This window comes from Rana temporaria, chromosome 8 (genome assembly GCF_905171775.1).
Source record: "Rana temporaria chromosome 8, aRanTem1.1, whole genome shotgun sequence".
Taxonomy (NCBI): domain Eukaryota; kingdom Metazoa; phylum Chordata; class Amphibia; order Anura; family Ranidae; genus Rana; species Rana temporaria.
The window spans coordinates 171,768,467-171,876,532 of record NC_053496.1 but is presented as its reverse complement, the minus strand read 5'-3'; the positions used below and the strand labels follow the sequence as shown (position 1 = coordinate 171,876,532).

Here is a 108,066-nt window from a genome sequence, read left to right as displayed (position 1 = left end):
CCGAAACTGAGGTACACATTTCTCAGATTTGCGTAAACCCAAGACCACAAGAAAACAGATGTGGAATAAGGACTGTATTTTTAAGCAAACTCAAAAGGGGTGGAACCTCTCTCGATATTTTGAACTTGCTCTTCTTTAATCAAGAACCAGTTAGAACTTACTGTCTGATTTTCGAGCTACAAGACCCTTTACTTCTTCTTCGAGAGAGAGACAGTCTTAGTGCTTCATTTTGTCATTATACCCTGATTTTTCAGTTCAGACACAAAAACTAGAATCATGTGTACAGAAGTTAGTAAAGACTATGGCCCGGATTCACAAAGCACTCACGCCGACGTATCTCGAGATACGCCGTCGTAAGTACAAATGTGCGCCGTCGTATCTATGCGCCGAACCAGAAACCAAGATACGCCTGAAAATAGGCTGCATCCGACCGACGTAACTTTCCTACGCCGGCGTATCGTGGGCGCATATTTACGCTGGCGCTCCCATTGATTTTCGATTCAAATTTGCAAATGAGTGAAATACGGCGATTCACGAACATAGTTGCGCCCGGCGCATAATATACGCGGTTTGTGCAAGACTCACGTCCGGCGTAAAGTTATTCCCCATATAGGAGGCGCAACTCATGCAAAGGTATGGACCAGGGAACACAGCCGTCGTATTTTACGTTGTTTACGTAGTTAGTGAATATGGCTAGGCGTAGGTTAGGTTCACGTCGTAGGCAGTGATTCGACGTATCTTAGGCAGTTGTTTCGACGTGATTCTGAGCATGCGCACTGGGATGCGTCCACGGGACGGCGCATGCGCCGTACGTTATTCGTATCTTTATGACGCTCAATCCATCATTTACATGGGGTCACGCCTCATTTGCATGGCTCACGCCCACTTCCACTTACGACGAGTTATGACTAAGAAACCCAGCATAGATTTGGAGGCAAGTGCTTTGTGAGTCCAGTGCTTGCCTCTGTGCGCTGCGTCGGCGTATCGTATATTAGATACGCTACGCCCGCATAAATATGCGCCAATGTATGTGAATCCGGTCCTATGTAATGTAAGCCTCGAGTTTACCCTCCTTTATCCTCCAAAATTTGTTGGTGTTGTGTACCACCATTGGGACAACACTTTTAGGAAAATGTACACGCTGTGCGGACTCACAATCTACAGAAATTGCATTATGAAAATTCCAATACTGAGGTATACATTACGCCGATTCACATCCACCCAATTCCACAAAAAAAACATTTGAATACTGCTAGCCATAGATATCCATCGGGAAGTCGAAAATGGACTATAAATGTCGGCAAAGTCAAAGAGGGGTTCCATCCCTCAAACTCAGTGGGGTGGAACCTCTCTCGATATTTTGAACTTGCTCTTCTCCATCCAAGAAACACTTGGAACCTTTACTATCCAATTTTTAAGCTACAAGACAATTTTTACTTCTTCGAGAGAGAGTCTTAGTGCTTAATTTTGTCTTCATACCCTGATTTTTCAGTTCAGACACAATAACTAGAATCAAGTGTACGGAAGTTAGTAAAGACTATGTCATGTAAGCCTTAAGTGTATCCTAAAAATTTGTTGGTGTTGGGTACTGCTGTTGGGTCAACTTTTTTAAGAAAACTTATGACTCAGTCTACAGAAGCTACATAATGGAGTTTCCAAAACGGAGGTATACATTCCTCCAATTCACGTCCACCTAATTCCACAATCTATGAATACTGCTATCCATGGATATCCACCAGGAAGTCGAAAATGGAATGTAAATCTCAGAAAACTTAAAGGTCTGGAACCCTTCCTTGTACATTTAAACTTGCTCCCCTCGTACCAGGCATCACCTAGAACTTATACTGTCAAAGTTTTGAGATGAAAAGACCAAGGAACTTTACTTTGTTGAGAAATAGTCCACAGCTAAATTGCTTTACCGTATCTTTAAAAGCAGCTTTTTAATTTAGACACAAAATAACCCCCCCTGACTATAACCTAGTTTAATGAAGTTAGAAAAGGTTCTCCTTCATTTAGGACTCAAGTGTGTCCTACTTTAGTCTTTAGAAATTGCTGTTGGTGGGCAGTACCTGGGACAGGGTATAGGACCCAAAATTGACCCCCCCTCCCTCACTGTTAGTAAATGCCGTAGAATGGGCCCACACTGCGTCTATTGTTTGCCCCCTTGCTTGTCTGTGCCCTGGGCAGCTTCACCTCTTGCCCACCCCTTGTCCCGGCCCTGGTGGTGAGTACCAATTGGGTCTTGTGTTTCAAGGGCTTAAAGGAATTGTACACAGTGGCTGAACTCTGTGCTCTTCAGGGAACAGGGGAGCAACTCCCTGTCGAAGATACTTAAGCCTTCTCCAAATTGACCTTTGGTGCCATTAACATCATGTTTGCTGTTTTCGGAGGCTACATGTCTGTTTGAAACTTTTGTCACAAACTTTGTTGCTATGCAAGCACCTCCATGTCATTTTTCCAGATGCTTTCGTACTTTTGCTTTAGTTTATGGTTATTGCTTAGCTAAAGGGACTAATGTCTGTGTCCAGCCAAAAGGTTTTGTTTCGTTTTGCAAAAGAAGGGAAAAAGTCAGAACTCCTGTTGGATTTCTACTGCTATGTGGGGCTCCATTCAAGATGATTTCCTCACTTGCGGTGATCATAAAGGCCTATAGCACCATTCCAAGCTGAAGGCTACGGGATCTCCCCACCAGTACTCAGAACATGGGAGCAGGCAAGTGCACCAATCCAGAAGTTTAAGTATTCCAAAGAAGACACACCACTCAAACCGACCCAATGTAGTCACGGTGTATAGCCTTAGCTAGCACTACTTCACCCACGCCCTCTGACACGTTTTGCCCCGCCCACCGGGGCTTGCTCACAGAGGACTTCTGTGAGCAAGCCCTGGTGGGTGGGGCAAAATACTTCAGAGAGCATGGCTGGAGCAGTGTATACACCGTGACTACATTGGGTCGGTTTGAGTGGCGTCTTCTTTGGTTTCCTCACTTGCTGGTCTTACTAGGCTGGAAGGGAAGAGGAAAATCTGTAACAGAGACCAAACACCAGTAATAAGTTGACAGAGATTGTAGCTTTTTCTAAACTTTTGTCTGGACATATACTTTAAAACTCAATCAATATGGGGTGGTTGGTGTGGATGTGGTAAGGGGTGATACATTTGGATCCCTCACACCTTCTGTATTTTTTTTTTTAATACAACTACTACTAATGCTTAGGGGTGTAGTTCTGGGATAGTGGGCTGTATGTGTTTTCCAGGATGCATGATTATCTCTAACCACTTCAGGACCCTTTATGGCAGGTGTCGGCAACCCACGGCCAACGGGCCGCACCCGGCCGCCGCCACTAAATCTCCAGCCCGTCAGTGTTCGTGATTTTTTTCACAGGCACCCGCGGATAAGTGATTGGATGTTTAATACTGTTATCTGCAAAAGTGTATGTTAGATGATAAAACTGCAACTATGTACCTCATTAAGAGCGCCACTCAGATTACTTGCCGCCTCCCTTCTCCCCCCTCCTCCCCTCTTAATTGATGTCATTCTCATGTTGAATTGTCGGACGAGGAGAAGGGAGCGAGTAATCTGAGCTATATATGAGGTATATAGCTGCAGTTTTATCAACAGTGAATAATAGGAATATTCAGGGCCATCTTTAATATTGTCTGGACCCAGTCCACAGCCACCACTGTACCCACCAGTCCACAGCCACCACTATACCCCCCCTGTCCACAGCTACCTCTGTACCCCCCAGTCCACGGCCACCACTGTAGCCCCCCTGTCCACAGCCACCTCTGTACCACCCCCCAGTCCACAGCCACCTCTGTACCACCCCCAGTCCACAGCCACCTCTGTACCACCCCCCAGTCCAAAGCCACCTCTGTACCACCCCCCAGTCCAAAGCCACCTCTGTACCACCCCCCAGTCCACAGCCACCTCTGTATCACCCCCCAGTCCACAACAACCTCTGTTCCACCTCCCAGTCCACAGCTACCACTGTATCCCCCTGTCCACAGCTACCACTGTATCCCCCCCTGTCCACAGCTACCACTGTATCCTCCCCTGTCCACAGCTACCACTGTATCCCCCCCTGTCCACAGCTACCACGGTATCCCCCCCTGTCCACAGCTACCACTGTATCCCTGCCTGTCCACAGCTACCACTGTACCCCCCCCCCCTGTCCACAGCTACCACTGTATCCCCCCTGTCCACAGCTACCACTGTATCCCCCCCTGTCCACAGCTACCACTGTATCCCCCCCTGTCCACAGCTACCACTGTACCCCCCTGTCCACAGCTAACTCTGTACCAGCCCCTAGTCCACAGCCACCTCTGTACTCCCCTGTCCACAGCTACCTCTGTATTCCCCACTCTCCACAGCCACCACTGTACCCCCCCCCTGTCCACGGCTACCTCTGTACCCCCCTGTCTCCAGTCACCTCTGTATCCCCCCCTGTCCGCAGCTACCTCTGTATCCACCCCTGTCCACAGCCACCTTTGTACCCCCTATCCACAGCCACCTTTGTACCTCCCCCATCCACAGCCACCTCTGTATCCCCCCCCCTGTACCCCCAACTTCATTTATTAGCAGGTGAATGCAGCCCTCCATGCATTTGCATACATTGAATCCGGCCCTTAAGTGGGAAAAAAGGTTGCTGACCCCTGCTTTATGTATTCAGATAAGTGACAGGCATGCTGATTTACCAATAACTTTGTTGATGCTGGTGTTACCAAAGGCATGTGTATATTGTTTTGGGGGGGCTAAATCTGGCTCTTTTAGTGGTGGTCCCACCCCCCCCAATAATTAATCTTCTCTATGCAGTTTAAAGGAGATAACTAAAGAAATTTGATAAAAGATCCACCGTTTTTTTCAATTTTTGCCTAGATTTGGCATTAAAACATGCTTTTTAAGCAAAACAAGTCTTACGGATTTTATTTTGCAACTTGTTTTGTTGATTATGGTGCTAAAATCATGTAAGGGTGCAAAGTATAAAGCTACTTACTGTATGTTTGTAAAGCCCATCTCCAGCCGAATATTAAACCTTCTCTCCATATCACACCCCTCTAACGGTTCTGTATGTTATTTTTTAATTGTACACACAGGACACAGGATGGTATTCAGAGATGAAGGGTTAGTTTGTCACCTTCAGGAAAGTTGGACACTGGCAACCAAAGCTCTAAGACAGCCAACTCCCAACACCCTCAGTTTTTCTTGAGTGTCCTTAGGAGATAAACATCTTCTGTCTGTTCTAAGAGAAGCAAACAATTTTTAAGATCCATTTTCTATTTGCAAAATGTCTTCAGTTTCTCCAGAGACTTTAGGGCCCATTCTGAAGCTTTCCAGATAAGACTTTCCTTGGCATAGCAATAAAGTACCTGGACCCTGCTGTGAAGGAGAAGAAGCCTTTGTGCACTAGACACTGGTGTCTACACTCTGTACCTTAGAGGCAATGGGTGTTTAGGGCTGTGGCTTAGACGTTGGTGGAACCTTGTCCCTGAAGACTCCTGAGAGTTTGCTTGGCTGAAGGGCAAGATGGTGGGAAGGGTTTTAAAGAGAAAAGTTAACTCTAACGTGGGACATAGTACTCCTCAAGGACCTCCTCAAACTTCTGGCAGACTATCCGTTGGCCCTCCCAGATCATCCAGATCCTCTGTCCCAAGAGCCAGTTTACCACCTGCTTCATGGTTGCTGGATTAAATAGACCCGCCATTGAAGCCCGGGTCCAAGTGTAGGGACCTATGCTCATATGTTATTTCTAAAATGTTATAGGCTAGGAAGTAGACTGCTTGCAAGGTTTACCATTTCCTTTGATGCGAAGCAAGAGGTTTCTATCCCAAGAAGAATTTCTGGCTTTTTTCCCAATCGGGTCTGGGTCGACATTTGGCCTTTGAAGTCCAAGTTCTTAATTATAGTGGTCTATGCACATTAGTTATTTCCAAACTGTTGAAGGCTAGATAGTAGACCGCTTGCAAGGTCTATCATCACACTTGGAATGCATATTTCTTGTAATGCGAAGGAAAGGTTACCATCCAAGCAAGAATTCCTAGCTTTTCTCCAATCAGGGCTGGGTCGACATTCGGCCTTTGAAGTATAGGGACCTATGCACATCAGTTATTTCTTAACTGTTGAAGGCTAGGAAGTGGACCACTTGCAAGGTCTACCATCAGACCTGGAAGGCTAATATCTTGTGATGCGAAACAAGACGTTTCAATCCCAGGAAGTATTCCTGTCTTTTCTCCAATCTGGTCTGGGTCAACGTTTGGCCTTGAGTATCATTAAGGTCAAATGTCTGTCCTGGAGATTCTCTTTCAGAGACCACATGCTTTTTGCTCCTTGTCTTTGTACAGCTCGTTGCTCACATTGCTCCCGTGACCCCGTAGGAGCACTGCAACATGGCGGTGTGAAATGGCCTGGTAGAAGATTACCAGCTTAGGTATTCTATCCAGTAATAAAAGGTCTTGAGGCTTCAGTGAAATTCCTTAATTGGAAAAACATATGCCTGGTCAAATATCTCATCTCTAAGGGCTCTTTCACATGGGTGAGAGTGCTTACTGCTTCCACAGTTGGTGGATCACTTTTCAGAGGGTGGTATAACAGTGGTTGCCGAGTAGCGAAAATAAGTAATCTCAAACGCTGCACACCATGAGAGCCCAATAGTCATTGTAAAGAAAGCAGTCTCAGCCTGGCTCTGCCCAGTTTTGTACCACCAAAAGGGCTTAGTCATGTAGGTTGGGGAAGGACGAAACGCATTGAGGTGTGACCTGGATGGAACCGGGCTGAGGCTGCTTTCATTAGAGTGACTGTCAGGCTTTGATGTTGTACCACATTTGAGGTTACTTCCTTTCTCTATACTGTATACAATGAGCCAGGATGGGCTCTTCCTGAGCATGCACCTCCAGCGTGAGTCACTGGTCTTGGGATATACTGGAATCTGGAGTTTCACCCCTAACATTCTGAGAGTGTATGTCAGGTGTCCAGAAGGCAATCTTGCAGCCCCCCTTGATGTGTGTGTTTTTTTTTTATTTTTTTAATCCCAAGTGGATCTTGTATTGCAACAGTCAACCGTTTGGCTCATAGTTGCAGCACAGTCCCGTTGACTTTAAAATGCCGCAACTACAGCATGTGTACAGCCCTGTCTGGCTGTAATGGTAGAAATTAGATGGACAGTAAAAGCGCATCCTGGTCGCCTGTGTGAAAAAGCCCATGAAAGTTTGTGAGATCTGTCTGTATTGGATCAAAATATATTTTTTTATAGCTGAAATGATTGCCCCACCCACCCCACACACGGGCCCACTGTTTGTTTTATTGAATGAATGAATGAACTTATATAGCGCAACACATGCAAACTTAATCGCCTCTGGGCGCTTGTTGTTCCTGTCTCCTTTGGTATCAAAAGAGATGAGTCTTGATCTTTCTCCTGAACGCCAAGTGGTTCTCCTCCAACCGAATGCTGGTTGGTAAAGCGTTCCATAGTCTAGGCCCTTGGACCGCGAATCTCCTTTCTCCTTTGGACTTGTAGTTGGCTTTCGGGGAGAGGAATAATCTGTAATACTCCCTGGGTAGCTTTCTTCTATCTGACGCTCCAGATTATGTACAATGGAGGACTTATTGGTCTTAGATCAGGGGTAGGCAACCTCGGCACTCCAACTGTGGTGAAACGACAAATCTCATCATGCCTCTGCCTCTAGGAATCATGCCTATAATTGTCAGGGTCTTGCAATGTCTCATGGGTCTTGTAGTTTCACCACAGCTGGAGGGCCGAGGTTGCCTACCCTTGTCTTACATAATATATGATGAAGTCAGACGGTGACCACCGGTTGGAGCTCAGAAGAGAAGAGACATCGGGGGAATGATCGCACAGCATGGTGGAAGCCTGTTAGATTGAGGAATTAGGAAAGATTTGGAAGACACAGGGAGGTGTTAGCATTTCGCTTGGGTTTTCTTCTTTTTTTTTTGGGACTCCAATTGGGACACTTGTTCTTAGTGACACCCACACAGATGTGCCACCAAGACAGCAATACAAATATTATCAGAATTTCTAACCCTTCCACACACCAATAACAATGTGTCTCCGTTCAAAGATGTAGGGGAAATCTCCCCAATAGGGACAGATGACGCAACAAAGTCCCTCCAGAACAAATACATTTCATTTGGAGATGGGCTTTCAAGCCATACCCCAGGCAGCTATGAAGGATCGCCATATAACCAAATCATGTATCCATGTAAATGATATTAAAAAACATAAAATGTATGTTAAATACAGTACCTGAATCTGTCGCTATATTCGTTAGCTGTAGCCATTTTTTAACACTAGATGTAAGCCGCATAGATTTCATTTGTAGTCTTGTTACGTATAAGGTTGACTTGCATATTGTGATTACATAAAATGAGTCGTAAACACTTCCATTGGTGTCCTGTGTCTTTTGTTGAAATTCTTGTTCCTTTGTTGAAGAGCCACCTTTTGGCATTGGGTCTCCTGAAATGAACCAATTTAATTATCACTGTCCCAGCCTAGGCGGGTTCATCTAAGAAGCCGAGTCTCCTCTCTGTATTATAATGAAAGGTGTGGGGGTATAGGGTTGAAATGTATGCAGTCAAAGGAAGGAAGCACACCAGCAAGACCCAAATGTCATATAAATGAAAGCAACTTCAGCCCAACGTCCAGGCCACGATTCCGACTCGTTTCGTCCCGCCACGGGAGCTTTTTCCACAAGGTGTACAGGAGATGCATCATTTAAAAAATTGATCTCCATTCCTCATTCCAACATAATATTCCTTGTAAATGAGATGCAGGTAGGTCCATCTCCATTACTCACCATAACAATGTCCATAAAGGAGAAGTACAGCTAAGGCTTGTTTGGTTGTACTTCTCCTGTGGATCACAGGAGTGCAGTTTGTTCTGCAATCCTGTGACCCAATTTCAGCAGACAGCGGGCTCAAGTCACGCGGGCTCAAGTCACAGCGGCTCATGAACCACTCGGAATGCTTTCATAAGAAAAAACGTTGCCGGGTTATGGGTGCTATCTTCAGCCATAATCCCGGTAAACCACTTGCAAAACCGCAACCTATATATACGTGTTGTGGTCAGCAAGTGGTTAAAGTGGTTGTAAACCTCAGAGTGAGTGTGAGCGAGATGTTCTTGTCATTGTGGTTCAATTTTTGTAGGAATTCTTCTGATGATTCCTTACTGCCATTCCAGACGATGAGTATGTCATCTATATACCTTTTATAAAGTGTAAGTTCCATCTCACTCACATGGAATATCAGCAATCAATGTGTCGATTCCCTAGATTTAGATATCTCGATAATGGATAACAAATTGATAACCAGAACACATTTTAAGAACATGGGCCCATATTCTCTCTAAAAATCCACGGGCTGCGCTTAAGGCACTTACACTCCGCTGTCCCAACTTACAGGAGCAAGTGTTGTATTCCCCAAACACTTGCTCCGTAAGTTGGGACGGCGGAGTGTAAATGCCCCGGCGTAGCCTGGCGGATCTCCAAGGGGGCGGCTTGTATTCAAATTAAGCGTGCCCCCAATTCTAATGAACTGCGCATGCGCCGGGCTTCAAAAAGCCCAGTGCGCATGCTCCAGTTCTCGGCGGAAAACGTCAATGACGCTGACGTGTGCGTCATTGATGTAAAGTCGTATTCAAGAACGACTTGCGTAAACGACGTACCCGACGAAAAAACACGACGCGGACCCGACGCCATCCGTAACATGGCCTACGTGGGACTTGCGGAAACTTACCCCTCATATAGCAGGGGTAAGTTTCCGCTTACGCAAACGACGTTAGCGACGGTTACGCGACGCAAACTCGTTCGGGAATCGGCGTAGAAGGCTCATTTGCATAAGCAAATGAGTCCTTCACGTAAATGCCATCTAGCGGCGGCCGGCGTCATTACATTTAAGATCCGCCAGTGTAAGTGACTTACAGATGGCGGATCTTAAGTGTATCTATGCGAAAATGATTCTAAGAATCAGTCGCATAGATACACTGGCCAAAAAAGGGAGTTACGATGGAGTATCCTGAGATACTCCATCGTAACTTCACTGAGAATATGGGCCATAGATGCCAACAGTTACTTATCCATGAGAAGTTGTCACCACAAATCATGGCTTTTTAATATTCCAAAGGGACAACTTACAAGAGTCAAGAGGAATTGCACACATGAAGAAGATTTTAAACTGCAAGCCACTTATCGGGAATAGATTTAAAGATAAGGGTTACACAAATGATTTTATTCAGAAACCGATAGGAGAAGTATCAAAATTGGATAGGAAAATTATGTCACAAGGATCGAAGATTAACCAACGCAATATGGAGGCACCAATGCTCATTCTAGACTATAATATACAACATCGGGAGGTTGAAAAATTTATAAAAAAACACTGGCATATACTAAAAAGTGACAGGCACCTAAAAAGCATTTTGCCAGACAAGTCCAACATAGTCTATAAAAGATCTCAGACACTGAGAGATATAGTGGTAAAAAATGTGGTGGAACCACCACCCAAAAGTGGATATCATTTTTTTTACAAATAAAGGATTTGTCCCGTGTAAATACTGTTATGCATGCAGGCATTCAAAAAGACCCCAAAATAAAAGGCTTGAATTCACCTCTACTAAAACAGGACATATACCATCAAGGATTTCATCAGTTGCCACACAGAAGGGGTGGTATATGTATTACAATGTACATGTAACTTACAATACATAGGCAGAACAAAAAGACCACTTATGGTCAGAATTAGGGAACATATCCAAAATATAAGAAAAGGTTTCCCTAAACATAATGAGCTAGATTCAGGTAGATTGGCGCATCTTTGTTCTGGCGTAGCGCATCTTATATGCGCTACTCCGACGTAACTCTGAGAGGCAAGAGCAGTATTCACAAAGCACTCGCCCCGTACGTTGTGCCGGCGTAGCTTAATTTGGTTGGACGTAAGCCCGCCTAATTCAAAGTAGGCAGGTAGTGGGAGTGCTACATTTAAATTAACCGTGACCCCATTTAAATGAAGGGCCGATCGAACGGCGCATTCTCAGAATCACGTCGCATATACTCCCTAAGATACAACGGCTCAATGCGAACGACGTGAACGTAACCTACGCCCAGCCCCATTCACGTACGACTTACTTAAACGACGTAAAATCCGACGGCTGTTCCGACGTCCATACCCTAACATGACTTACCCCTGCTTCATGAGGGATAACTGTACGCCGGACGTACGACTTATGTAAATGGCATAGCTTACTGCGACGGGCGCAAGTACGTTCGTGAATCGGCGTATGTAGCTCATTTACATATTCGACGCGTAAATCTATGGAAGCGCCCCTAGCGGCCAGCGTAAATATGCGCCCAAGATCCGACGGCGTCGAAGACTTACGTTGGTCGGATGAGGCCAGAATTCAGGCATATCTAGTCTTGAGAATAAGGCGCATAGATACGACGGCGCATCTGTTCACTTACGCTGCGCATCTGTAGATACGCCAGCGTAAGTGTTTTCTAAATCTGGCTCAATGTTAGCAAACACTTTGCCCAATGTCACAATAAAGACCCTTCACAAATGTCCTTTTGGGCAATAGAAAAATATAAGAAGCCATGGAGAGGGGCACATTTGGTCAGATCCATCAGCCAAAAAGAATCACAATGGATATATATAGCCAGATTCAGAAAGACTTACGCCGGCGTATCTACAGATACGCTGCGTAAGTGTAAATATGCGCCGGCGTATCTATGCGCCGTACCCACAGAACTAGATACGCCTGAAAATAGGCTTCTTCCGGCCAACGTAACTTTTCTACGTTGGCGTGTCGTGGGCGCATATTTACGCTGGACGCATCTGGCGCTCCCATTGATTTCCTATTCAAATATGCAAATGAGGGAGACACGGCGATTCACGCATGTACGTGCGCCCGACGCAGGCTACGCGCGGTGCGCGTAAGTCGTACGTCCGGCCTAAAGTTACCCTTCATAAAGCAGGAGTAACTCTGCACCAGACGTGCACAGGTCAGGTGGAGAGCAGCTACAGCAGCACCGTTACGGACGAGCTGAGCAACCTCACTTGCAGGACAACACATCTGTCTGCCAACATGCCAGGGGCAGCCGTGGTCCTAGCACTACTAATGGGTCCACCGGCACGTAGGAGGGCACGGGAGAAGGCACGGGAGAGGATATACCACACACGCGCATGAACGTCTTTGGCATGGGTGATTCAGAGGTGTATAGCATCTTCAGATTCAGCCCTGCTGCCATCCTGGGATTAGCCACAACCTTCATTTTAGTATGTTTTTTTTTTTTTTAAATATCTGTTTTATAAATAACTGCACACCACCATTTTATTCCCCAAAGTCTTTGCTTTCAGAAAATATATACAGTAATTTCTAGCAAAAAAAAGTTGATTTTAATGTGTGCAAAAAAAAGAAAAATTGCTCCGGTAGGCCAGCGGTTAACGTGTAATAATGTATGGAAGAATGTGCCACAACTCAGCGGTTCATGTTGGAAAACAACTGTGGCTGTGGGTTTTATATTCTCTGCAATGTGGTGGTGTTATATTGAGTGGAACGCACAGACAGGAAGTGATATCCCAGACAGACAGGAAGTGATGTCGTATACAGAAAGGAAGTGATGTAACACACAGACAGGAAGTTTCGGGTCAGAGGTGAGTTGGGAGGAAGTAGAGGGAAGACATTTCTGGAACTGGAAGCAGAGACGGTAATAAAAATATTTTGAGTTTACACCCAGCAGCCCTCTTTGGTGTTTATAACCCACATACAGACTAAATGTAGAACCATTTATACAACTGCTGGCTTGATCTGGGTTCACATCTGTGTTTGTCAGTAATGAACGCAAAATCGCATGCTTTCCCGACACGCACATAAATGTGCTTCCCTTTAAAAGATGCACGGGGGTGCCATTAATTGTTAGTGACACCCCCATGGATCTCCTAATGTGCGCATTTTTGAAAAAGTGTGAGGGACGTCTCTTCCACCTTTCTTCTGTGTAGGGAAACCCATTGAAATGAATGGGATAGACCAGATACATCCTAAATATAGAGCCATTTATCCAACTGTCCATCCAGAGCCTCTGGTTTATAGACCAGATACATCCTAAATAAAGAGCCATATATCCAACTGTCCTTCCAGAGCCTCTGGTTTATAGACCAGATACATCCTAAATATTCTGGGAGGGTCACAGGTAGGGTTGCCACCTCATCCCTTTAAAACAGAACACATATTAATTACACAGGTTCTGTGGCTGATTAAGGTGGTAATTAAACTCACTTGGTGCCTTATCTGCATTAAATTAGCCTCAAAACCTGTGTAATTAATATGTGTTCTGTTTTAAAGGGTTGAGGTGGCAACCCTAGTCACAGGACTCCACGGTTACCACTATAATATAAACGCAGACCTAACGATAGGTGGGGATCATGAGAGGTCAGAAGTGACAGTTGTTCCTTTCTGTGTTTTCTAAAGCAGTAAAGAAAAGATCTGGTGAGCCGTAACACCCAGCAACTGTCTTCACAGGACATCCCCCATTACAGCGCCTCCACCTCGCTGCCCGACAACAGAGGTAACCAGTGCCAAGAAGATTCTAGAAGTCACCAAGAAGATCATTGATCTGCTGACAGGAGAGGTGAGTGGTGCCGGGAATTCTGGGACATTATCCAGTAACAGACAAGGGATGTGTCTGGATGGTGACTGTATCATTGTGTGTGTCAGGTTCCTATAAGGTGTCAGGATGTCACTGTCTATTTCTCCATGGAGGAGTGGGAGTATTTAGAAGGACACAAGGATCTCTACAAGGACGTCATGATGGAGAATCAGCCACCTCTCACATCACCGGGTAAGAGAAGACTTTATTGTAAAGGAGAGAGCAGTACGGAGGGTCCACCTAGATCCCCCATCATCTGACTCAATGATCTGACCCCCCTTACACGTTACGTCCATTCAAGAATTTATTGTCCCTTGTTTTTTAAGAGGTCTATAAGGAGTGCTTTGTTTGTGTGTTTCCTACAGATGGTTCCAGTAATGGGAACCCACCAGAGAGATGTCCCCGTTCTCTGTATTCCCCACAGGAAGATCAGGAGATCCCTCACCATCATCAGGTAGACAGGAATGAGCAACTAGAACACTAAAGCATTTGTAAGCTATGAGAAAACATCTTTCTCTATAACTTCTTGTTCCCTTTTACATATGTATTCTTTCGTCGCTGGAATTTAGGATGAAGAAATAAAAGGCATCAAAGCTGAGATTAAAGAGGAAGACGAAGAGACATTGCATAGTGGAGCTTGGCAGTCTATGGAGGAGAGGGAAAGGATTATGAAAAGTAAACAGGAGGAATCTTCTCTACATATGGACACAAGTAAGTAAAAAACACTAAATGCAGAAACAGCTCATCTGTATAGGTTGATGATTGAGGATATGTAGGCCTTCACATCATCAAATAAGATAATCTCTACAAGGACGTCATGATGGAGAATCAGCTGCCTCTGTATTGTATTTGTACGTCTACCTTCAAGTTGTAAAGCGCCGCGTAAACTGTTGGCGCTATATAAATCCTGAATAATAATAATGATGGAGAATCAGCCGCCCCTCACATCACCGGGTAAGAGGAGACTTTATTGTAAAGGAGAGAGCAGTACGGAGGCTCCACCTAGATCCCCCATCATCTGATAAACACATAGAAACAATGTATTCAGTCAGTGTGTGTGTTTCCTACAGATGGACCCAGTAATGGGAACCCACCAGAGAGATGTCCCCGTCCTCTGTATTCCCGGGATTCCACACAGGAAGGTCACACCATCCCTCACCATCATCAGGTAGATGGCACTGAACACGTAGACTTAAAAATATATTCAAAGCTATTAAAAAGGAAATTTTTCTATGTAATCCCTTTTCCATTTAAAAAAAATTTATTCTATCATCTCTGGAGTTTAGGACGAAGAAATTAAAGACATCAAAGCTGAGATTAAGGAGGAAGAAGAAGAGACGCTTGTGAGTGGGGCTCAGCAGTCTATAGAGGAGGAGATGATTATAAAAAGTAAAAAGGAGGAATCTGCTCATTATATCAACACAAGTAAGTAATAAACTTTAAATGCAGCAACAATTCACGTTTTTATTTTACTTCTAAAGCTCAATGTAATGCCAAGTTCCCAACAAATGAGGAGGAGATACTGTACAGCATATGAAAGGCCCATCTCCATTCCTCAATATAATGTCATGTTCCCAACCAATGAGGAGGAAATACTGAGATTGCAGGATTGGCTGGCCTAAATCAGGTTTGGTCTCCACCCAGAGACTGGCCACATTAATCACCTTGCAGGTGGACAGACAGACATGGAAAAGGCCATATGAAATGTCAATCTTCATTCTCAATACAACGTCCTGTTTCCAACAAATGAGGAGGAGATACTGTACACCATATGAAAGGTCCATCTCCATTCCTCAATATAATGTCATGTTCCCAACAAATGAGGAGGAGATACTGTACACCATATATAAGGTCCATCTCCGTTCTTCAATATAACGTCATGTTCCCAACAAATGAGGAGATACTGAGATTTCAGGCTTGGCTGGCTTAAATCAGGTTTGGTCTCCACCCAGAGACTGGCCACATTAATCACCTTGCAGGTGGACAGACAAACATGGAGAAGGCCATATGAAAGGTCCATCTCCATTCCTCAATATAACGTCATGTTCCCAACAAATGAGGAGGAAATACTGAGATTGCAGGATTGGCTGGCCTAAATCAAGTTTGGTCTCCACCCAGAGACTGGCCACATTAATCACCTTGCAGGTGGACAGACAGACATGGAAAAGGCCATATGAAACGTCCATCTTCATTCTCAATATAATGTCATGTTCCCAACAAATGAGGAGGAGATACTGTACAACATAGGAAAGGTCCATCACCATTCCTCAATATAACGATGTCATCAGTACACAATTGTTACTTCATGAAGTATAGTTTGTTTGAATGTTTTGTATATTTCATCTGAATTATTGATATGGTGATTGTAAAATGTGAAAATCCATTTCTTAAAATATTCCTTTCTTATAGATGATCTCCAAGTATCTCCAGATTGTGATGAAAAAAAATATTTTCCAGAAGTAAATCCCATCCCTCAAAATATTCACCACAGACCGGATCATATGGAGACAGCGAGGGATCTGTCTCATCCTGAGGAACCTCCTGGCCAATCACATTCCTGTTCTGAGTGTGGAAAGTGTTTTACTCACAAAAGAAGCCTCTTAAACCACCAGAGAACACACACAGGGAAGCGTTCTTATTCATGCTCAGAGTGTGGGAAGTGTTTTACTCTTAAAGGAAATTTTCAAAATCACCAGAGGAGTCACACTGGGGAGGGTTCTTTTTCATGTTCAGAGTGCGGGAAATGTTTTACTCTCAAGGGAAACCTTCTAAAACACCAAAGAATTCACACAAGGCAGCGTTCTTATTCATGTTCAGAGTGCGGGAAATACTTTACCCACAAAGGAAACTTTCTATATCACCAGAGAATTCACACAGGTGAGCGCCCTTATTCGTGTTCAGAGTGCGGGAAAAGTTTTACTCGCAACACAATCCTTCAAAAGCACCAGAGAAGTCACACAGGTGAGCGTCCTTATTCATGTTCGGAGTGTGGGAAAGGTTTTACTATTAAAGATAAACTACTTGCACACCAGAGAAGTCACACGAGCAAGCATACTGTCTCCTGTGCAGGGTGTGGGAAATGTTTCACTAGAAACGAAGACCTCATTAGACACCAGAAAATTCACACGGGTCAGCGTCCTTATTCATGTCCAGAGTGTGAAAAATGTTTCCGTTGGAAAATACAGCTTCTAAGACACAAGATCACTCACACTGGTGACTATCCTTATTCATGTTCAGAGTGCGGGAAACGTTTCGCTGCGAAAGGAGAACTTCTTACACACCAGAGAATTCACACGGGCGAGCGCCCTTATTCATGTTCAGAGTGTGGGAAATGTTTTATTGCGAAACGAAACCTCCTTGCACACCAGAGAATTCACACGGGTGTGCGTCCTTATTTATGCTCAGAGTGCGGGAAATGTTTCACCGAAAAGGGAAAACTTTGTATACACCAGAGAAGTCACACAGGTGAACGCCCTTATTCATGTTCAGAGTGCGGGAAATGTTTCACCGTGAAAGGAAGCCTTCTTAGACACCAGAGAAGTCATACGGGTGAGCGGCCTTATTCGTGTTCAGAGTGCGGGAAATGTTTTACTGCGAAAGAAAACTTTCTCAAACACCAGAGAAGTCACACAGGAGAGTGTCCTTATCCGTGCTCAGAGTGCGGGAAATGTTTTAGGTGTAAAAGTCATTTAACTAGACATCAAAGAACACATACCCGCTGATGTTGGATTGACGTAAAAGCTTGACGGCCGCACGTTATAACCTCTTTTTACAACATTGACATTCAGAGACATGCCTAGGCATGATGGGAATTGTAGTTCCTGAACAACTTTCCCCTACATTTAGAATTCACTGAGGGAACACATTTAACCCCTTCCCTGCCAGTGACATTTACACAGGAAACAGTGGCTATTTTTTAGCTCTGATCACTGTATAAATGTCAATGTCCCAAAGAAGTGTCAAAAGTGTCCAATCTGTCCACCGCAATGTCACAGTCCCGATAAAAATCGCAGATCGCCGCCATTACTAGTAAAAAAAATAATAATAAAAATGCCATAAATCTATCCCCTATTTTGTAGACGGTATTGCCCATATCCACAAAGAACTTACGCCGGTGTATCTATTGATGCGCCGCGTAAGTTCTAAGATGCCCCGTCGTATCTTTGTTTTGTATCCACAAAACAAGATATGCCTGAATGGGGGCTCGATCCGACTGACGTACGTCTTAGTACGCCGTCGGATCTTAGGTGCATATTTTCGCTGGCCGCTAGGTTGCGATTCCGTTGATTTCGGAGTAGAGTATGCAAATTAGCTAGATACGCCGATCCACAAACGTACGTCCGCCCGGCGCATTTTTTTACGTTGTTTCCGTAAGGCTTTTTTCGGCGTAACGTTACCCCTGGATCTATGAGGCGTATGCAATGTTAAGTATGGACGTCGAGACAGCGTCGAATTTTCCGTCTTTGCGTAAAAGGTTCGCGAATAGGGCTTTGCGTAAATTACGTTCACGTCGAAAGCATTGACTATTTGCGACGTGATTTCGAACATGCGCACTGGGATACCCCCACGGACGGCGCATGCGCCGTTAAAAAAAAACGTTATTTACGTGGGGTCAAGATGAATTACCATAAAACACGCCCAGATCTTATCTATTTGAATTGCGCCGACACAGTTACACTACGCCGCCGTAACTTACTGCGCAAATTCTTTCAGAATACGGAAACTACGCTCTAAGTTACGGCGGCGTAGTGTATCTTAGAAACGCTACGCCTGCCTAAAGATAGGCAGATCTTTGTGGATCTGGCCCTATAACTTTTGCACAAGCCAATCAATATACGCTTATTGCGATTTTTTCCCCAAAAATATGTAGAAGAATACGGATCGGCCTAAACTGAGGAAGAAATTATAATTATTTGTTTTAATTTGGGGTCTTTTCATGCATAGAATGCATTAAGGTGAAAAAACGTTTACCTTCACAACCCCTTTAAGTGTCTGTTTACTCACCACAACCCGATCTTTTATATTTTACCCAAAAATAATATTGTGTTTGTTTGCCTGTTCATTTTAGTGTGTTTTTTTTATTTCTGAAAATATCTGTTTGATAAATAACTGTGCAAATATCGTGCTGCATAAAAAATTGTAACTACCACCATTTATTCCACAAAGTCTCTGCTTTCAGAAACAATATAGGGGCAGATCCACATACATCTGCGCCGGGCGCAGCGTATCTAAGATACGCTACGCCGCTGTAACTTACTTTTGTTTGGTTTGAATCCTCAACGAATCCGCGCCGTAAGATACGGCGACGTAGTGTATCTGTTGCGGCGTAAGGGCGCGGAATTCAAATGGAAGTGATGGGGGCGTGTTTTATGTTAATACGTCGTGACCCGACGTAAACAACGTTTTTTTTTTTTAACTGTGCATGCGCCATCCCTGGGGGTATCCCAGTGAGCATGCTCGAAATTAAACCGGAACCAGCCAATGCTTACGACGGTGACGTCATTCTACGCAAATTCCTATTCGCGAACGACTTACGCAAACAATGCGAAAAAAATCAAAATTGTACGCGGGAAGGACGGCCATACTTAACATTGAGTACGCCTCAGAACAGCAGCTTTAACTATACGCCGGAAAAAGCCGAACGCAAACGACGGAAAAAAATGCGCCGGGCCGACGTACGTTTGTGGATCGCCGTAAATAGCTAATTTGCATACTCGACGCGGATTTCGACGGAAACGCCACCTAGCGGCTGCCGAAAGATTGCATCTAAGATCCGAAGGCGTACGAAGACGTACGCCTGTCGGATCAAGCCGAGATGCCGTCGTATCTTGTTTTGAGGATTCAAAACAAAGATACGACGCAGGAATTTTGAAATTACGCCGGCGTATCAATAGATACGCCGGCCTAATTTCTTTGTGGATCTGCCCCATTCTTTTTTTGGGGGTGTTTACAGTCATTTCTAGCAAAAATTATGATTTTAATGTGTGCAGAAAAAATAAATTGCCCCGGTAGACCATCGGTTAATGTGTAATAATGTATGGAAGAATGTGCCATGTCTGAAAACGGCTCCGGCTGTAGGTTCTTTATTCTCTGCAATGTTGAGGTGTTATATTGAGTGGAACGCACAGACAGGAAATGACATACAGGACAGACAGGAAGTGATATCCAAGAAAGGCAGGAAGTGATGTCGGATACAGAAAGGAAGTGATGTAACATACAGACAGGAAGTTCCGGGTCAGAGGTGAGTTGGGAGGACGTAGAGAGGAGACATTTCTGGAACTCGAAGCAGAGACGGTAAGAAGATATTTTGAGTTTACACCCAGCTGCCCTCTTTGGTGTTTAGAACCCGCATACAGACTAAATATAAAACCATTTATACAAATAGTGGCTTGATCTGAGTTCACATCTGTGTTTGTCAGAAATGAACACAAAATCGCATGCTTTCCCAAAAAGCACATAAAGGTGCTTCCCTTTAACCACGGACCATATTGCTGGTCAAAGACCAGAGCACTTTTTGCGATTCGGCACTGCGTCGCTTTAACTGACAATTGCGCGGTCCTGCGACGTGGCTCCCAAACAAAATTGGCGTACTTTTTTTCCCACAAATAGAGCTTTCTTTCGGTGGTATTTGATCACCTCTGCGGTTTTTAGTTTTTGCGCTATGAACAAAAATAGAGCGACAATTTTGAAAAAAAAAATGAATATTTTTTACTTTTTACCATAATAAATATCCTCCAAAAATATATAAAAAAACTAGTTTAGGCCGATACGTATTCTTCTACATATTTTTCGTAAAAAAAAATCGCAATAAGCGTTTATTGATTAGTTTGCGCAAAAGTTATAGCGTTTACAAAATAGGGGGTAGTTTTATGGCATTTTTATTAATATTATTTTTTTACTAATAACAGCGATTTTTTTTTTTTCGGTACTGCGACATTATGGCGGACGCTTTTGACACATTTTTGGAACCATTGGCATTTTTATAGCGATCAGTGCTATAAAAATGCATTGGATTACTATAAAAATGCCACTGGCAGTGAAGGGGTTAACACTAGGGGGCGGGGAAGGGGTTAAGTATGTTCTCTGGGTGTGTTCTAACTGTAGGGGGTGGCCTCACTAGGGGAAATGACTGATCGCTGTTCAGACATTGTATGAACAGACGGTCAGGCATTTATCTCCCCGACAGGACCGGGAGCTGTGTGTTTACACACACAGCTCCTGGTCCCCGCTCTGTAACGAGCAATCGCGGGTGCCCGGCGGTGATCGCACCCGCCGGGCACGTGCGTCGGGATCAGGGACGAGCGGGCTGTGCGCACGCCCCTAGTGGCTGCTTCGCGAGGTGACGTAGAGCTACGTGCTCTCGCGCAGGGGAGCCGACCTGCGGCGGCTAGTCGGCAAGTAGTTAAGGTGCTTCCCTTTAACAGATGCACGGGGGCTGCCATTAATTGTTAGTGACACCCCCATGGATCTCCTAATGTGCGCATTTTTGAAAAAGTGTGAGGGACGTCTCTTCCACATTTCTCCTGTGTAGGGAAACCCATTGAAATGAATGGGATAGACACGACACGGGGAGATGTGTGCGCACTTGCATGGTATGAATGGAGCCTAATACATACTCCTGAGATGTCCCAGATCCCATCAGACTGTCCTGGTGAACAGAACCCCATAGTCCTGAGAGTCCAGGATATGTCCCTTCACAGAATTAAATGGACATCCACCTGGCCAAGCTGTCCAGCTGCACTTTTCCTCCTCCTGACCCCCCAGGCAAGGGCATATTTTGTCCAGTTGACGCCATGGCATTCTTTTTTCTGCACTGTTGTCTGGAACGTCCTTGGGTTTTCCTCCAACCAACAACAAGCATTTTTTTTACATGTACATGTAAGGTACACCAGTAATGCATCTGGACCTTAACCACTTGCCGATCCCCGCACACACATATACGTCAACACAATAGCACGGGCAGGCAAATGAGCGTACTTATACATCCCTTTAAAGTGGGGGTTCACCCTTAGAGGGCACTTTTCCCCCTTAGATTCCTGCTCGTTTTTACTAGGGGAATCGGCTATTTATTTTAAAATATGTGCAGTACTTACCCGTTTACGAGACGCATCCTCTCCGTCGCTTCCGGGTATGGGCTTCGGGAATGGGCGTTCCTTCTTGATTGACAGGCTTCCGAGAGGCTTCCGACGGTCGCATCCATCGCGTCACGATTTTCCGAAAGAAGCCGAACGTCGGTGCGCAGGCGCAGTATAGAGCCGCACCGACGTTCGGCTTCTTTCGGCTACGAGTGACGCGATGGATGCGACCGTCGGAAGCCTCTCGGAAGAATGTCAATCAAGAAGGAACGCCCGCTCCCGAAGACCCATACCCGGAAGCGACGGAAGAAGATGCAGCTCGAAAACGGGTAAGTACTGCTCATATTTTAATATAAATAGCCGATTCCCCTAGACCGAACGAGCAGGAAGCTAAGGGGAGATTTTTTTTTTTTTTTTAAATGGGTGAACTCCCGCTTTAAATTTGCCGCCCAGCGTGCCTCGTGAGTGCGCTTGCAGGTCCCGGGAACATCGATGTTCCCGGGCGGCCCACGATTGCAGTCACTAAAGGCAGAACACAGTCAGGGATGCCTTTGTAAAAAAGGCTTTCCCCTGTTCTGCCTAGTGACATGTCACTGATTTACTGTCCCCCGTGATCGGGAACCGTGATCAGTGACGTGTCACTGGTAGCTCTTCCCCCTAACAGTTAGAATCACTCCCTAGGGCACACTTAACCCCTTCAGTGCCACCTAATGGTTAACCCCTTCACTGACAGTGTCATTTTCTAGTACAGGTCGCTGTAAAAATTACAATGGTCCCAAAAATGTGTCCGATGTGTCTGCCATAGTCGCAGTCATGATAAAAATCGCTGATCGCCTAATTAGTAAATATAGTCCACCTGTGTGTAATTTAGTCTTAGTCTCAGTATAAATACAGCTGTTCTGTGAAGCTCTCAGAGGTTTGTTAGAGAACCTTAGTGAACAAACAGCATCATGAAGGCCAAGGAACACACCAGACAGGTCAGGGATAAAGTTGTGGAGAAGTTTAAAGCAGGGTTAGGTTATAAAATAAATATCCCAAGCTTTGAACATCTCATGGAGCTCTGTTCAATCCATCATCCAAAAATGAAAAAAAGAGTATGGCACAACTGCAAACCTAGCAAGACATGGCCGTCCACCTAAACTGATCGGGCCGGGCAAGGAGAGCATTCATCAGAGGAGCAGCCAAGAGGTCCATGGTGACTCTGGAGGAGCTGCAGAGATCCACAGCTCAGGTGGGAGAATCTGTCCACAGGACAACTATTAGTTGTGCACGGCAAAAATCTGCCCTTTTTATGGAAGAGTGGCAAGAAGAAAGTCATTGGTGGAAGAAAGCCATAAGAAGTCCCTTTTGCAGTTTGCGAGAAGCCATGTGGGGGACACAGCAAACATGTGGAAGAAGGTGCTCTGGTCAGATGAGACCAAAAATAAACCTTTTTGGCCTAAAAGCAAAAGTGTGGCGGAAAACGTACACTGCACATCACCCTGAACACACCATTCTCACTGTGAAACATGGTGGTGGCAGCATCATGTTGTGGGGATGCTTTTCTTCAGCAGGGACAGGGAAGCTGGTCAGAGTTGATGGGAAGATGGATGGAGCCAAATACAGGGCAATCTTAAAAGAAAACCTGTTATGCCCTGTACACACGATCGGACATTTGTCCGACCAAATTCACATCGGAATTCGAATGGAATTCCATCGGAGGAAAAGAGAACATGTTCTCTATGTAAACTCAGATGGAATTCATCGGAATTTCTAAAGGAATTACTCCGATGGGGCATACACGCGGTCGGAATTCTGATCATGTGTACGCTCCATTAGAGTCGGCAAAAGACTTGAGACTGGGGCGGAGGTTCACCTTCCAGCAGGACAACGACCCTAAACATACAGCCAGAGCTACAATGGAATGGTTTAGATCAAAGCATATTCATGTGTTAGAATGGTCCAGTCAAAGTTCAGACCTAAATCCCATTGAGAATCTGTGGCAAGACTTGAAAATTGCTGTTCACAGACGATCTCCATCTAATCCGACAGAGCTTGAGATGTTTTACAAAGAAGAATGGGCAGAAATGTCCCTCTCTAGATGTGCAAAGTTGGTAGAGACATCCCCAAAAAGACTTGCAGCTGTAATTGCAGTGAAAGGGGGTTCTACAAACTTTTCACATATTTATCTGTAAAAAAAGTTTGAAAACCATTTATCATTTTCCTTCCACTTTTATGTGTTGGTCTATCACATAAAATCCCAATAAAATACATTTACATTTTTGGTTGTAACATGACACAATGTGGAAAATTTCAAGGGGTGTGAATACTTTTTCAAGGCAATGTACATCCTAAACATTTTGGGAGGATCTTAGGACTTTACTGTTACCACTATAATATAAAAGCAGACCTAACGATAGGTGGGGATCATGAGAGGTCAGAAGTGACAGTTGTTACTTTCTGTGTTTACACAGACTTCTAAAGCAGTAAAGAAAAGATCTGGTGAGCCGTAACACCCAGCCACTGTCTTCACAGGACATCACCCATCACAGTGCCTCCACCTCACTGCCTGACAACAGAGGTAACCAGTGCCAAGAAGATTCTAGAATTCACCCAGAAGATCACTGAGCTGCTGACAGGAGAGGTGAACGGTGCCGGGAATTCTGGGACATTATCTAGTAACAGACAAGGGATGTGTCTGGATGGTGACTGTATCATTGTGTGTGTCAGGTTCCTATAAGGAGTCTATTTCTCCATGGAGGAGTGTGAAGAAGGACACAAGGATCTCTACAAGGACGTCATGATGGAGAATCAGCCGCCCCTCACATCACCGGGTAAGAGGAGATTTTATTGTAAAGGAGAGAGCAGTATGGAAGGTCCACCTAGATCCCCCATCATCTGACTCAATGATCTGACCGCCCTTACGCGTTACGTCCAATCAAGCATTTATTGTCCTTTGTTTATTAAGAGGTCTAGTGTTTCCTACAGATGGATCCAGTAATGGGAACCCACCAGAGAGATGTCCTCCTCCTCTGTATTCCACACAAGAAGATCACACCATCTCTCACCATCATCAGGTAGATGGGGCTGAGCAACTAGAACACAAATTTATTTCTAAGATACGAAAAAACATTGTTCTATGTTACTTCTTGTTCCTTTTTACACATGTATTCTATCATCTCCGGAGTTTAGGATGAAGACATAAAAGACGTCAAAGCTGAGATTAAAGAGGAAGAAGTAGGGAGGTTGGTGAGCGGAGATCATCAGTCTATGGAGGAGGGGGAGAAGATGATGGAAGTTAAACAGGAGGAATCTTCTCTATATATGGACACAAGTAAGAAACACTTAAGGCAAAAATAGATCAAGTGTATAGATTGGGTATTGAGGATATGTAGACCTTCACATCATCAGGTAAGATAATATCTACAAGGATGTAATGATAAAGAATCAGCTGCCCCTCACATCACTGGGTAAGAGGAGACTTTATTGTAAAGGAGAGAGCAGTACGGAGGGTCCACCTAGATCCCCCATCATCTGACTCAATGATCTGACCGCCCTTACGCGTTACGTCCAATCAAGCATTTATTGTCCCTTGTTTATTAAGAGGTCTATAAGGAGTGCTTTGTATTCAGTCAGTGTGTGTTTCCTACAGATGGATCCAGTAATGGGAACCCACCAGAGAGATGTCCCCGTCCTCTGTATTCCCGGGATTCCACACAAGAAGATCACACCATCCCTCACCTTAATCAGGTAGATGGAGCTGAGCAACTAGAACACAAATTTATTTCTAAGATACGAAAAAACATTGTTCTATGTTACTTCTTGTTCCTTTTTACACATGTATTCTATCATCTCCGGAGTTTAGGATGAAGACATAAAAGATGTCAAAGCTGAGATTAAAGAAGAAGAAGTAGGGAGGTTGGTGAGTGGAGATCAACAGTCTATGGAGGAGGAGAAGATGATGGAAATTAAACAGGAGGAATCTTCTCTACATATGGACACAAGTAAGTAAGAAACACTAAATGCAAAAATAGATCAAGTGTATAGATTAAGGATATGTAGACCTTCACATCATCAGGTAAGATAATCTCTACAAGGATATAAGGCTGTCCCTCACATCACCGGGTAAGAGGAGACTTTATTGTAAAGGAGAGAGCAGTACGGAGGATCCACCTAGATCCCCCATCATCTGATAAACACATAGAAACAATGTATTCAGTCAGTGTGTGTGTTTCCTACAGATGGATCCAGTAATGGGAACCCACCAGAGAGATGTCCTCGGGATTCTACACAGGAAGGTCACACCATCCCTCACCATCATCAGGTAGATGGGACTGAACATGTAGACTTAAAAATAAATTCTTAACTATAACAAGGACATTCTTCAATGTAATCTCTTGTTCCATTTTTACAAAATGTATTCTATCTTCTCCGGAGTTTAGGATAAAGAACTAAAAGGCATCAAGGCTGAGATTAAAGAGGAAGAAGAAGAGACGCTTGTGAGTGGGGCTCAGCAGTCTATGGAGGAGGAGATGATTATAAAAAGTAAAAAGGAGGAATCTGCTCATTATGCCAACGCAAGTAAGTAATAAAAATTAAATACAGCAACAATTTTCATTTTACTTCTAAGGCTAAAAAGTAGGTTCCAAACGAATAAGGATGAGATCCTGTACAACATATGAAAGGTCCATCTCCATTCCTCAATATAATGTCATGTTCCCAACAAATGAGGAGGAGATACTATACACCATATGAAAGGTCCATCTCCATTCTTCAATATAACGTCATGTTCCCAACAAATGAGGGGGAGATACTGTACACCATATGAAAGGTCCATCTCCATTCCTCAATAGAACGTCATGTTCCCAACAAATGAGGAGGAGATACTGTACACCATATGAAAGGTCCATCTCCATTCCTCAATAGAACGTCATGTTCCCAACAAATGAGGAGATACTGTACACCATATGAAAGGTCCATCTCCATTCCTCAATATAATGTCATGTTCCCAACAAATGAGGGGGAGATACTGTACACCATATGAAAGGTCCATCTCCATTCCTCAATATAACGTCATGTTCCCAACAAATGAGGAGGAGATACTGTACACCATATGAAAGGTCCATCTCCATTCCTCAATATAATGTCATGTTCCCAACAAATGAGGAGGAGATACTATACACCATATGAAAGGTCCATCTCCATTCTTCAATATAACGTCATGTTCCCAACAAATGAGGGGGAGATACTGTACACCATATGAAAGGTCCATCTCCATTCCTCAATAGAATGTCATGTTCCCAACAAATGAGGAGATACTGTACACCATATGAAAGGTCCATCTCCATTCCTCAATATAACGTCATGTTCCCAACAAATGAGGGGGAGATACTGTACACCATATGAAAGGTCCATCTCCATTCCTCAATATAACGTCATGTTCCCAACAAATGAGGAGGAGATACTGTACACCATATGAAAGGTCCATCTCCATTCCTCAATATAACGTCTTGTTCCCAACAAATGAGGAGATGCTGTACACCAGGGCTCGACAAACCCTGGGCGCCGGGTCGCATTTGTGACTAGAATTGGCGACCTGGGGCGGCACAGCCGGGGTATCCTGTTTTTGTGCACACCCCACCCCCCCTCCCAGGGGCGCGATTTGCCCCCCGGGCCGCGGCCTTCTGCAGTCCTATGCTTCCTTCTGGAATCTGGCACCCTCTTGTGGTGGCCGTTGGTATTACAAGACCGCCAGCAATGCTAATGGAGCTTCCCCTGCCTGTTTTCACTGGCCGCCAATGCATTTTGGCCAACATTTACTGTATTGGATATGTTTTATTGCAAAAAGTAAAAATATGTTTTTTTTTTCTTTCAACATTTGGGGTTTTTATTGCGCAAAATATCAAAAGCTCTATCTGTGGGAAATTATATCAATTTCATTTTTGTACAGTGTAGCATGGCGCAATTGTCAGTCAAAGTAGCGCAGTGTCGAATAGCAAAAAATGGCCTGGTCATAAAGTGGGTAAAACCTTCTGGAGGACAAGTGGCTAAAAGTTCTTAGGGATCATAAAAAGGTTAATGGGCAAAAGCTGAGGGGCATAACTGTGTGTAAACCTGTGTTGTGCATCTGTAAAGATACACATCAGAGCTACATAAGGGAAGGGGTAAAAGTGATAAATTTTTTTATTTTTTTAAAACACAATTTAATATTATAAAAAGAAATAAGAAAAAAATGTTTTTTGAATCGTCCCCGTCCCCGCGAGCTCGCGCAACAAAGAAGACACATACGAAAGTTGCGCCCATTTATGTAAACGGTGTTCAAATCACACATGTGAGGTATCGCCGCTATCGTCAGAGCGAGAGCAATAATCCTAGCCCTATACGTCCTCTGTAACTCTGTAAAAAAAAGTGTAAAGCGTTGACTATGGAGAATTTTAGGTACTGTAGTTTGTCGCCATTCCACGAGTGCGTGCAATTATAAAGCATAACATGTTTGGTATCTATTTACTCGGCGTAACATCATCTTTCACATTATACATACAAATTGGGCTAACTTTACTTTTAAATTTTTCTAAAATTCTTGAAAGTAAATTTTTCCCAAAAAGTTGCGTTTAAAACACAAACACTGTGTGACTTAAAATATTGCAAGAATCGACATTTTTTTTCTCTAGATTCTTTGCTAAAAAAAAATAATATATATATATATATATATATATATATATATATATATATATATATAAAAAATTAATTTTTTTTTTTTTATATATATAATGTTTGGGGGTTCTAAGTAATTTTCTAGCAAAAAATACGGATTTTAACTTGTAAACACCAAATGTCAGAAGTAGGCTTAGTCATGAAAGGTTTAAAGAAAAAATATATATAAAAAATTTACATTTTGGAGACTATAGGCCAGATCCACGTAGAACGGCATAATTTTAAGCAGGCGTAGCGCATCGTAGTTACGCTACGCCGCCGCTACTTTGACAGGCAAGTGCAGTATTCTCAAAGCAAAGTTGCGGCGGCGTAGCGTAAATAGGCCGGCGTAAGCCCGCCTAATTCAAATATGGAACATGTGGGCGTGTTTTTTGTTAATGTATTGTGACCCCACGTAAATGAAAGTATCCCAGTGCGCATGCTCCAAATTAACCCGCAAAAAGCCAATGCTTTCGACGTGAACATAAATGACGCACAGCCCTATTCGCGAACGACTTACGCAAACAACGTAATCGACGAAAAATTCTACGCTGGCCCGACGTCCATACTTAACTTTGGCTGCGGCTCATATAGCAGGGGTAACTTTACGCCGGAAAAAGCCTAACGTAAAAAACGGCGTATCTGTACAGCGACGGCCGGGCGTATGTTCGTGAATTGGCGTATCTAGCTGATTTACATATTCTAGGCGTAAATCAGCGTACACGCCCCTAGCGGCCAACGTAAATATGCAGTTGAGATACGACAGCGTAGGCGACTTACGCTGGTCGTATCTTAGCAAAATTCTGGCGTATCTGATTCTTTGAATCAGGCGCCAAGATACGGCGCCTCAGAGATATGACGGCGTATCTCCTACGTGGATCTGGCCTTTTGCCATTAAGTAATAACGTGTACAAAATATTCTTTAGAAAAAAGCAAGGTGCAGTATGAGGAAGTATTTATTATAGCGGCAACAAAAGACAGCCAAATGGCTACTCACAAGGTGATGTATATGATAGGCATGTAAAAGGGGATGGTCCGGTGCCACACAGCAGCAATCCGTGGGGTAGATGTAAGGAACCCAGATGGTAAGCGCTGAAGGATGAGGCAGTGATCAGGCATCTGCAGGGGGATCCTCAGTCCTCAATCCTGTACACACGCTGGCCGTGTGTAAATTGTGACCTCCTAGGAACCGGAAGTGCGCCTCAACGTGGAGCGCAACGTCGGACCGGAAGTGACGCGAGGGAGAGACGGACCAATAGGATGACGCGTTTCTCAGCATCCGCTGTTTCATCAGATCCCTCCATCTGATCCCCCTGCAGACGCCTGATCACTGCCTCATTCTTCAGCGCTTACCATCTGGGTTCCTTACATCTACCCCATGGACTGTTGCTGTGTGATGCCGGACCATCCGCTTTTACATGCCTATCATCACCTTGTGAGTAGCCATTTGGCTGTCTTTTGTTGCTGCTATAATAAATACTTCCTAATACTGCACCTTGCTTTTTTCTATTATATCTTCCAGAGCACCAGTGTGTTTCTTTACATTGATTACACCGCCAGCCCCACACACTATATTGTACAATTATCTAGACCAAGGGTCTCCAAACTGCGGCCCGAGGGCCAGATGTGGCCCGTTGCTAGCCCTTTCCGGCCCTTGGGGCACTATTCCTCCAACTGATACCAACAAGGGGGCCACTATTTCTTCTACTGATATCAATGATGGGATACGATTCCTCATACTGATAGCGGCCCTACTCCTCCTTCTACTGACCACCAGCCCTGAGGCCATATTTATTCTCACTGGTGCTGGGCCTGGGACATTTTCTGTCCCTGCTGGCCACAATCCGGCCCTCCTAAAGTCAGAAGGACAATAAACTGGCCCTTTGTTTGAAAAGTTTGGAGACCCCTGGTCTAGACCAGTGTTTCTCAACTCCAGTCCTCAAGGCGCCCTAACAGGTCATGTTTTCAGGCTTTCCATTATTTTGCACAGGTGATTTGATCAGTTTCACTGCCTTAGTAATTACCACAGCCGTTTCATCTGAGGAAAATCCTGAAAACATGACCTGTTGGGGCGCCTTGAGGACTGGAGTTGAGAAACATTGGTCTAGACCAGTGGTCATCAACCCTGTCCTCAAAGCCCACTAACAGGCCAGGTTTGCAAGATAACTGAAATACATCACAGGTGATATCATTTGCTGCTCAGTGATGGCAGTATTCTAGTCTGCATCTCCCCAAGGTAATACATAAAACCTGGCCTGTTAGTGGGCCCTGAGGACAGGGTTGATGACCACTGGTCTAGACTATGCCTGAATAATCTTTGCGCCATTTTATCTTTTACTAAAATATTCTTTGTTTGGGAATTTAACAAAAACATCTTTGTTTGGGAATTCAGAAAAAATGAAACGTGCCGCCAAAGCTGTGACACCAGAAGATGCCAAGCAACCGCGGATGACAAATTTCTTTGCAAAGAATTCTTGTTCAGAAGGTGCAGTGCAAAATGTTACTGCAGAATCAAACGGCACAAGCGAAGAACCACCAGCAGAGACGTCCCCTTCAACAAGTCACCCTCAAAATGAAAGAAGAAGGAAGTTTAAACAAGATTGGTGCAAGCTACTCACGTGGCTTAAATTTGACCATAGCACAGGCATAGCCATATGTGAGATTTGTTCCTCCTTCCCTGGCATTGTTGACCACGCATCCAAGATTGTGAAAGGGTTTTCAGGACCGTTTAAACTGGAGACCTTCAAAAAACATGGACAGTCACTCCAGCATAACAAATGTATAAAAGCCAAACACGCCCTGTTGGCTGCAGAAGCTACGCCGTTGCCTGCATGCGTTAAGAAAATGGACCAGGGGGTGTTCAACCACATGAAAGTTCTATTTAATGTGGCCTATTATATTGCAAAACACAACAAGCCGTATACAGACTTTAAAGGTTTGTTAGAGCTGACGGAGAAACTAGGGGTTGCTGCGAGAGAGGAGTATGCGAATGACAAGAGATGCAAGGAATTCATCTCGCATATTGCAACTGTAATCCGGAAAGAACTCATCTGCGAGCTAAAGAAGGCCAAATACGTTAGTTTGATGCTAGATGAATCAACTAACAAAGGAGGAGTAGAAGAATTGATATTGTATGTCAGATACATCAAGAACAATGGGATCAAAGAAGTATTTCTCTCAGTCCTACCTCTTGAAATGGCAACTGCAGATGGGTACTTAGAAGCCATCACTAAAGAGCTGAAGACACATGGTCTTTCAGACTGGCTTTTTTCAAACAAGTTGATCGGAATTGGTACAGACGGTGCTGCAAGCATGATTGGAGCTGAAGATGGGCTGGTACAGAAAGTACGTAGAAATCTCAGCCATGTCATCGGCATTCACTGCGTCGCACACAGATTAAATCTAAGCGTGTTAAGCTCCGTGAAGGAGGGAAAATGCATCGACGACCTCGACTCCGTTTTGAAGAAGCTGTATCAGTTTTACCAGCAGTCGCCCAAGAGAATGCGACAGCTGAAGCAGGTAGCTGAAAGTTTTCACGAGAAAATCCAGAACTTTCAGTACTTGCATAACATAAGATGGGTGTCGAGCAAAGTCGGCGCTCTCTCCGCACTTGTCAAAGACTGGAAATGTGTGACGGTCCACCTCGAAAGCGTCGCGGCGGAAAAGGACAGCGCTTCTGCCGTTGCACGCGGTTTGTTGAAAAAGCTAACCGACTTTAAATTTGTTCACATGCTCCATTTTCTGCTCGACTATCTAGAAATTATTAAGAACCTCTCCCTTTTATTTCAAAGGGAAGAGCTTTTCTTAAGCACCATTGAGTTGCACGTGAAAAACACAATTTGTTCTTTGAAATCGCTCAAAGATGTGCCAAAACAGCACGAGGAGAGGTTTCTAACTGGAGCGTCACTCAAAGGACAGTATCAAGATGTGCAGTTGCATGGACTCGGCAATACCGCAACTTCTTTGATCCAAAACGAAAAGGAAAAAATGATTCAGCACGGTGCGAAATATCTAGAAGAGCGATTTCTCATTCAAAGGAATATTGAACGTTCCACTGCAGTTTTTGATACCTTCGCCTGGCCATCGGGAAAAGCGCTACAGGACTATGGTGTGGATGACATTACCGCATTGGCTCAGCATTTCCAGAAACAACTCTCAGCGCCTGAAATGCACGAAAAAAGCATGCATGCAATCCACAACGAGTGGTATGAATTTAAAGTTCTTGGAAAAGGAAAGAAACTGTGTGAACTTCTGGATTTGTCACTCTCCAACACAGACAGATTTCCAGTTTTGGGAAACTTGTTGTCTATAGTGTCTGTCTTGCCTGTCTCAACCGCGTGTTGTGAGAGAGGATTCAGCTTAATGAACCTGGTAAAAAATAAGTTCAGATCTTTAATGCAGCAAGAAAGTTTAGGCGATTTGTTGATGACCAACATGAATGGACCATCAGTGAAGGATTTTGATCCTGTAAAGGCTATTGACCATTGGTACTCTAATTGCAAACGTACAAGGCATATTCATGGCCACAAAAAGCCAAGTGAAAAAAAAATGACATTGCATTAAACACTTGGTGTCACGTCAGAATATTTTTGTTACCTACACAAGTTAAATGCCTTTTATATAATGTTTGGTTCTAGTCATCTTTCTGTGTAAATTTAAGATTGGTTAATTTTTATATTGAAAATAAAGCTTTTTCGGTCGTAAATAAAATAAAAAAAACCTGGCTCCTAACTTTTTTAGTTAGCTCCTAGATTCCAAGCAAATTTGTCAAGCCCTGCTGTACAGCATATGAAAGGTCCATCTCCATTCCTCAATATAAGGTCATGTTCCCAACAAATGAGGAGGAGATACTGTACACCATACGAAAGGTCCATCGCCATTCCTCAATATAACGTCATGTTCCCAACAAATGAGGAGGAGAAACTGTACACCATATGAAAGGTCCATCTCTATTCCTTAAAATAACGTCATGTTCCCAACAAATGAGGAGGAGATACTGTACACCATATGAAAGGTCCATCTCTATTCCTTAAAATAACGTCATGTTCCCAACAAATGAGGAGGAGATACTGTACACCATATGAAAGGTCCATCTACATTCCTCAATATAATGTCATGTTCCCAACAAATGAGGAGGAGATACTGTACACCATATGAACGGTCCATCTCCATTCCTCAATATAATGTCATGTTCCCAACAAATGAGGAGGAGATACTGTACACCATATGAAAGGTCCATCTCCGTTCCTCAATATAATGTCATGTTCCCAACAAATGAGGAGATACTGTACACCATCTGAAAGGTCCATCTCCGTTCCTCAATATAACATCATGTTCCCAACAAATGAGGAGGAGATACTGTACACCATATGAAAGGTCCATCTCCATTCACCAATAATGTCATGTTCCCAACAAATGAGGTGGAGATACTGTACACCATATGAAAGGTCCATCTCCATTCCTCAATATAACATCATGTTCTTAACAAATGAGGAGGAGATACTGTACACCACAGGTGTCAAACACAAGGCCCGTGGTCCAAATGCGGCCCTCCAAGTCATTTCATCTGGCCCTTGCACCTCTCTTGCAGCTGTGACAACATCCTTGTTCCTGCCCCCATCTTGTCTCACCAGTCGGCAGCAGTGAGGAGGACAGATCTCCTCTGCCAGATCCTGCCCTTCTCTGTGCAGCTGCAGAGAGGCTCATGTCTTCCCCCATCTCAGCAGTTGGCAGCAGAGAGGCCAGAACTCCTTCTACTGATCATGTGCCTCCTACAGATCTAGCCGCAGAACCCCCTGGTTTCCGCCCTCTCCCGATCTCGCCATTCAGCTGGCTCCAACCCCCCTCTGGTCTTTCTCCATACCCTGTACTTTTTGCTTCCCAGTTCCACCCCCCAGCTTCTTTCCTTGCAACAGCACAAGGTAAGGGGGGGGGGTGAACTATGATGTAAGAGAGGGTGAGGGACTCTTGACTTCTGATGGTGGGTGGGCTCTTAACATCTGGTGTAAGGTGGTGTGTGGTGCTCAACTGGCCCTTTGAGGACAACCATAATGCCCATGCGGCCCACAATGAAATTGAGTTTGACACCCCTGCTGTACACCATATGAAAGGTCCATCTCCATTCCTCAATATAAAGTCATGTTCCCAACAAATGAGGAGGAGATACTGAGATTGCAGGCTTGGCTGGCTTAAATCAGGTTTGGTCTCCACCCAGAGACTGACCACATTAATCACCTTGCAGGTGGACAGACAGACATGGAAAAGGCCATATGAAAGGTCCGTCTCCATTCCTCAATCTTAACGTCATATTAACAACAAATGAGGAGGAGATACTGCACACAATATAAAAGGTCCATCTCCATTCCTCAATATAACGTCATGTTCCCAACAAATGAGGAGAAGATACTGAGATTGCAGGCTTGGCTGGCTTAAATCAGGTTTGGTCTCCACCCAAAGACTGGCCACATTATTCACCTTGCAGGTGGACAGACAGACATGGAAAAGGCCATATGAAACGTCCATCTCCATTCTCAATATAACGTCATGTTCCCAACAAGTGAGGAGATACTGTACACCATATGAAAGGTCCATCTCCATTCCTCAATATAACGATGTCATCAGTACACAATTATTACTCCATGAAGTATAGTTTGTTTGAATGTTTTGTATATTTCATCTGAATTATTGATATGGTGATTGTAAAATGTGAAAATCCATTTCTTATAATATTCCTTTCTTATAGAAGTATCTCCAGATTGTGATGAAAAAAATGTCAAACAATATTCTCCAGAAGTAAATCCCATCCCTCAAAATATACACCACAGACCGGATCATATGGAGACAGCGAGGGATCTGTCTAATCATGAGGAACCTCCTGGCCAATCACATTCTGGTACATCAGACAACCATCTTAGATCAGCAGATCCTTCACTGTCCTGTATGGAGTGTGAAAAATCTTTTAAAATGAAATCTAAACTTCTTCTTCATCTCAAGTCTCACACCAACAGGACTACCCACACAGGGAAGCGTTCTCATTCATGTTCAGAGTGCGGGAAGTGTTTTACTCGTAAAGTAAACCTTCTAGATCACCAGAGGATTCACACAGGTGAGGGTTGTTATTCATGTTCAGAGTGTGGGAAATGTTTCACTAAAAACACATACCTCATTAGACACCAGAAAATTCACACGAATGAGCCTCTTTTATGTCCAGAATGTGGAAAATGTTTCAGTTCGAAAATGCAGCTGCTAATGCACACGATGTCTCACACTGGTGACTACCCTTATTCATGTTCAGAGTGCGAGAAAGGTTACGCTGTGAAAGGAGATCTTCTTATACACCAGAGAATTCACACTGGTGAGCGTCCTTATTCATGTTCAGAGTGCGGGAAATGTTTTATTGCGAAACGAAACCTGCGTGCACACCAGAAAGTTCACACGGGTGTGCGTCCTTATTCGTGTTCAGAGTGCGGGAAACAATTCACTGTGAAAGGAAGCCTTCTTCTACACGAGAGAAGTCATACGGGTGTGCGTCCTTATTCGTGTTCAGAGTGTGGGAAGTGTTTCACTGCGAAAGGAAGCCTTCATAAACACCAAAGAAGTCACACAGGAGAGCGTCCTTATAAGTGTTCAGAGTGCGGGAAAAGTTTTGCCGTGAAAGATGGCCTTCTTATACACGAGAGAAGTCACACAGGAGAGAGTCCTTATCCGTGTTCAGAGTGTGGGAAAAGTTTCACAGTGAAAGGAAAGCTTCTTAAACACCAGAGAAGTCACACAGGAGAGCGCCCTTATGCATGTTCAAAGTGCGAGAAACGTTTCACTGCGAAAAGAAACCTTCTTAAACACCAGAGAATTCACACAGGAGAGCGTCCTTAAACCGTGTTCACAGTGAAACACTTCCCGCACTCTGAAAGACATCCTTCTTAACCGGTTAAGACCCGGACCATTATGCAGGTTAAGGACCTTGCCCCTTATTGCGATTCGGCAATGCGTCGCTTTAACTGACAATTGCCCGGTCGTGCGGCGTGGCTCCCAAACAAAATTGATGTCCTTTTTTTCCCCACAAATAGAGCTTTCTTTTGGTGGTATTTGATCACCTCTGCGGTTTTTATTTTTTGCGCTATAAACAAAAATAGAGCGACAATTTTGAAAAAAAAACAATATTTTTTACTTTTTGCTATAATATCCCCCAAACATATATATATATATATATATATATATATATATAAAATGTTTTTTTTTCCCTCAGTTTAGACCGATACGTATTCTTCTACATATTTTTGGTAAAAAAAAATCGCAATAAGCGTTTATTGATTGGTTTGCGCAAAAGTTATAGCGTCTACAAAATAGGGGATAGTTTTATGGCATTTTTTTTTATTTATTTTTTTACTAGTAATGGCGGCGATCAGCGTTTTTTTTTTCTTCGGTACTGCGACATTATGGCGGACACTTCGGACACATTTTTGGGACCATTGCTATACAAATGCCACTGGTAGGGAAGGGGTTAACACTAGGGGGCGGGGAAGGGGTTAAGTATGTTCCCTGGGTGTGTTCTAACTGTAGGGGGGGTGGCCTAGGGGAAATGACTGATTGCTGTTCATACATTGTATGAACAGACAGTCAGGCATTTCTCCCCTGACAGGACCGGGAGCTGTGTGTTTACACACACAGCTCCCGGTCCTCGCTCTGTAACGAGCAATCGCGGGATCCCTGGCGCCGATCGCGCCCGCCGGGCACGCACACGGGAGTCAGGAACGAGCGGGGGGCACACACGCGCCCCTAGTGGCCGCTTTGAGAGCTGACGTAGAGCTACGGGCTCTCGCGCAGGGGAGCCGACCTGCCGCCGTATAACTGCGGCGGCTGGTCGGCAAGTAGTTAATGGGCACAGCTTCTTTGCTGCTTCAACCCTATTTCATATGTGGTAGCTTCACTAACTACAGTTGATATTCTCTATGGATATTGGGAGATCTTTGGGGACACACACTCACATCCCAGCAATGCCTGCTCCCCCGGGTTGGGTCTGGGTTTTTCTTGCCTCCTCAGCTCCCGAGCTGGGTGCTTATTGCTCTGGGTATTCAGCATCTGGTAGTCTGACCTAGCCGTTGATGTAATGAACACGCATCTACCCCTGATGAAGAGAGCCTGGTCTTGCGAAATGTGTTGGGTCACTTTCTATGCGTGTGCATATTGCTTTGTACATCTATACTGCTATATGTGTAATGATTCTGTTTTACACTGTATGTATCAGCTGACCGGCTTCAATGTATGTATGTATGTATGACAACTTTTATTAAACTTTAATAATGTATTTACTTGTGTCATGTGACTGGCTAATCACATTCACCTCAATTAAAGTCCCGGGGCAACTTTTTGTGTTTTGTTGTATATATTGAGATGCTTTTCGGGTAACGCCAGACCATTCTTCCCTTTTCTAATGGGCATTGATGGGTAGCACTAATAGCAGCACGGAGTGCGGCAGATGTTTCACTCAAAGAGCAGGCCTTCATACGCACCAGAAAACTCACACGGGGGAGCGCCCTTATTCGTGTTCTGAGTGCGGGAAATGTTTCACTATGAAAGCAAACTTTGTTAGACACCAGAAAACTCACACAGATGAGCGTCCTCATTCGTGTTCAGAGTGTGGAAAAAGTTTACATTGCGAAAATAGACCTTCTTATACACCAGAGAAGTCACACGGGTGTGCGTCCTTATTCGTGTTCAGAGTGCGGGAAATGTTTCACTGTGAAAGGACAGCTTCTTGCGCACCAGAGAAGTCACATGGGTGAGCATCCTTATTCATGTTTGGTGTGCGGGAAGTGTTTCAATATGAAAGGAGAACTTAATAAACACCAGAAAATTCACACGGGAGAGCGTCCTTATTCATGCATAGAGTGCAGGAAATGTTTCGCTCATAAAACAAACTTACTATCACACCAGAGACTTCACACCGGAGAGCGTCCCTATTCATGCTCAGATTGCAGGAAATGTTTCACTCATAAAGTGAGCCTACTTGCACACCAGAGACTTCACACAGGAGAGCGTCCATATTCATGCTCACAGTGCGGGAAATGTTTCACTCAAAAAACAAGCCTTCGTACGCACCAGAGAGTGCACACAGGTGAACGTCCTTATTCATGTTTAGAGTGCGGGAAAGGTTATACTAAGAAAGAAGACCTTCATATACACCAGAGACTTCACACAGGTGAGCTTCTTTATTCGTGTTCAGAGTGTGGGAAAGGTTTTATTAAGAAAGGAGACCTTCATATACACCAGAGACTTCACTCAAGTGAGCTTCCTTATTCATGTTCAGAGTGCGGGAAAAGTTTCACTCAAAAATCAAACCTTCAGAAATGTACAGAAAGGCCTGAGGACAGCTCAGCTGACCTCAGCAAATTTTGGCTGTTTCCAAGGCTCTCCGGCGTCCCCACGCCTCTGGCCGCATGCGGTATTGCATCCCATTGAAGTCAATGCAGAACAAATAATTTTCGTTTCCATTGACTTCAATGGAGAAACTCGCTTTGATATGCGAGTACTTTGGATTACGAGCATTCTCCTGGAATGGATTATGCTTGTAATGCGAGATTCCACTGTACGCTTTTTTTTTTACCACAAATTTGTAGAAGAATACAAATCGGCCCAAACTGATGAATATTTTTTTTTTTTTTTTTCAATTTTATGGGGGATATTTATTATAGCCAAAAGTATAAAATATTGTTATTTTTTCAAATTTTTTATTATAGCGCAAAAAAAAAAAAAAAAAGTAGAGGTGATCAAATTCCATAAAAAAAAGCTCTATTTGTGGGTAAAGAAAGGACGTCAATTTTGTTTGGGCACAGTGTTGCAGAATACATATTGGCCAAAATTGATGAAGAAATTTGTTTTTGTTTTTTTTTACATTTTTTTTATTTGGTGTAGCAAGTAAAAAATATATATATATATTTTTAAATTGTTGGTCTTTTTTTTTTATATAGCATCAAAAAAAAAAAAATTGCAAAGGTGATCAAATACCACTAAAAGAAAGCTCTATCTATGGGGAAAAAAGTACAATTGTAAGTTAAAAGTAACGCAGTGCCGTATCACAAAAATGGCCTGGTCATGAAAGGGGTGTAAACCTTCCCGAGGCGAAGTGGTTAAAATGAATGTGCTGGTGACAGGGTCTCTTTATGAAGGCTGTAGTTCTTATACTTTCCACAAGGTGGTGATCTCGCCCATTCTGAATGGAACACACAGAATGGAAACAGGAAGTGATGTAGGAGAATAAACAGGAAGTTCCGGGTCAGAGGTCAATTGGGAGGAAGTAGAAAGGAGACATTGCTGGAACTGGCAGCAGAGGAGGTAATAAGATATTATTTTATATTTACACCCAGTAATTCTCCTGTCATGTCTGTTCTGTAGCTCCAGTAGCTGATGCTGCTACAGAAATATATTATGTGACTATAATAATATTTATAATTTAAAACAAAACATACAGCACTCAATTGAACTGTACATCCAGAGTGGAGCAGTGTTGCCAACCGTCCGTTTTTTTACGGACAGTTCGTAAAAACGGTACTTTTTTCCTCCGTTCGTAAATGTCCATGGTTGTGGGAAGGTGCCAGTAAAAATAGCCGAGATCGGTTTGGCTTGGAACTGCGCATGGAGATTAGAGGCAGGGGGTGATGGTGGCTGCGGTGGCACCGCAGAGGGGAATGGAGGCAGGGGGAGATTGGAGGCACCACAGAGGGTGGGGGATGGAGACAGGGGTTGTTGGTGGCATTGCAGAGGGGGATGAAGGCAGGGGACAATGGAGCCTGGGGGAGATTGGGGCACCGCAGAGGGGGGTGAAAGCAGGGGTTGTAGGTGGCAGAGGGGGATGGAGGCAGGGGGTGATGCGACTAAATAATTTGCCCTTATTATATCGAAAATAACAAAAATAGGTTTTTTTTTTACATATCTACCTAAACCACATTGCTATTTGCCTAGCGTACTTGTTTGTAGCCTAAACATTGAAATTTGCACCTAAAAATTAAATTTAGTAGTTTTTGTGAAATGTCAGTAAAAACGTGGCTGCGCCAGTAAATTTCGAGTGTCGTGCTAGTAAATTTCAATCTGGTAGGTTGGCAACACTGGAGTGGAGTTGAGCTTGGGCGTCCTCCGAAGAACTTATCTCTAGCCGAACTCGGAACTCACGCCCTTTTCACTCCGATGAACTGCAGGCCGGGTCATTCCGGATCCCCCTACTCATGTCCTCAAAGCCTAGAGCAGGAGAATCCACGATTAAAAAAAGGATCGCGGTTTTTGCCGTGGCGATTGACATTAAAGCCAAGGGGTGATAGTATTATACACTCACCGGATACATTCTTAGGTTCACCTTGCTAGTACCGGGTTAGACCCTCTTCTGCCTTCATTCTTCGTGGCATAGATTCAACAAAGTGTTGGAAATGTTCCTCAGAGATTTTGACCCATAGAGATATGATAGCATCACGCAGTTGCTGCAGATTTGTCGACCACGTCCCAATGGTGCTCTATTGGATGAGATCTGGTCAGTGTGGAAACCATTGGAGGACAGTGACCTCATTGTCCAATGGTGAGATGATTGGAGCTTTGTGACATGGTGACATTATCCTGCTGGAAGGAGCCATCAGAAGATGGGGACACTGTAGTCATGAAGGGATGGACATGGTCAGCAACAATACTCGGGTAGGTCGTGGCGTTTAAACGATGCTCAATTGGTACTAAGGGGCCCAAAGTGTGCCAAGAAAATATCTCCCCCACCATTACACCAGCAGCCTGAACCGGTGATACAAGGCAGGATAAATCCATGCTTTCATGTTGTTTACGCCAAATTCTGACGCGACCATCTGAATGTCTCAGCTGAAATACAGACTCACCAGACCAGGCAACGTTTTTCCAATCTTCTATTGTCCAATTTTGGGGAGCCTGTGTGAATTGTAACCTCAGTTTCCTGTTCTTAGCTGACACGAGTGACACCCGGTGTGGTCTTCTGCTGCTGTAGCCCATCTGCTTCAAGGTTCAATGTGGTGTGCATTCAGAGATGGTATTCTGCATACCTTGGAGTGCTTATTTGAGTTACTGTTGCCTTTCTATCGTCTGGAACCAGTCTGCCCATTCTCCTCGGACATCAACAAGGCTTTTTCCTCCACACAACTCCCGCTCACTGGATATTTTCTCTTTTCCTCACCATTCTCTGTAAACCCGAGAGATGGTTGTGTGTGTGAAAATACCGGTAGGCACCAACAACTATGCCACGTTCAAAGTCACTTAAATCCCCATTCTGATACTCTGTTTGAACTTCAGACAGTCGTCTTCGCCACGTCTAGATGCCTAAATGCATTGGGGCAGATTCACGTACCTCGGCGCATATCTCCGCCGGGCGCAGCGTATCTAAGATACACTACGCCGCCGTAACTTTTTTTTCTCGAATCCTCAAAGAATTTGCGCCGTAAGTTACGGCGGCGTAGTGTATCTTTGGCGGCGTAAGGGCGCGGAATTCAAATGGATGTGATGGGGGCGTGTTTTATGTAAATACGTCGTGTCACCCGACGTAAACAACGTTTTTTTTAACAGCGCATGCGCCGTCCGTGGGGGTATCCCAGTGCGCATTCTCGTTATTAAACCGGAACAAGCCAATGCTTATGACGGTGACGTCATTCTACGCAAATCCCTATTCGCGAACGACTTACGCAAACGATGTAAAAGATTCAAAAGGCGACGCGGGAACGACGGCCATACTTAACATTGAGTACGCCTCATAATAGCAGGGGTAACTATACGCCGGAAAAAGCCGAACGCAAACGACGTAAAAAAATGCGCCGGACGTACGTTCGTGGATCGCCGTAACAAGCTAATTTGCATACTCGACGCGGAATTTGACGGAAACGCCACCTAGCGGCCGCCGAAAAAATGCACCTAAGATCCGACGGCGTACTAAGACGTACGCCTGTCGGATCGATCCGAGATGCAGTCGTATCTTGTTTTGTAGATACAAAACAAAGATACGACGCAGGAAATTTGAAATTACGCGGCGTATCGAGAGATACGCCGGCGTAATTCTTTTGTGGATCTGCCCCATTGAGTTGCTGTCATGCGATTTGCTGATTAGCAATTTGTGTTGCCAAGCAATTGAACAGGTGTATCTAATACAGTGGTAGTTGAGTGTATATACTGGGCACAGCCCCGTCTCTCTTATGTCCATAGTCCGATGGTGGGAGGGAACAGCAACAATGGTACAGCATTGCTCTCGGAATTCAGCCCTGTTTCTTTACAGGCAGTCAGGGACCATATGACTCCCAGCCTACATTATTTACAGATTTGGGGACTATGCCTTAATTATGCCCTGCCCTCTTTAAACCCAGCAAGCCTGTTTTACTCTAGCCTTCTACATACATTGGGAATCAAGTTTGTGGGGAGCTTCTCCCCCGCACCCCCATCCCTACTCTTTTTACCCCCCCCCCCCTTTCTTGCTTTCTACCCCTCCTAATTAATTTTGACTACTCAACCCTTCCGAGGCAACCCGTTATACTGTCTGTTCATAATCTTTGGTATATATTGCTTGCCTCTTGACTGTATCACCGATTCGTTGTTCTGATTTCCTCGGTTATGACCCAATGTCAACTGATGTCATTGCCCCTGCGTGGGCCTAGTATTTGTTAGGCCGCATACACACGGTCGGCCGGACCGTTTTCATTGGTTAACCGATGAAGCAGACTGATGGTCTGATGTGCCTACACACCATCAGTTCAAAAACTGATCGAGTCAGAACGCGGTGACGTAAAACACAACGACGTGCAGAGAAAAATGAAGTTCAATGCTTCCAAGCATGCGTCGACTTGATTCTGAGCATGCGCGGGTTTGGAACCGATGCTTTTGCGTACTAACCATCGGTTTTGACCTATCGGTCAGGCGTCCATCGGTTGAATTTCAAAGCAAGTTCTAAATTTTTGGACTGAAGGATAACTGACCGATGGGGCGTACACACAGTCGGTTTGGACCAATAAAACTGAACTTCAGTCCATTTTCATCGGTTTTGTCCGATCGTGTTTACAGGGCCTTATGATTTCTGCTTTTGAAATTCTCAATGAAAATCATTGAACTAGAAAAAAAAATAAAAATTGCAAATTGCACTGCCCTCTTCAGGCTGAAGTGTTTATCTATGGAGCCATCCAATTAATAATATAACTGTCAATTACAATTACATTGTTTAAAAAAAAAAATCATAATAGATTATAACAAAATATTGAAAAGAACAGCTACAGGGGAGCCTCAGCTCTGCAAATAAATTACTGCACTGTAGTAAAAAAAAATAGAAAAGGTATTTACGCTGAGATTTTTCACCAACAGCATGCAGCTTGTGAAAAGAAACAAAGAAACCGCGCACTTCTATCATAAAATACATATAAATCACCATAGTGAATAAATACATCTTCATTTGAATTATAAAAAATACAGTTTTTATCGGCGTATAACACACACTTTCATTTTAAGAGGGAAGTTTCCGGGAAAAAAACTTACATTTTTAAATAAAGAACTTTGAAGCAAAATTAGGGTCACAGCTCATCAATGCAGCCTCGCCAGTGCCCATCTGCAGCCTCTAAATTGCTCAACAATGCACCCTGCTCAGTGCCCATCTGCAGCCACTAAATTGCCCAAAAATGCACCCTGCTCAGTGCCCAGCTTCAGCCATTTAATTGGCCCAACAATGCAGCCTGTTCAATGCCCATCATTGCAGCCTCGCCAGTGTTGGATTACACAGTGTTGGATTATCTCTGCTGTCTCTGAGGGAAGAGGAGGGGCGAGCGCAGCTCAATTACACAGAGCCACGATCTCCTGTGTACCCGGCGCTCAGTCACTCACAGCCACGCCTCCTGGCCCTGCTCATATGATAGACTGAACAGTGGCCCAATGCAGGGCCAGGAGGCGTGGCTGTACGTGACGAAGCGCCGGGTACACAGGAGATCGCGGCTCTGTGTAATTCAGCGGCGCTCGCTCCTCTTCCCTCAGAGACAGCAGGGATCGGCATATAACAAGTATTCACCCTGTTATACGCCGATAAATACAGTACATAAAAATTGTGAAGTCCATGTATAAATCCCACATGTGAATAAAGTCCTCAGTGAGTATAGGAAAGGATCCTCTCCACCCACATGCAGACACACAATGCACTCACCAGACTTAATTGACCCCTATTACCGGGAGTCAAGTTGGGCATATGGAAAATCCAAGATGTCGTACATGAGGTCACCTGAATGAATCCAAAACGCTGCTGTCATCCATTTAGTAGAATATATATAAATATTGGGTGATTCCTATACAATACATGCTGATCCTTGTCTTCTTTGATGCAAATGCAATACAGCCTTCTTTTTTAAATAAATTATTTGAATTACCGCACCATGAAGTTGTTCTTTCCTCTACCTCTATATGGCAACACTGGAGCTTTGAATACACTATCTAGAGGGAAAGGAAAGAAAACTCTAATGGTGCAGTAATTCAAATAATTTATTAAAAAAGAAGGTTGTATTGCATTTACATCAAGGAAGACAAGGATCAGCATGTATTGTATAGGAATCGCCCAATATATATAAGTCTGGTGAGTGCATAGTGTGTCTACATGCGGGTGGAGAGGAACCTTTCCTATACTCACTGAGGACTTTATTCACATGTGGGTTTTATACACGGGCTTCACATCTTTTATGTATACTTTTATAATTCAATTGAAGATGTATTTGTTTATTCACTATGGTGATTTATGATATGTATTTTATGGTATAAGAGTGTGGTTTTTTGGTTTCTTTACACGTTTTTAAGTGTTTATTTTACACTTAAACTACAATTAAAAGCTGCGTGTTGTAATTTTATTTTTTTTGCTCATTGATTTGTATGGGTTTGGAACCAATTGGCTCATATATTTTCTTTTAGTATGCAGCTCATGTATAAACATGGGGGAGGCAACGTTTTTAAACCCTCATCATTATCATTTTAGTCTTTTCTAATACTCAAATTATTTTTTAAATATCTGGTCTAAGAACTTTTCTAAATCCATAATTTTTCAGCATGTTAAAATATAATAATGTGTAAAATGATAGCAAGGGGTGTGGGCTATAGGTGACCCTCTATGAGTAAGAGGTCTCTTAATTACCAGTTGAAATCGATTTCATCTCTGTTAGATCACATGACCACCTCCAATGAGGATGAATGAAGAACGGAGTCACATGACTGGGCGGATATTAAACCTCACCCTGGAGATCATCTACCTGCTTACCGGAGAGGTGAGGAGGATTCTGGGAGGTCACATGATATCACTCTTATCTCTATTAATAAAACAGACCTGACCGGAGAGGTGAGGAGGATTCTGGGAGGTCACATGACATCCCTCTTATCTCTATTAATAAAACATAGAGCTGACCGGAGAGATGAGGAGGATTCTGGGAGGTCACATGACATCACTCTTATCTCTATTAATAAAACGCAGACCTGCAGCTGCTGATTTTTAATACATGGACACTTACCTGTCCATGGCGCCCACGATGTCGGAAGCCGATCAGTCGCTCAGCTCTTGGCTACTGCCGCTGCAATCCTCGGTGAGGGAATCAGGAAGTGATGCCTTGCGGCTTCACTTCCTGGTTCCCTACTGCGCATGCGCAATTCCTCACTGGTCCCTGCTGTCTTCTGGGACCTGTGTGTCTCCCAGAAGACAGCGGGGGAGGACAGTGTAGGCGCAGGAAATGGCGTAGGTCACGAGGTCATCTATACCCGGAAGTGGGAACAAATACCTGTATTACACAGGTATGTGCTCCCTCCTCCCCCTTGAAAGGTGCGTAATGTGAAACCGGAGGGGGGGGGGGAGGATTCCAAATAGTGGAAGTTCTATTTTTGGGTGGAACTCCACTTTAAAGCCCACATAAGATAATAAATTTGATTCTGAGGAGGATTCTGTGATTGTAAGCAGTTATAACTGTTGTTGTCCCCTCAGGATTATGAAGTGGCGCGGAAGACATCTGGTGAGGGATTAACACCCATTATCCTTCCCCATGGACCTTCACTTCACCCCATGACAAATAAAAGATTTATCAACCAGAAGATTATAGAAGTCACCAAGAAGATGATGGAGCTGCTGACAGGAGAGGTGAGCGGTGCCGGGAATTCTGGGACATTATCAAGTAACAGACAAGGGATGTGTCTGGATGGTGACTGTATCATTGTGTGTGTCAGGTTCCTATAAGGTGTCAGGATGTCACTGTCTATTTCTCCATGGAGGAGTGGGAGTATATAGAAGGACACAAGGACCTCTACAAGGACGTCATGAAGGAGGATATGGAGACATTAAGTCAGGAATACACGGCAGAAAAGCAATACAACCTAAATAAAATACTAAACCATACTATTGATGTCATCTACCTGCTGACTGGAGAGGTGAGGAGGATTCTGGGAGGTCACATGACATCACTCTTATCTCTATTAATAAAACACAGACCTGACCGGAGAGGTGAGGAGGATTCTGGGAGGTCACACGACGTCACTCTTATCTCTATTAATAATATACACAGGTAGGAGAAATGAAGTGTTCTGACAATATATTTGCTCTATTATACAGGAGTGTTCAGTAGTAAAGAAGACCTCTTTTGAGCAGAACGGAGAGAAGACAAATCACAGATTGCCCCCAAGATTGTCCAAAAGCCAAAGTTCCTCTATTCTACCTCCTCCTCACTTAAATTCTAAAGGTGAACATGAGCAGCAGATTCTAGAAGTCGCCAACAAAATGGGTGTCCTGCTGACAGGAGAGGTGAGCGGTGCCGGGAATTCTGGGACATTATCCAGTAACAGACAAGGGATGTGTCTGGATGGTGACTGTATCATTGTGTGTGTCAGGTTCCTATAAGGTGTCAGGATATCACTGTCTATTTCTCCATGGAGGAGTGGGAGTATTTAGAAGGACACAAGGATCTCTACAAGGACGTCATGATGGACAATCAGCCGCCCCTCACATCACCGGGTAAGAGGAGACTTTATTGTAAAGGAGAGAGCAGTACGGAGGGTCCACCTAGATCCCCCATCATCTGACTCAATGATCTGACCGCCCTTACGCGTTACGTCCAATCAAGCATTTATTGAACCTTGTTTATTAAGAGGTCTATAAGCAGTGCTTTGTATTCAGTCAGTGTGTGTTTCCTACAGATGGATCCAGTAATGGGAACCCACCAGAGAGATGTCCCCGTCCTCTGTATTACCGGGATTCCACACAGGAGGATCCCACCATCCCTCACCAATATCAGGTAGGCGGGTTCGAAAAGCTAGACCTCAGAAGTTATTCTAAACTTTTACTCTATTCTTCTACTCGTTTTTTTTTTACAATCAGATTTTTAAACATGTTATTTTCTATTTCTCTGTTGGTTTAGAACAAAGAGCTGATAAATAGGACATTTGAATTTAAAGTGGAAGAAGAAGAAGAAATGGTGATGGTATCCAAACAAGCAAAATCGTCTTTAGATATAAAGACAGGTAAAAAAATAAACAATAATACAAGAACATTTTATATTATCATTTTATTTCTGTGAGTTTTAATTAGGCAGCACAATTGAAAGGGAGGTTTAGCAAATGTCAACCTCTGTTGAGATGAGAACAGCCTGCCCAGAAGAAACCCTATCTGAGTTGAGTTGAGAGGTGTCTTAATATAGAGCGATCTTTACCTTTTCTAGATCTCGCCAATCTCGCATAGTGTTCTATCTTGTAATAAAAAAAAATCCACATAGAAGAATTGTCCATTGCTGTCTATAAGAATATCATCTACGTACCTAATGTGCCGAACAAATGTGGTGGAGATACTGTACACCATATGGTACATAATCAGCCTGGTTAATGTATTACTTTTATGGAAGTCCTAGTAATCCCAACAAATGAGGAGGAGATACTGTACACCATATGAAAGGTCCATCTCCATTCCTCAATATAATGTCATGTTCCCAACAAATGAGGAGATACTGAGATTGCAGGCTTGGCTGGCTTAAATCAGGTTTGGTCTCCACCCAGAGACTGGCCACATTAATCACCTTGCAGGTGGACAGACAGACATGGAGAAGGCCATATATAAGGTCCATCTCCATTTCTCAATATAACATCATGTTCCCAACACATGAGGAGGAGATACTGTACACCATATGAAAGGTCCATCTCCATTCCTCAATATAACGTCATGTTCCCAACAAATGAGGAGGAGATACTGTACACCATATGAAAGGTCCATCTCCATTCCTCAATATAATGTCATGTTCCCAACAAATGAGGAGGAGATATTGTATGCAAAACTGTGTGACACCCATATGTAGTAAACCCACAGATTCCTACTGACTGCAGAGGAAATAATTTTTTTTAAACAACAAACAACAAACATTTTCAATAGTTGAATACACTATCACATTTTCTCTAAAGTTTAATTTCCTTTACCCCATATAGGCATAGAAACAATGGCCCGGATTCACAAAGCACTTACGCCGACGTATAACAAGATACGCCGACGTAAGCGCAAATGTGCGCTGTCGTATCTGTGCGCCAGACCCACAAGATGCGCCTAAAAACAGGCTTCATCCCGCCGACGTAACTTGCCGGCGTAGGGTGGGCGCACATTTACGCTGGACACATGGTGGTGCTCCCATTGATTACCCATTCAAATATGCAAATGAGTGAAATACTGCGACTCGCGAACATATGTGCGCCCAAAGCAGTGTGCGTAAGTTCTACGTCCGGCGTAAAGTTATTCCCCATAAAGGAGGTGTAACCCAGCAGCAGACATACAAAGGTCTGCACCAGGGAACACAAGCCGGCGTATTTTACGTTGGTCGTGTCTGGCTGGGCGTAGGTTGCGTTCACGCCGTACGCAGTGATCCGGCGTAGTTTAGGCAGTTGTTCTGACGTGATTGTGAGCATGCGCAGGGGGATGCGTCCACGTCTCGGCGCATGCGCAGTTCGTGATATGTATCTGTCTGGCCCTCGGCCCATCATTTGCATGGGGTCACGCCTCATTTGCATGGCTCACGCCCACTTCCACCTACGCTGGCGTACGCCTTCGAAACCCAGGGCAGCGTAGGGAGCACTGGCTTGGTGAATTCCATGCTTGCCTCTCTGCGCTGCGTTGGCGTAGCGTACATTGTTTGCGTTACGGCGGCGTAATGTGTGCCCGCTCTATGTGAATCTAGGCCAATGTATTCAGTCAGTGTGTGTGTTTCCTACAGATGGATCCAGTAATGGAAACCCACCAGAGAGATGTCCCCGTCCTCTTTATTCCCGGGATTCCACACAGGAAGATCACACCATCCCTCACCATCATCAGGTAGGTGGGATTGAGAATCCAGAGCTTAAAAAGATTCAAAAACTCTTCTTTGTAGACTCAATAAATTTTTGTCTACATTTTTTTTGTTGTGTTTGGTATCATTCTGTTGGTTTAGGGTGAAGAAATGATTGATATGAAAGTTGAGATTAAATCGGAAGAAGAGACGTATATGAGGGGTGATCAGCTGTCTACAGGGATGGTTGGAATGATGGTACCAATTAAAGAGGAGGAATCTTCCCTAAATATCAGAACAAGTATATATGTTTTTTTTTTCTTTGCTGTATTTTTTAAAATGTATTTTACTCTAGTAAGGTCCCATTATGCCGCTTACACACGATCGGAATTTCCAACAACAAATGTTCGATGTGAGCTGTTGGTCGGATATTCCGACCGTGTGCGTCCGTGTCTCCTCCTCGCACCGCTGACAGGATACCATGTGATATATATTGGACTGAGTCAGCTGTGTAGCCACGCCCTCTGTAGAAGCCATTCACTGGTCGAAACTAGTCAGGGCGCTTGCTACACCATACATTTGAAGGATCCCCGCGCTCCACCGAAGCAGGACGAGGCAGCTGTAACTCTGCCTGGTATCCTGTCAGCGGTGCGAGGAGGAGACACTGACGCCGATCGCATGAGGATCTGGTGATATTTTCAAATGCCTATTACTGTTTGAATGAATGTATGTTGAATATATAAGGGGAGCCTGATGTACTGGGACTTGAGGGTTTTACATATTAAAAGCTGAATTACGCTATGGTGGCTTTTTCTGTTCTTGATTGTTTTACCTGAGGGTCCTTAAAGCATCTGGTTCCATGATAGAAGCTGTCCGCTGAGATCCATGGTTAATGAAGTGTTATTCACTGAAAGGCATATTTTATATTTCATTGCGGTGAGTTTGAACCCCAACGGGGCAAGTGATCACAACTGGTGAATTAAGAAGATTTTTGGTGGATGGTGCACGCTGCTATTTTTCTTTCTTTTTCAACACTCCTTCTGGGACATTTCTCATCTGCTTCTCAGCATTGACTTTTGATTTTTGGACTGCTTGGTGGGAGTGATAACATCACCTATAGAGTAGCGCTGTTGTGCTTTATTTTTGTTGAATGGACTTACCTTTTCAATAAGTGTTAGAGTACTTGTTTATATATGCTTTTCTTTTTAAACAGCTGCTTTTGTTTAGGTTGTCTGCTATTTATTTAGCAGTTAACCTAAGATTTAGATCTTTTTTCTTTTACTCCTTGTGTATAGGTATTCATCCAAGTGGCGCTAAGCAGTGTATTATAGGCCTTTTTTACACTACTTTATTATAATAATACAAATGTCACTGTAAAATATAGAAACAAAGCTCACCTTTTTAGCTTCAGCAAAAAACTTGGCATCCACTTTTATTTACGATTCTACTAGACGTGGATCTGGGCAGAGTGCTGTCTTGGCTGACTGCCTGGGAGTTCTGAGCTGGCTGAGTTAAGTTCAAGCCTGGCTGGCTGGGCTCAGTTGAGTTGAGTTCTTGACCAGCTGGCTGGGCTGAATTCTGGCCTGGTTGGCTCCACTGACTTCTGGACTGAGTTATGACCTGGCTGGCCGGTATAAATTCTGGCCTGGGTTTGACTGGGCTAGGATTGGCCTGTCAAAAGCAATGTACATTTTGGTTAGGACAGTGCAGGGGTCAGGAGTATCAGCATAAACATTATGACCCCCCCATGATCACCCCATGATCTGCCAAAACATTGTATTATGTCTGCAGTCTCTGACCATCTCCTGTACCATGTCCCCAGTCTCTGACCATTTCCTGTACCATGTCCCCAGTCTCTGACCATCTCCTGTACCATGTCCCCAGTCTCTGACCATCTCCTGTATCATGTCCCCAGTCTCTGACCATCTCTGGCCTGTCAAAAGCAATGTACATTTTGGTAAGGACAGTGCAGGGGTCAGGAGTATCCGCATAAATATTATGACCCCCCCCCATGATCACCCAAAACACTATGACCACCCCATGATCTGCCAAAACATTGTATTATGTCTGCAGTCTCTGACCATCTCCTGTACCATGTCCCCAGTCTCTGACCATCTCCTGTACCATGTCCCCAGTCTCTGACCATCTCCTGTACCATGTCCCCAGTCTCTGACCATCTCCTGTACCATGTCCCCAGTCTCTGACCATCTCCTGTACCATGTCCCCAGTCTCTGACCATCTCCTGTACCATGTCCCCAGTCTCTGACCATCTCCTGTATCATTTCCCCAGTGTCTGACCATCTCCTATACCATGTCCCCAGTGTCTGACCATTTCCTGTACCATGTCCCCAGTCTCTGACCATCTCCTGTATCATGTCCCCAGTCTCTGACCATCTCCTGTATCATGTCCCCATCTCCTGTACCATGTCCCCAGTCTCTGACCATCTCCTGTACCATGTCCCCAGTCTCTGACCATCTCCTGTATCATGTCCCAAGTCTCTAACCATCTCCTATACCATGTCCCCAGTGTCTGACCGTCTCTTGTATAAAATATATATTTTTTATAAAAGTTTCGGTATGGGTCATTTTCGGCCTAGTGTATTTTCCATTTTCGGTATTGGTTTTGGCACCAAAAACCCCATTCGGTGCACCCCTAAAAAAAAAAAAAAAATTGATATATTTTTTATTAATCTTGTAACTTTCTCGGCATATGTGGCACCACTATAATCCCAAAACCCTTTTGCTATAATTTTCTACTACTGTAAAGGAATGAGGTGCCGAATCTGTTGGGTGACTCAATCCACCCCTTTTGCATGGAAAATTAATGTGATTTTAATATTGACATAAATGTTCTTTCCTACAGGTGGACGCGATCTTCTGAACTCTTCAGAGGGACATTTAATATCCTCTCCAGTTTTTAAAGTGGAAGAAAATGGCGCCTTGCACATCTCTCCAAGAGTCAGCCCTGTTCATGAAAATCTACATCACGGGCATTATTGTGCAGATACATCAATGGATCTTCCTAATCCTGATGGATCTCCAGATGTTCATCAGAGATTGCTCGGTGTAGATCGATCACCAGATCCATCCAATCCCGAGGAATCTTCCTCCGATCTTTCCGATACGGGTACAAGAGACAAGAATCGGCTTTCCTGCTCTCAATGTGATAAATGTTTTAGTAAGAAGTCTCATCTTACATTACATGAGCGGACTCACAAACCCGAAGGTCCGTTTCCATATTCAGAAGTCGAGAACGGCCCAGCAGATCGGTCTCCGTTGTTTCCACATGAAGGACATCCTACAACAGGGTGGCCCTATTCGTGTTCGGAGTGCGGGAAATCTCTGAAAACAAAATGTGAACTCCGTGTACACCAGAGAACCCACACCGGCGAGGAGATCTTCTCCTGCACCGAGTGCGATAAATCCTTCACGGCAAAGTCACAACTGAAAAAACACCAGAAATATCACACCAGAGAGAAGCCCTTCTCGTGTCCCCAGTGCAAAAAGTCATTTATGGAGAAATCTCAGTTTGTGGCGCACCAGAGATCTCACAGCGGGGAGAAGCCCTTCTCCTGTAACGAGTGCGGGAAACCGTTCGCAACCAAATCGCATCTTGTTAAGCACCAGAAAGTTCACACCGGTCTAAAACCCTTTCCATGTTCTGAGTGCCCTTTGTCCTTCACCACAATATCTGACCTCGTCAAGCACCAGAGAGTCCACACCGGTGAGAAGCCCTTTTCATGTTCCCAGTGCGGTAAATGTTTCTCACAAAAGGGAAACCTCATTACTCACCTGAAACGCCATACCGGTGAAATGCCCTTTTCGTGTTCAGAGTGCGGGAAGTGTTTCACTTCAAATGGACGCCTGCTTACACACCAGAGAAGCCACACGGGCGAGCGTCCTTTCTCGTGCCCAGAGTGCGGGAGAAGCTTCACTCAGGAAGTGAACCTTCTGAGACACCAGAGAAGCCACAAAGGCGAGCGTCCCTTTTCCTGCTCCGAGTGTGGGAAATGTTTCACTGAGAAAGGATATCTGATTGTACACCAGAGAAACCACACAGGCGAGCGTCCGTTTGCGTGCTCGGAGTGTGGGAAGTGTTTCACGCGGAAGGGATACCTTCTTACACACCAGAGAAGTCACACGAGTGAGCGTCCTTATTCGTGTTCATTGTGTGAGAAAAGCTTCACTCAGAAGGTACACCTTCTCACACATCAGAGGACTCACACCGGCGAGCGCCCTTTTTCCTGTCCAGAGTGCGGGAAATGTTTTGCAGAGAAAAGATACCTTCTTGTACACCAAAGGAGACATGCGGTCAAGCGTCCTTTTTCGTGTTCAGAGTGCGGGAAGTGTTTTATGAGGATAAAATATCTTCTGGCACACCAGCAAAGTCACTTGAGTGGGCCTTCTTTTTCATTTTCAGAAGCAAACACAAACATACCGTGACGGAATCGTTCTGTCTATAGGACGGTTGTGGGACCAAGCCGATTAACTTTTAAAAGGTCAGTCTTTGGAGGAAAAAAACAAGGCACATTGTCCATCAAGAATTGCTCTATTAAACCACTTGCTGATCACGTCTCGTGCGACGTGGCTCCCAAACAAAATTGGCGTCCTTTTTTTCCCACAAATAGAGCTTCCTTTTGGTGGTATTTGATCCCCTTTGCGATATTTATTTTTTGCGCTATAAACAAAAATAGAGCGACAATTTTGAAAAAAATGCAATATTTTTTACTTTTTTCTATAACAAATATCCCCCATAAATATATAAAACTTTATTTTTTTCCTCAGTTTAGGCCGATACGTACTCTTCTACCTATTTTTGGTAAAAAAAAAAACGCAATAAGCGTTTATCGATTGATTTGCGCAAAATGTATAGCGTTTACAAAAAAGGGGATAGTTTTATTGCATTTTTATAATTTTTTTTTTTTTTTTACTACTAATGGCTGCGATCAGCGATTTTTTTCGTGACTGCGACATTATGGCGGACACTTCGGACAATTTTGACACATTTTTGGGACCATTGTCATTTTCACAGCAAAAATGCATTGTTTATTGTGAAAATGACAGTTGCAGTTTGGGAGTTAACCCATTCAGCGCCCCCTTGTGGTTATGTGTGACCTCATGTGTGTTTACAACTGTAGGGGGGTGTGGCTGTAGGTGTGATGTCATCGATTGTGATTCCCTATAAAAGGGAACACACGATCGATCACAGCGCCACAGTGAAGAACGGGGAAGGTGTGTTTACACACGGCTCTCCCCGTTCTTCAGCTCCGGGGACCGATCGCGGGACTCCAGCGGCGATCGGGTCCGTGAGTCCTGCGGCCACGGAGCTTCGGACCGGGTCACGTGCACGCGCCCGCACGGCTGGGCTTAAAGAGCCACGTACATGTACGTGGATGTGCCCAGCCGTGCCATTCTGACGACATATATCGTCGGTAGGGGGTCCTTTAGTGTTTTTTTTATATTTATTAACCACTTAAGTTAGCCCAATTTTTTTTGTATAATGTGAAAGATGATTACGCCGAGTAAATAGATACCTAACATGTCATGCTTTACCACTTCAGCCCCGGAAGATTTTACCCCTTTCCTGACCAGAGCACTTTTTAAAAAATTTTTGGCACTGTGTCGCGTTAACTGACAATTGCGCGGTCATTCAATGCTGTACCCAAAACGAAATTTATTTTATCTTTATTATTTACCTCATTTATTTACCACAAATAGAGCTTTCTTTTGGTGGTATTTGATCACCTCCTGCGGTTTTTATTTTTTGCGCTATAAACAAAAAAATAGTGACAATTTTGAAGGAAAAAAAAACTTTTTGCTATAATAAATATCCCCAAAAATGTTTTTTAAAAAGCAAATTTCTTCATCAGTTTAGGCCGATATGTATTCTACATATTCTTGCTAAAAAATAAATTGCAATAAGCGTTTATTGATTGGTTTGCGCAAAAGTTATAACATCTGCAAAATAGGGGATAGTTTTATGGCGTTTTTTATTATTAATTACATTTTTATTAGTTATGGCGGCGATCTGCGATTTGTATCGTGACTGCGACTTTACGGCGGACACTTTTGACACATTTTTGGGACCGTTATTTTTACAGAGATCAGTGCTATTTAAATGCACCGATTACTGTAAAAATGACACGGGAAGGGGTTAACCACTAGGTGGCGCTGAAGGGGTCAATTGTATCATAGGGAGTGATTCTACCGGGTTAGGGGGAGGAGCTACGAGTGACATGTCACTGATCACTGTTCCCGATCACGGGGGAACAGTAGATCAGTGACATGTCACTAGGCAGAACAGGGGAATGCCTTGTTTACAAAGGCATCCACCTGTTCTGCCTTTGCCGACAGCAATCGCGAGCCGCCCGGGAACATCGAGTTCCCGGAACCCACGAGCGCACTCACGAGGCACGCAGCAAATTTAACCACTTGTCCACCGGAGGACTTCATATGACGTCCTCGAATTTGTGCGGTGATATCTGAATGATGGGTGCAGCTACAGGCATCATTCAGATATCGCTGGCTTCAGCCGCCAATTCTGTGCACGATAAGAACGATCAAAGCGGCGGTTCCCCCGCTTGATCGTTCTTATAGGCAGTGGGAGGGGACGTCTCCCCTCCCGCCGCCATCCGGTGCTTCTCCGGGCTCTCCCGTGCCATCAGGGCCCGGAGAGCGAATCGGTCGGCGCTGCCTGGAAAGCATAGAGATGACTGGTGACCAGATGGTCACCAGTCATCTCTATGACCGTCGGAGGCCCGGACGCAACGTTATGACGTCACGCCTGGTACCCGGAAGCAAACAAAGCCGCAATCTTATTGACCCCACATCTCTCCATAAAGAGGACCTGTCACACTGATTCCTATTACAAGGGATGTTTATATTCATTGTAATAGGAATAAAAGTGATCAAATTTTTTTTTTTTTTTAAAGTGTAAAAATAAAAAAAATTAGGTAAAATAAAAATAAAATCATTTTTTTTTTTCAAAACGCCCCTGTCCCCGTTATCTCGCGCGCAGAAGCAAACACGCATGCAAGTCCCGCCCACATATGTAAACCACATATCGTCGCGTGCGTTAGAGCGTGTGCAACGATTCTAGCACTAGACCTCATCTGTAACTCGAAAATAGTAACCTGTAAAAAATGTTAAAGCGTCACCTGTGAAAATTTTTAAGTACCGAAGTTTGGCGCCATTCCATGAGTGTGCGCAATTTTAAAGCGTGACATGTTAGATATCTATTTACTCGGCGTAACATCATCTTTGACATTATACAAAAAAATTGGGCTAACTTTACTGTTTTGTTATTTTTTTAATTCATGAAACAGTTTTTTTTTTTTTTTTCCCCAAAAAAGGCGTTTGAAAAATTATTTTTGTGCAAATACCGTGCGAGGGAAAAAAAGTTAGAATGACCGCCATTTTATTTCCTAGGGTGTCTGCTAAAAAATATATATATATATATATATAATGTTTGGGGGTTCTGGTTAATTTTCTAGCAAAAATGTTTTGATTTTTACATGAAGGAGAGAAGTGCCAAAATAGGCCCGGTGGACAAGTGGTTAAAGGGACGTATTGGTACGCCCATTTGCCTACCCGTGCCATATCTGCGGTGGTTGCTATGTGCTTAAGCAGAGCGTAACGTGTTGGAGGGCACGGCCTTGGCTGAGAGCTCATTCTTCTACTACAGGTTTGTCACGATATGTGGCTTATGGATCTTCTTCCTGCTAGACTTAAACATCAGGACTGACTCTATAGACCATCTATAATTTTACTGAAGGCCAACAAAATATACAATACAAATACAGCAACAAAAAATCCAAAAGAATTCTAACAAACCCATTCTTTCTTCTACTCCACAATTTCTAGAAGAAGCCAATAGAGGCCCTCCATGCCCCACCTATAACTTCACTTCTGGGTGGACTGAACCGTGGACTTCACCGTGCCAATCCCATATAAACATGGAAGGCTTCAACCAAGCTACTTCTCCACCCTTTGGCCAAAGCAGCACAAACCGCACCCTTGCACACTAGAAGGCCGAGAGAGGCGTAGAATTTCTATGGACTCCATGCAGAGCTGTAGCTGACTTTCCATTCGCTGGACTCGTGTTTACCGGCCTATTCGCCAAACCCCAGAGAAATTCTGTCTCGAAGGCCCAGCAAAGCCATATTGTATTCCTGTGACGTTCCTGCTACAAGGTGTCTCCTCTGGAGTAGTCATTGCTTCTCGGTCTATTTCAACAAATAAGTTGATTGATTGTATATTTGTGTTCCTCTGGTCCCTTTACCCCAATAAAACCAATGACTTTACCGTGTGTGTTCTCTGTCTGTAATTGAGAAAGTCAATGAATTATTATTTCATTCATAACTGCTACTTTGGTGTTTTGGATGCCATAAAGTTAAACAACCTTGCGTTGTATTTAGAGGTCGACCAATATGGGTTTTTCTTTGGCCGATGCCGATATTTAGAAATCTGGGCAGCCGATTTTTGCGGCCGATATTTTAGGCCTATTTTTTTTTTGGTGCCACTGGCTCGTGGCACTGGATGGCAATGGAAGATGGCACTTATTGGCACTGGCAGGTTGCACTGGAAGGCACTAAAAGATGGTATTAGCAGATGGCACTGATTGGCAGGTGGCACTAATTGACACTGGCAGGTGGCACTGATTGGTGCTCGGAGGTGGGTGGAACCAAGGGACAGTGCTTGGAGGTGGGTAGTGGGTGGAACCAAGGGATGGTGCTTGGAGGTGGGTAGTGGGTGGAACCAAGGGACGGTGCTCGGAGGTGGGTAGTGGGTGGAACCAAGGGACGGTGCTCCGAGGTGGGTAGTGGGTGGAACCAAGGGACGGTGCTTGGAGCTGGGTAGTGGGTGGAACCAAGGGACGGTGCTTGGAGGTGGGTAGTGGGTGGAACCAAGGGACGGTGCTCGGAGGTGGGTCGTGGGTGGAACCAAGGGACAGTGCTCGGAGGTGGGTAGTGGGTGGAACCAAGGGACAGTCCTCGGAGGTGGGTAGTGGGTGGAACCAAGGGACAGTGCTCGGAGGTGGGTAGTGGGTGGAACCAAGGGACAGTGCTGCTCGGAGGTGGGTAGTGGGTAAAACCAAGGGACAGTGCTCGGAGGTGGGTAGTGGGTGGAACCAAGGGACAGTGCTCGGAGGTGGATAGTGGGTAAAACCAAGGGACAGTGCTCGGAGGTGGGTAGTGGGTGGAACCAAGGGACAGTGCTCAGAGGTGGGTAGTGGGTGGAACCAAGGGACAGTCCTCGGAGGTGGGTAGTGGGTGGAACCAAGGAATGGTGCTTGGAGGTGGGTAGGGGCGGAGACAATGGGTAACTCTGAAAGGGGAGTTTCTGAACCTGTTTTCTGAGAAGAAAAGCCCTGGGTGCAATTGATGTTTACATGTGCTCACCCTACACTGGGTTGTGTACGGGGGTGACCGGGGTGATTTAAAAAAATCTATATTTTGTTTAAAAAAATATATATTATATTCTATATTTTTAACTTTATGGATATTTATTGCTATCACAAGGGGGCTAAACAAGCCCCCTATTTAATAACATGGGCAAGTATTCTTTTTTATAGAGACGTTGGGGGTTTATTTGACCCCCAATGTTTCCCTTACCCCTAAGCGCAGCTATTCAAACACAGATCATGACCAGATACATGTCCTGTTATTTTCCAACATCGTATAACAAAGCTGTCCAATAAAAATGGCAGTTGGAGAGCTGAGACCAGCCATTTACCACTGACGGGTGCTTACAATGATCAGCTTTCATTTATTCCCGCAAGTTATTCACAAATAACTTCTTAAGAAGTGTTAGCTGGGCTTTAATTCATTAGTCAAGTCCATCTAAATCTGCTAGACTAACACTGCCCTCCCCCAGACTGACAATGCTGCTGTCCAGTTGTATGAAGGTGAAAAACCTGAAGACTTTACAAACCAATTTAACTCTTTCCCACTGTAGCTAAAACTACAGCAATAAAAAGAAGGCTGTAGTTCTTACACGCTCCACAAGGCGGCCATGTCGCTTATACTGAGTAAAATGCAAGAGCTGAAAGGAGGCGACTTACAAAACAGGAAGTGATGCGAGGTACGGACAGGAAGTTCCGGGTGAAAAATCAGTTGGGAGGGAGTATAAAGGAGACATTGCTGGAACTGGCAGCAGAGGAGGTAATAATCATTTATACCCCCCAACCAAACCCTATATCATGTCCTCCATAGTCACACTGGTTTATAGACCAGATACATCCTAAATATAGAACCATTTATCCAACTGTCCATCCAGAGCCTCTGGTTTATAGACCGGATACATCCTAAATATAGAGCCATGTATCCAACTGTCCATCCAGAGCCTCTGGTTTATAGACCAGATACATCCTAAATATAGAACCATTTATCCAACTGTCCATCCAGAGCCTCTGGTTTATAGACCAGATACATCCTAAATATAGAGCCAATTATCCAACTGTCCATCCAGAGCCTCTGGTTTATAGACCAGATACATCCTAAATATAGAGCCATTTATTCAACTTATATAAATAGGGAATATTAGCTGGATTCAGAGACGTTTACGCCGGCGTATCAGTAGATACGCCGTCGTAACTCTGAATCTACGCCGGCATAAATTTTGAAAAAAAGCAATATTTATTACTTTTTGCTATAATAAATATCCCCCAAAAATATATAAAAAAAAGTTTTTTCCCCCAGTTTAGGCCGACACGTATTCTTCTACATATTTTTGGTAAAAAATAAAAATTGCAATAAGCGTTTATTGATTGGTTTGCGCAAAAGTTATAGCGTCTACAAAATAGAGGATCGTTTTATGGCATTTTTTTTTATACTAGTAATGGAGGCGATCAGCAATTTTTATCGTGACTGCGACATTATGGCGGACACATCGGACACTTTTGGCGCTATTTTGGGACCATGCACATTTACACAGCGATCATTGCTATAACTGTGCACTGATTACTGTGAAAATGACACTGGCAAAGAAGAGGTTAAGTGTGTCCTAGGGAGTGATTCTAACTGTAGGGGGGATGTGCTGTGTGTGACACAACACTGATCACCGCTTCTGATTACAGGAAGCTGTGATCAGTGTCCTGTCACTGGGAAGACTGGGGAAATGCTTGTTTACATTAGCATTTCCCTGTTCTTCCTCACTGTGAGACGATCGCCTGTATCCCTGCGGACATCGAGTCCGCGGGACCCTTGGTCAGACTCACGGAGCTCGCGTCAGGTGTGCGCCTTTGGTGGCGCACGCATGACCACAACGCCGCTTCTTAAAGGGGATATATATATATACGTTCATCTGCCTGCCCGTGCCATTCTGCCAACGTATATAGTCGTGTGATGGTTGGCAATCGGTTAAAGGGGACGTACCTGTATGACCAACTGCCTGTCTGTGCCATTCTGCCGACGTATATTGTTGTGCGCTGGTCGGCAAGCGGTTAATAAAACACAGACCTGACCGGAGAGGTGAGGAGGATTCTGGGAAAATGTACAGTGGTAATTGTTACTTTTTGTTTTAATGCAGAGATGTGAGGTATTAAGTATGTATCATCGGTCTCCATGAGCCCTTCTCCACTTCATCGCCTTCACCTCCCTCCCCGACAACTAAGAAATATATCAGCAAGAAGATTCTAGAAGTCACCCAGAAGATCATTGGTCTGCTGACAGGAGAGGTGAGCGGTGCCGGGAATTCTGGGAGATTATCCAGTAACAGACAAGGACTCTTGGGTCTAGGGTCATCCTGTGCCCCTTTTGGGCATAGGGTGACTGAGAAATGATAATTATAAATTACATGAGATGGGACATTACTAATAATTCATGTATTGCAGGAGATCTGGACATATTACAAGTTGTTCCTCATGAACAGGTTAATAGACTATTGAGATGCTAACTAAGTCTGCTACTGTGGTGATGTGGATTGAAACCGAGAGTCAGCCTGGCTGGCTATTATGGGATGTTAAAGTATCTTGCTGTGATTACATTCTGTGTCCATTGTACTAATTAAGTCTGAAAGATGTCTCCTTTCAGGGGTAGGGAATTAGCATGTCAATTATGTTTAGTTAGGGAATGTGTTTTGTGTAAGGCCTCGTACACACGGACGTACTGTCCGCTCGAAGATTTCTGTCTGATGGTTGTACACACCATGAAACAGAAATCCGCGCGGACACGATATGCGGTGACGTGGCCGCGCCCGCGCCGATGACGCGGCGACGTGCGCGGCCCTGGAAGTTCAATGCTTCCACGCATGCGTGGAATCACTTCGACGCATGCGAGGGATGGTGGCCGATCGGACATGTCCGGTGAGTCTGTACAGACGACCGAACATGTCCGACGGACAGGCTTCCAGCGGACATGTTTCTTGGCATGCTAAGAAACATTTGTCCGCTGGTAACCTGTCCGATCCGCCGGAAAATTGTCCGGTCGGACGTACAGACGACCGAAGATGTCCGCTGAAACTGGTCAGCGGACATGTTCGGTCGTGTGTACGGGGCCTTACAGGTGAGGGGAACTTGTCCCAGAGACAGACCGTCTGGGTAATGAGTAGTAATTAACACACCTGAATGTCATTATCTAAAAGAATGTGATTGAAGCCCCATTGTGTGATGTGTGGGTGGAGTGTGTCTTTGTTCCTTTTGATTACTGTAACATGCCTGTAACTGCATAAAAAGCTGAGAGTGTACCATTAAAGATTCATTCATACATTTTGAAACCAGTAACAGAGCTTGTCGGTCTCGTTATTTTGGGAAATGGAATGGATCGTGTCTGATGTCTGTCGGACTGTCGGATAAGCTGTCGTGGCTGATGGAATGGGAATATCGTAAACGGTGGTGACCGTTACAGTCACTGTCTATTTCTCCATGGAGGAGTGGGAGTATTTAAAAGGACACAAGGATCTCTACAAGGACGTCATGATGGAGAACCAGCCACCCCTCAGTTATGTACAAATTGGAGAACATAAATGTCATTTAAATGAGTTAATACTCAACCTCATCCTAGAGGTGATCTACCTGCTGACTGGAGAGGTAAGGTCAATTCTGGAGGTTTTGGAAGTTAATAAAACACATTTAATTTTTTTTTTATTTTTTTTTAAACCCCATGACGTGTGAAACACATTCAAAAACTTCACATTTAATAAGAGAGATGAGGTCTTCTAACCCTGTGATGATAATTGCTGTATTATACAGGAGTGTGCAGTAGTGAGGAAGACCTCTTCAGAGAGGACAAGCCACAGCAAGTCCCATGGATGGTGGAAAAATCAAAGTCCTATTATTCTTCTTTCACCACACTCCATTTCTTATAGGAAAAATGGGGAGAAGATCTTAAAAGTCATCCAGAAGATGATGGCGCTGCTGACAGGAGAGGTGAGCGGTGCCGGGAATTCTGGGACATTATCCAGTAACAGACAAGGGATGTGTCTGGATGGTGACTGTATCATTGTGTGTGTCAGGTTCCTATAAGGTGTCAGGATGTCACTGTCTATTTCTCCATGGAGGAGTGGGAGTATTTAGAAGAACACAAGGATCTCTACAAGGACGTTATCGTGGAGGATCAGCCGCCCCTCACATCTCCGGGTAAGAGGAGACTTTATTGTAAAGGAGAGAGCAGTACTGAGGGTACACCTAGATCCCCCATCATCTGACTCAATGATCTGACGCCCTTACGCGTTACGTCCAATGAAGAATTTATCGAACCTTGTTTATTAAGAGGTCTATAAGCAGTGCTTTGTATTCAGTCAGTGTGTGTGTTTCCGACAGATGGATCCAGTAATGGGAACACACCAGAGAGATGTCCCCGTCCTCTGTATTCCCGGGATTCCACACAAGAAGATTACACCATCCCTCACCATCATCAGGTAGGTGTAATTTGGGGGGGGTCTTTGGCTCAATTGAAATCCAAAATTCCTAAAGAACGTTCTTTTGTGTAGTTTCAATTTACTGGTCAGTCATTTTTATATCACTCTTTTGGTTTAGGATAAACTGACTGATGTGAAAGTTGAGATTAAAGATGAAGGAGAAGAGACGTCAATGGGCGAAGACTGGCAGTCCACAGAGGAGGTTGGAATGGTCGTTGCAATTAAAGAAGAGGAACCTTCTCAAGATATCCGCACAGGTAAGAAATAAATACTAAATACAAGACATTGTATTTCACACAGTTGAATTGGTCGCTAGACCAATATATGTGACCCCTGTCTGTAAAACATGGTGGTGGCTGGAGGCAGGGCTGTCTTTAATGTTGATTGGACCCTGGGCAAAAAAAATCTTGTAATTCTTGAAGTGTCATTTATTGGTACATTAGAGTGACAGTAAAACAATAGTGCTGACGCGTTTCAGCAATAGCCTTAGTCATAGCTACAACTAAGGCTATTGCCGAAACGCATCAGTGCTATTGTTTTGCTGTCACTTTGATGTACCCATAAACGACACTTTAAGGATTACAGTCTTGCCGGCTCTTTTTACTATTTGTAACAACGACACGTCCCGTGTAGCCCAAAACAATGAAAATAATACTGCTTGAATGCCCTTCAAACTTGGATCAGTCGGATCGGCACATGAGTAGACTGGTGCAAGACAGAATCGGCTTATAGGCTCTAGGAGACTTCAACAAAATGGTAGCCGTCTGCACCCAGATACTGACTCCCTGTTGCATAAATGTAAATTAGATGGGTTTACCCCCTTAATGACCAGGCCATTTTGGCGATACCGCACTGTGTCGCTTTAACTGACAATTGCAAGGTCGTGCGACGCTGTACCCAAACATAATTAGTGTCCTATTTTTCCAACAAATAGAGCTTTCTTTTGATGGTATTTGATCACCTCCTGCGGTTTTGTTTTTTTGGCGCTATAAACAAAATTTCAATTTTCAATTTCAATTCAATTTTTTTTTACTTTTTGCTATAATAAATAAAAAGCTTGCGGCAGGGGCAAATTCAAAGTAACGTAAATATACGTTACTTTGCGCAGCAGTGCCATTCTGCTGACGTATACCGTATTTATCGGCGTATAACGCGCGCCGGCGTATAACGCGCACCCCCAATTTAAGACAGAAATTTCAGGATTTAAAAATAAATAAATAAACCACTTAGAAGCAAAATAATGGTCAGTGTCCCTCTGCAGCCTGTGTGTCCCTCTGCAGCCTCACTTCATCTCCTCATGCAGCCGCCAGTCATCTCGTACAGCCGTCATAGTGTCCCTCTGCCACCTCGTGTCCCTCTGCAGCCTGTGTGTACCTATGCAGACACACCATCTCTTCACGCAGCTGCCCGCCATCTCAGTCACATACAGTCCCGCCTCGTGTCCCTCTGCAGCCTGTGTGTACCTCTGCAGACACACCATCTCTTCACGCAGCTGCCCGCCATCTCGTACAGCCGTCATCACTCGGCATCTGCAGTCACATACACAGTCCCGTGTGTGACGTCAAAGCCGAGTAAAGGGAAGATGACGGCTCCGTGAATTCCGGCGGCACTCGTTCCCCTCCGAGTCCGAGGTGCGCTATCGGCGTATAACGCGCACCCCTGCTTTGTCCCCGATTTTCACGGGAAAAAAGTGCGCGTTATACGCAGATAAATACGGTATGTACAGGAGACGGTCGGGAACAGGTTAAGCGGTTAAAGTAACGCAGTGCCTTCCGTATGGCAAAAAATGGCTTGGTAATGAAGGGGGGGTAAATCTTCTGGAGGTCAAGTGGTTACGTTTAGTTATCCCTTTTGCTTTTAATAATAAATGAAAAAATATCTTTCCAACAGATGGACATGATGCTCTGAATACCTCTCCAGAAAATCCGATGTCCTCTCTGGATTATAAAATGGAAGAGGATGGGGTCTCAGAATATTCTCCGAGAGTAAACTCCACAGCTACAAATATACAAAACCGTGACTACAGTGCAGATAGATCACCAGATCCCTCCAATCTTGAGGAATCTTCTTCTTCTGATGATTCAGATACCAGTAAACCTCGAGAGAAGAGCCGATTTCCTTGTCCTGAATGTGAGAAATGTTTTAGTGAGAAGTCCCGTCTTGTTGAACATCAGAGGACGCACGCCCGCGATATACTTTATTCAGAAGGTGAAAAGACTTCTACTCACGAATCAGCACAGGTCGTACCTCAACCACATCGCCACAGAAGGTGGCCCTACTCGTGTTCGGAGTGCGGGAAATCTTTGAAAACAAAATGTGAACTTCGCCTACACCAGAGAACCCACACCGGCGAGGAGATCTTCTCCTGCACCGAGTGCGATAAATCCTTCACGGCAAAGTCCCAACTGAAAAAACACCAGAAATATCACACCGGGGAGAAGCCCTTCTCGTGTCCCCAGTGCAAAAAATCATTTATGGAAAAATCGCAGTTTGTGGCGCACCAGAAATCTCACAGCGGAGAGAAGCCCTTCTCCTGTAACGAGTGCGGGAAATCGTTTGCAGCCAAATCGCATCTTGTTAGGCACCAGAAATATCATGCCAATGAAAAGCCGTTTCCGTGTTCCGAGTGTGAGATGTCCTTCACAACAGTATCGGGTCTCGTTAAACACCAGAGAGTCCACACCGGTGAGAAGCCCTTTTCGTGTTCCCAGTGCAGCCGATGTTTTTCCCAAAAAGAAAACTTCATTACCCATCTGAAGCGGCACTCTGGCGAGATGCCCTTCAGTTGTTCGGAGTGCGGGAAATGTTTCAGCTCAAATGGGCACCTTATTACACACCAGAGAACCCACACGGGCGAGCGTCCTTTCTCGTGTTCTGTGTGCAGGAGGAGCTTCACTCAGAAAATTAACCTTCTTAGGCATGAGATGCGTCACAAGGGCGAGCGCCCCTTCTCCTGTTCAGAGTGCGGGAAAAGTTTCATCGACAAAGCATACCTGCTCTTACACCAGAGAAACCACACAGGGGAACGTCCTTTTGCATGCTCCGAGTGTGAGAAGAGTTTTACGCGGAAGGGTCACCTACTTAAACACCAGAGAAGTCACACAAACGTGCGTCCTTTTTCGTGTTCGTTGTGTGGAAAAAGCTACACCGAGAAAGGACACTTTCTTACACACCAGAGGACCCACACAGGCGAGCGCCCTTTTTCCTGTCCGGAGTGCGGGAAATGTTTCGCCAGTAAGGGATACCTTCTTGCACACCAAAAAAGACACACTGTGAAGAGCCCTTTTCAGTCTCAGTGTGCGGAAAGTGTTTCATAGGGATGAAATATCTTCATGTGCTGGATGGGATTGTGACGAAACGCGTCGACAGGTGTGGGAAGTGGTCATACTTTGCCATGGGTGCCCCCAAAGACCCTACAAAGTGCAAGAGAACTTTTCAGTAGATATGAATGCAATAAGTAAAGGGTTCTATGTTCTAGGAAACATCTAGAAATATTATAAAAGAAGAGACAGCTCTGCGATCCTGTGAGGTTAATCTTCACACCAGTGGTCCTCTCATAGCCTCTGCAAGACAATTCTGTAGGTGTGATCGAAGGAGCCGGTACCTCAAAGTATGGCAGTTAGACAATTTTTATCGCGATGGCGAACGTTGGCACCCCTAGATGTTTTGGATCTACATTTCCCATGATGCTCAATTACACTGCAGAATGCATGAGGGTCATGGGAAATGTAATTCCAAAACACCTGGGGTGCCAAGGTTCGTCCATCACTGGTATGGGGGGGAGTAAGCTCCAGCACAGAAAAGTTGACACGTTTCGCTGAAATTCGTTAACATTTCTGTGCTGAAATTTTAATCCCACTATACCAGTGATGGCAAACCTTGGCACCCCAGATGTTTTGGAACTACTTTTCCCATGATGCTCAACTACACTGCAGAGTGCAGGAGGATCATGGGAAATGTAGTAGTGGGATGCAAATTCCAGCACAGAAATGTTAACGAATTTCAGCGAAACGCATCAACTTTTCCTGTGCTGGAGCTTACTCCCCCATACCAGTGATGGCCGAACCTTGGCACCCCAGATGTTTTGGAACTACATTTCCCATGATCCTCCTGCACTCTGCAGTGTAGTTGGGCATCATGGGAAATTTAGTTCCAAAACATCTGGAGTGCCGAGGTTCACCATCACTGCCCTAGACTGTTTGATTTGCGATAAAATAACTGCAATACATCGAGGCGCTGGCTCCACTATTCGTATCTAGAAATATTTATTGTGACTAAGCCATTTTGTTGTCAAAAATAAAAATACATAAGGCGTGGAGTTCCTACTTTGCATATCTGGACACTACATTCCATCTTAGTAAAGAGACAAACCAATAAATTTAAGGGATCCTTGAGGTGTTACTATGTTCTTTCAAATAATCAACAAAATACACTATATTACCAAAAGTATTGGGACGACTGCCTTTACACACAAACGAACTTTAAAGTGGTTGTAAACCCTTATGCCGCGTACACACGATCATTTTTTCAGCATGAAGAAAACTTAGTTTTTCAAAAAGGTCATTTAAAATGATCGTGTGTGGGCTACACATCATTTTTCAGGTTGTGAAAAACTATAAAAAAAAAAATTCGAACATGCTGCATTTTTAAACGTCGTTTTAAACTATGTTGTTTTTCGGGTTGTAAAAAATGATCGTGTGTGGGCTAAAACGACGTAAAATACCCGCGCATGCTCAGAAGCAAGTTATGAGACGGGAGCGCTCGTTCTAGTAAAACTACCGTTCATAATGGAGTAAGCACATTCATCACGCTGTAACAGACAAAAAAGCACGAATCGTCTTTTACTAACACCGAATCAGCTAAAGCACCCCAAAGGCGAATGGAACTTCCCCTTCAGAGTGCCGTCGTACGGTGGTGTACGTCACCGCGCTTTGTTCATCATTTTTCAAAAACGATGGTGTGTGGGCAACGCCGTTTTTAATGATGAAGTTGGAAAAACATCGTTTTTGGACATGCTGAAAAATGACATTTTTTTTCATGCCGAAAATTTGTTTCAATTTGTATGCAACCAGGCAGGCCCTTGCACTACATGTTTTTGGTAATTCTGAAGACAAAAATCTACAGGAAATCTAATAGTGTGTATGGGGCTTAAGACTGGGATTAAAGTTCATGTGCGTGTAAAGGCCGGCGTCCCAATACTTTTGGTAAACTTTTTAGCCCAGATTCACATACATCGGCGCATATTTAATGCCGCCGTAGCGTATCTTCTTTACGCTACGCCGACCCAGCACAGCGAGGCAAGCACCAAATTCACAAAGCACTTGCCACCAAATCTGCGCTGTGTTTCTTAGGTGTAACTCGTCGGAAGTGGAAGTGGGCGTGAGCCATGCAAATGATGGGCCGAGTGCCATAAAGCTACAAATAACGAACGGCGCATGCGCCTTCCTGCTAACGCATCCAGTGCGCATGCTCAGAATCACGTCGGAACTACTCCCTAAGATACGACGGATCATTGCCTACGACGTGAACGTAACCTACGCCTAGTCATATTCACGTACAATGTAAACGACAAAAGATACGACGGCTTGTGTTCCCTGGTCCATACCAGGCAAACCGCGTATATTATGCGCCGGGTGCAAGTACGTTCGTGAATCGGCATATCTCCCTCATTTGCATATATGCATAGAAAATCAATGGGAGCGGAAAATGCGCCCAGCGTAAATATGCGCCCACGATAGGCCGGCGTAGGAAAGTTACGTCGGTTGGATGAAGCCTATTTTCAGGCGTATCTCACTTTTTTTGGGCACGGCGCACAGATACGACGGCGCATACTTACACTTACGCGGTGTATCTCAAGATACGTCGGCGTAAGTGCTTTGTGAATCCGGGCCTTTGTGTGTATCTAGAGAGAGAATAAATTTTATATATATATATATATATATATATATATATATATATATATATATATATATATATATTTTTTTCCCTCCTTTTGGACAATACAGGCTCAATTTACAAAGCTTTACAGATTTTCAGTCATGTGACTGTACGTTTTGAAGTCTCAATCATTGAAAATAACTCACTTTTTTTTTTTTATTATTGTAATAACGATCATTATGCTGGTGTTTAGTTTTGTGAACAGAGCCTCATGCACATAAAAGGTACCAAAACCACATAACATGAACCCTCAAGGCCTGTACACACGATACGTAAATCGGAAGTAAAATTTCGCCCGACGAACGATCTGCTGATTTTTTTTCCCCCGTTGTTAGTACAGTGCTTTTCGACAGCCGATTCCGTTTTTCCGGCGGACAAAAACTGGATGTGCAAACTGTAACATTTTTGTCGTACGTGAACTCAATGTCCGATTTTCGTTTCATTAGTACGTTTTTTTCGTACAAATCTTTTTTTAAGAACAAGACTACGAAACGAAACAACACAAAATTATTCAACACGCGACGTCGCTTCTGAAGTTGTATTCTGTCGTACGAGAATTTTCTTATGGTGAGTAGCCTCTTCACTTGGACATGCAACAAAAAAATGGTGTGTGCGAAGGTGTCCCTAGACACAACGTAGCACAACGCTGGAGATTGGGGACTGCTGACATCGCTGTGTTCATCTGACATCTACACTCCTTCCTTTCTAATGGAATCCTACATATAATTCTCTTCATCCCACCCCAGAGCACCCCCATATAGAGCCAGCCCTTTCCCCCGCCCCAGAGCACCCCCATATAGAGCCAGCCCTTTCCCCCGCCCCAGAGCACCCCCATATAGAGCCAGCCCCAGAGCACCCCCATATAGAGCCAGCCCTTTCCCCCACCCCAGAGCACCCTCATATAGAGCCAGGCCTTTCCCCCACCCCAGAGCACCCTCATATAGAGCCAGCCCCAGAGCACCCCCATATAGAGCCAGCCCTTTCCCCCACCCCAGAGCACCCTCATATAGAGCCAGGCCTTTCCCCCACCCCAGAGCACCCTCATATAGAGCCAGCCCCAGAGCACCCTCATATAGAGCCAGGCCTTTCCCCCACCCCAGAGCACCCCCATATAGAGCCAGCCCTTTCCCCCACCCCAGAGCACCCCCATATAGAGCCAGGCCTTTCCCCCACCCCAGAGCACCCTCATATAGAGCCAGCCCCAGAGCACCCCCATATAGAGCCAGGCCTTTCCCCCACCCCAGAGCACCCTCATATAGAGCCAGCCCTTTCCCCTGCCCCAGAGCACCCTCATATAGAGCCAGGCCTTTCCCCCACCCCAGAGCACCCCCATATAGAGCCAGCCTTTTCCCCCACCCCAGAGCACCCTCATATAGAGCCAGGCCTTTCCCCCACCCCAGAGCACCCTCATATAGAGCCAGCCCTTTCCCCCGCCCCAGAGCACCCCCATATAGATTCAGCCCTTTCCCCTGCCCCAGAGCACCCCCATATAGAGCCAGCCCCAGAGCACCCCCATATAGAGCCATCCCCCTTCCCCTGCCCTAGAGCACCCCCATATAGAGCCAGCTCCTTCCTTCGCCCCAGAGCACCCCCATATAGAGCCAGCCCCTTCCCCTGCCCCAGAGCACCCCCATATAGAGCCAGCCCTTTCCCCCGCCCCAGAGCACCCCCATATAGAGCCAGCCATTTCTATCCCCCGCCCCAGTGCATCCCATATAGACCCAGCTTCTTCCCCTGCCCCAGAGCACCCCCATATAGAACCAGCCCCAGAGCACCCCCATATAGAGACAGCCCCTTCCCCCGCCCAGAGCCCCCCATATAGATTCTCTTCTCCCACCCTATAATATATACTGAATCTCTGACCCCCACGACACCCACATATGTACAATATTTGCCACCCCTTTCCCGACTTCATAGCAACCACAAATACAGAGGCTCTACCAACCTCCACCCCCATTGCCCCCACATATGTAGAGGCCCCCCCAGTTCACAGCACCCACATATAGTCCCTACCCCCCCCACCACAGCACCCACATATAACGCATCCTCACAATCCATAGCACCCACATATAGTCCCTACCCCTCCCCCACATATAGTCCCTACTAGGGTGACCACAATTCCAAACTACCATTCAGGGACACCCTCCCTTCCAAAAAATCAGCTTGTGCTGTAACGAATCACAGCACAGTGATTGGAGAAATCATAAATCCCGCCTCTTGTGTCCAATCACTGTGCTGTGATTCGTTACAGCACAGGCTGATTTTTTGGAAGGGAGGGTGTCCCTGAATGGTAGTTTGGAATTGTGGTCACCCTAGTAGGGACTATATGTGGGTGCTGTGGTGGGGGAGGGGTAGGGACTATATGTGGGTGCTGTGGTGGGGGAGGGACTATATGTGGGTGTTGTGGTGGAAGAGGGGTAGGGACTAGGTTGACCACGTGTCCCGGATTGCCCGGATTAAAAAAGGCCGCCACATCACCGCTTTACCCAGTGACAGTACTTGTCCTGGCCGGGAATGCCTGGAGGAACACAATCCCGCCCCCTGTGTGTGATTGGAGAAATCATAAATCCCGCCTCTTGTGTCCAATCATGCGCAGGGCAATCCGGGACACGTGGTCACCCTAGTCCCTACCTCTCTTCCACCACAACACCCACATATAGTCCCTACCCCTCCCCCCACCACAGCACCCACATATAGTCCCTCCCCCACCACCCACATATAGTCCCTACCCCTCCCCCACCACAGCACCCACATATAGTCCCTGCCCCTCCTCCACCACAGCACCCACATATACTGCATCCCCCCCACTCCATAGCACCCACATATAGGCCCTGCCCTCCTCCACAGCACTCATATATTGTCCCTGACCCTCCCCCCACCATATACAGAGAATTACAATGTATAGAATACAAGGAGGGGGCTGATTTTCCCTCAGCAGCATTGGAGATCCTACCACTGTGCTATAGCTGGCAATCTCTTCTTCTTTCCACCCAGTGGAAGACAGGAAGTGGGGAGAGCAGAGGAGGTAAGCAGATATTATTCTAGAATTACCCTGAGTGAGTCCAGGTCGTGTCCTCCATAGTCCCTGTGATGTCTTTTCTGTCACAACTGGAGAATTCAGTCAGAGAAGAGCTGAGGAGACCCATCACCTCACATTTCCCTCCTCCACTGCCATTGGCTGCTCTCCCTCCACACCAACCAATCCCAGGGTTAGGAACACACTCATGGGGCAGATTCTGCTCTCCACAGAAATCACCTCAGACCTCTTTACTGCAATTGGCTGCACTTCCTCCACACCAACCAATCCCAGGGTTAGGAACACACTCATGAGGCAGATTCTGCTCTCCACAAAGAATCGCCTCAGACCTTTCCACTGCGATTGGTTGCACTCCCTCTACAGGAACCAATCACAGGGCAGGATCAGAGACTCACCTCAGACCCCACTAGCCTCTCACACCATTACTGCAGTGCTGTACAGAGAACACTGAGCCAATCTCTGAACCACAGGAGCTTACATTCTAATGTCCCCCCACAGTCACATACTATTATTATTATACATTTATATAGCTCTGACATATGCCAGAGGGCTGTACAGATATTATTGAGCCAGTTGCATCAGTCTCTGTACAGAGGAGCTTACACTCTAATGTCCCCTCACAGTCAAACACTATTATTATTATTATACATTTATATATCTCTGACATATATCATAGTGCTGTACAGAGAACACTGAGACAATCTCTGAACCACAGGAGCTTACACTCTAATGTCCCTCCACCTGAACAAATTATTATTATTATACAGGAGTTCTGACATATACCGCAGCGCAGCACTGAGCCAATCACATCAGTCTCTGTACCAGAGGAGCTTACACTCTAATGTCCCCTCACAGTCGCACACTATTATTATAATACGTTTATATATCTCTGACATATACCACAGCGCTGTACAGAGAACACTGAGCCAGTTACATCAGTATCTATACCAGAGGAGCTTACACTCTAATGCCCCCTCCCAGTCACACACTATTATTATTATTATACATTTATATAGCTCTGACATATACCACAGAGCTGTACAGAGAACACTGAGCCAGTCACATCTGTCCCTGTACAGAGGAGCTTACACTCTAATGTCCCCCCACAGTCACATACTATTATTATACATTTATATAGCTCTGACATATGCCAGAGGGCTGTACAGAGATTATTGAGCCAGTTGCATCAGTCTCTGTACAGAGGAGCTTACACTCTAATGTCCCCTCACAGTCAAACACTATTATTATTATTATTATTATACATTTATATATCTCTGACATATATCATAGTGCTGTACAGAGAACACTGAGACAATCTCTGAACCACAGGAGCTTACACTCTAATGTCCCTCCACCTGAACAAATTATTATTATTATTATACAGGAGTTCTGACATATACCGCAGCGCAGCACTGAGCCAATCACATCAGTCTCTGTACCAGAGGAGCTTACACTCTAATGTCCCCTCACAGTCGTACACTATTATTATAATACGTTTATATATCTCTGACATATACCACAGCGCTGTACAGAGAACACTGAGCCAGTTACATCAGTATCTATACCAGAGGAGCTTACACTCTAATGCCCCCTCCCAGTCACACACTATTATTATTATACATTTATATATCTCTGACATATATCATAGTGCTGTACAGAGAACACTGAGACAATCTCTGAACCACAGGAGCTTACACTCTAATGTCCCTCCACCTGAACAAATTATTATTATTATTATACAGGAGTTCTGACATATACCGCAGCGCAGCACTGAGCCAATCACATCAGTCTCTGTACCAGAGGAGCTTACACTCTAATGTCCCCTCACAGTCGTACACTATTATTATAATACGTTTATATATCTCTGACATATACCACAGCGCTGTACAGAGAACACTGAGCCAGTTACATCAGTATCTATACCAGAGGAGCTTACACTCTAATGCCCCCTCCCAGTCACACACTATTATTATTATACATTTATATATCTCTGACATATATCATAGTGCTGTACAGAGAACACTGAGACAATCTCTGAACCACAGGAGCTTACACTCTAATGTCCCTCCACCTGAACAAATTATTATTATTATTATACAGGAGTTCTGACATATACCGCAGCGCAGCACTGAGCCAATCACATCAGTCTCTGTACCAGAGGAGCTTACACTCTAATGTCCCCTCACAGTCGTACACTATTATTATAATACGTTTATATATCTCTGACATATACCACAGCGCTGTACAGAGAACACTGAGCCAGTTACATCAGTATCTATACCAGAGGAGCTTACACTCTAATGCCCCCTCCCAGTCACACACTATTATTATTATTATACATTTATATAGCTCTGACATATACCACAGAGCTGTACAGAGAACACTGAGCCAGTCACATCGGTCCCTGTACAGAGGAGCTTACACTCTAATGTCCCCCCACAGTCACACATTATTATACATTACCGTATTTATCGGCGTATATCGCGCACTATTTTTCCCTTAAAATAAGGGGGAAATCGTGGGTGCGCGATATATGCCGATAGCCGCTTCCCGAGCACAGTTTGAAATCCTGCGCCGACATACATTCAGCTAGTCTCGGCTTCGCTCGTGCTCACGCATAAACGTCACAGAGCGTGAGCGCGAGCGACGCCGAGCCTTGCCGAATGTACCCGAGTGTACTGCACTCGGTATATGTCGGCGGAGGCGTTCGAACTGAGCGCGGGAAGAGGGGACTCGACTTGAGGCGCGCGCTGGAGAAGCCGGGAGGACACCATCGAGGCCGGAGACAGACGCCGGAGACGGACGATGGACGCTGGGAAGACACCAAAACTGTAAGTAATAAAATCATATAACTTTTTTTTTACAGGAATTTCGGGGGCGACTTTAGGGGTGCGCGGTATACGCGGGATCGCGTTATACCGCGATAAATACGGTATATAGCTCTGACATATACCAGCAGAGAGTTCATAGGGGGATAAAGTCAGCCGCCCGCAGGCTGTTCCTGATGTGGAAGGTGTTCTATAGCTCAAACATTTAAAGGGCACATGTCCTAAGGAAAATATAGAGGCTGCCATCACAGAGCACCTCCAAAAAAATGCTACTTACCTGGCAACAGTTTTCTGGTGGGTGGAGGAGCCAGACGGGAGGGTAACTTTATGGCAAAGAGGGTTGAACTTTGCTCTCTGCTGTTCCCCCCACCATGTGTTTGGTTTTATTGTATTTTTTTACTGTATATTATCACTTTTTTTTTTGTATTAATCAATTTGTATTTTTACAAGTTTAATCACTGTTCATGGCCTGTTAAAATCCCGCCCTTGAGGAACCTATTTTTCACTCGATGATAACCCTGGATCTGTCAAGGGGATCAGTTTAATCTCTACCAATCACATGGGTCTCACAACATGCCATATCTCTCTGGACGTTTCCAGGGCCGATCCTAGGGTCACAGGCACCTGGGTGCAGAAATATTTCTGGCGCCCCCACATGGACGTCGTAATTTTACCAACTCCTCCCACTTACAAATGTTTCTATGGCAATGACTCAACCACAGAAATGCTCCCCCACAAAGTCTTCATTACCCTGGGATCCTTACATGATCTCTTAACAATAAACAAAATACAGGAAGAGAAGCAGAGTACTTTATTGGGACCTGGAGGGGGACCTTTGATGGACACAGAGAGGGATTCTGCTAGAAAGTCTGTTAGATGTTCGGCGCCCCCACCTCTGCAGGCGCCTGGGTGCATTGCACCCTGTGCACCCTGCCTAGGATCGGCCCTGGACGTTTCAATGATAACCCTGGATCTTTCAAGGTAATTATCCTAATCTCTACCAATCACACGGCTCTCACGACATCCCACCCCTCTCTGGATGTGTCACTGATAACCCTGGATCTGTCAAGGGAATTGGTCTGATCTCTACCAATCACACGGCTCTCACGACATCCCACCCCTCTCTGGATGCGTCGCTGATAACCCTGGATCTGTCAAGGGAATTGGTCTGATCTCTACCAATCACACGGCTCTCACGACATCCCACCCCTCTCTGGATGTGTCACTGATAACCCTGGATCTGTCAAGGGAATTGGTCTGATCTCTACCAAATCACATGGGTCTCACGATATCCCACCACTCTCCGAATGTGTCACTGATATCCATGGGTTGGTCAAAGAGATTGGTTTAATCACTACCAATCACATGGGTCTCATGATATCCCACCCCTCTCCGAATGTGTCACTGATATGCATGGGTTGGTCAAAGAGATACGTTTAATCTCTACCAATCACACGGCTCCCACAACATCTCATACCTCTCTGAATGTGTCGCTGATAACCCTGGGTCTGTCATGAGAATCGGTCTGATCTCTACCAATCACATGGGTCTCATGATATCCCACCACTCCGAATGTGTCACTGATAACCATTGGTCTGTCAAAGGCGATCGGTTTATTCTCTACCAATCACCCAAGTCTCATGACATCCCACCTCTCTTTGGATGTTTTGCGGTTTACCCTGGATCTGTCAAGGGAATCGATCTAATCACTACCAATCACATGGGTCTCATGATTTTCCACCGCTCTCCAGGTGTGTCATTGATAACCATGGATATCAAGTTTGAGCGGAAGACAGCGCTGGACTGGTGCCGCTCAAAGCTGCCTAGAGGCGAGTTACTGTGTGGCAGGTGTAGAGGGAATTGCTTCCAAAGGGTAGTATCCCAATTGTAGGTGGTAAGTGATAGACTCTGTAAGGTTCTAGGGCTGCTACCTTTCTGATAACGACAGTGGAGGCACTTAACCCTCTCAAAATGTAACCAATCTTCACGAAATACAGCCCTAAAGAAGGGGGAGGCAATTCCACAGAAACGCGTTGACTCTACTTGTCTACGTTTATCTAAAACTGATAACCAAGGGTCTGTCAAGGGAGACGAGTCTCACAACATCCCACCCCTCTCTGAACGTGTCGCTGATAACTGTTGGTCTGTCAAGGGAATCGGTCTAATCTCTACCAATCATATGAGTCTCACGACATTCCACCCATCTCTGGACGTGTTGCTGATAACCGTGGGTCTGTCAAGGAAATCAGTTAAATCTCTACCAATCACACAAGTCTCGCCACATTCCACCCCCCTCTGGACATGTCGCTGATAACTGTGGGCCTGTCAAAGGGAATTGGTCTAATCTCTTCCAATCACAGAAGTCTCACGACATCCCACCCATCTCTGGACGTGTCGCTGATAACCGTGGTTCTGTCAAGGGAATTGGTCTAATCTCTACCAATCACACAAATCTCACGAGATCCCACCCATCTATGGATGTGCCGCTGATAACCATGGGTCTGTCAAGGGAATTGGTCTAATCGCTACCTATCACAAGAGTTTCAAGATATCCCCCCCATCTCTGGACGTGTCACTGATAACCGTGGGTCTGTGAAGGGAATTGATCTAATCACTACCAATCACACAAGTCTCGCCACATTCCACCCCTCTCTGGACGTGTCGCTGATAACCGTGGGTCTGTCAAGGGAATTGGTCTAATCTCTTCCAATCACAGAAGTCTCACGACATCCCACCCATCTCTGGACGTGTCGCTGATAACCATGGGTCTGGCAAGCGAATTGCTCTAATCTCTACCAATCACACAAGTTTCACGAAACCCCCCCCCCCCCCCCCATCTCTGGACGTGTTGCTGATAACCGTGGGTCTGGCAAGGGAATTGGTCTAATCTCTACCAATCACACGAGTTTCACTATATCCCCCAATCTCTGGACGTGTCACAGATAACCGTGGGTCTGGCAAGGGAATTGGTCTAATCTCTACCAATCACACAAGTCTCGCCACATTCCACCCCTCTCTGGACGTGTCGCTGATAACCGTGGGTCTGTCAAGGGAATTGGTCTAATCTCCACCAATCACATTAAAACTGTTTTGCCGCATACACACGACCGTTTTTAATGTCATGGAAAAAACTACGTCAAGCCTGCCTTGCATACACACGATCGTGAAAAAAAAATGCTCGAGCAAAGCTCGGTGACATACAACACTGACGACGGCACTATAAAGGGGAAGTTCCATTCGAATGGCGCCACCTTTTGGGCTTGATTATGCAAATTTCCATTCTCATAACTTGCTTCTGAGCATGCACGTTTTTTCCCCGTCGTTAAAGCCTACACACGACCGTTTTTCACGACGTGAAAAACGTAGAGAAAAAAATAGAGCATGTTCTAAATTTTTAATGCCCATTTTTCACGTTGTGCGAAAAATGCTCTGGAGCCTACACACGATCGTTTTTAATGACCAATTTTAAAAATTGCATTTTTCTTGTCATGAAAAACGGTCGTGTGTACGCGGCATTACACTCGTAATATCTATTTTGTCTCTTTATTACTTCTACTAAGTTATTAACCAACATGGGTACACTTTTTTAATATTTATTACTTGACCGAATAACATACATATTGCTTATAACTTAAAGGGACCATACCCTACTATTATTACACATCTTAAAGGGACCCTTCATTATGACATTCAAATATTGCGACATTTTCAGGGGACATGACCATATAAGACCTATTCACAATAACCTCTACTAAAAAAAAAAGAATAACCCATTTTGTATTTAAAAACATTAATTATGGGGTGTCTCCATGCCTCCATGTGTGTAATGGATGCTGAGCTGTCTAATTCTTCGCTCCCCCAGGTTTCTGCTGTATGACCAGTCCCATCAAGCTGTTCCTCCTCATTGGTCATGTAGCCACCTCCTCTTTGACGTCATCAGGACCAGCCTTGTAGGTGAGGACGTCAAAGGCTTGCCCACATACCAGAAGCAAAGGAGAGCACGGGCTGCTGGGTAAATATTCTTCTACAGTAAACCTAACCTACCCTACACAAAACGAGCATTCAGGCCTTTCTATCCTGGGAATATGGGGGGAATAACAACATACTACTAAAATGGTATGGACCAACTTGAGTTCAGCTTTAAAGCCAACTTTCCCAATTTTTAGTTTTGCTTAATAGTCTGCCCACCTTCTCCTTGCCCTGTTCACCAAATTGGGTACGAGTTAATGTGGTTTCACCCTAATCAGATTGCCAGGCCTGACTGCTGTCACATGGGGATAAAGAAGAAGGGGCCTTTGCCTTGTGTAAGCTCTAATCAGACTGACCTGGAGCTTGCGTATGGCTTCTTCTCGGTTCTTGTTGGTAAAGAGGATGATAGGGGGAAAGAAAGTATCAATAACAGACAGGGTGGCCAATTAGACATACCTGGTTGGCTGTCTGGATCCCTCCCTGGCACAATCTCCAGGTGCAGGGGGGACTGCCAATCTAACTCTGTAGAGCACCCATGCTGGCCAGTCCCACTGTATGTGCTGACATCGCTTTCTTTTGGATCCATAACCACTTGCGGACCGCTTCACGCACTTATACGTCGGCAGAATGGCTTGGCTGGGCAAAGCAACCTGTACGTTGCTTTGAAAAGCACGCCGTGCGCGCCCCCACCGCGAGCTCCGCGGACTCAAAGTCTGCGGGTGTCCCGCGATCGTGTCACAGAGCTGCAGAACAGGGGAATGCCTGTGTAAACAAGGCATTTCCCTGTTCTGCCTAGTGACAGGACAGTGATCTACTGCTCACCTGTCATCGGAAGCAGTGATCAGTGTCGTGTCACATGTAGCCCAGCCCCCTCACAGTTAGAATCACTCCCTAGGACACACTTAACCCCTTCCTCGCCCCCAACTGGTTAACCCCTTCCCTGCCAGTGTCATTTACACATTAATCATCAGTGCACTTTTATAGCACTGATCGCTGTATAAATGACAATTGTCCCAAAATAGCGTCAAAAGTGTCCGATGTGTCCGCCATAATGTCGCAAACACAATAAAAATCGCACTTGTACTCTCGTACTTGTACTCACGCAAATGCTTCCGGATGCTTCACCCGATACTTTTTTTTCAAATGAGAGGGGGCGGAGAGGAAGCTGAGAGGGGCGGAGAGCGGGCGGAGAGCAGAGCAGTCCTCGGGTATGTAAAATATGTCACTAATGGAGGAGAGGAGAGCTCCCAGGATTGGACAGGTGATCTGACAAGGAGGAGGGGCTATTTATGACGACGCGCGGCGGGGAACACAAAGCTATTCAAATGAAAGCTGCACTTGGGGACATGGCTGCATTTGGGGACACAAGGCTGCATTTGGGGACACATTTTTAAAAAAAGTATCGGTATTCGGTATCGGCGAGTACATGAAAAAAGTATCGGTACTTGTACTCAGCCCTCAAAAAGTGGTATCGGGACAACCCTAGCGCAAACCAATCAATATACGCTTATTGCGATTTTTTTTTTTACCAAAAATATGAGAAGAATATGTATCGGCCTAAACTGAGGAAAAAAATATAATTTTTTATATATTTTTGGGGGATTTTTATTATAGCAAAAAGTAAAAAATATTGCATTTTTTTCAAAACTTCGCTCTTTTTTTGTTTATAGCGCAAAAAATAGAAACCGCAGAGGTGATCAAATACCACCAAAAGAAAGCTCTATTTGTGGGGAAAAAAAAGGACGCCAATTTTTCTTTGGGAGCCACGTCGCACGACCGCGCAATTGTCGGTTAAATCGACGCAGTGACGAATCTCAAAAAGTGCTCTGGTCTTTGGCCAGCTAAATGGTCTGGGGCAGAAGTGGTTAAAAGATCCTGCCACCAAAAGGATGTGACATAGATGTGACCCTGCCACCAATAGGATGTGACATAGATGTGACCCTGCCACCAATAGGATGTGACATGGACACCCGGCTCCCAGAACACAGCGGGGACCAATGAGCATGGCGCAGCGCGACTCGCACATGCGCCGTAGGGAACCGGGCAGTGAAGCTGCAATCCTTCATTTCCTGGTTCCCTCACCGAGGATGGCGGTGGGGGCAGCAGAGTGACGAGCGATCGCTCGTCTTCTGCTGCCGACGTCGCTGGACTCCAGGACAGGTAAGTGTTCTGGTATTAAAAGTCAGCAGCTGCAGTATTTGTAGCTGCTGGCTTTTAATATTTTTTTGTACGACGGAGCTCCGCTTTAACCATTTAAGACCCGGACCTTTAGGCAGCTAAAGGACCTGGCCAGTTTTTGCGATTCGGCACTGCGTCGCTTTAACAGACAATTGCGCGACGTGGCTCCCAAACAAAATTGGCGTCCTTTTTTTCCCGAAAATTGAGCTTTCTTTTGGTGGTATTTGATCACCTCTGCGGTTTTTATTTTTTGCGCTATAAACAAAAATAGAGCGACAATTTTGAAATAAATGCAATATTTTTTACTTTCTGCTATAAAAAAATCACCCAAAAATATATAAAAAAATAAAAATTTCCTCAGTTTAGGCCGATATGTATTCTTCTACCTATTTTTGGTAAAAAAAAAATTGCAATCGATTGGTTTGCGCAAAATTTATAGCGTTTACAAAATAGGGGATAGTTTTATTGCATTTTTACAAAAAAAAATGTTTTACTACTAATGGCGGCGATCAGCGATTTTTTTCGTGACCGCGACATTATGGCGAACACTTCAGACAATTTTGACACATTTTTGGGACCATTGTCATTTTCACAGCAAAAAATGCATTTAAAATGCATTGTTTACTGTGAAATTGACAATTGCAGTTTGGGAGTTAACCACAAGGGGGCGCTGAAGGGGTTATGTATGACCTCATTTGTGTTTTTAACTGTAGGGGGGTGTGGCTGTAGGTGTGACGTCATCGATTGTGTATCCCTATAAAAGGGATCACACGATCGATGATGCTGCCACAATGAAGAACGGGGAAGCTGTGTTTACACATGGCTCTCCCCCTTCTTCAGCTCCGGGGACCGATCGCGGGACTCCAGCGGCGATCGGGTCCGCGGGTCCCGCAGCTTAGGACCGGGTCGCGGGCCCGCGACCCACGGCTGGGCACTAGCACAGGACGTACCTGTACGTGCAAGTGCCCAGCTGTGCCATTCTGCCGACGTAAATGTGCAGGAGGCGGTGCTTACTTCATTTTATTCTGTCTACATTACCACAGACTGCTATGAGGAAGGCTGTCACAGTCGAAACGCGTTAGCTTGTTACCAGTGTGTTTCCGTATGTAGCCAATAAAGATTTTGGATTTTACAGACTACACCGAATTGCTGGCTTGGATTTACTACATAAAGAAGTCATTTATATAGTAAGAAAAAAGCTAGGGGTTAAGTGAAAGTCACAGTATGCCGTGCAGAACTCTTCAAGGGCCTACAGCAAATTTAGAACAGTGGTCATCAATACAATTTTTTTTCTTAAACTCTTTATAAATAAAATGTCCATCTCTCCTAAGAACCCTCCACCCAAGGTCCCACGTGTCGCAATTCATTCTACTGTAAAAGGGTCCCCTCTCCCGGGACCTAAGATGGCTCCTGAACAGCGTGAGTTCTCCAGTGTCCGGTGAGTCCTGAGTTTTGGGACTCTGGTGGAGCAGAACATGGTTTGTCGGTGGAGTGAATCTTTTGGTGTCTATTGAGAAGCCTTTTCTCTTTGAACCTTTTGCCGCAGTCAAGACAGGGAAACCACATCATCCCTGTGTGGACCTGCTCGTGTTTCCGCAGGAACAGCCTCCGGGTAAAACGCTCCCCGCACTCTGCACAGCCATACGGCTTCTCTCCGGTATGAAGCCTAAAATGGTCAACCAGGTAGGACTTCTGCTTGAAGCGTTTTCCACACTCGGAACAGGGGTAGGGTTCAAATCCGGTGTGGATCCTCCGGTGTGTCATGAAACTGGACCTATGGGCGAAGCTCCTGCCGCAGTCCACACAGGTAAATGGCTTCACCCCCGTATGGACCACCTGATGTCGGATAAGGACCGCCTCCTGCGCAAAACATCTCCCACACTCGGAACAGGAAAACGGTTTCTCCCCTGTGTGAGTGCGCTGATGGTTGAGGAGAAATACTTTGCGGGTGAAACAACTGCCGCACTCGGAACAGGAGAACGGTTTGTCCCCGTAGTGCATTTTCTGGTGTTCGCGGAGAGAGCCGCGCTGACGGAACCTTTTTCCGCACTCGACACACTGGTACGGCTTCTCTCCCGTGTGGGTGAGCCGATGTCTGATGAGTTCAGAGTTGAAGCCAAATTTTTTTCCGCACTCCGAACACTCGTAGGTCTCCTTGTCTGCTTTCCGAGGCCTATGGTGACCCCGGTCTTGTGTGATACGCTTGCCGCAATCTGGACAGAGGAACGGAATCTTGTTGGAGTTGATGGTCTGATACTCTTCGGGAGGTAACTTTAACAGAAACCATTTAACACATCCTGAACAAACAAACAGAGCGTCAACGGCTCGAGCGTCTGTGACTGTCTCAAGAGGACGCCCGCCACATGTAGGGGGATCCTGTGACAGATGGGCACTGGGGAGTCTTGGATGAAGATTGGGATTGGGAGGTGTGCCTTCTGAAGAGCACAATGCATCCATGTTTTCAAGAGGACGCTCGCCACATATAGGGGAGCTCAGTGACAGTTGGGCACTGGGGAGTCCTGGATGGAGATTGGGATTAGGAGATGTGTCTACTGGAGAGCTAAATTTTTCCGTGTTCTTAAGAGGATGTCTACCACGTATAGGGGGCTCCAATGACAAATGGGCACTAGGGAGTCCTTGATGAAGATTGGAATTAGGAGGTTTGTCTTCTGTAGAGCTAAAAGTAACCCTGTTTTTACAAGGATGCCCAGCACACGTAGGACAAGTTGGTGGCAGATGTGCACTAGGGAGTCCTTGATGAAGATTGGGACTAGTAGGTTTGTCTTCTGTAGAGCTAAACGTAACCCTGTTTCTAAGAGGATGCCCACCACACGTAGCAGCAGTTGGTGGCAGATGGGCACTAGGGACTCCTTGATGAAGATCGGGACTAGGAGGTTTGTCTTCTGTAGAGCTAAATGTAACCCTGTTTTTATATGGACACCCACCACGCATAGGAGCAGTTGCTGGTAGATGGGCACTAGGGGGTACTTGATGAAGATTGGGACTAGGAGGTTCGTCTTCTGTAGAGCTAAACATAACCCTGTTTCTAAGAGGACTTCCACCACATGTAGGAGCAGTTGGTGGCAGATGGGCACTAGGGACTCCTTGATGACGATCGGGACTAGGAGGTTTGTCTTCTGTAGAGCTAAACGTAACCCTGTTTCTAAGAGGACGCCCACCACACGTAGGAGCAGTTGGTGGCAGATGGGCACTAGGGACTCCTTGATGAAGATTGGGACTAGGAGGTTCGTCTTCTGTAGAGCTAAACATAACCCTGTTTCTAAGAGGACTTCCACCACACGTAGGAGCAGTTGGAGGCAGATGGGGACTAGGGATTCCTCGATAAAGATTGGGATTAGGAGGTCTTTCTCCTGAATAGCCGAATGTATCCCTGTTTTTAAGAGGAATCAGGGACAGCTGGGCACTGGGGTGTCCTGGATGAAAATTGTGAATAGGAGGTTTGTCTTCCGAAGAGCCAAGCGCATTCGCGTTTTCAAAAGAAGGTCCTTCACATGTAGCAGGATCCAGAGACAGATGGGCACTGAGGAGCCCTGGATGAAGATTGGGATTAGGAGGCTTGTCTTCTGAAGAGCCAAATGTAATGTTCTCATCTTCTGAGTTACAATCTAGAGATGAACTAAGACGTCCCTCAAGGTGGAGAGTTGTGGCAACGCCGATTTCTATTGAAGATTTGGACACGTCTGTGTCTTCTGTTTTACATCTAAGAAATGAGTCTGAAGATTCGCTGTTTTCCCATCCAACTGCTGGAGATAAAGGAGAATTTTTACTTACTATTGAGGTATACTCATTCATGGTACAATTCAAAAACCTGCCATGATCCACCATCTTCTAATCTTCAAATGGTTGGTCTTTTAATTAAAACTCATTGCTACAAACAATTTCAATAATGCTATAAAGTATTCTCACTTCTGTTCATCACTGGCTTGGTCAAACATTAAATCATTCGTGGTTGTAATCCCTGATCTTATACGCTTGTTCTCCTCTTATCTCTTTTATTTTTTTTGCTAGATTATGGTACTTAACAATTTTCAGATATGGATCAAAAATAAATAGCGCTAATTAAATAATTCTGAAAATATAAAATGAATCTGTGTTCATAAGCACATAAAAAGAAAAGACAGAAAGGAAGTCCATAAAGTGACGGGAAGTCCAATGTGTCCCTCAATGCTTTGCACGTTCACCGAAAATTCATGAATTTTCAAGACAAGCCTCCATCTCATTTACGCTTGTAGCTACGTATTTTCCGGCGTATGAGACGACTGGGCGTATAAGACGACCCCCTATTTTTCCAGGAAAAATGTTGGTTTTGGGATATACTCGCCGTATAAGACTACCCCCTTCCTACTAGTCTGTCTGGAAGCCGAGGGGTAGACAGAACAACCGCTGACAGGAACAACCACTGACAGAAACAGGCATTTTTCAAATCTCACTGTGCCATTACATTCCATTACATGCCCCACTGTGCCATTCCATTACATGCCCCACTGTGCCGTGCCATTACATGCCCCCACTGTGCCATTCCATGCCCCCACTGTGCCATTCCATGCCCCCACTGTCCATCACATGCCTCCACTGTGCCGGCCAAGACGATCTCCCTACCTTATTTTTTTGCTGCAGACATCCATGTTTCAGGCTGCGGGCATCCATGTTTCAGGCTGCGGGCATCCATGTTTCAGGCTGCGGGCATCCATGTTTCAGGCTGCGGGCATCCATGATTCAAAAGCCGTGCCTCCTCCTCAGACTGTTCCGTGATAGGCGGAACACTAATTTTCCCAGCGGGGCCTCTGTTCAGTGTTCCGCCTATCACGGACGTCCTCCCGTGATAGGCAGAACACTAAACAGAGGCCCTGCTGGGATGAGTGTTCCGCCTATCATGGAACAGTCTGAGGAGGAGGCGCGGCTTTTAAATCATGGATGCCCGCAGCCTGAAACATGGATGTCCGCAGCCTGACGGAGACAGATCCGGCGTATAAGACGACCCCCGACTTTGGATGCATTTTTTTGCATCCAAAAGGTCGTCTTATACGCCGGCAAATACGGTATATACCCAGCCAGGGCCTTTGAGCATCCAGGGGGATTGCGCTGTCAGGCTTCCACCACCCAAAATGGATTTGATCACACGTAAGCCCCCCAAAAAAAGATACAGTAGACCAAAAAACTCTGCTCACTCGTCTCACAGAAGTAGCCGGAGTCGCAGACTCAGACCTCCCCTGGTTCGCATCGGTCCTGGAGAACCGATCCCAGACAGTGAAACTAAGAGCATTCACTTCGGAAGCACGTAAAATTACATCCAGAGTCCCTCAAGGATCGCCCCTGTCACCCGTGCTCTTCAACATCTACCTCTGCCCACTCTTCACAATCATCAGCAAACAGGACCTACTCTATCACTCTTTGGGAAGTCCGAGGTAGAGGGAGTTTGCGTAGTCAAGTCGGGAATTGATGATTGTTCCAACTACTGCTGCTGTGTCCTCTTCCGGGATGAAGGGGATGAGTCTACGCCACAGGCAAAGAAGGTAGTGAGATCCGCTGACTACTGATCCTATTTGTGCGTCCATAGTCATGTGTGTCATGAGTAAAAAAAAATATCTCCTAAACCGTACCCTTGCAAGCAGCGGCGCATGCACACAGGGGATTTTCGGCTGAAGGCCCAGTAGACGCCGGACCTTGCTGGAAAGAAGACTCTCGTGCGCATGCGTGGGAGTGACCACATTGCGGCTCCAGCCACTCACAGTGTTGGAGCCACGATACCCGGAAGGCATGCCGAGGCAACATGTCGGCTACCTCGGCGTAGGATCAGTAGTCATAGGATCTCACTACCTCGGCGTAGGATCAGGATCTCACTACCTTCTTCGCCTGTTGCGTAGACTCATCCCCTTCATCCCAGAAGAGGACACAGCAGCAGTAGTTGGAACAATCATCAATTCCCGACTCGACTTCACAAACGCCCTCTACCTCGGACTTCCCAAATACCAAATTTCACGTCTACAAGTCGTCCAGAACAAAGCAGCCAGACTGGTAACAAGAAAAAAAACTGGGAATCAATCATGGAGGATCTGGGCTGCTTTATGCAAAACCATTGCAGGGCAATGGTGAGTATAACATGTTTGTTACTTAAAAAAATATATAACCATTAAAATCACTTTAGGGCCAAGCAGGGGGGCGAAACGTGTCTGGTAGGAGGAGTGTCCTCAATTGTGCTGAAGCAATAAAAATTGTTCCAGCAGCTTCCTATGATGGTATGTGGAATGGTATGGGAGGAGTGGATCCTGGACAGCTGAGCACCCACTCAGGTGATGACAGTGACAGTCTTTTGAGTAGTACTAGTGACACTGTGAGTGATTATCTTACCCCCTCACCTTCCAACACACTCCCTGATATCCTAGAGATTATTTCTTGGGGAAAAAGCATTGTATTCTTGTCAGGTAAATCCAGCAACTTGGAGTGCTCTTTCAAAATGAATCCTTTATTGGCGTCATATATAAAAGGCACAATTCTGTAGGCACTGACGCGTTTCGGCTACACAGCCTTCCTCCTAGCAGTGTGTAGCCGAAACGCATTAGAAATGACAGAATTGTGTCTTTATAGATGTAGCTAATATAGGATTAATTTTGAAAAAGCAATCCGAGTTGCTGGCTTTACTTGACAAGGATACAATGCTTTATCCCCAAGTAATTTTCCCACAATCTCTAGGATCGAATCTCTCCAAAGAACTGAACGAGTAAACCACTGAACTGGGCACCAGCAACCCCCCCCCCCCCCATTACTTTCTATTGACAGAAGAGGGAGGAGCAGAAGAAATTCTAACAGAGACCAAACAAGGAGAATTCAAGACTCTTCTCTGGATTTAGAGTTTATTCCTCACCTGTGCCCATCTCTGGAGAAACTTCTTCCTTCTTACACAGCTCATCATCCTTCACATACGCCTCTTCATTCATCGCTTCCACTTCAAAATTAGTCGCTATTTTATTCTTTATACAAAAAAAAAAAAATAGAACAAATCATAAGGTGAACGAATTTAGACTGAACCTTGGAAACCTAATATGAAATACGGCCGATCACTTCTATCTACCTGATGACGGTGAGGGATGGTGTGATCATCCTGTGTGGAATCCCCGGAATACAGAGGACGGGGACATTTCTCTGGTGGGTTCCCGTTACTGGATCCATCTGTAGGAAACACACACTGACTGAATACATTGTTTCTATGTGTTTATCAGATGATGGGGGATCTAGGTGGACCCTCCGTACTGCTCTCTCCTTTACAATAAAGTCTCCTCTTACCCGGTGATGTGAGGGGCGGCTGATTCTCCATCATGACGTCCTTGTAGAGATCCTTGTGTCCTTCTATATACTCCCACTCCTCCATGGAGAAATAGACAGTGACATCCTGACACCTTATAGGAACCTGACACACACAATGATACCGTCACCATCCAGACACATCCCTTGTCTGTTACTGGATAATGTCCCAGAATTCCCGGCACCGCTCACCTCTCCTGTCAGCAGATCAATGATCTTCTGGATGACTTCTAGAATCTTCTTGTCATTGGTTCTCTCCAGTATCAGTGAGGAAAATGGTGGATCATTGGGCTTTCTTATCGGTCCATAATACTAAATAATAAATCATACATCATATTACCCTCCCAGAATCCTCATCACTTCTCCGGTCAGGTCTGTGTTTTATTAATAGAGATAAGAGTGATGTCATGTGACCTCCCAGAATCCTCCTCACCTCTCCGGTCAGGTCTGTGTTTTATTAATAGAGATAAAAGTGATGTCATGTGACCTCCCAGAATCCTCCTCACCTCTCCGCTCAGGTCTGTGTTTTATTAATAGAGATAAGAGTGATGTCATGTGACCTCCCAGAATCCTCCTCACCTCTCCGGTCAGGTCTGTGTTTTATTAATAGAGATAAAAGTGATGTCATGTGACCTCCCAGAATCCTCCTCACCTCTCCGGTCAGGTCTGTGTTTTATTAATAGAGATAAAAGTGATGTCATGTGACCTCCCAGATTCCTCCTCACCTCTCCGGTCAGGTCTGTGTTTTATTCATAGAGATAAGAGTGATGTCATGTGACCTCCCAGAATCCTCCTCACCTCTCCGGTCAGCAGGTAGATGATCTCCAAGGTGAGGTCCAGTATCTCCATCATGTGACTTTGCTCCTCCTCAATCTTCTGGTGGTCTAGACACAGAACAAAGTCAGGTGTTTTTCGCAACCTAACATAACAGAATCTAAATTAGAAAAGGTTTCAATGTCCTCATCAACTCAAAGTATATGGGGATATAAGGTGAGTGTTCATGACATTAATGATGCAGAAGAACAGTAACCTCCTCCATTGCCACAACTGTTCACCAAAGTACAAGGAGGCTTGGTCCAAAAACACCCAATGTACCTAGGGTTGCCACCACATCCCTTTAAAACCCGAACACCTACTAAGTACACTGGTTCTGTGGCTGATTAAAGTGGTAATTCAACTCACTTGGTGCCTTATCTGCATTAAAGTAGCCTCAGAACCTGTGTAATTCATATGTGTTTGGGTTTAAAGGGATGAGGTGACAACCCTAAATGTACCCTGTGTCATTCAGTGGTGGTAGGTTGTTAAGTGGTCCTCAGAGCCGGTACGGTTATAGATGTGGACTAGAGGTGATGACTAATCTGGGTCTACAAGAAGACATCATATTGTGTGACCACCTATAAATGGTTCCCAGTTTGCACTTGAGTGCATATGATTGGACCATAGACCAGTAATGTCTTCGTAATGCCCCTTGTATCCAATGTGTACAACAAATAATATATATATATATATATATATATTTCCCATAATAATAGATTTCATCCTTACCTCCCCTGTTCCCATATCCACTACTACAAGCTGCCATCTCTCCACTGTTGTCCACATCGGATGTTGTTAATAAAGCTCACAGCTATTTCTATATACAGTGTACATTCATACTGACATCTTGTGGTCAAATGTGGGTACTGCGGCTCAACCAGAGGGAGAAATGCATTGTACACAGCAGGGATCACTCTGGGGGGACTCGCACTCCCTCCAGTGGTCACACTGAGAACTGTACTGCATTATATCGGTGGGAAGAAGTAATCCTTTAATTTTTATATCAAAATTATTGATCATATTAAAGTGGTTGTAAAATACATTTTTTAACTTTTGTGAACAAAAAATGTAGCGCTAATAAGCTCAAGAAGTACGATGTATGATACCATGTGAGGCAACAACATTCATTTTTTTTTTTTTTTTAAAGTGTATTTTGTGCGTGTACTCGAGAGAGGAGCCAGACTGCAGGAGTTGGGAGTAGGCAGGCCTCCCCCAGAGGCAATCTGCCACCTTTCTCCATGCCCCGGGTGGCAATGGCGGGTGTGTGAGGGGGTCCTCCCACACAGCCCGCCCTACCTGCTCCGCTTTGAAGCCCAACGGGGCAGAGGGACTCCCTATAAGGGAGTGAGAGGATTTGCCCGCTCAACCAGCCCCGTTAGTCCTTCGCCTCTTTTTTAGAGACCGCGTGGTCAAAGTGCGTGCATGTTAACCCAATTTCGAGTGCGTGTAAGTGTGGTGGTTTTCCGCCTGAGACAGCGTTTCCACTACCGCCGGTGCAGGGGGTCGCTGTACGAGGAGAGCCGCGCCTGGGACACAGGAGGCGGGGATACTCGAACACTTGGTGAGCTGTGCGGAGCTGAGCAGAGTCGGGTGACGGAGACGGAGGTTTGGAGGAAGGAAGAGCGAGGCGAGGTAGTGATCCGGGGTTAAGCCTGTTTAAACCTGATAAACAAGCTCAAAGAAAGAGAAAGCCCTGTGCAGCACCCCACTTTCAGGAAAATAGAAGGGGACAAGGGCTGAAAAAGATCACGGATCTAAGTGAGCTGTATGAGCTGTATGTAGCCTCCTACAAAACTGTAAAACTCTATTACTATCTCCTTTTTATAAAACTTAATGTGAGGCACAAGCAGGGGGGAGAGGACTGTCGGCCCCTGGAAGAAAAAAAAACTGCTGTATCCACTAATACATATGGAAGAAATTTCCCTTTTTTTTTTCTCTTTGCTGCGCTTATAGATATATATGGAAGATATCCTTTTACTGCAATATATATATATATATATATATATATATATATATATATATATATATATAGATCTCTAGAAGCACCTGATAAAGCAGAATGAACTGGACAATATATACATGCCAATACTAAACTATACGGTATAAAGTTTTTCTGCATTTGGCATTTTGAAGACTAATTTTTTTTTTTTTTTAGACAATAGTATATTTTAACATATTGGTAAATGTATATTTCATATATTAAAAAATATATATTTATTTATATATATATATATATATATATAAAATATTATATATTATAATATGCACTCATCACCTACCTACAACAGACATAAACAAACCATCCCTCTTACCAGCTCCTATATCCCCCTCCTCTACATCCTCCCTGATTGGTTTGCCATTGTGTGTCTGAAAAGGAAGTTGTCAATAAAGAAATCCATGACTTCCTGGTTGTGCGTTCCACTCGGCTTTGGTTTCTTTTTTTCAATAAACTTTATTGTTAAGTTGGGATTGCTGACAAACACAATCAATTCATCAAGAATTGGAAGGGATGGCAGAGGTTCTATAGGGGGATGTGGTGGGAAGGAGGCAAATTGACATCCTGGAGTATTTGTGGTGATCAAAGCATGCTGGTATTTGTAGTGCAGATGAAGTGTTGTTGTATATATAGTGTAAGGTGACCAGATTTTTAAAATGAAATCCGGGGACATATTTTTTGTTTACTAGTAATGGCGGCAATCAGCGACTCTCTGCCCGTCGCCGCCCGCCTCACAGCCTCTCAAGTCTTACTCTTCGGGCCCTGGGTACTACTAGATGGGGAGCGGAGGAAGATCATTCCGCCAGGGAAGGCAAGGAGATAGGCAGGTGGCTGGCCAGGATTTGAGCCAAGGCAGAAGAACATGCGAGCGGAGCTGAATGGGCATGCGCCCGAAACTGAAGAAATATTCCCTCCGCTCCGACCAGCACATGATCATCCGAAAGGGGTACAGATAATGGGAAAAATACAACCCCCCTATGCTAGTAGGCACGGTGGAGCGGGGTGTGTAATTCTATTTTTGTTATTTTTATTCTGCACTGACTGTCTGTGAAATTGCCCCTGCCCCCTATTAAATCCAATCTGGGGACAAAACCAGGGACAGACTTCGTCCGGGGACAGTGTCCTCAATCAGGGGACTGTCCCCTGAAACTGGGGATGTCTGGTCACCCTAATATAATGTGACATTGGGGAGTTCAGCTCAGTGGTAGAGTCCATGCCAGTATGAGCTGCGTTTCAGGGCTTGCCAGCCCATTTTTTATCTAACAAAACAAAAATAACGCAAATCAGGATTTTTACACACAGGGGGTTCAGTTTCACATAGCAAAACTGCATGGCTCCCAACTGCCCTGGATTTTGAAGGACTATCACTGGTTTGGAGGGACTGTCCTTGGTTTGGAGGGACTGTCCCAGATTTCGAGGGACTGTCCCTGGTTTGGAACAAAGTTCCTCTGTCCCTCTTTCCTCCTCATTTGTCCCTCATTTTGGTCTGATCTATATAGTTGTATATAAAATGCACTACTTATCTATCAAAAAGTGTTTCCCAGCGCTAAACCTTTCATCCAATTTCTAAATTGCTGCATTTGGAAATTCCAAAAGGAACAGAAGGGGTCAAAATAGCACGTATGGGTTTAAGGGGGTGTGTCCTATGCCTACGTACTTTTGTTAATAGGCGTCCCTTATTCCCATTTCAAAAAGTTGGGAGTTATGAAACTGGTAACAAAAATTCCCGAGCCACCCGACTACCTCTTCAGCAGCACACTCACACAGCCTGCAGGTCTCCAGTAAGACCCTGACACAAGACTGAAGGCGTCATCCCACCCAAGACTCTCTGAAGCTTTTAGACCCTGATCTGGGATTACAAAAACAGTAGTTTGTGTATCTCCCGAAATTCTGAGATTTCCCTGCAGTAGTTTGTGTCTCTCCCCCTCCCACAAAGGTGACTTTTCCCTTCAGTGGTTTGTGTTTTTGCTCCTCCCACAATAGTGAGATCTCGCATAGTAGTTAGTGTCTCTGCCCCTCCCACAATGGTGAGATCTCCCATAGTAGTTAGTACCTCTGCCCCTCCCACGATGGTGAGATTTCCTGCAGCAGTTAGTGTCTCTGCCCCTCCCACAATGGTGAGATTTCCCTGCAGTAGTTTGTGTCTCTTCCCCTCCCACAAAGGTGACTTTTCCCTTCAGTGGTTTGTGTCTTTGCTCCTCCCACAATGGTGAGATCCCCCCCCCCAGTAGTTGGTGTCTCTGCCCCTCCCATAATAGTGAGATCTCACCCGAGTAGTTAGTGTCTCTGCCCCTCCCACAATAGTGAGATCTCCCACGAGTAGTTAGTGTCTCTGCCCCTCCCACAATGGTGAGATCCCCCATAGTAGTTAGTACCTCTGCCCCTCCCACGATGGTGAGATTTCCTGTAGTAGTTTGTGTCTCTCCCCCTCCCACAAAGGTGACTTTTCCCTTCAGTGGTTTGTGTCTTTGCTCCTCCCACAATGGTGAGATCTCCCCCCAGTAGTTAGTGTCTCTGCCCCTCCCACAATAGTGAGATCTCCCCCGAGTAGTTAGTGTCTCTGCCCCTCCCACAATGGTGAGATCTCCCATAGTAGTTAGTACCTCTGCCCCTCCCACGATGGTGAGATTTCCTGTAGTAGTTTGTGTCTCTGCCCCTCCCACAATGGTGAGACCCCCCCCCCAGCAGTTAGTGTCTCTGCCCCTCCCACAATGGTGAGATTTCCCTGCAGTAGTTTGTGTCTCTCCCCCTCCCACAAAGGTGACTTTTCCCTTCAGTGGTTTGTGTCTTTGCTCCTCCCACAATGGTGAGATCCCCCCCCCCCAGTAGTTAGTGTCTCTGCCCCTCCCAAAATGGTGAGATCTCCCATAGTAGTTAGTACCTCTGCCCCTCCCACGATGGTGAGATTTCCTGTAGTAGTTTGTGTCTCTGCCCCTCCCACAATGGTGAGACCCCCCCCAGCAGTTAGTGTCTCTGCCCCTCCCACAATGGTGAGATCCCCTCCCCAGCAGTTAGTGTCTCTGCCCCTCCCACAATGGTGAACTGGTCATCATTTCCATCACTTACCTCATCCCTTTCCGCTTCATCTACCACTCCCTTCACATCTCTTTTTTCCCCTTCCTCACTCATCCTTTTTGACCCCATGTTACACTCGCAGGTGGTCTCCACATATATATTATTATATTATTTTACCCATTATACACAATCATCTATTAAGCAATATATTTTAATACATACGTGCACGTGGGTCTTTACCATTTGGCATAACCCTATATTCACCTACTTATAATTCATTTTCAGCACTAAACCATAGTAGTGCCACCTCCTGGCAATTGATAAGAACAGATACTATACTTAATCTTAGCCAAAAGGCCAAGAAGCGGCATGGCATGGCATTGGTCAGGTGACCTTTGCAAAAGGAAAAATATACGTGTTCAGGCAGAGTCACTAACTGGCTGCTTCCATCTGAACATCCCACCTCCCAGGTCCTTCTGTTGACAACATGTGAGCTATGCCTTGGCGTTGATCCGCAGTTGCAAGGGGCTCCAAATATGGGTTAGCCCTCAACACCATGGGTTTCACAGCACAAGTGTCATGGTTAGTCCCTGACACCTCCCCTTTCTGATCCCTCTATGGAATACTATCTTTATTTGGGTGGGTCAGGGGACTTGGAGGCATCATGGGAGCAGATGGTAATTCTAAAAAAGATCAACCAACATAAACGGGGCCCCAACATGGACGGTTTTCAGGAGACCTACGCACGTGACCAAAAAACGCCTTGGATTGAGATCGCATTGGTAATGAGTAGTTGTTGTAAAATTTTCTGGAGATTGTTTATTTGGAAAGTATCAGAAGCCATTTCACTACCCACTATGGCTTAGCCAACTCAACAGATAGCGAAGGATTTGGTTCTACAACGTTACCTTTAGGTATTTTTGTTACCACAGCTGAAAATGACTTTTGACAAATAGCCCAGATGGATGGAAATTCAAATACTAACATCAAGGTGGACGTATCTTTTATTATCGATGGACACCAGCCAATGGAGAATGCAGGTTAATGAGCTGGAAAGTTCAACAGCACTAAAGTCATCCCAGTGCTTTCAAAGGGGTCTATAGTCATCTCTCACATGATGGCGATGTGCAACTGTCTGGAAGTAGGAAAACTTGGATTCCACTGCAAAATGTCCTTGTTGGTCCAACACTGATGTTCTCCTTTAGATTTTCGAATGCCGCGTACACACGATCGGAAATTCCGACAAGAAAAGTTTGATGTGAGCTTTTGGTCGGAAATTCCAACCGTGTGTAGGCTCCATCGGACATTTTCTAACGGAATTTCCAACAACAAAAATTTGATAGCTGGTTCTCAATTTTTCCGACAAGAAAAGTCGGAAATTCCGATCGTCTGTATGCAGTTCCGAGGCACAAAAATCACGCATGCTCTGAATCAATTTGACGCATGCTCGGAATCATTGAACTTCATTTTTCTCGGCTCGTTGTAGTGTTGTACGTCACCCCGTTCTTGGCGGTCGGAATTTCCGACAACATTTGTGTGACTGTGTGTATGCAACACAAGTTCGAGCCAACATTCCTTCGAAAAAAAATCCACTGTTTTCTTGTCGGAATTTCCGATCGCGTGTACGCGGCATTAGTCAGTAAATATGGAAGAGTTTCAGACGATGTCGGAAAAAGCCCAACTGAATAAAACGTTTCTTACAAACTTGTCTGAAACAAACATCAGGTCCCGTCAATACCCCGAAGCTCAACGTGATGCAACTTTTGGTTTTGGTGCCGCACAAGAGACGACTTACACACAAAGCCCTTCCCGCACTCGGGGCAGGAAAATGGCCTTTCCCCAGTGTGTGTCCTCTCGTGGATATGGAGGTCAGAGCGGTTTCGGAAGCACTTTCCGCAGAGGGAACACGAATGCGGTTTCTCCCCAGTGTGGGTGCGCTGATGTGAAATGCGATGGGAGCTGCTGACGAAGGATCGGCCGCACTGGAAGCAGGGGTAAGGTTTCTCCCCCGTGTGGATTCTCTGGTGGACGATGCAGTCAGAGCTGCTGCTGAAACATTTTCCACACACAGCACAGGAAAATGGCTTTTCCCCGGTATGCGTCCGGACATGGATGGCAAGGTTTGATTTCCGGGTGAAGGTCTTCTTGCACTGTGTACAGGTATACGGCTTCTCTACAGTGTGCGCCCTATGATGGACAGCCAAGTCTGAGGTATTGAGAAAGCATTTCCCACACTGCAAACAGGTAAAGGTCTTTCTTCCAGGGTTTTTTTTCTGGTGTCCACCAATCGGTGGCCTACCATAGGCACTACGGAAAACTGGTTTCTGTACCGTAAAATGGTCTTCAAGATCAGAATCAGAGAATTGATGTTCAAACCTCCCAAAGCTTTGGAAAGCATCCGAAGCCATTTCATGATCAAAGTTATCGTTTTTATATTGGGTCACTGAATGGCTGGTGGCCATGAAGCCTTCTTCAGCTAAGAAGGTTTCCTCTTTAATTTGAGTAGAGGGATATCGTTTGTGATGTGAAGAATCACCGGAGAGTGGGAGATCTTCATCTTGGCATGAAGCCGGTGTCTCGGTGACATTCTCTGGAGTGTGGGACCCGGTGTGTTCTTGCGGAGAGGATTTTGCAGTTGAGTGATTGACTTTGATCCCGGGATCATCACTTAAACAATTATTTGATGGAAAAATCAGGACATGGGACTCTCTAAATAGTAAATCTGTTGAAGAGAGAGATACATGGTGGTGAGATGGTGGAATGGAAACCAATCATCAAAGAAGAGTCACTAAAGGGTTCAAGGGACGCCTTGGTTGTTTATGTTATATAATTGGGGGTTAGAAAATTGGTGGTAGGACAAAGTCAACTGTTACGTTTCCAGCAATAAAAAGTCTCCTCTTACCCGGTGATGTGAGGGGCGGCTGGTCCTTCATCATGACGTCCTTGTAGAGATCCTTGTGTCCTTCTAGATACTCCCACTCCTCCATGGAGAAATAGACAGTGACATCCTGACACCTTATAGGAACCTGACACACACAATGATACCGTCACCATCCAGACACACCCCTTGTCTGTTACTGGATAATGTCCCAGAATTCCCGGCACCGCTCACCTCTCCTGTTAGCAGCTCCATCATCTTCTGGGTGACTTCTAGAATTTTCTCCTTATTCTTTCTCTCTGGTATCAGGAAGTGAGTTAGAGGCATTGTGATTGTTATATGGTCTCCAGACTTGTTCATTATCTGTTGGAACAGCAAGAGTGATGTCATGTGACCTCCCAGAATCCTCCTCACCTCTCCGGTCAGGTCTGTGTTTTATTAATAGAGATAAGAGTGATGTCATGTGACCTCCCAGAATCCTCCTCACCTCTCCGGTTAGGTCTGTGTTTTATTAATAGAGATCAGAGTGATGTCATGTGACCTCCCAGAATCCTCCTCACCTCTCCGGTCAGGTCTGTGTTTTATTAATAGAGATAAGAGTGACGTCATGTGACCTCCCAGAATCCTCCTCGCCTCTCCGGTCAGGTCTGTGTTTTATTAATAGAGATAAGAGAGATGTCATGTGACCTCCCAGAATCCTCCTCACCTCTTTGGTCAGGTCTGTGTTTTATTAATAGAGATAAGAGTGACGTCATGTGACCTCCCAGAATCCTCCTCGCCTCTCCGGTCAGGTCTGTGTTTTATTAATAGAGATAAGGGAGATGTCATGTGACCTCCCAGAATCCTCCTCACCTCTCCGGTCAGCAGGTAGATGATCTCCAGGGTGAGGTTCAGTATCTTTTCAGTCATGTGACTCGGCTCCTTCTTCATCGCTGTCCCAGAAATTCTCTTGACCTATAGAAGACTCTTCTGTACATTTATTGCCATCCGAAATTTTGGTTGTACTAGAAATATAAAAAAGATACAAACTTTAGTCCATGCATTATATATATTTGGGAATTTGGAAAAGGGGGTGGAAAAAAATGAACCCAGAGCATGGGACCTGGAGGGTGGGGTAGCGAGAAGGGTTTATATGACAGGGGGGGGGGGATTTTATGCCAAATTTATAACGTAGATAGATACCTTTTGATCGCCTAAATTATAATTTGGTATGATCTAGGACAGACCCAGCCAGCAACAGATTGTCCCTGGAAATTGCTGACATCTACGGACGTGCAGGAAGACACTCTATATAGACAATCTATTTAATAAATATATAGCAACCTAATGAAATACCAAACACACTACACAGAATATAATAGATATATGATGGAATACATACCCGGCTGGTGAGTTGAGCTCCCTTCCTCCCCCTAGACTACAACTGATATTTCTCTACATTTCTTTCTTCCATCCTAACATCAGTCCTCTGGCATCATCCACTACTGCCTAGCCATTATTACCCTCACAGGTCCAGCTGCATGCTGGGAAGTGGAAGTTTAGCCCAGCGAAGGGTATTGAACAGACTACAACACCCACAGTGCATTGCTGAGCCCCAGAGAGGTGAGACATCTGCACTGTGCGTTCCAAAAGGCTTCCGGTGTTTGCGTTCCAAAAGGAGAGTCGCACTTCCGGACAAGCTTTGATCTCTATGTCTGCCCCCCTGTGGTCAGTCTAAAAAATGCAACTTTGTAGTATTAGTAATATTCATGCTGTAGAGGAGCGCTGCCATCTAGTGGCAGTTTTGCTAAATGCAGGTGTTATAATAATGATCATAACAACAATATACTGCAATTCTGACTCCGTGTAATGCCCTGTGCACACGATCGGTTCATCCGATGAAAACGGTCTGATGGATTTTTTTTATCAGATATCCGATGAAGCCGACTTTCATCAGTCTTGCCTACACACCATCAGTTAAAAAAATGATCGTGTCAGAACGCGGTGACGTAAAACACAACGACGTGCTGAGAAAAATGAAGTTCAATGCTTCCAAGCATGCGTCGACTTGATTCTGCGTGGATTTTTAACCGATGGACGTGCCCACAGACGATCGCTTTTTTTCTAACGGTTAGTAAACCATCAGATGATTTTAAAACAAGTTCCTAGTTTTTTAACCGATGGAAAAAAAATGATGGGTCCCACACACGATCGTGTGTACGTGGCATAAGTCCGAAGTGTAACGGGAGGGCCCGTGGAACCCAGAATCCCTTGGAAAGTATGGGATACCCTTGTTTCAGCTCCCCATGCACCTCTTATGTCCAAGTCACCCGATGTCTATTAGGGGCACAGGGTGAGCAAGAAAATAATGGACATTAAGAATATGTCATGGATTACTTTAAATGGGACAGTAATATTCATTAACAATATCTCTCAAGAAATATGAAGATTCTATCTCCTGTACACTGTGAGGGCTATGACCAGGAAGTATAACTCCTTATATGGGCATTCCAGGAACTTCAATGTAAGAGTCATTAGATCCCCGTTGTTGTTTGTGGTAATTAACTCTGCTATTGTGTGAAGGAGTTCTGTGTTGATTGTTGATAATGTTGATTGTGTCTTCTGAGCTACCAGACAGCAAGTCTAGTCTAAAGGTCATGTCTCTGAGTCATTTAGGCTGTCAAAAGGGATTAGTTAATGAGCTCATGTTAATTTGGTTCCTGGTCACAGGAGTATTGCTAGAGAAATATGAGCAGGTTGTAGGAACCTCCTCTTTTTCTGTATATAAGACTGTTTTCCTCAATAAAGATTCATATTCCTGTTTGACCTTCAACACTGAGCTTCGTCTCATATTTGGGGGAGAATTATTTGTATGGGTTTCTTCTTCGGCTGGTTGGTGTGTCAGTAGCTGCCTTTGTGTTCGGGAATGGAATATCCTAAACGACTTTAACCCCTTTCATACACAGAGTGTCGTTACAGGGTGGTTTTGTCCGGTGGCCCTTAGAAAGCTTTCAGTGGAATTCTGCTCTCTGTTCAGTCTAGGCATGCTCACTGTACAATGGAAAGATCAGAATTTGTTGATCTGCTATATACAGAGTATGAAAAAGTAAAGTGCAAATATGGCTGCCTCTTGTGTATATTGAGTAAAAAACTTAACAGAATTCAATTTTTTTTTTATAAAAGTTGAACACACATTATTATACAATATACAGTATATGAGATCTACTATAACAGGGATATGCAATTAGCAGGCCTCCAGCTGTTGCAAAACTACAAGTCCCATCATGCTATTGCCTCTGAGTGTTATGCTTGTGGCTGTCAGAGTCTTGCTATGCCTCATGGGATTTGTAGTTCTGCAACATCTGGAGGTCCGCTAATTGCATATCCCCGTACTATAAGCTCATAAAATCCCTTTTGATGGCCATGGCTCATCAAAAGCATTTAAAGGAACCCTAAAACACACGTAGGGAATGCTAAAGAAGCCTCTCATGCTAAATGATTAGGCAAAATGCGTCAATGGCATCTGCAGAGTGGAGTGTCCTTAACAGTGGTGTAACAATAAAGTTTTATTTATCCTAACAGAACAGGGTGCGGCGTCCTATTATGGTATAAGGCCTCTTAGGTTACCATATGTCATTTGAGCATTCCTTATGTGCAGCTTGATGAATCAAGCTGATAAATTCCCACTTATTTGCCCTGGACTATCAATAGATTTTAAGCGGCCTTCAAACACACTTAGGGTATTCTATATGCCATTTGAGCATTTCTTATGTGCAACATGTTCAATCAAGCTGATAAAATCCCATTTATTGGTCCTGATTCATCAATCGCTTTTAACCACTTGAAGATCAGGTCTTTGCTGGCCCCTTTTGTTTACAATTTAAAAATCTATATATATATATATATATTTTAGCAAAGACCCTAGGGAATAAAATAGCGATCGTTGCAATTTTTTATGTCACACAGTAATTGCTCAGTGATTTTTCAAACACAATTTTTTGGGCAAAAAATATATTTTAATGAATAATAAAAAAAACACACTATTTACCGCAATATTTTTGTAAGATATAAAAGGTAATGTTACGCCGAGTAAAATAGATACCTAACATGTCACGCGTTAAAATTGCGCACGCTCGTGGAATTTGCGACAAACTACGCTACTTAAAAATCTCCATAGGCGACGCTATAAACGCCTTTATAGGTTACAAGTTTTGAGTTACAGAGGAGATCTAGTGCTCGAATTATTGCTGTCACTTAAAGGATCGCAGTGATACCTCACGTGTGGTTCGATCATCGTTTGGTTACAAATGCGTTTGTTCCTGCGCCTGAGCATGGAGGGATGGGTGTGCGTTACATTTATTTTGTTATTTATTTTATTTTTATACTGTCCCTTTAATTATAATTTTTTGCTCACTTTCATTTCTATTACAGGGAATATAAACAACCCTTGTAATAGAAATAATGATGACAGGTCCACTTTATGGAGAGATCTGGAGTCAAAAAGACCCCAAATCTCTCTTTTACCTTTAGGCTCCATTCACACTTGTGCGACTCCGAGCTCGAGTGAGTTTGGAGTGCAACTTTGGATGGGTGAGTTGCTTGACACCCCATTCACTCTTGTGCGACTTGTCATGTGACTTTGGGTCGTACCCCATGTTTTCACGCACTACTTTGGTTCGACTTTCATACAACATGGCCGTAGACTTCAGTGTTTAATGTCTGTGGATATTACAGTGGGGGAGATGTCTGTGGATATTACAGTGGGGGGGAGATGTCTGTGGATATTACAGTGGGGAGATGTGGTGGATATTACAGTGGGGGAGATGTCTGTGGATATTACAGTGGGGGGAGATGTCTGTGGATATTACAGTGGGGGAGAGGTCTGTGGATATTACAGTGGGGGGAGATGTCTGTGGATATTACAGTGGGGAGATGTCTGTGGATATTACAGTGGGGAGATGTCTGTGGATATTACAGTGGGGAGATGTCTGTGGATATTACAGTGGGGGAGATGTCTGTGGATATTACAGTGGGGGGGAGATGTCTGTGGATATTACAGTGGGGGAGATGTCTGTGGATATTACAGTGGGGAGATGTCTGTGGATATTACAGTGGGGAGATGTCTGTGGATATTACAGTGGGGAGATGTCTGTGGATATTACAGTGGGGGAGATGTCTGTGGATATTACAGTGGGGGTGATGTCTGTGGATATTACAGTGGGGGGAGATGTCTGTGGATATTACAGTGGGGGAGATGTCTGTGGATATTACAGTGGGGACTATATATGGTGGTGATCCGAAAAATGTATGTGCATTATAATTAATCGAAATTAGTCGATTGATCGAACACGAAAATTGTAATCAGTAACAGCCCTAATATATATATATATATTGCGGTTGGCTTAAGAAACCTTCAAATGCACTTAGGGTGTTCTAAAGAGGCTTCTTATACTATATGATTAGGCGAAATGCATCAGCTGCATCAGCAGGGTGGAGTGTCCTCAACAGTGGTGGAACAATAAAGTTGTGTTTATCCTTATAGAACAGCAGGGTGCAGCTTCCTACTATGGTATGAGGCCTCTTATATTACCCTACTGTATGCCATTTAAGCACTCCTTAAGTGCAATCTGCTAAATCAGGACCAATAGCTTCCCAAATAAACCCCCAATACAACATCATTCTTTTCTCAATGCAGGCACTGGCCCTCTGGCCCTCCGGAGGAAAGGGACGAGTTGGGTGAAGAGAGTTGTTTCTCAGTGTGATTGGAAGCCTCTCCCGCACTGTCCGCAGGAATAAGGCCTCTGCCCCGTGTGAGTCCGCTGATGCAAGAGGAGGTTCGACCTTTGGATGAAACGTTTCCCGCAATCAGAACAACAGTAAGGCCTTTCCCCCGTGTGGATCCTGAGGTGCCGGGTGAGGTCAGAGTTTTTCAAGAAGGCCTTCCCGCATTCAGAGCAGGAGAACGGCTTCACCCGGCTATGGTACTTCCGGTGTTTGGTGAGGCGGGACTTTGAGACAAAACACTTCCCGCACTCGGAGCAGTGGAAGGGCTTGTCGCCACTGTGGACCCTCAGGTGAGCCCGCAGGACGGCGTTGGTGACAAAGCATTTCCCGCACTCGGGGCAGCTAAAAGGCTTCTCACCCGTGTGAGATCTTTGGTGGGTGACCAGGTGGGCGTTCTTAATGAAGGACTTTCCACACACGGACCAGGGGAACGGACGCTCGCCCGTGTGAATGCGCTGGTGGGTGACGAGCTGCGAGTTGTAGAGAAAACATTTGCCGCACTCCGAGCAGGAATACGGCTTCTGGCCAGTGTGGATTTTACGGTGTTTGATGAGCTCGGCCTTGGTCTCAAAGCTTTTTCCACAACCGCAGCAACCGTAGGGTTTATCGTCATTGGGAGCTTTGGTGGAAGGGGCGTTCTCGGCTATGCATTGATCAGATCCAGAGGAAGGTTTTTCACTGTCAGTAGAAACCCTCTGACAGCCGTCTGAACATGGGGGATGATTGGCAGCCGAGAGGGGGATCTCCTTAGTAGGAGCAGATGAAGGTTGGGTATGAGGGCTGGGTATGAAGACATGAGGTTGGTGGAGATCTTCTTCAGTTGAGGGGGGCTCCTTCTTAAAAACAGTAAATACATATGATGGAGAGTCTGTAGGTGGGGAGACGTAGGAGTTGGACAGGTGTTCCTCCACCTCATTGTGAAGATCTCCTAAAAAATAAAATGATCGCGGTAAAAAGTCAACATCTTCCTTCTCATAAGGAAAAACGAAAAAATAAAACATTCCCTACCTGGTAATGTGAGGGGCGGCTGATTCTCCATCATGACGTCCTTGTAGAGATCCCTGTGTCCTTCTATATACTCCCACTCCTCCATGGAGAAATAGACAGTGACATCCTCACACCTTATAGGAACCTGACACACACAATGATACCGTCACCATCCAGACACATCCCTTGTCTGTTACTGGATAATGTCCCAGAATTCCCGGCACCGCTCACCTCTCCTGTCAGCAGCTCCATCATCTTCTGGGTGACTTCTAGGATCTTCTTGCTGTGGTTTCTCCCGGGTGTCAGGTTGGGAGTCCTGCTCCATCCTCCTGACATTTTTAAACAGTTAGTGGATTTCACATTGGCACCGGGCTTCTTCATAGGCCCATAATCCTAAGTAGGAAAATGGCGCACTTTACGAAGAATTACAGTAATAATGTTTCTTTCTTACAATCCTATACCAGGTCCGTGTTTTATAAACAGAGATAAGAGTGATGTCATGTGACCTCCCAGAATCCTCCTCACCTCTCCGGTCAGGTCTGTGTTTTCTAAATAGAGATAAGAGTGATGTCATGTGACCTCCCAGAATCCTCCTCACCTCTCCGGTCAGGTCTGTGTTTTATTAATAGAGATAAGAGTGATGTCATGTGACCTCCCAGAATCCTCCTTACCTCTCCGGTCAGGTCTGTGTTTTATTACTAGAGATAAGAGTGATGTCATGTGACCTCCCAGAATCCTCCTCACCTCTCCGGTCAGCAGGTAGAGGATCTCCAGGGTAAGTTGTAAGATCTTGTCCCTCTTGTGACTTCTGCCCTTCTCCATTCTCGGTTCAATCACTGGGACGCCGTCCAGGGAAATCTCTTTTTTTTATATATATTATTCTCTGATCTCACAGCACTATATAGAGGAGAAATAAAAAAAAAGGTAAAAAAACATCACCTAACAACTAGGATTTGTTATATCTCAGGGGGAAGTGACTGGATGAATAAGGAATGTAGCACCGAGGAATGGCGACGAATTTGCCGCAAATGCCGTCTTCTCACACATACATTAAATAACGGAGATTACCTTTAGTTTCCGCCAATCGGATCATCACCGCCGTCTCCCCCTCCTTCTCAGAGCGATCATAAATCAACACACAAGGTTTACAGTCTCCTTCCCAGCTTCAGCCCCCTTCTTCTGGGATCATCTACTTTTGCCTGGTCCTAAAGCTGTAAAGGGATTCTGGGAAGTGGAGTCCATTTGGTTCTCAAATGACCAGAGGAGAAAAATCAGCCAACTACACGGCCCACAATGCCCAGCGGCATCCATTTCCTGTGTTAACCAGCGACTTCAGTCTTCTGCGCTTCAAAACGCTTCCTGTTTGCGTTCCACAGACTGCCGTCAATGTTAGAAGGAGAGGCTAGGAACCACAGAGTATGGACGGTGAAATAGAGTTCACTGCCACCATCTTGTGGTCATTTTGCCAACTGAACTTCCTCGAAGTTTGAGTTTAGGTAGAAAAAAAAAAAACAAGAAATATATATATATATATATATATATATATACACACACACATACACATACACACACACACACATATACCGTATTTATCGTGGTATAACGCGCTCCCGCATATACCGCGCACCCCTAATGTTGCCCCGAATCCTGTGGAAAAAAGTTTTTTTTGTACTTACAGTATTGGTGTCTTGCGCGGCGTCCATCGGCCGCCTCGACGGGTCCGGCGTCCGTCTGCGGCTTCGGGTGTCCTCTTCGTCGGGTACGGGTCCTTCTGCGGCTTCCTGGGGTCCTCTTCGTCGGGTCCGGGGTCCGTCTTCGGGTGTTTTTCTTCGTCGGGTCCGGCGTCCTTCTGCGGCATCCTCGCGTCCTCCCCGCTCCGAGTTTGAATACTGCGCTGACATATACCGAGCGCAGTACACTCGTGTATCGTCGGGCAGGCTCGGCAACTCTCGCGCTGACGTCCTGTACGCTCAGGACGTCAGCGCGAGAAGTGCCAAGACTGCCCGAAGATACACGAGTGTACTGCGCTCGGTATATGCCGGCGCAGTATTCAAACTCATGGCGGGAAAGCGGGTATCGGCGTATACCACGCACCCACGATTTTGCCCTGATTTTCAGGGCAAAATAGTGCGCGGTATACGCCGATAAATAGGGTATATAAAATAAACCTAATGGCTAGATTGATTGTAATTGTAAATATTATAAATGTAATAAATTTAAATACAAATGAATTTAAATATATTAAAAAATAATATTTACATTTAGTTAAATGAAAACTTTATTTTAAATATGTTTAAAAATGATTTTGTAACTTCGAAACCTGCAATAAATGTTATATATATATATATATATATATATATATATATATATATATATATATATATATAAAAATTATATATATATATATATATATATATATATATATATATATATATATATATATATATATATATATATGTGTATATAAATAAACCTAATGGCTAGATTGATTGTAATTCTAAATATTCTAAATGTAATACATTTAAATACAAACGAATTTAAAGTATATTAAAAAATATTTAGTTAAATGTAAACATACTTTTAAATATGTTCAAAACATATATTACAATAATAAACCTATTGTGTGTGTATATATATATATATATATATATATATATATATATATATATATATATATATATATATATATTGTAAACCTATATTACAATATAAAAAAAAATAATAAACCTAATTGCTAGATTGAACCCATAAACAGAGATGATTGAAATTCTATCATACGTAATAATATTATTATGTAAAATATATATTTATTATAAGCAAATCTAATGATATTCATAATCAGCCGTGTATAAGACTCCAATACTGCACAGAAAATATATTTAACATTTAAGCAACTTTACTGGGCATTTTAGGGTTTAGGAGACCTTGTGGGTTCTCAAAAAAAAAAAATATTAAATCGTTGTAATAAAAGGAGAATGATTAATACTTGTCTGGCGGAAGATGAGCCCGGTCTTCCCTCCTATTCATTGGTGATATCTGACACTTCCAGGTGTGTCAAAAAGCAGGTCTCCCCTCTCGGTGCTGTGGTTCCTTCCACTAGCAAACATTTCACTTTAGAAGCTGGTGGGAAGAACCACAGCGCCCAGCGGGTGGGGGGGGATCCGCTGTCTGACACACCCGGAAGTGTCAGATAGCAGTGGTGCTGATAGCTCGGCATGGGAGTAAAGAATTCTGGGAGAAGAAGGCGTCTTCTGTATACGTGTAGCTAAGCCCTGGATGTCCTTCGTGTTCTCAGTTTACAGATATGTGTAGCTAAGCTTATGAATGTGCGCTCTGTGATCTCCAATGATTACATGAATGCACTGCAGTGGAGGAAATGCCTTCCGTGTTAAAGCAGACACAGATTTGTCTAAATGTAAACAACACAGAGATTGCACTGGACTGAGGGAGATACGTCGATTCACGAACGTACTTGCGCCCGGCGCATAATATACGCGGTTTGCGTAAGTCGCACGTCCGGGGTAAAGTTATTCCCCATAGATGAGGCGCAACCCATGCAAAGGTATGGACCAGGGATCACAAGCCGTCATATCTTTTGTCATTTGCGTTGTACGTGAATATGACTAGGCGTAGGTTACGTTCACGCCGTAGGAGGTGATCCGACGTATCTTAGGGAGTAGTTCCGACGTGATTCTGAGCATGCGCACTGGATGCGTCCACGGGACGGCGCATGCGCCGTTCGTTATTCATGTCTTTATGGCGCTCGGCCCATCATTTGCATGGGGTCGCGCCTCATTTGCATGGCTCACGCCCACTTTC

At 44.7% G+C, this 108,066-nt stretch overlaps 7 protein-coding genes, 4 long non-coding RNA genes and 1 pseudogene across 11 annotated transcripts; 9 read left to right on the top strand and 3 right to left on the bottom strand.

Annotated features, from left to right (window-relative positions):
• Positions 1-12,612: 12,612 nt before the first annotated feature.
• LOC120910731 lies at positions 12,613-13,747 on the top strand. The gene is made up of 3 exons (XR_005741554.1): positions 12,613-12,708; positions 13,521-13,629; positions 13,716-13,747. It is a non-coding gene; the product is annotated as an uncharacterized LOC120910731 (long non-coding RNA).
• A 61-nt stretch (positions 13,748-13,808) lies between these two features.
• Positions 13,809-36,355, top strand: LOC120909412 (gastrula zinc finger protein XlCGF26.1-like). The gene is made up of 5 exons (XM_040321179.1): positions 13,809-13,839; positions 14,013-14,101; positions 14,934-15,072; positions 16,057-17,232; positions 35,701-36,355. The coding sequence occupies exons 1-5, from the start codon at positions 13,809-13,811 to the stop codon at positions 36,264-36,266; spliced, it is 2,001 nt and encodes a 666-aa protein (XP_040177113.1). The 3' UTR covers positions 36,267-36,355.
• LOC120909413 lies at positions 19,638-24,469 on the top strand. The gene is made up of 3 exons (XR_005741261.1): positions 19,638-19,941; positions 24,176-24,345; positions 24,432-24,469. It is a non-coding gene; the product is annotated as an uncharacterized LOC120909413 (long non-coding RNA).
• LOC120909411 (zinc finger protein 862-like) lies at positions 24,746-33,104 on the top strand. Its single transcript, XM_040321177.1, has 3 exons — positions 24,746-24,778; positions 26,144-26,282; positions 30,787-33,104. The coding sequence occupies exons 2-3, from the start codon at positions 26,222-26,224 to the stop codon at positions 32,955-32,957; spliced, it is 2,232 nt and encodes a 743-aa protein (XP_040177111.1). The 5' UTR covers positions 24,746-24,778; positions 26,144-26,221; the 3' UTR covers positions 32,958-33,104.
• On the top strand, positions 25,411-25,981 carry LOC120909414. Its single transcript, XR_005741262.1, has 3 exons — positions 25,411-25,451; positions 25,567-25,705; positions 25,943-25,981. It is a non-coding gene; the product is annotated as an uncharacterized LOC120909414 (long non-coding RNA).
• Positions 36,356-37,084: 729 nt separating the features above from the next.
• On the top strand, positions 37,085-45,588 carry LOC120910500 (gastrula zinc finger protein XlCGF71.1-like). Its single transcript, XM_040322257.1, has 2 exons — positions 37,085-38,742; positions 45,557-45,588. The coding sequence occupies exons 1-2, from the start codon at positions 38,004-38,006 to the stop codon at positions 45,586-45,588; spliced, it is 771 nt and encodes a 256-aa protein (XP_040178191.1). The 5' UTR covers positions 37,085-38,003.
• Positions 45,589-45,916: 328 nt separating this feature from the next.
• LOC120910499 (gastrula zinc finger protein XlCGF57.1-like) lies at positions 45,917-54,109 on the top strand. Its single transcript, XM_040322256.1, has 4 exons — positions 45,917-45,970; positions 46,984-47,172; positions 47,786-47,888; positions 52,530-54,109. The coding sequence occupies exons 1-4, from the start codon at positions 45,917-45,919 to the stop codon at positions 54,107-54,109; spliced, it is 1,926 nt and encodes a 641-aa protein (XP_040178190.1).
• Positions 54,110-59,627: 5,518 nt separating this feature from the next.
• On the top strand, positions 59,628-62,415 carry LOC120909415. Its single transcript, XR_005741263.1, has 3 exons — positions 59,628-59,829; positions 61,196-61,343; positions 62,385-62,415. It is a non-coding gene; the product is annotated as an uncharacterized LOC120909415 (long non-coding RNA).
• A 1,073-nt stretch (positions 62,416-63,488) lies between these two features.
• LOC120909410 (zinc finger protein OZF-like) lies at positions 63,489-67,236 on the top strand. The gene is made up of 3 exons (XM_040321176.1): positions 63,489-63,523; positions 63,642-63,780; positions 65,414-67,236. The coding sequence occupies exons 2-3, from the start codon at positions 63,696-63,698 to the stop codon at positions 66,838-66,840; spliced, it is 1,512 nt and encodes a 503-aa protein (XP_040177110.1). The 5' UTR covers positions 63,489-63,523; positions 63,642-63,695; the 3' UTR covers positions 66,841-67,236.
• A 15,253-nt stretch (positions 67,237-82,489) lies between these two features.
• LOC120909409 (zinc finger protein 132-like) lies at positions 82,490-88,597 on the bottom strand. Its single transcript, XM_040321175.1, has 3 exons — positions 88,563-88,597; positions 88,356-88,461; positions 82,490-85,236 (listed from the first exon to the last, which is right to left on the bottom strand). Exons 2-3 carry the CDS (start codon positions 88,426-88,428, stop codon positions 82,871-82,873), a joined length of 2,439 nt encoding a protein of 812 aa, XP_040177109.1. The 5' UTR covers positions 88,429-88,461; positions 88,563-88,597; the 3' UTR covers positions 82,490-82,870.
• A 6,276-nt stretch (positions 88,598-94,873) lies between these two features.
• LOC120912556 lies at positions 94,874-94,988 on the bottom strand (annotated as a pseudogene).
• Positions 94,989-103,229: 8,241 nt separating this feature from the next.
• On the bottom strand, positions 103,230-105,069 carry LOC120910498 (gastrula zinc finger protein XlCGF17.1-like). The gene is made up of 2 exons (XM_040322255.1): positions 104,992-105,069; positions 103,230-104,228 (listed from the first exon to the last, which is right to left on the bottom strand). The coding sequence occupies exons 1-2, from the start codon at positions 105,067-105,069 to the stop codon at positions 103,230-103,232; spliced, it is 1,077 nt and encodes a 358-aa protein (XP_040178189.1).
• Positions 105,070-108,066: the final 2,997 nt, after the last annotated feature.

What these genes read in the sequence shown, in the direction of transcription:
- LOC120909412 (XM_040321179.1), top strand. Translation starts at nt 13,809, where the DNA reads ATGGAGAATCAGCCACCTCTCACATCACCGG. An exon ending in AGATCCCTCACCATCATCAG is followed by an intron (nt 14,102 to 14,933) that starts GTAGACAGGAAT and finishes TCTGGAGTTTAG; the next exon opens with GACGAAGAAATTAAAGACAT. An exon ending in TGCTCATTATATCAACACAA is followed by an intron (nt 15,073 to 16,056) that starts GTAAGTAATAAA and finishes CCTTTCTTATAG; the next exon opens with ATGATCTCCAAGTATCTCCA.
- LOC120910500 (XM_040322257.1), top strand. Translation starts at nt 38,004, where the DNA reads ATGAGCGTCCTCATTCGTGTTCAGAGTGTGGAAAAAGTTTACATTGCG. An exon ending in AAAATCAAACCTTCAGAAAT is followed by an intron (nt 38,743 to 45,556) that starts GTACAGAAAGGC and finishes CATCTCTGTTAG; the next exon opens with ATCACATGACCACCTCCAAT.
- LOC120909409 (XM_040321175.1), bottom strand. Translation starts at nt 88,428, where the DNA reads ATGAATGAAGAGGCGTATGTGAAGGATGATGAGCTGTGTAAGAAGGAA. An exon ending in TTCTCCAGAGATGGGCACAG is followed by an intron (nt 85,237 to 88,355) that starts GTGAGGAATAAA and finishes CTTTATCTCCAG; the next exon opens with CAGTTGGATGGGAAAACAGC.
- LOC120910499 (XM_040322256.1), top strand. Translation starts at nt 45,917, where the DNA reads ATGTCGGAAGCCGATCAGTCGCTCAGCTCTTGGCTACTGCCGCTGCAA. An exon ending in TACTGCCGCTGCAATCCTCG is followed by an intron (nt 45,971 to 46,983) that starts GTGAGGGAATCA and finishes TCTATTATACAG; the next exon opens with GAGTGTTCAGTAGTAAAGAA. An exon ending in GTCTTTAGATATAAAGACAG is followed by an intron (nt 47,889 to 52,529) that starts GTAAAAAAATAA and finishes TCTTTCCTACAG; the next exon opens with GTGGACGCGATCTTCTGAAC.
- LOC120909411 (XM_040321177.1), top strand. Translation starts at nt 26,222, where the DNA reads ATGGAGGAGGAGATGATTATAAAAAGTAAAAAGGAGGAATCTGCTCAT. An exon ending in TGCTCATTATGCCAACGCAA is followed by an intron (nt 26,283 to 30,786) that starts GTAAGTAATAAA and finishes TTGGGAATTCAG; the next exon opens with AAAAAATGAAACGTGCCGCC.
- LOC120909410 (XM_040321176.1), top strand. Translation starts at nt 63,696, where the DNA reads ATGGGCGAAGACTGGCAGTCCACAGAGGAGGTTGGAATGGTCGTTGCA. An exon ending in TTCTCAAGATATCCGCACAG is followed by an intron (nt 63,781 to 65,413) that starts GTAAGAAATAAA and finishes TCTTTCCAACAG; the next exon opens with ATGGACATGATGCTCTGAAT.
- LOC120910498 (XM_040322255.1), bottom strand. Translation starts at nt 105,069, where the DNA reads ATGGAGAAGGGCAGAAGTCACAAGAGGGACAAGATCTTACAACTTACC. An exon ending in TCTACCTGCTGACCGGAGAG is followed by an intron (nt 104,229 to 104,991) that starts GTGAGGAGGATT and finishes CCTTATGAGAAG; the next exon opens with GAAGATGTTGACTTTTTACC.